Genomic DNA, 138,841 nt, shown 5'->3' on the forward strand with positions numbered 1-138,841 from the left:
GGATGGGATGGGATGGGATGGATGGGATGGATGGGATGGGATGGGATGGGATGGGATGGGATGGATGGGATGGGATGGATGGGATGGGATGGGATGGGATGGGATGGGATGGATGGGATGGATGGGATGGGATGGGATGGGATGGGATGGGATGGATGGGATGGATGGGATGGGATGGATGGGATGGGATGGGGTGGGATGGGATGGGATGGGATGGGATGGATGGGATGGGATGGATGGGATGGGATGGATGGGATGGGATTTAAGGTCCCTTCCAACCCAAACTAGTCTGGAATTCCAGGATTCCACGGAGCAGAGAACAGGGCTGCTCCTGCCTGGGTCAGGAGGACACAGGGACAAGGATGAGAAGCCCCAGAGTGGGACCCACGGTGGGGTCTGGGGTCCCAGATATTTATATATAGAAAATAATATAATAACTATAATAATAGGCATTGGAGAGGTGTCCTGGGTATATATTTATATTTAATATACATTTAATTTATATTTAATTTATGTTAAATTTATATTTATATTTATATTTATATTTATATTTATATCTATATCTATATCTATATCTATATTTATATTTATATTTATTTATATTATATCTGTATTCACATATATTGATACTCATTATCATATTCATATTTGCATATATAAATATGATTATGAATATGAATATATTATATTTATGTTTATTCTATATCTATATCTATATCTATATCATATTTATACCTATATTAATATTATATTTATATTAATATTATATTAACATTAATATTAATATTTTTATAAGATACGCATTCTTTTTTATATCTATAGGGACTATACAGATATAAATAAAAGCTCTCTCTCTAATATGTATTATAATATTTTAAAATATATAATATTACATAAAATTCTCTATAAATTGTATATTATACAAGCATATATGATATATATTGTGATATGATATAATAGAATAATAATAGATTATTATAGACTGTATAATAACATATCAAATTCGATACATTATATATTAATTAATGATAATATAGTATTCTATCATATCTATAATGCATTATATAATATAATATAAATAGATTCTATTATATCCTATCTATGATATAGTATTATATCCTATCTATGATATAATGTACTTATATTATGTCCCTATTATTAGATACTAATTAATATTTGGTTGTGATATTATACATTCATTAACAAAGTTTTCTTAATATATAGTTTATGCTGTATGTACATTATATTATCTATTATTATCTATTATTATCTGTTATTATCATAAGTATTATTTTGTGGTATACGATGAAAATTAATAATAATAAATTAATATTAAATTAATGTTGCTATTATTAAGAATGTTGAATATAAAATTAATACTATAGAACATAGACTTTCTATATTATAAGTATGGGAAGCATCTATTATATATATAATTATTATATATAGACCCAGATAGTCCCAAACTCCGCCCCACCACCCCGATGACATCACCAATGACGTCACTAATGACGTCACCAGGCGGGATCCCGGCGGGGTTTAGGGGCGGAGCCCTTGAGCCCCTTCGGGCCGTACCACCGCGGGGGCTGAGGGGGGGGACGGCGCGGCCCACTCCAAGTGAGGCGGGGGGGGCGCGGGGGTGGCACCGCGCATGCGCCGTGCGCGTCTCCCCTGAGGCGGGCGGGCGGCCGGGCCGGGCGGAGGCCGCGGCCGAGCCGGGGGCTCGCGTAGATGTGCAGCCCGGGGGCGGCCCCCCCTGGGCCGGCCCCGGCCGGGGACCTGCCCCCGGAGTGGGAGACAGATGACGAGCGCATGGCCTTCCTGTTCTCGGCCTTCAAGCAGAGCCGCGAGGTGAACAGCACCGAGTGGGACAGCAAGATGGCCTTCTGGGTCGGGCTGGTGCTGGCCCGCGGCCGGCAGAGGGGCGCGGTGAGGACGTGCCTGAGGGAGCTGCAGAACGGCTTCGAGCGGCGAGGCAGCGTCCCCTTGGGGCTGGGCACCGTCCTTAGGGAGCTGCTCAGGTAAAGGAGCTCGGGGCCGGCCTTGGGGAGGGTGTGGGGGGTGTCAGGGGGATGCGGCTGGCGATGGATCCGTGCTGTGCGAGCCTGGAGGGTGAATTCTGCACTGTGAGGCTCTGGCACAGGTTTCCCAGAGCAGCTGTGGCTGCCCCATTCCTGGTAGTGCCCAAGGCCGGGTTGGACGGGGCTCGGAGCAGCCTGGGACAGTGGGAGGTGTCCCTGCCCACGGCAGGGGTGGCACTGGAGGGGATTTAAGGTCCCTACAGCCCAAACCCATTCCAGGATTCTGTGAATTGCGGTTTGTGTTGTGTGTGGAATTTGGGAGGCCTGTGGGAGGTAAAGCTGGACAGGGAATCAGAGCTCACCCAGGGGCTCGCAGGAGGTTGTGCAGGGGATCCCGCAGGAATGTTGGTGTTGAGCGGGGTGGTGTTCCCTGGAATGCTGAGGTGCCGCAGCTGCCGGGGCACGGGGGATGTGTTGAGCTGCTGTTTGCAACCAGAGGTTTTGTGCTGTGGAACTGGAGCCTGGGTACCTCGAAGAGGCTCAAAACAGCAGGAGCTCTGTCGATGACCTGAAAATCAAAACCTGAGATCTGAGAAGCTGTTGTTGCAATTTAATATAGAAACAGAACTATCCAGAAATAGCTGATTACCCTAAAACTGACCCTCCCTGTTCATTTCCTCATTTGATGCCTCATCAGTTTCGAGTCAGAGAACTGGGAGAAACTTGCAGAAGGGGAGAAAGAGTAAACAAAAGGCACTTGGGATCCAGAGGAAGGTGAGGAGGAGTGGAAACCTCTGTGTGCTTCCAGCAATAAGATCTCAAGTTTGAGCTGGATCTGGTGATAGAAAATGCCACTGGAATTGAGGATGTGGAGGATTTCCACGGTTCAGACTGACTGTGTTCAGTTCCACGTGAATTATCTTTTCCCTAGACGTGGGAAGCTCCAGAGGGAGTCAGACTTCATGGCCAGTGTAGACAGCAGCTGGATCTCGTGGGGTGTGGGAGTTTTCATCCTGAAGCCCCTCAAGTGGACCCTCTCCAGCGTGCTGGGGGACAGCAAAATTCCCGAGGAAGAGGAGGTTCTGATTTACGTGGAGCTGCTTCAGGTGAGTGTTGTGGAGAGCTTTCCCGAGATTGTGCACCTGCAGGAAAACCAGGAGCCGCTCCGTGTGCTGGGGAGGAAGGGTCAGGGTTGAGCAGATCTTCACTGGTGCTCCTGAGGTGTTCCAAGTCTGGAGAGAGATGGATGGAGGACCTTGGGGGTGAGAAGTGAGTTGGATCTACTGATGTTCCTTGAAATGAAGGGAGATGCTCCAAGGGCTGGAGCCGGGCTGGGAGAGCTGGAGGTGCTCACCTGGAGAAGGAAAAGCTCCAGGGAGAACTCAGAGCTCCTTCCAGGGCCTGGAGGGGCTCCAGGAGAGCTGCAGAGGGACTGGGGACAAGGGATGGAGGGACAGGACACAGGGAATGGCTTCCCAGTGCCAGAGTGAACGGATGGATGGGATATTGAGAAGGAATTCCTGTCTGGGAGGGTGGGGAGGAGCTGGGATGGAATTCCCAGAGGAGCTGTGGCTGCCCCTGGATCCCTGGCAGTGCCCAAGGCCAGGCTGGAGCAGCCTGGGACAGTGGGAGGTGTCCCTGGGCATGGCAGGGGTGGCACTGGATGGGCTTTAAGGTCCTTCCATCCCAAACCACTCCGTGGTTCTGACAATGACCTTTCACTGTCTCCAAGAGAAAGGAGGGACGGGATTCCTTGCTTGGCTAGGAAGGCAAGAACTGTGCTGGGAGCTTGCTGTGAATCCCAGGCTGGAGCTGAGGACATGAGGAGCTCTCAGCCTGAGCTCCATCTGTTCCAGGAAGGAACAGGGGATGGAGCCTGGTAATCCAATGTCCCACCAGCTTCCCTGGGCATTATCCAAGCTGCTTTCACTGGGAGCGTGTGCATTCCCATGGGATTGGATCTGCCCTGGGATCCTGTCCCAGCCCCTTTTCCCTCTCTGTTCCTCTGTGACTGGAGAAGCAGCCCCAAGCCTTGCTGTGGTGTCTGGGTTACTGTGTGCAGCAGAAAAGCAGGAAATCTTTAAAGGCAGGAATTTTTATTTGGTTCAAACCTGGGGAGGGATTTCCAGGAAGTGCAGGGGAAGCCAATTGATTGCCTTTGTGGTTCCTGTGCTGTTCCACAACGTTTCAGGGAATGTCAAGAGCGGAGCCTTGGTTTTCATGGACAGCTGTTCTGAGAGTTCCCTACAGCTCATTCTGAAAGTCCCTCTGGAATAAAATAGGAAGTGTCCAAGTTTGGGAGGAAGGAGGTGTGGGAGGGTTTGGGAAGAGCAGGAATGCTGTGTGGGATGCTGACAGCATCCCTGGATCCCTTGCAGGAGAAGGCAGAGGAAGTTTATCGCCTCTACCAGAACTCTGCCCTCTCTTCCCACCCCGTGGTCGCCCTCTCCGAGCTCCGTTCCCTCTGTGCCGGGCTCTGCCCGGATGAAAGGACCTTCTACTTGTTGCTGCTGCAGCTGCAGAAGGAGAAGAGGGTCACCATCCTGGAACAGAACGGAGAGAAGGTACAGGGTCAAGGTGACTGCTTTTGGGTGGTATCATCCCTGTCTTGCATTCCATCTGCCTGGAGAGAAAACTTTGGTGGCTAAAATGGCTGCTCTCTGTCTGGAAAGGTAAATTCCACGTGCTCCAGCGTTGTTACCTGGTTGGGGGTGACATGAAATCCTCATTTTTTGCATGGCAGGTTCTTCAAACATTTGTAATAGTTGCTATTTAATTTAAGAGTTCAAAGCTTGGCAGATCCTGCAGGCTGACTACTCCAAACTACACAAACAACGTTCCACACCTCTGGAATCAGCATGGAATTCCACGTTGTGTGGAAGCTTTTTCTGTCTGCCAGTACCTACAGCTCTGAGATTCCACTTCCCCTGCAGTGTTCTGAAGTCCTTGGAAGTGTGACATTCCCATTTATCCACTTCCAGGGCCCTGGGACAGCTTTAAATCTCCCAGGTGTTCTGTTAAGGCTTTCCATCTCCACTGCTCATCCCTGATCCTGCCTAGTTTCATATTAAGCGCTGTGGTAACTGGGGCATCCTCATGACTCCAAGGCCTAAACGGGGAGTGCAAAAACTCCTTTTCCTTCCTTCCAAGTGAAAGTATTCCTGGTGCAAGGCTCAGATTTTTGGGAAGTGACTCCAGCCTGTGCCCATCTAATTTTAGATAGTGAAGTTTGCCCGAGGCCTCCACGCCAAGGTGTCCCCGATGAACGACGTGGACATCGGAGTTTATCAGCTGATGCAGAGTGAGCAGCTGCTGTCACAGAAGGTGGAGTCCCTTTCCCAGGAAGCAGAGAAGTAATTTGGGGAAGGGTGGTGGGAACATCTGTGGGGTGTAGAACGTTGGGCCACAATTAGAAGCTGCGTTGTCGTGTTATTCTTCCCTGTTCATAAACAAAATGGTCCCAGCCGTGTGCTGGGACAGCTTTTCCAGCTTGTGTTCCCTCTGTCCCCACAAAAACAAGGTGCAGGGAATGGCTGTGAGGAATGTTTGCAAGGATTTGGAATGCATTCAAGGATTTCTGGGAAGCAACAGCGGTTTGAGGGTGGTTACATCCAAAATGCTCCCTTGTGGTCCCCTCAGAGCGAGGCACAGGGTGGTTGTGGTGTGTAAAATAACCACTGCTGGCCAAGGAATAAATTTCCCACTCTTTTTCCATCTTCCAGGTGTAAAGAGGATGCCAGGAGTGCTTGTAGAGCTGGGAAGAAGCAGCTGGTAAGTGGAACTGCCAGGGAAATGTCCTGGATCATGCCCAGGGTTAAACGTGGGGGCTTCAACCCAGGGGTGCTCAGGTGGGGCCAAAGCTCTCCTTAAGGTGAAGATCAGGATTTATTTTATTTCTATGAAGGCAAGTGGAAATAAACTCTTAAACCCACTTGTTCTGTGTGTGCCTCAGGGATTCCTGTTTGTTTTTATGACACTGCCAATCCCAGAATATCCTGAGCTGGAAGGGACCCACTGGGAATCAACAAAATCCAACTCCTGGCCCTTTTTTTGAAGTATTTTTTAAATTTGTCAGTTTAATTTTTTTTCTTGACACGGTCATTTTTGGACAAATTTTGCACAAAAATGTTCCCAAGCTGGAAGGGACCCACTGGGAATCATCAAAATCCAACTCCTGCCCCTTTTTTTTTTTTAATATATTTTTTTAATCTGTCAGTTAAATATTTTTTCTCAACGTGGTCATTTCTGACCAAGTTTTGCACAAACACAAACACCCATTTCACAACCTTTCTCTGCTTTTTCCTCCTTTCTGTAGGATGCAGCAGGCTACAAATACCTGCTTTTAATAGCACGAAATTCCACAATGATTCCTTTTTTTTCCTGAAGGAAACTTCAGCAACCAGGAATGTGAATCGTTGCAGATGCCAACTGGAATATTTTAGATGCCCTCACCTTTCCAAAGTAGGCATCCAGGATTTTTCTGCTGGATACCAACCTGGTGATCCAGGAATACCTGGATGAACCCCCTGAGTTCAGCTGCAGCCTGGAGGACTCCTGGCTGTTCCCCCTTTTTAGAGCTTCATCCCAGTTTTCCCACGGTGCCACTGGGAATTCTTGGACTCAGCAAAGTGGGACCAATCCCAGGGAAAGGGAGACAATGCCAGATGTGTGTGCAAGGCTGAGCTGAGGCTCTGTGTGTGTTTTGTGTTTGTGTCCCCGCTCAGGCCCTGAGGTGCCTCAAGTCGAAGCGGAGGACGGAGCGGCGCATCGAGGAGCTGCATTCCAAGCTGGATGCAGTGCAGGGAATCCTGGATCGCATCTACGCCTCCCAGACTGACCAGATGGTACCGTGGGCTCCTCCCTCGTGCTCCTCCTTCAGCCCCTCCCTTCCCACCCATTCCCTCGCCTGTGCCTGAGGGGTGGGACTTTACCCCTGGAATATCCCTCTGGATAAAGCTGCCTCCGGGTCCTGGTGTTTCTCCAAGGATCCTGCTTGGGAAGCAGCTCTGGAGAGGAGCTCCTGCTGTTCTTCTCCAGCATCGTGCATCTTTCAGTCTTTAGTTTTTATTTCAAGACCTTTAATGCCTGCCAGGCTGGAGTTCATGAACATTGTGCATCTTTCAGTCTTTAGTTTTTATTTCAAGACCTTTAATGCCTGCCAGGCTGGAGTTCATGAACATTGTGCATCTTTCTGTCTTTAGTTTTTATTTCAAGACTTTCAATGCCTACCAGGCTGGAGTTCCTGAACATTGTGCATCTTTCAGTCTTTCAGTTTTTGTTTCAAGACCTTCAATGCCTGCCAGGCTCATGCAGCACTGAGCATTTTTTCTCTTTTTTCTATTTTTATTTCCAGGTGTTTAATGCCTACCAGGCTGGAGTGGGAGCTCTGAAGCTGTCCATGAAGGATGTGACTGTGGAAAGGGCAGAGAACCTGGTGGATCAGATCCAAGAGGTACTGGAATAGGCAGTGGGGTGTGGATATTCCCAAGAAACCTGCCCAGATATTAATGAATTCTGAATTCTTTAGTTTCTTTTAATTATTTCGTTTCTTTCCTTTATGGCACCAAAGCAAACTGACTTAATTTTGAGCTAAAACATCAGCAAGAAAAAGATTTCTGTGTCTTGTGTTTTTGCTTTTATGCATTTTAATTTACTTTAAATTTGTGCATTTCAGGGGTTTTTTTTGATCAGCAATATTGGGCAAGCACCCAGCTTTCCTAGAAAGTCTTGAGGTGTATTAAAACTACAAATCAAATCTTTGGAAGCTGGAATGCAACTGTGTGCAAAAAACAGCCTGACATTTAATTTAATTTAATTTAATTTTATATTCTATTTCATGTTATTTTGTGTTATTCTTTTGTTTCATTTTATTTTATAGTCTATTGGATGTTATTTTGTATTTTATATTCTATTTGATGTTATTTGGGTTTTTTTTTTTTATATTTAATTTCATTTCATTTTTGGTTTTTTTTTTTCCATAGGTTGGACTTGATGATCTCAAAGGTCTTTCCCAACCTATTTAATTCTGTAATTCTGTAATCTCCTGCATTTCAGTGAGGGAAAGGAGTTAATTCTGCAGGAACTGAAGTGGAGAGAGCAGTCTGGCTGCATAAGCTGGTGTGAAAAACAGCCAAGGATTAATTTTTTAACACCATCAGCTCCAACTGTGACTTCAGCTCACGAGCTGAGGGGCTGCAAAACGTCGTAGCTGAGACGTGTTGGTCTTTGGCTTCCTGATTCTGTAGCCAAAGCTGCAATATCAACTCAATATTTATGTGAAAAAACTCAAAATCAGAGGGATATTTTTAATTCCACTGTGAAATTCTGGTTCAGGTTCGATCCTCAAATGTGCCACGCTTGCTCTTGTTATTTATTATTATTAAATAATCTTCATGTTCTTTGTGAAAACCGTGGTGGAAATGTCTTCTGAACTAATTGCTGCTGCCTTTAGGTCAGCTTTGGAGTTGTTTGTTGATATTTCTGCTTTTGATAAAGCAGCTGCTGTAAGACATCAGATCAATTTCTGGTCTCTATCTAATTGTGTTTCTTTTCCCTCAGCTTTGTGATACTCAAGATGAAGTAGCCCAGACTCTGGCTGGAGTGGGGATCAATGGTCTGGGTATGTCCTGGGGTTTTTATCCTCTGCTCCCTCCCCACATTTAGCAGCTTCCTGGGGGAATAAACTCTTCCTGAAATCCCAAAGTTGGTGCCTTGAAGGGAATGAGGAGCAGGGAGTTCTCCCCTCTGACAGTTGTGTTTATTCATCTCCAAATCCTCGTGGTCCCCATTTGGGGCTGGGTTTCAGTTCAAAGCTGTGGAATGCTGATTGAAATCTATTTTTAGGGTGGCTGCTGCTTTGTTTTCTTGAAGTGATGAGCTTTTTCCTCCGGCCTGGGTGCTGCTGCAGCTTTTTGCCTCTGCTGAAAGGTGCCAGAGCTTCTTGGCCTCAGCAGCAAAATTTTTCTACGAGGAAAAAAAATTCTCCTCGCTGAGATCAGCATTGAGTTTTCAGTCCTTTTAAAGAAGTGCAGGAAATTCCTTATGAGTGACAATGGATGGGAGGAAGAACAGCTCAGTTCCACTTGGATCTCAGTCTGGGCTGTGAGGATGCCACTGGATCCTCCTTGGAACTGAAATGTTTTCTTTCATCTGCAGAGATGGACACGGAGGAGCTGGAGAAGGAGCTGGACAGTCTCCTGCAGGACTCGAGTAAGGATTCCGTGGATCTGCCTCCCGCTCCCCAGAAGGTGCTGAGTCCCCCCATCTCTGATGCCGAGCTGGAAGCTGAACTGGAGAAGCTCTCTCTGTCTGCTGGAGGTGGGAATGGCAGCGGGGCCGGGGAGGGAACTGCTCTGGGAGCTGGGACAGCCCTGAGCAGCCAAGGGGGTCAGCAGAGCTCAACCCCAGGCCTGAGAGAGCTGGGAATTCTGCCTGGATCCTTTGCCTGGGGGTGGAGGGAAAACTGAAGGCTCTGGGAGGGAGCCCTGCCTGGATTAATTGCTTTTTAAAATTTAACGAGGTTGTACGAAGCCAGGCAGTGTTGGAAGGGATAAAACAGGATTTGTCCAGCACTCAGCATCTTCCTGGCCTGGAATGCTGACTCTGTGTTAAGTGGGACAGGCCTGCTTAAACTGGTCCTTATTTACTGATAAGTAAATAAATAATAAGAATGATAAATAAATCCTATTTCATGATTTATTAATGATCTTTTTGGGTCCCTTCCAACTCAGGATATCCTATGATTTAGCAGCAGTGAATGACCAGAGTTTATGGGCTTGAACTGAGCTTTCCCTACACCTGTCTTGGACAGCTTCAGCTTTCCTTTTGGGAATCTGCTCGTGAGCAGTTCCACAGCACTGGCCATGGAGTTTTCCTCCTGTTTGGGCAGCTGATAACCTCAATTTCTAGAGAATTCCCCATCAAACATGAGCCACGTGCTTCCAAGGGGATGGAACGTGTGATTCCGAGGGATGGAGCTGAGCAGGGAAGCACCGAGGCACTCTGGAATTTCATTATTTAGTTGTGGATGTGTTTGATAAGTTCTGATCTCTTCTCTGTTGCAATTCTCTTCACAGATTTGGCACAAAATACTCCCTCTGCTGCTTCTGAACCCAAAACAGCTCTGGGACTGAATCTCTGAAGAGCCAACAGAATCCTGCTGCTGCAGTTTGGGGAAGTTGTCTTAATGTTCCTTAACTCATGACCAGAACTTGAGAGGAGAGGGGTGACACCGCCGTGTCCATCTGGATCTCTCTTTGCTCAGCAGCAGGATCTCCTGCCGTGACAATCCACTCTGGACCTGGCCCCAGCTGGTGTTTGTCATCTCTGTGCCAACATCTGCACTGGTCTCAGTCTGACTCGTGGCCCCAAGTCATTGCCACATCCAGTCTTCCCTCCTGGGAGTGCAATTCCAGTGGAGATAAACTCTTCTGTGTCCATAACAGTGCTCAGTTTTGGGTTTGGTTTTCATTTCTCTTCCTTTGCTGTGGCTGATGTTGAGAATCTGAGTTGCAGCAGCGTTGCAGTGGCTCAACATTTGGCTGTTCGTGTGGTTGTTTAGAACACTTGGCACTTCGGTTCTGCCCTTGCCATTCCTGCAGCCAGCTTCAACACCCCGTGGTCGTCGTGTCCCTCCCTGTCTGCATCCTGCCCTCACAGCCAGGCACTGCAGCTGGGCAGCTTTGGGAGATTTTGGTGCTGCTCGGAGAGGGCAGCAGTGGCAAGCACAAGACAAAAGAATCCCTCTCTCTGCAGTGACGTTAAGGCCTTAAAAGGGAGACCTGCAAAAGATTCCCCTGGAGGAGCTTCAGGCTCTTGTGGCGCTGCCATCCAGCTTTTTTCTGCTGCCTCTTGAAATTGGAGCTCTTGGCTATTTTTGTGTCCTCCCTGTAAGCAAAACTTCTCGGGAGCTGCAGGGCACCAGCTCTGAGCTGCTGAGGAGGGATTTGGGGTGGGAAGAGAAGGGATCCCTTGTTTTCCCTTCAGGAGAGCTCAGCCCCACGGAGCAGCCTTGGCTTTGCCTTCAGCCTCGGCGCTGCAATCCCTCAGGGCTGCGTGCTCCCAGAAAGCCCCAAACGCAGCCCCTGGGTGTGTTTGTCATGCACAAACCCCTGAGCACCACACCTGCAGCTGCTCCAGGGCTGTCCCTCCCCACACGAGCCCATCCCTCATCTTTTGCAGGTCACTCTTTATCCCTCGCGTGCGCACGGAAGCGCGGGAAGCGCGATCCCCGCAAAGCCGAGCTGTCAGGAGGGGGATGTGCCCTTCCCTGGGCTCCCTGAGCGTGGCAGGGCAGTGCCTGGCTGCCTGGGGATGGATTAGCAGCCCTCTGCCCCTCTCCCTGACTCGGAATGTATCCCAGCACCACTGGGAATGTATTCCCAACACCACACAGAATGCATCCCAACACCACACAGAATGTATTCCATTCACTGGGAATGTATTCCCAACACTACACGAAATGTATCCCAGCACCACTGGGAATGTATTCCCAACACCACACGGAATGCATCCCAGCACCACTTCCAGGCTGCCTCTCCAAGCTCCAGCGCTCATTGGCAGCTTGGGGCAATGGGAACGAGGCCTGGAATTCTCCTCCTGGGAATGATTTCCCACCCAGCTCCACCGCAGGGCCGGCCGTGGGGGTGTCCCCGGGGGCTGTGTCCCCTGTGTCGCCGCTGGCCACCGCGGGCTCCTGCTGGCCCGGGGGGTGGCTGCAGCTCTCCGGTGCCCAGGCTGTCCGTGGAATGCTGTACAATGGCTCGAAGCTCTGTGTTCCTTTCCTTTGGAAGTAAACGGGAGAAAAACCTCGCTGTTTCCAGCCTGTGTGTGACCAAGGGGAGGGGAGGAACCCGCGGGGCTCTGGGGCCTCCTGTGCTTTTTCCCTGTTCCAGCCGTGCTGGAATCCAGGGATAATCCTGGGCTGCTTTATCCAAACCCAAATTGAGCAACTGCTCCACCAGGCTTTAATCTGGGTTTAGAAAAGCCCAGTATTAGACATGACTGCTTTAAATCATTTGGTTCTTTCCTGAGCAGCCTCTGCTGCTTTTTGGGTGGCACAGCCTTCATTCCTGGTGTCGTTTTGGACACACCACCTGCTTTTCCTTATCTTCCCACTTCTTTTCTATCACTCTGCATCTCAGACCTGCACTTCCAAGGTTCACAGAGTCACAGCCCTGTGCCTAAACCACCTTGCTCTGCCCATGGAGAAAAGGAAATCTGATTCTCCCACTGAATTCCTTGGCTTTGTACCCGACAATTCCCAAAGCTGATTTTTTGGGACAGATTTCACCTGGCTTCTTGTTCCAGTTGTAATTCAGCAGCACAGACTGGGAGCCTGGTACTGGTGTTCCCTCTGCCTGAAGAAAATCAATGTAAATTGAATAACCTGGTGTATAAAAAATCCAATTATTCCTCCCTCCCTCTAAAACCACGATGCCTAAACTTGGAATTCCCAGCCTGTTGATGCTGTTTCCTCTGGCTGAGGTTTGATCCGATGCCTGGAGAGCTCCCATGGATTTTTCACAGGGCTCAGGTCTCACCTACAACCCGGAGCTCTGTTTTTAAAGCCTGACTCTCCCTCCTTTCTGCCCTGCTCTCAGAACTCGTCCCTTCCCTGGAAATCCGGAGAGATTCCTGCAGGAACGAGCGCTCCCCTGTAATCCTGGGATGCATCAGCCGTGCTGGGAGCGACATTTAGGAGTTAAACCCGAGCAGCTGCTGCTTTATTTGGAGTGGCTGGTAATTTTCTGCCTTGGGTGCGGAGTGGGGGATGCAATCAGGGTGCCTGAATGGAGAATTTTCAGGATATTTTGGTGAGACAGCAGGGAAAGAAAATCAAGGGCAGCCTCTTGCTGGGCGAGGAAATTAAATATAAAAACCCCGAGCTGAATTGCCACCAGAGCGGGATCTTTTCATGCTGGAGAGCTGTTTAAAATAGGGCTTCACTTGAGCCTGGAAAAAATAACTGCTGAAGTGTTGATGATAAAATGAAGCAGCTTCCTCAGGGGAGGAGATTGGATCTCTCCCACAGGAGGAGCTGCTCTGGGCGCACTCGGAGCTGCTGGGTTTGCTTTGCCTGCGGCAGCAGAGCCCTCAGGGAGGTTTTTCTGCATCGGGTGTGTTCCAAAACGCACGGAAATCGGACAAATGGGATCCCATTGCAGCTTCCCACACCAAGGCAGCCCGAAAAGGCTGCTCTGGTTTAAGGGGAGATCCTTTCCTGCAGCCTCAGGTTGTACCAGAGGAGGTTTGGGTCGGATATTGGCACCAAATCCTTCATGGAAAAAGCGAGGCACTGGGAGGGGCTGCCCGGGGGTGGAATCACCACCCTGGAGGGGTTCAAAATGTGGGGATGTGGCACTTGGGGACACGGGTTGGGGGTGGCCTTGGCAGAGCTGAGGCCGCACTTGGTCCTGGTGCTCTCCAAGGCCTTTGCCAACCTTAACAATTCCAGGATTCTGTAGCTTGGAGCCCTAAGGAGGAGGAGGAGCTGCCCTGTGTCCTGAGGGAGGATTTCCTGGGAGCCTCCTGCCTTGGCATGGGCCACCAGGAGCTGCCAGTGCCAGCCCTGCTGCGATTTACTGAGGGGACCGATCAGTGCCAGCCCTGTCCTGTGTGACAGATCAGTGCCACCGCTGTGTGTGACGAATCAGTGCCACTCCTGAGTGTGACAGATCAGTGCCAGCCCTGCCCTGCTGTGTGTGACAGATCAGTGCCACCAATGCCCTGTGTGTGACAGATCAGTGCCACCGCTGTGATGAATCAGTGCCACTCCTGTGTGTGACAGATCAGTGCCAGCCCTGTCCTGTGTGCCAGATCAGTGCCACCAATGCCCTGCTGTGTGTGACAGATCAGTGCCAGCCCTGTCCTGTGTGACAGATCAGTGCCACCGCTGTGTGTGACAAATCAGTGCCACTCCTGCCCTGTGTGTGGCAGATCAGTGCCAGCCCTGCCCTGTGTGTGGCAGATCAGTGCCAGCCCTGCCCTGTGGGTGACAGATCGGTGCCACCAATGCCCTGTGGGTGACAGATCGGTGCCACAGCAGTGGCAGCATCCCGGTGTTTGTTTCTGCCCCCCGAGATCCTGAAGTTCTCTGTGCCCAGAGCGGGGATTGGGAGGAAAATGCCCCGTGGGGCACAGCGGGCAGAGCATCCCTGGGGATGAGGGCTCTGCCAGGGCCCTGGGATATCCTGAGTGGCAAGGGACCTGCCGGGATCATCGATCCAGCCCCTGGCCCTGCCCAGAAACACCAAAATCCCACCCTGGGCATCGCTGGCAGCGCTGCCCAGGCGCTCCTGGAGCTCTGGCAGCCTCGGGCCGTGCCCGTTCCCTGCGGAGCTGTCCCAGCGCTTATTCCGCCCTCTGCGGCAGAGCCTTTCCTGCTCTCCAGCCGGAGCCCGCCCTGCTCCAGCTCCTCCGCGCTTCCCCTCCGCGGGAATCCCGAATTCCCGAGGGAATGGCTGCTCCATGCGCCGGCCGCTGGTGCCACCTGCCGGCGCTCCCTGGAACAGCCCCGGCAGCAGCGCTAATGAGGCTTAATTAACAAACCTCGGGGCGAGCGCCGTGATACGGGGAGGGCGAGCGCCCGCACAGCCCGGCGAGCCCGGGCTGTGCTCGCAGGGAATATCGCATCCCTTGGGAAGGGCTCGGGGCAGCTCCTGCTCTCCCCGGGCTCGGCAGAGCTGCCTCGGGGAGCTTTGGTGGCTCTTTCCCCCTGAGCTGACGGGGAAGGGCAGAGTCAGGGATGCCCCAGGGCCACGCTCCGGGATCAGGGCTGAACCAACTTGTTTTGTGCCCAGGATTCGCGAAGCTCGTCCTGCTTTTCCCCACCTCGCTTTTCCAGGGAGGCTTTTCTCCTCAAGAGAGCAGCGGTGGCACCGAACTGTCCCACACAGGACGGGGTGGCACTGATCTGTCACACACAGGGCATTGGTGGCACTGATCTGTCACACACAGGAGTGGCACTGATTCGTCACACACAGCGGTGGCACTGATCTGGCACACAGGACGGGGTGGCACTGATCTGTCCCCTCAGTAAATCGCAGCAGGGCTGGCACTGGCAGCTCCTGGTGGCCCATGCCAAGGCAGGAGGCTCCCAGGAAATCCTCCCTCAGGACACAGGGCAGCTCCTCCTCCTCCTTAGGGCTCCAAGCTACAGAATCCTGGAATTGTTAAGGTTGGCAAAGGCCTTGGAGAGCACCAGGACCAAGTGCGGCCTCAGCTCTGCCAAGGCCACCCCCAACCCGTGTCCCCAAGTGCCACATCCCCACCTGCCTGGAAAAGCATCTTGACTTTCTGGATGATGTTTCCAGTTATCCCTGAGGTGAAAGCTGATGCGGATTGAGCTGGGAATTCAGGAATCAACCTGAAAGAGAAGCGACTTTACGCCACTTCAGTGAAAGTAAAATCCGTTTATCAAGGATTTGAAGCCGTGTCCGGGTGATGTTCAACCTCCTCCCTGGTTCTGCGCTGAAAGAAGATCTGAGGCCGCTTTGTGTGGGACTTTCAGAAACAAAAAACTTCTGGGTTTCTACAGGACTTTTTAGATGTGGTTTTTTCCTTTTTTTTGTTTCCTGGAGAAGGAATTTCGCACTGGAGCAGTAAATGCCAGCTTTGCACCAGTGCAGGGCACGGAGGAGTGGCTGCTGTGGGGCCATCTCTGAGCTGTGGGCAGTGTGGGGCCATCTCTGAACATGTGGGGCCATCTCTGATAGCCGTGGGGCCATCTCTGAGCTGTGGGCAGTGTGGGGCCATCTCTGAACACGTGGGGCCATCTCTGATGGTGTGGGGCCATCTCTGAGCCGTGGCCAGTATGGGGCCATCTCTGATGGTGTGGGGCCATCTCTGATGGTGTGGGGCCATCTCTGAGCCGTGGCCAGTGTGGGGCCATCTCTGATGGTGTGGGGCCATCTCTGGGCCGTGGCTGCTGTGGGGCCGTCTCTGAGCTGTGACGCAGCGCCCGGGCAATGAAATCAGAGACCACAATAAATTCCTGGGCTCATTTGCATTGAGGACCCTCAAATCCGACTGGATTTTTGTTATTTCCCCCTTCACCCCTCTCACCGAATTCCCACTGACTCACCCTGCGGGTTCCCGCGCTCTCCCAGCTCCGAGGGGCAGAGTCAGATCCCACCCGAGTGGAATCCGGAGGAATTGGCTCCGGAGGGAAGAGCAGCGGGGTTTGTGAGCAGGGAGGGGCTGCAGGAGCAGAGGGAGCTCAGATTCCCTTTACTCCCGGCAGCAAATCCCGGCCCGGCCACGGAAAGGATCTGGGAATTCTGCAGGAGGCACAGGATCACCGGCAGGTGAGGAGGAGAGAGGAGAGGGAGGAAGATTCGCAGCGGAGCCTTCGCAGCCCCCGGAGGTGAGTGCCGGCTCCCGGGAGCAGCCGAGGAAGGGAAGCGGGTGGGGGGCAGGAGGGAGAATCCAAACGCTGTCAGCAGAGACCTGGAACGGAGTGAGAGCTTCCAGCACTTTTCCCCTGGCGGGATTGCAGCTGGGGCTCCGGAGACGCCGTGGCAGCGGAGAAAACGGGCTTTGGATGCTGCCGGAGACTCGAGCAGCTGAGAAACCTCGGCGGGACCGGATCAGCCATGGATGGGTTTTACCCCTCGGCAGGAGGAGCTGGGCACGACGTGCCCAATGCCACCAGCTGGGCAGAGCAGAGCCACTCCTCGGTGTCCCTGCGTGTGGTGACAGCTGCCTGCCTGTCCCTGCTCATCCTCTCCACGCTGCTGGGGAACGCCCTGGTGTGCGTGGCCGTGCTCAGGTTCCGACACCTGCGCTCCAAGGTCACCAACCTCTTCGTGGTCTCCTTGGCCGTGTCCGACCTGCTGGTGGCCGTGCTGGTGATGCCCTGGAGAGCTGCCACCGACGTGCTGGGCTTCTGGCCCTTCGGGGCCTTCTGTGACATTTGGGTGGCTTTTGACATCACGTGCTGCACGGCCTCCATCCTCCACCTGTGCCTCATCAGCCTGGAGCGCTGCTGGGCCATCGCCAGCCCCTGCCGCTACCAGAGCACGGTGACGCAGCGCGTGGCCTTCGTCGCCATCGGGGTGGCTTGGCTGCTGTCCCTCCTCATCTCCTTCATCCCCGTGCAGCTGCGGTGGCACAAGGACCGGGAGCTGCCCAGCCGAGCGCAGCCGGGATTGAACGGCTCCGCGGAGGAGGGGAGCTGCGATTCCAGCCTCAGCAGGACCTACGCCATCTCCTCGTCCCTCATCAGCTTCTACATCCCCGTCGCCGTCATGCTGGGCACCTACGGCCGCCTCTTCCGCATCACCCGGCGCCAGCTGCGCAGGATCTGCTCCCTGGAGAGGGCGGCCGGACACGGCCGGAGCTGCCCGGGCAGCCCTCGGGAAACCTCCCTGAGGAACTCCCTCAAAAAGGAGACCAAGGTGCTGCAGACCCTCTCCATCATCGTGGGCGTCTTCGTGTGCTGCTGGCTGCCCTTCTTTGTGCTCAACTGCCTGGTGCCCTTCTGCGATGCCGAGCTCCGGGGCCGGGGAGCGCTGCCGTGCGTCAGCGGGACGGTGCTCAGCGCCTTCACCTGGCTGGGCTGGGCCAACTCCGCCCTCAATCCCATCATCTACGCCTTCAACGCGGAATTCCGCAGGGCTTTTGCCTCCCTGCTGGGCTGGGGCAGTGCCGTGGAGACGGTGACCTTCAGCAACTAGCTGGTGTCCTTCCACCCCGACAGCACTGACCGCGGCGCTGAGGAGATCCTCGGCCACCCGCAGCTGCTGCCCCACGCTGTGCTGCAGGTGGAGAACCACGAGGTGTCCTTGGACAGGGCATCTCCGGGCTCCTCTCCCCCTCACAAGAGCATTCCCGAGTGTGGAACCCCGATCCCGCTGGGGAGGAATCCCCCGCTGGCCAGCAGCGCCTTCCACTGAATCCAGGGTGGGAAAGGGGGGTGGGAATGTCCCCAGCAGAGAGGGAAGCTGGGACACTGCCGGCACTGCCGGTTCTCTGGGGAGCTGAGGATGCTGTGGGTGTTCCACTCTGGTTGCATTGCCAGCTGTGGAACAGCCACGGAGGTTTTCCAGGGGTCTCCTCTGGTTTTCCAGGTGTCTCCAGCCATGTTTTTGTGACTGGATTTTGGCCCCAGCCCAGGAGGGCAGCAGGGATTTGTGTTGCTGCTTTCTCCGGTTCACCCATGGAAAAAAAAACCCAACACTTTCTGCAAGAGATGGAAATGGAAGGGCTGGAATTCACTTTCCTGGTGACTCCAGCGGAGAAAGCAAAGCTGGTGTGGTCTCCTGAGCCTCTCTGTGGTCGGGAAATGAAAACCCAGCTGTGCCTGTGGGGAGAGCGGCGGCTTTGGCCACTGCCTGTGACCTGTGGCCACCGGGCTGGGGCTGCTGGATGAGCAGTGGTCAAATCCAGCTGGTCACTGGCCTGGGGCTGCTGGATGAGCAGTGGTCAAATCCAACTGGTCACTGGCCTGGGGCTGCTGGATGAGCACTGACCAAATCCAGCTGGTCACTGGCCTGGGGCTGCTGGATGGGCAGTGGCCAAATCCAGCTGGTCACTGGCCTGGGGCTGCTGGATGAGCAGTGGCCAAATCCTGCTGGTCACTGGCCTGGGGCTGCTGGATGGGCAGTGGCCAAATCCTGCTGGTCACTGGCCTGGGACTGCTGGATGAGCACCGACCAAATCCAGCTGGTCACTGGCCTGGGGCTGCTGGATGAGCAGTGGCCAAATCCAGCTGGTCACTGGCCTGGGGCTGCTGAGTGGGCACTGGCCAAATCCAGCTGGTCAGTGGCCTGGGACTGCTGGGTGGGCACTGGCCAAATCCAGCTGCCCACTGGGTGCCAGCTGCTGCTGGCAGAGCTGGCCAGAGCTGCCTGGAGCTCGGTGGACGATGCTGAGCGGCGCCTCCGGCCACGGAAAAGCAGCGGGATGAGCGGGAAGGAGGCGATGGATTTGCCAGGGCGACTCTCCCGGGCTCGCCTCCGGCTGTCCGCACCCTCAGGAACTCGCCCTGCAGGTCCGGCCGGGCCGCGCCGCCTCCCGCGGGGCCCCGGGGCTCTGCTCGGGAGCTGCTGTGTCTGGAGCGGGCTGCAGGAAGGATTTGGCAGCTGGAAATCTGCTCTGGCCCCGGGGCAGGAGCCTCGGAGCGTCCCTGAGCTGGGATTGCCCGGCTGGGGGTGGTCCTGGCGGGGACCACAGCTGGGTTTGATCCCTAAAATCCAGGGTTTTGGACGCTTGGAACCTTTGGGAATGAGCGTGTCCGAGCCCTTCAGAGGGAACAGCAGAAAATCAACAACATTTTCTTGATTTCTGCACCTCCACCACCGCTTCCATCCCTCAGATCCTCCCGTTCCGAGGCCGTTCCCTCTCCTTTCACTTTTTTCTCCCCTAATTCCCTTCCTGCTTCATTTCATTCCGGATCCTTCCGCTCTGCCTCCGGAGCTGCCTCATTTCTCATTTCAAATCACGAAGCCTCTTGAGAAGCTCCCCGTGCTCCCAATCAACCTCTGGAATGTTCTGTCTGATCAGAGGGGTCAGGAGCGGCTCCCGGCGCTCCGTTCCAGCCGTGACGGTGGCTTTGGGGAGGATCAGGTTTTGATCCCCGCCTGATTAAGCCCGGCTCATCCCCGCCGGGAATCCCAGACGCCCTCAGCTCCCCGGCACGGCAGGAAAGCGTCTCCCCCTCCCCGGCAAACGGCAACAAAGGGAGAAATCAGCCAGCGCTAATTACAGAGCGCCGCTAATTATCAAACAGAGCCCAGGACAGCGGGATCAGCCTGGGAGGGGAGCGGGGAACTTCGGGATTTTTCTAGGGAAGCACTGACAGCACCCAACACCATCCACGACATCTCCCCGTGCGACAGCGAGGAGGATTTTGGGCCAATCCAAAACAACCTTGGGGTTTTTCAGCCTGATTTAGAGAAGGAATTGTTGGTCTGAGATGGGGACGATCATCTGGAACCCCTCAAACGACTGATTTTAATCCGAACGCCGCTGTAATATTTATAATTAATATTTTATAATTAATATTTATAATTAATAGTTATAATTAATATTTATAAATCAGGGTGTTGTGTGGTACTTGGGACTCCTGGCTTGGCGGCAGGAGGGAATTGGAGTGCCCAGCTTTTCCCAAAACTCTTTTGGAAGAGTTTCCTGAGGCTCGTGGCAAAGGTCGGGGGCTGAATCCAGGGTTGTTTGTAAAGGGATCGGAGGACAACGAACAGCTCGGTGTCTGTGACGAGCTGCAGGGTGAACCTGCAGAGGAAAGACAACGAAGAGGCTCCAGTGACCCTTTTTTTGTGCCCAATTATTACCTGTGTTTAATTACTCTGCATTTCCTGCAGCAGCTGTGACCCGGGGCTTGGCAGCTCCCCGGGCCTGGCAGCAGAGGGACGAGGTGGTGGCAGAGCCAAGCCCAAACCTGCCAGGCTCTGGAACAAATCCCTGCGTGTTACAGACATTCCTGCGGGCAGACTGGGAAACAGGAACAGCTCCAAACTGGTGTGACTGGGGCTGGCTTGGGCACAGACGTCCCTTGTTTACCTGGCTGCAGAATGCGGCGCTTTCCCCCCTTTTTTCCTGCACAGGTTTCCTCTGTAATTCCACCGGGAAGCATCTTCCTCATCTTCTTCCTCCTCCTCCTCCTCCTCCCGTCCCAAATTACACACTCAGGTGAGTGAAATTATTCCTACCTGGGGCTGATCCCGGAGCAGGGATTGAGTCAGGATTTGTGCCTGATCCTGCCCTCTAATCCCAAAAAAACCCTCCAGGTCACTTCCAGGAGCTCTGGATTTTCCATGGGTGACCTGGGGACAGGTTCTGGGGTTTTGGGTGGGGAGCAGAGGAACACAAGCAAGGAGATATTTGCAAAAGAGGGGAAGGAGGAAAAGCATCAAATCCGTGTGGAAGTCAGCAGGGAGACGGGAAAAATGTGAGGTTCCTCCTAATCCAAACCATTCCATGATTTTAATGTGTTAGGCTGGGGCAGGCAGGAAGAGAGGAGTTGTGTCCACAGCTCCATTCCCAGCTGGAATTGCAGGAGGACAGCCCGGGATAGGGAATGGCTGCTGTCCTTAAAGTGATTTTTCAGCAGGAAAAAATCAGGAATTTTAGGAAGAACGGATTTAGCAGAGGAAGGGGGGAACGAGCACAGGGGAGGATAACGGGACGCGGCTGCTGTGGGGTGATGCCTTGCCTGATTTGCTTCCAAATTGGAGACCTCAGCTGCTCCTCTCCTCAGGGAAAGGCCGGGATGGCTTCCCAGGAAAGCAGCTCCAGGCGGGGTCAGGGCTGCCTGAGCGTCCCCAGCGCCCGCAGGAGCCCGGCAGAGGCTCTTGAGAAATCCGGCGCGGCTGCCGCAATCTCGGTGGTGATTGTGGAGCGCTCAGGACGGGGAGAGAGCGGGGATTAACCCTGGCCGGGAGGCTTTGGACAGAGCAGAGCCAGGATCTCTCCTGGCACCAGCGTGGGAATGGCTCGGATGGAGCCGGGACGGGCGGGAAGAACCGGGATGGAGAGGGACAGAACCGGGATGGAGGAGGACAGAATCGGGACAGGGAAGGAAGAGCCGGGACCGAGCGGGACGAGGAGAGAAGAGATGGGATCAAGCAAGGAGAGCCAGAGCCGGGAGGGACCAGCCGGGATCGGGCGGGAGGAGCCGGGGCCGAGGGGGAGGAGCCGGGGCCGAGGGGGAGGAGCCGGGATCGGGCGGGAGGAGCCGGGGCCGAGAGGGAGGAGCCGGGATCGGGCGGGAGGAGCCGGGATCGGGCGGGAGGAGCCGGGGCCGAGAGGGAGGAGCCGGGATCGGGCGGGAGGGGCCGGGATCGGGCGGGAGGAGCCGGGACCAGGCGCAGGCGCCGCACCGGCATCCGCCGCTCGGCCGGGCCTGGCGGTGAGGATGCGGGGGCACCCCGGACGGGGCGGCCGGAGCTTTGGGGGGCACACCGGGGGTGCGGGAGCGGAGGGCGCGGGGAGTCCGGGGGTGCGGGGATGGGGGCGATGGGGGCTCTGGGATGGATGGGGGTGGTGACGGGGACAGGAGGCAGCACGTGGCGCTGGGAGGAGGAGGGGCAGCGCTGGGTGCTGGGGGTGCGGGGGGATGCAGAGAGCGGGGTGGGGGCCGGGGGTGCCCAGGGCAGGGGGATATCGGGGTACCCAGGGAAGGCGGTGCAGACGGGTCAGTGCAGCAGCAGAGGGGGCGGGTGAGGTTTACAGGGGTGATGGGCACTCATGGGGGGGGTTGTGGCCGTCCCTCCCCGCGTGTCCCTGTCCCTCCACGCGTGTCCGTGTCTCCCGGCAGGCTCCCCCCGCTGCCACCCTGGCGCTGCGCTCCATGGATGGCGTTTTCCTGTCGCCCACCGAGGATGAGTTCGTGGGCAGGATCGCGGAGGAGCTGGAGCACTTCATGGTGCAGGGGCAGCATCACCGGTGGGTGCCCAGCCCGGGCAGGGGGTGGCCGGGGCTGACCCGTCCCTGCTTCCCCGGGCAGTCCCGGGGCGATGGGAGCAGCAGTGACGCGTTGGGACTTTTGGCTCGTGGTTTGCATCATTTTTTTGGGGTGAAAGCGGCAGCATTTGGGGTCTGGCCGTGGAGCTCCAGGTGCTTGGAGCATCCCCTGGGGTTGGTGTGGGATCCCCTCCTCTGGTCGCTCCTTCAAGCGGTGTTTTGTGGCCGTCGGTGGCTTTTACACTGACCACCGCTCACCCTGGGTTCGCCTGGATCTGTTCCCGATCCAGTGACCTTTGGAGCCCTTGGGGTGGCCAAGCCCAGGCTGCTGGACGGGAGCGGGGGTGGCAGTGCCGGGCTCAGCTCCCTGCCAGCTTCTCGTGACCTTAAATATTTGTTTCAGTGCTTTTTTTTTTTGTAAAATACTTGGCAAAGAAATCACCTGTGCAGCTGTCAAACGCTTGGGGACAAACCCCCTGTGACAGCAGTGACATTGAACGTGGGGTTTGTTGATCCATTCTTGTGTTATTCCCAGTTTCTGGAGCACTGGGAGGAAGGGGAGCAGCAGCAGCCTTCTGCTGGTGCTTCCCAGCCTTTCCCAGATGGATGCAGGCAGGAATGAGAGTCCAAGGCCTTGGGGTCAGGCATTCCCAGCCTCCCCATGCTCCAGTTTATGTGTAAAATGTGTCTGGCTGCACATCTGGGATGGGATTTGGGCTCTTTAATATCGTAAAGTCCTGCTGGGCTTTTTTCTGATTTCAGTCCCGTGCTGGGAATGACTCGGGGAAGAGGTTGTTAAATTTTTCCTACATTCCCATCCCTTCCTGCTGAGCCCTCTGTCCTTTCAGGGTGCTCCTGTTCCCGCCCCTGTCCAGTCGCCTCAGGTACCTGATCCATCGGACCGTGGAAAACATGGAATTGTTGAGCAGCTTCTCGGTGGGAGAGGGCTGGAGGAGGAGGACGGTCATTTGTCACTCGGCCGTCAGGTGAGGCGGGGCCGGTTGGGCTGGAGCTGACAAGGATCACGGAATCCTGGAATGGTCTGGGAGGGACCCGAGACTCATCCCAGTGCCACCCCTTGTCACCTTCTGGGGACCCCTCCCACTGTCCCAGGCTGCTCCAGCCTGGCCTTGAGCACTTCCAGGGATCCAGGGGCAGCCACAGCTCCTCTGGGAATTCCATCCCAGCCAGGAATTCCTTCCCAATATCCCATCCATCCCTGCCCTCTGGCAGTGGGAAGCCATTCCCTGTGTCCTGTCCCTCTCCAGCTCTCCTGGAGCCCCTTCAGGCCCTGGAGCCTTCCCTTCCCCACGATGAGCATTCCCAGCCCTCCAGCTGCTCTCCAGAGGGGCTCCAGCCCTTGGATCAAGCACAAAGTCACCGTGTCCCATTCAAGGTCTCCATTACCAACAGCACCTTCCAGACCCTAAGAACAGCGGGATTTTCCCTCTGTCCCGACTTCTTTATGGATTCGTTGCTTCTCCTCCTTTTCCTCCGGCAAACGCCGCATCCCTCAGCTTCCCCCGCTCACCTCCCACCATCCCCTCATTCCCAGGCTTCCCAACGAGACCCCGAGTGACCAAAAACCTGGGACCAACCCCCCTCGGTCCCAGCGCCCGGCGCAGCCCTGGGGCCGGGGGGGCCGGGGGCTCCGGCTGCGCCACCCTGGGGACATCCACGGGGACAACTCCCGGGCCTCCGTGGGCTCGGGCAGGATCACGAGGCCGCCCAGGAAGAAGCCGGACAAAGCCCTGTACGTGCCCAAGGGCATCCGGAAAAAGGCGAATTGGAGGGAGCGGGAGAGCTCCGGCGCGGAGCCGGGCGGGGATGCGGCTCCAGAAGGTGAAAACTGCCCCAAAAATTGCAGCGGGGACACCCAGCTGGAGGGGGGCAAGGATGGAGGCAGCCCCGGGAAGCAGCAGGAGCCTGGGGAAGAGAATGTTCCAGGCAAAGGCAGCGCCGAGCGTCCTCCGTGCGATGAAAACGCGCCATCCTTAGGGAACAGCAGCGATGCCCGTGAGCAGGAAAGTCGGGATAAAGACTGTTCCCATTCCCTGCCTTCTGGAGACGACACACGGCCGCCTGAAGCAGGAGAGCAAGATTCGAGCTGTGCCAGCACTGGTGTTCCAGAAGGCAGCGAATCCCAGGGCCAAGCGCGAGAGGAAAACCAACCCAGCCGGGATGCCGGAGGGGCAGAGTGTGGGAAAAGCTCCTTCCCCTTGGAAAACCGCGGTGGCAGCTGCACAGAGCCGGCTGTGGCGGAGTCACCGCTGCTGGAACCCCGAGGTGCTGCTGCCCAGAGCCTGGAGAGCAGCAGGAAGAAATCCCCGCCTGCAGCCCGGGACCAGGACTCCGGGAATGCTGAGGAAGGCCGGAGTTTTTCCACGCTGGAAAGCCGAGAGCAGGAGAGCCCCAGCTCTGGCCAGGTGGAGCAAAAACCCCTCCAGAGCTTCGGGGAGGGCCCAGGTGAGGCTCTGGCTGCTCCTGAGCTGCTCCGTGGTGGTGGTGATCCGTCGGCTCCGGAGGGTGCTTCCCACAGCAGGGAGGAGGAGGAGGAGGACAAGGAACACTCGGATGTGGCCGAGGCGCTGTGGAGGGGCCTGGATTTGGCTGCAGGTGACAGAGAGGGGACAAGGCAGAGCAGCCTCGAGGACGACTGCACAGCGGAGCTCCTGGCAGAGGTGAGGCTTGAGGGAATTTTGGGGAAAGAAGGGAAGGAATCGGTCCCTGGCAGGAGAATCCCTGGGATTCCTGGGTGGTGCAGACGGGGTTTGAGTGGCCGAGGTGAGGACTGGGCTCGGAGCTGGTCAAGCTCCGTCCCCCTGGCTCGTTGTTTGGGTTTTTAATCCTTGTTTTGGAGGGGATGGAACCCTCTCACCCTCTCCGTTGGTTTGGTTTTAATTCTTGTGTCGGGATCTTCCCAGATCGTTGGGAATCTGACGGTGAAGGACGTCAGCATCCAGAGGATCAGCGTGGATTATTCCGGCTACGGCGACGCCCAGGTCAGCGAGGGCGACTTCGGCCACGTGACCGAGATCTACGACTTCCCCTCGTCCCTGAAAACCGAGGATCTCATGGAAATATTCTCAGATTTCCAGTGAGTAACTCCCCAGGGGAGCAAAACTGGGGATTTTAGTTCTACCTTCCCCTCTCTGTGTGCCTCAAAGGAGCTTTTCCTGCAGTTTAGGCCTGGTTTAAAGCCCAGCTTTACTCCAGGGCTCTGGCACCCGCAGTTATCCACAGCCTGGCTTTATCCAGGTGTTTTTTAGGAGGTTTTTGGTCAGTTCCTGAGTGGAATGAGGTGATTCCAGCAGCGTTTCCAAGGAAAAGGGCTCAGTGCTGCTGCTGGGGATGAGATTTACCCGGGAAATCCAGGGAATGAGGTTGGATCAAGGCAGGAGCAGAACAAAGCTCAGCTCGGAGTTCCTCTCCCGTTTTCCTCCCCACATCCTCCTCCTCTCTTGGGATAATTCCTGGGTTAGATGGGAACATTCCCTCTGCAGATCCCTTCGGTTAAACCCCATGAATTCTAAATTACATTTCAATTAGGATTTCCAACTGTGTTACAAATCATTCTTTTCTTCCTGCTTTGTGTGTGTGATTCCTGAAATTTAGTTTTCCACTCTCTGGGAGCGAAGCAGAGCTGGAAAAGGAACATTCCCTCTACAGATGCCATAAATTAAACCCCATGAAATCTACTTTAAAAATACATTTAAATGATGATTTAAAACGAATATACTTAAATAAATACTACTACTACTATTAAATAAATACTAATATAAATACTACTAATAAATACTAATATAATATAAAGATGCCATAAATTAAACCCAGTGAAATCTACTTTAAAAATACATTTAAATGACAATTTAAAACTAATATACTTGAATAAGTACTACTAATAATATTAAATAAATATTAATATAATATAAATACTACTAATAAATACTAATATAATATAAAGATGCCATAAATTAAACCCCATGAATTCTGCTTTAAAAATACATTTAAATGATGATTTAAAACTAATATACTTAAATAAATGCTACTAATGATATTAAATAAATACTAATAAATACTAATATAATATAAAGATGCCATAAATTAAACCCTGTGAAATCTACTTTAAAAATACATGTAAATGACGATTTAAAACTAATATACTTGAATAAGTACTACTACTAATATTAAGTAAATATTAATATAATATGAATACTACTAATAAATACTAATATAATATAAAGATGCCATAAATTAAACCCCATGAATTCTGCTTTAAAAATACATTTAAATGATGACTTAAAACTAATATGCTTAAATAAATACTACTAATAATATTAAATAAATACTAATATAAATGCTACTAATAAATACTAATATAAAGTTGCCATAAATTAAACCCCATGAATTCTGCTTTAAAAATACATTTAAATGATGACTTAAAACTAATATGCTTAAATAAATACTACTAATAATATTAAATAAATACTAATATAAATGCTACTAATAAATACTAATATAAAGTTGCCATAAATTAAACCCCATGAATTCTACTTTAAAAATACATTTAAATGACGATTTAAAACTAATATACTTAAAATAAATACTACTAATAATATTAAATAAATACTAATATACTTAAATATATTTATCTATAATATACATAAAATAAATAATAAATCATTCTTCAGTGAGGGCAGAGCTGGGCCCAGCTCTGAGTTCCTCTCGCTCCTGTCAAAGGCACCATTCCCTCTTTTCCTCTCTCCATCCCTTGGGATAATTCCTGGATTAGATGTGAACATTCCCTCTACAGATCCCTTCAATGAAACCCCACAAATTCTGTTTTAAAATGGCATTGAAATCAGGATTTAAAATCATATTTTAACCATCCCTGCCTGCTGTGTGTGTTCCTCAGATTGGTTTTTCCACGCTCTGGGAGTGAAGCAGAGCTGGAGAAGGGTGGATCCAGTGGAGCAGGGATTGGATTCCTGCTCCCAAATTCCCATTTCCCACCGACTCTTGATGGGATTTGCACCCTGAAACCCTTCATAAACCCTTGGATTTTACTGTTGTGCCTGAGCTTGGGGGCTGTTTGGGAAGCACTTCAAAAATGACAATATCCCTGAAACTGAGCTTGGCTTTGAGGGGAAAAGGAGAATTTTGGGGGAATTTTCTACTGTGGCCTTGAAAAGAGCACTTTTAATGTCCTTTGTTCCTTCTTTTCCTGCTCTTTGCCCCCATTTAAAATGGGAATAATGCTTTGGAAAGCACCCAAAACCCTAAAAATCCCTCCTGGGGCTGCTGGGTTTTATTGGGGCTTCATTTTTGTGGATGTTCATGAAAATTATTCTCCTTCCTTGCAGCGAGAGCGGCTTCAAAATCCAGTGGGTGGATGATACCCACGCCCTGGGAATCTTTTCCAGCCTCTCCACAGGTATTTGGGGCTGGGATTGAGGGATCCCAAAGCTCCCAGCCCCTTCCCAGTGCCCTGAACTGGTTTGCAGTGGGATTTTTGCTGGGCTGAGCCGCAGCCAGAGGCACTCAGGGCTCATCCCATCTTTTTTTATCCTGGTCCTTTCCAGCCTGGAAGGTTTTTGGGAAGCTGGAATTTCTGGGGTGGGGTGTGGGAACTGGGTTGGAATTGCCTTGGATGCAGCTTTGTGCACTCTTAGGAATTAAAGATGATGATGATAATGATAATAATCATCATCATCATCTCTTTTTTCACTTTTTTCCTATTTTTTTTAATGGAAAAATTCCTAAAAACATCCAGTCACCTCCCAGGGACTTTGGGAGTGGGATGGCACCAAAACTCTGGGCAAGCTGGTTTTTTTTTTTGGGATAAACACCCCAAGTTCAGGTCAGAGCCAGCCCTGGAGGGGTTTCCATCCTCCTGTATCCCAGCAGGTTTTGCTCTTTTTTTGGGGGTGGGAGGATTTTCTCTAAAAAGTGACAAAATTCCTTTAAAAGAACATTTTTTGGGATTTTTTGGGATTCTTCCCGAGGTGCCCAGCACGACTCCAGCTGGTTTAGTCCAAGTCCTGAGCAAATGCCCGAATTACTGAATGGAATTCTGAGCTTTTTGGGGTTAATTCCAGCAATTTCTGCTCCTTGCAGCGTCGCAGGCCCTGGGCCGCCGCTATCCCTGCCTGAAGATCCGGCCCCTGATCCATGCAACGAAACAATCCAAGATCAAGGCACTCCAGAGACCAAGTAAGACAAGATTCCCCAAAAATTCATCCCACATTCCTTTGATTTCCCACTCCTGAGTCGGTCCAGGTGACAAAACCAGGAGGAAATCCCTATTCAGGACCAATTATTTCCCTGCTGGATTGGTTTTTTGTGGATTTATCGGCACTGAGCTGTGGTGTGGAGCCTGGAATTCTGCTGAAATTCAGATTTAGGCGTTTTATGATGTAATTTGCTGCTCTTTTGGGGCTGTGGAAGGGAAGGGTTGTGCTGGAATTGGGATTTTTTGGAAGCACGGCCCCAGCCATAAAATCTCCCAGGAATTTTCTCTTCCCTCTCCCCCTGCACCATCCCAATGAGACAAACCCAGTCCTTGTGGTTGGCATAATTTTATTCAGGAAGGAGAAATGGTGAAGCTGAGCCATGAACATCGTTTGATTGATTACCATCAGCTGACTGATTGATTGATTGATTGATTGGTTTCATTGCCTTTTCAATCAGATTGATCAGGAAAGCAAAGCCATGAACCTCAGCAGCAGCAGAGACTCTGAACCAACAATTCCTGGGATTTTCCAGCTCACTGCAGTGGGAATAAATTCCAATTTCAATGCTTTAAAGGGACACTGTCATGGTGACAAATTCCTGAGTTTTCAGCACTGCTGGATTGAAGGGAAACAGCCAAAAATTGGATTTATTTGCATCTCCCCTTCACCTGTTTTTTCATTTATTCACTCTTGTGAATCAGGTTAAATTCAAATTAATCATTAAATACAATAATTCAACAGAAATTCTCCTGGTATCTGCTTTAAATGGATCTTTTCCCAAACACAAATCTGGATTTTAATTAGCTGGCAGTGTCTCTTTAATGATTTATTTTTTAATAACTTTATCAATGAAACTCCTGGAAAAACAAGCAAAGCCCTCTCCCCCTGCCTTGCTGTGTGGATAAAAACTCTCTGCAAATTCATAAAGGATGAACGAATGAATTCCCAAATCCAAATTCTTGTGGACTTGGTAACATTTTGGTGGATTTCTTCCTTGCAGATGGAATTGCAGCAATCCAAGAGATGGAGGGCATTGACCAAAGGGCTTCCCAAATATTTAGATATTATTTAAAATGCAGATTTTTTTTATTTTTCCCCCCCTTTTCCTTGCTGTTTTCCAAGGATTTAGGCACTGGTTTTGAGAAGTTTTAAGTTGGGATCAAGCTTTATGGAGCACGGATCAATTGCCCGGGTTTTTCACGGGGATGGGATGTTGGGAATTTTGCCAGGAATGGTTCCTGGAAGAGAATGGGAAACAATTTTCCACCCCAGCAGAAGAGACCTGGAGCTTTACAGCGACCAAACCCCTCTGGAAATTCCACCAGAAAACACGGAATTGCATCTTCCTAGGAACAACCAACCCCGATTTATTCACAGCGATCGAAGGATTTGATGCAGATGAAACAACCAAACAGCAGAACAGAGGGCGGATTTTTGGGATTTAGCCACCAATCGCTCCCTACCCGAGCCTCAGCTGGATCAATTTTTCCCATTTTTCCCTAGAACTCCTTCACCTGGGCAAAGAGAGGCCGCAGACGGACACAGCAGTGGCCAGGAGACTCGTATCCCACGCGCTGGGCTGGAAGCACAGGCAGCAGGAGGCCACGGGGATGGAAGTTTTCCAGCCAGAATCCTTGGATCAGGAGCAATAACACGGCTCAGCTCCCAGGAAAGGAGTGAAACACACGCAGAGCAGTCAGTGCCACGGGGGTGATCCTTGATGGAATCAGCACCAGCTTGGAAAAGTTGGGAATGGGGGAAGTTTCTTGTTCAAGGAGGGGTTTTTTTCCGGAGCTTTGGGAGGTGCTGGAATTCTTTGTTGGGTGTTTGAAAGCATCTGGGGCAGCAGATTGTCTTTATTCCTTATTCCTGCTCTGTTTTGCCAGAAAAAAAAAAATAGGAATTAAGAGGAGGGGAATTGGAGTTTTTTGGCCAAAATTCAAGTCTTAAGCAAGGGCAGGAGTTAAAAAATCTGTTCCATGTTTGTTGTAATGTTGCTGTTCAGAGATCCCAGGAAACTGACAGGCAGGGAATGCAAGTTTTAGGGATTTTTCTCCTTATTTATGGAGTTTAAAGAGCCTGACCTTGCCCTGGTGGTGGGGAAAGTTGGGGATCTGCTCGGTAGGGAAGGAAAACCAGACTTTGCCTGTTTAAGATGAGCTTCCACCCCCATCCCAGGCTCTGCTCGTGCTCCAGTCTGGAATTCTGAGGGAAAAATGGAGTTTCCCAGTTGCCAGGAGGTTAAAGCCCTTTTCCAGCTGCCCTCTGGGCCACTGGAGAAATGACAAATATTCCAAATATTTCTGCATTTTTAAGCCTCACACCATCCCTGTGAGGTGGGGTTTTGGGGAAGTTTGCAGCCAGTTTTAATCCCCTGCAGAATCAGCCGGAAATCCAGGACGTGGAAAAAGAGGGGAAACCCCCAAACTTCCAGGAATTGTGAGAAGAAATACCCCAAAGGCTTCTAAAGTGATTTTTTTTTTTTTTCCCCAGGGAAAGGGTTTTTATGGGATGAGCTGTGGCTGGAGCTCTGTGGCAAAAAAAAAAAGCGTCCTCAAACAAACAGAGGAGCGCAGGGAGCACCACTGGGAATTCCCACAGGAGCAGATCCCTGGGGATGAGAGCCAGGAATTCCCTCTGCAAGGTGCACGAGGCTACAACACCCTGCCTGATTCATCCTTTAGGAAAAGATGGAATATCCAGCTGGGAGGTGATTTTTGGATGGGCACAGCATCTGTTGGGTGGATGATCCCTGTGGGATGGGAATTCCCAGCCCTGAGGCCTCATCCTCGGGAATCTGCCGAGTTCTGGGTGCTGAGGGGTGGCTTCAGGGAGCTCTGATTCCGTGGGAAATTCCATGTTCTGCCTTTGCTCCCCTCCGGAGCTGTTGGATCCAAGCATTTCACTTATTAAATTCAGCTTTACGCTGTTCTGCTCACAAAAAGCTGCTCCTTTTTTCCTTCTTTTTGTTCCCTTTCCTTGTATTTCCTTGCTGAACTGGAGTCGGTGCTGAGGAGGAGCCGAGTGCAGGAAGCAGCAGCACAAACGGAGGCGGTGAGAGTGGAAAAGAGCTGGAAATTCCCAAATAATTCCTTGGAAATGAAGGGAAAAGGCACTTTTAGGTGGCTGGCACCCAACCCGAGGCGAGGGGTGCTCGCCTGTGAGGAAAGGTGGTGCTGCAAAGTGCAGGAGAAATCCTTGGAATGGTGAAGAGCCGGAGCCGAGGGGAGCTGGAAGCTCCCGCCAGGAGCGGGGCTGGAATTGCAGGAGGCACCGAGGGGTGGCCTGAGCACCTAAACCGGGGAGGGAGAGGCTTCTTCAGGGAAGGATTCCCCTGAAGTTCAGAGTTTGATTGAGGCTCGATTTCCTGGGGGTGCAGTGGTTCGGGAAGGGCCGGAGCAGGAGTCCTGCCTTCCTTAAATTAGTGGGAATTCTACCGGGCGGACACGTTGTTATTTGTGAGTCCCCTGAAGTGGTCGAACTTCTGCTCCGTCTCCTCGCTGAAGGAGCCACCTGGAGAGGCCACAGGAGAGCACGGGGTGAGCAGGAGCAGGGAAAAATACTTGGGAACACCGGGAGAGGCCAGGGAAAACACCTGGGAACACTGGGAGAGCCCAGGGAAAACACCTGGGAACACCAGGAGAGGACAGGGAAAACACTCAGGAACACAGGGTGAGCAGGAAGAGGGAAAAACACTCGGGAACACCGGGAAAGCCCAGGGAAAACACTCGGGAATACCAGGAGAGCACAGGGTGAGAGCAGGAGAAGAGAAAAGCATTCGGGAACACTGGGAGAGCCCAGGGAAAACATTTGGGAACACTGGGAGAGCCCAGGAAGAACACCTGGGAACACCAGGAGAGGACAGGGAAAACACTTGGGAACACTGGGAGAGCCCAGGGTGAGAGCAAGAGAAGGGAAAAGCATTTGGGAACACAGAGCACAGGGAAAACATTTGGGAACACTGGGAGAGCACAGGGTGAGCAGGAAGAGGGAAAAACACTTGGGAACACAGGGAGAGCCAAGGAAAACACTTGGGAACACCCACAGGGAGAGCCCAGGGAAAAACACTTGGGAACATCAAGAGAGCAGGAGAAGGGAAAAACATTTGGGAACACAAGGAGAGCACAGGGTGAGCAGGAAGAGGGAAAAACACTTGGGAACACTGGGAAAGCCCAGGGAAAACACTTGGGAATACCGGGAGAGCACAGGGTGAGAGCAGGAGAAGAGAAAAGCATTCGGGAACACCGGGAGAGCCCAGGGAAAACATTCGGGAACACTGGGAGAGTCCAGGGAAAATACCTGGGAACACCAGGAGAGCCCAGGGAAAACACTTGGGAACACTGGGAGAGCACAGGGAAAACACTTTGGAATACCAGGAGAGCACAGGGTGAGAGCAGGAGAAGGGAAAAGCATGTGGGAGCCCAGGGAGAGCCCAGGGAAAACACTCAGGAATACCAGGAGAGCACAGGGTGAGCAGGAAGAGGGAAAACCACTCGGGAACACTGGGAGAGCCCAGGGAAAATACCTGGGAACACCAGGAGAGCCCAGGGAAAACACTTGGGAACACTGGGAGAGCACAGGGTGAGAGCAAGAGAAGGGAAAAGCATTTGGAAACACCAGGAGAGCCCAGGAAAAACACCTGGGAACACTGGGGGAGGCCAGGAAAAATGCTTGGGAACACCGGGACTGGGTGGAACCAGCGCCCTGGAAATGAAGGCCTCAAAGGTTTGGGGTTAATTAAATTAAGCTTTAATTAAATCTTAGCCTAAGTGGCACGACCAGGAGTCCCCAGGAGAGCTGGATTAGTCTTTTGTGGATTTGCAAAACTCAAGTACCCAAATGTCACTGGTTTGGTGCTGAAAATATGAAGTGAGGCCTAACAAGGCCTGTGAGGGTGCGAGGGCTCTGCGTGCTCTGAAGCAGCACCAAACCCTAATTTCTCTCTAATTAGGGCACAATGAGAGCTAAAACCTTGATTTTGAACTGGAAATATTTCCAAGCTCAGCTGCAGAGCCCATCCCACAGCTGGAATGGGCTTCACTTCTCTCAGCTAGGTCACATCTGAAATGTGACACACAAGACGAGAACTTTCTGCTAAAATCCCAACAAAATAATGAGAAAAATCAGTGGTTATGTGGATTTTGTTGTTGTTGTTTTTCCAGGAAAAACGTTCCTTGAAGAAGGGAATTTTCCAAGCTGGTTGTGTTTGGAGCTGGGCAGGGAGTTGTGTTAATTCACTGTCTGTGGTAAAAGCAGTCCTTAAAAGTCCCCAAGTTAATTCCATTTTAAAGGGTTTTGACAATGGACTAAGCCAAATTTAAATTAAATTGGCTTCGATATTTCCATAACCTAAAGAAGACGCCAAATGGTAATATTCTACATTTTTCCAAGAAAACTGCGTTTTCCCTGACATTCCAGGGGCATTTTAATTCCTGCCAGGCACAGAGGGCTCTTTCCCACTGCTGCTTTTGTTTTCCAAGAGCAGCTTTGTGATCTGAAGCGTTCCCAGCTTGGCAAAATAATTTAATTTTGGGAAGGAGGAGTTTCCCGAGGCGCTTATTCCGGCACTGGGATTGCACCAGAGCTTTTCATGAGGGGAAAACATGAAATTCCTTATGTGAGAGGAACCCTTGGAGCATCCCTGTCCCTCTTGGAGGACTCCCATGGCAGCAGCCCTCACCTATGTGGCAGTTGTACATCCAGATGCGCTGCCCGTCGTAGCGGCTCTGGCATTTCATGACGTTGTTGGAATAATCCGACTCTGCCACCTCGTAGTTGGGGTTGATCACGACCTGGGAGGGGATGGAAGGACAGGGAATGGGGTTATGGAAAGGGGGATTTGGCAGGATACACAATCAGTTGTTTTTTACAGCGGGTGTTTTTTTGTTTTTTAGCAGAAAATAAAAATACAGATTGTTTTGCAAAGAGAGAGAAATGACTTGGATAAAGGCAGATCAGGGAATAAAGGCTCAGTCAGGGAATCCTGGAATGGTTTGGGTTGGAAGGGACCTCAAAGCCCATCAGTGCCACCTCCCACTGTCCCAGGCTGCTCCAGCCTGGCCTTGGGCACTTCCAGGGATCCAGGGGCAGCCTCAGCTCCTCTGGGAATTCCATCCCAGCCCCTCCCCACCCTCCCAGCCAGGAATTCCTTCCCAAGATCCCATCCATATCTCCCCTTTTCCAATGGGAAGCCATTCCCTGGGTCCTGTCCCTCCCTCCCTTATCCCAAGTCCCTCTCCAGCTCTCCTGGAGCCCCTTCAGGCACTGGGAGCCTTCCCTGGAGCCTTCCCTGCTCCAGGCTGAACATTCCCAATTCCCTCAGCCTTTCCTCCTGGCAGAGCTGCTCCATCTCTAATTCCCCACAACCCCACCTTCCCCCACGCCCCAAAATCTCCCCTCAAACCCCCATCTTGCCTTTCCCACAGCTCAGACAGAAAGAATTCCTCTCCTTTCCCTCCTCTCCAGTGCCAGTGGCTGTTTGAGACCCAGGCAATTCCCCCCACTCCAGCCCCAGGCACAGGCTGGAGGCCCGGCCCTAATTCCTGCAGAAACCCCACAAATGGCACCGTTTAATCCCAAAATTCAGCGAGTGCTGCTTACAGCCAGCTCCAAAGAGGGATGCTGTGCTTTGGGAATGTGACAACTCTGTCAACAACATCAGCTGGGCTGGGCCTATCTGGGATTAGCTGGACATGGAATGTTGAGACTTTAATCTCCAGACTGTGGTCACAGGCCCTGATTTTTCCCTTGGGAGCGAGTGTTTGTAATCCTGCTGGATAATCCTTTACCTTTTAGGCATCTGGGAATAGAATCCCTTTAGAAACAGAAGTGGGAGGTGTCAAATCAACTGATTTGGTAAATTCTTGATAAAACTGGTAGGATAAAAGCAGGACAAGTGTCACAAATGCTGTTTTTCCCACCTGGAAGAGGTAATCCCCGGGCGGGACATCGGTGATGTCGATCCACTGGCAGTCGATGTCGTGCCGATAAACGTCCCAGCAGCCAACAGTGATCCCCTGCTCCCCAAAATTGGCACATTCGTACTGTTTCTGCACATCTAAATGAGAGTTAAAGGCAAAAAGTGTTAAATCCACAGCTGGATTCCCAGAAAATTCCTGGCTGTTCCCCGTGGGAGTGCTAAGGTCCTGGTGTGGTGGTGTGGGGGAGATTTAAGGAGCTGCCCCCTTCCAACCCCGTGCGCTGGAGGCTTCTGGGATTCCTCGCTTGGCAGGGAGCAGAAAATGCACAGTTGGGGTTTTGGAGCAGCTCAGAGTTGGGATGGAGGGAGCTGAGGGTGGAAAAGAGAACGGGGGACCTTGGGGTTCCCATCTGTCCGTCCATCCGTCCATCTGTCTGTCCATTCCATTCATCCATCCGTCTGTACATCTCATTCCATCTGTCTGTCCCATCGATCTATTCCATCCCTCCATCCATCCCTCCATCCACCCCATCCCTCCATCCATCCCATTCCTCCACCCCATCCCATTCATCCAATTCATCCCTCCATCCATCCATCCATCCATCCATCCATCCATCCATCCATCCATCCCTCCATCCCATCCCTCCATCCCATCCCTCCATCCATCCCTCCATCCCATCCCTCCATCCCATCCCTCCATCCATCCCTCCATCCCATCCATCCCTCGGTCCATCCATTCATCCATCCCTCCATCCCATCCCTCCATCCCATCCCTCCATCCATCCCTCCATCCCATCCCTCCATCCCATCCCTCCATCCCTCCCTCCATCCCTCCATCCCTCCATCCCTCCATCCATCCATCCATCCATCCCTCCATCCATCCCTCCATCCCTCCCTCCATCCCTCCATCTGTCCATCCATCCCATCCATCCATCCATCCATCCATCCATCCATCCATCCATCCATCCATCCATCCCTCCATTCCCTCCCTCCATCCCACCCATCCTCCCAGGACTGGTTCCTGGCTCCTGCCAGGCCACCTTCAGCCCTTGGCAGCTGTCATCCCTTGCTTGGGAAGAGGAGGGAATTCCCGGGACACGGGGCTCTGGCACAGACCTGCTTCGCATTCCGTGTCCTCCAGGCAGAAGCTGGCCTTGTGTCCCTCGGCCACCTTGGTGCCGTTGAGGTTCAGGAGGTCGTAGTGGGTGAACACCTCCATGCTGTGGTAGTGCCTGTGGGGCGCACACAGGGACAGTTATCCCGAGGGAAAACCCTTTCATTACCAGGCCTGAGGGGCCGAGTGGAGCTGCAGGTGTGAGAAATCCAGCCAGGAAATATTCCCTGGGGATAATCCTGGGTGGCTCCATCACCCGTCCTGCTGCCTCCTGGGTGTTTATTTACATGGAATCCCAGACTGGTTGGATGGGGAGGGATTTAAGGATCATCCCATTCCAGCCCTGTCCATGGCAGGGACACCTCCCCCTATCCCAGGTTGCTCCAAGCCCCATCCAGCCTGGCCTGGGACATTTATAAAGTGCTAAAGCTGTTCCAGGGAAGAGTCCTGCTCCAGCCTTTGTGGGATCACGGTGTTTTACAGTGGCAGGAAGGGGGAAAAAATCCCCTAGGTCATCCCTTGGAGCAGCCCCATCATCCCCAGGAATATTCCCCACAGAGCTGGGTGTGCCCAGACCAGCTGCTTTTATTTATTAATTTTTAAATCAATCCACCAACCAATCAATATTAATAATTAATTAATTAATTATAATGTATTAATTTTCTTTTCAGCAGCAGAATGTGAATTTATCAGCATTCTGGACCAGCTTCTCTCTCACCTTGTTCAGAGCTGGACTCTCACACAGGAGACCTTTCCTGGTTTTAAACTGGGAAGTGTCGGTGTCAGCCCAGCCTGGGGAACATTCCAGCACTGCTGGGCACAGCAAAAGCCAGGAGAGAGCCCAGAGTCTGCGTTTAGATCCCGGATTAGCAAAGTCAGACCCAGCAGGGTTTGGGTGACGTTGGACTCGGGGGACATCGGGGTTTTTATGCCTCACTGCTGGCTCAGCAGAGAATTAAGCTGAGCTTGGACTCCATGGGATTGGCAGAGCAGGAATGAGCTGGAAATACCGGATTAAAGCCCAGCTGTGGCTCCACGTGGTCAGGGCTGGGCACAGCAGGGCAGGTTATGCTGATGCAACACCTTGGATTTGAGCCCGGCCTTGGAATTGGGAGCAAACCCAGAGCGTGAGGGAACAGGGAAACAACCGGAGGGGGAACCTTAAATCAGTGTCACCCCCAGCTCTGGGAATGGTATCCCAGCTTTGGGAATGTCTGCCCTAGATATGGGAATGGTATCCCAGCTCTAGGAATGCCTATCCCAGCTTTGGGAATGTCTGTCCTAGATCTGGGAATGCCTATCCCAGCTTTGGGAATGTCGGCCCTAGATATGGGAATGGTATCCCAGCTTTGGGAATGTCTGCCCTAGATATGGGAATGCCTATCCCAGCTCTGGGGATGCCTATCCCAGCTCTGGGAATGTCTATCCCAGCTATAGGGATGCCTATCCCAGCTCTGGGAATGTCTATCCCAGCTCTAGGAATGCCTATCCCAGCTTTGTGAATGAGTATCCCAGCTCTGGGAATGCCTATCCCAGCCCTGGAACCCTGCACTGACACCCAGCTGGGCCCATCTGCAAAGCTCAGCTCAGAGTGAGGCCCAGACAGGGCCTAATTCAGAACCAATTGCTTTAATTTTTTTTTTTTTTTCTAAAAAGGAGAAAATGGGGCATAAATCCTCTCCTTCCCAGCTGGAAAAATAATCAAGGCTTAAACACTTCCACTCCCCACCACTGCTCATGGATTTACAGATAGGGGAGGAGCAAGGAGGGAAGGGGAGGAAATTTTCCCTACTTTTCCCTTCACTAAAAAAAACCCCAAATCCACAAATTGCCACCTGCCAGAATGAAATCATTTCGCACTCCCTGCTCGGGGTCTTTCCCATTTTTATTCTACTTCCACATCCAAATCCAAGCAAACAGGAGCTCCCGGGGCAGGAGGCAAAGCTGAGCCCCAAGGCCAAGGCCGGGCTGTTGGTCTGAGGCAGATTTGGCTCAAATCGCCGAATTTGATGAGTTTGAGCTTCTCAAGCCTGACTCAGTTTCTGAGCTATGTCTGACTCACTCCAGGGCTGTTTACACTCCCTGTTCACAGCCTGGAAAGATTGAAGAGGGATTGAGTTCATCCCTGTCTGTCCAAGCGGGATCCAGGTTGGAGCACAGATGGCTGCTGGCCTCCTCCTCACCCTTTCCCATGCCACCTCACTTCCACGGTGTCCAAAATTGCTCCGAGTTCCCCCCTTTTTCACCTCACTCAGCTCTTTGGGAAGATTAGAAAGGACTTTTAGATTTAAAATTTACCACTCTGGTGGTTTCCCCAGTTTTTAAAACAGGACAGGAGCTGTGCATGGAGTTATTTCATTCCCTTTCCCCCCAAAATAGAGCAAAGTCCGCCTTGTACCAGCCCTCCTTTCACACCAGAGCACCTGGATGGCTTCCAGCTCCCTTTCCTCCCTTGGTTTACCCAAAACTGTCTGAATTCCTTGAAAAACGATGCATTTATGGGGTGAATTTCTATAAAAAAATAAGCACAAAACACCTCCCAGCCACTGACAGTTTTAGTGGGGTTGAGATGCATGGAAAATGCAGAATTCCAGCATTTTGGGGTCCTTTTCCAGGTGAGAAACTGCTCAGGTGGCTGCATTTTTCTGCATGTGGTGGGTGCAGCGTTCCCAGGCGTCACAAAATCAAGGAATGGGTTGGAATGAGTTGAAAGGATTTAAATCCCATCCCATCCACCCCCTGCCACCTGGAACACCTCCCACTATCCCAGGTTGCTCCAGCTTGGCCTTGGACACTTCCAGGGATCCAGGGGCTCCTCTGGGAATTCCATTCAGCCCCTCCCCTCCTCATATGGAGGAATTCCTTCCCAATATCCCAATATCCCAATATCCCATTTATTTCCTCTAATGCTGTTGCCCAGCCCAGTGCAATTTCCCTTCCCAATAAAAGGTGGCATCAGAGGGTGGGGAATTGCTGCACATCCATTGCTCCCATCCCTGTCCAGCGTCTCCTTGGGCACTTCCAGGGGTGGGACATGCACACACACCTCTCCCAAGGGAAGCTCCACACTTTTCTTGCCCATATCCCTGTTTTTTTAGCTGTAATTCCCACTGGATTAAGGCAGTTTCTCTGCTGTCAGAGGTGACAGTGGGAAGCCATTCCCTGGGTCCTGTCCCTCCCTCCCTTATCCCAAGTCCCTCTCCAGCTCTCCTGGAGCCCCTTCAGGCACTGGGAGCCTTCCCTGGAGCCTTCCCTGCTCCAGGCTGAACATTCCCAATTCCCTCAGCCTTTCCTCCTGGCAGAGCTGCTCCATCTCTAATTCCCCACAACCCCACCTTCCCCCACGCCCCAAAATCTCCCCATCTTGCCTTTCCCACAGCTCAGACAGAAAGAATTCCTCTCCTTTCCCTCCTCTCCAGTGCCAGTGGCTGTTTGAGACCCAGGGAATTCCCTCCACTCCAGCCCCGGGCACAGGCTGGAGGCCCGGCCCTAATTCCTGCAGAAACCCCACAAATGGCACCGTTTCATCCCAAAATTCAGCGAGTGCTGCTTACAGCCAGCTCCAAAGAGGGATGCTGTGCTTTGGGAATGTGACAACTCTGTCAACAACATCAGCTGGGCTGGGCCTATCTGGGATTAGCTGGACATGGAATGTTGAGACTTTAATCTCCAGACTGTGGTCACAGGCCCTGATTTTTCCCTTGGGAGCGAGTGTTTGTAATCCCAAAATTCAGGGAATGCTGCTTACAGCCAGCAAACCATCCCAAAATTCAGGGAATGCTGCTTACAACCAGCAAATTTAATCCCAAAATTCAGGGAGTGCTTCTTACAGCCAGCAAACAATCCCAAAATTCAGGGAATGCTGCTTACAACCAGCAAACCGAGGTGCCTTTAATCCCAAAATTCAGGGAATGCTGCTTACAACCAGCAAATTTAATCCCAAAATTCAGGGAATGCTGCTTACAGCCAGCAAAGAATCCCAAAATTCAGGGAATGCTGCTTACAACCAGCAAATTTAATCCCAAAATTCAGGGAGTGCTTCTTACAGCCAGCAAACAATCCCAAAATTCAGGCAATGCTGTTTACAGCCAGCAAATTTAATCCCAAAATTCAGGGAGTGCTGCTTACAGCCAGCAAACAATCCCAAAATTCAGGGAGTGCTGCTTACAACCAGCAAATTTAATCCCAAAATTCAGGGAATGCTGTTTACAACCAGCAAATTTAATCCCAAAATTCAGGGAATGCTGTTTACAACCAGCAAACAATCCCAAAATTCAGGGAATGCTGCTTACAACCAGCAAACCATCCCAAAATTCAGGGAATGCTGCTTACAACCAGCAAACTGAGGTGCCTTTAATCCCAAAATTCAGGGAATGCTGCTTACAGCCAGCAAACAATCCCAAAATTCAGGGAGTGCTGCTTACAGCCATCAAATTTAATCCCAAAATTCAGGGAATGCTGCTTAGAGCCAGCAAACCAAGGTGCCTTTAATCCCAAAATTCAGGGAGTGCTGTTTACAGCCAGCAAATTTAATCCCAAAATTCAGGGAGTGCTTTTTACAGCCAGCAAACAATCCCAAAATTCAGGGAATGCTGCTTACAGCCAGCAAACAATCCCAAAATTCAGGGAATGCTGCTTACAACCAGCAAACCGAGGTGCCTTTAATCCCAAAATTCAGGGAATGCTGCTTACAACCAGCAAATTTAATCCCAAAATTCAGGGAGTGCTTCTTACAGCCAGCAAACAATCCCAAAATTCAGGGAATGCTGCTTGCAACCAGCAAACCATCCCAAAATTCAGGGAATGCTGCTTACAGCCAGCAAACAATCCCAAAATTCAGGGAATGCTGCTTACAGCCAGCAAACCGAGGTGCCTTTAATCCCAAAATTCAGGAAGTGCTGTTTACAACCAGCAAATTTAATCCCAAAATTCAGGGAGTGCTGTTTACAACCAGCAAACAATCCCAAAATTCAGGGAATGCTGCTTACAGCCAGCAAACCAAGGTGCCTTTAATCCCAAAATTCAGGAAGTGCTGTTTACAACCAGCAAATTTAATCCCAAAATTCAGGGAGTGCTTCTTACAGCCAGCAAACAATCCCAAAATTCAGGGAATGCTGCTTACAACCAGCAAATTTAATCCCAAAATTCAGGGAATGCTGCTTACAGCCAGCAAACCAAGGTGCCTTTAATCCCAAAATTCAGGGAATGCTGCTTACAGCCAGCAAACAATCCCAAAATTCAGGGAATGCTGCTTACAGCCAGCAAACCGAGGTGCCTTTAATCCCAAAATTCAGGGAGTGCTGCTTACAACCAGCAAATTTAATCCCAAAATTCAGGGAGTGCTTTTTACAGCCAGCAAACAATCCCAAAATTCAGGGAATGCTGCTTGCAACCAGCAAACAATCCCAAAATTCAGGGAATGCTGCTTGCAACCAGCAAACCATCCCAAAATTCAGGGAATGCTGCTTGCAACCAGCAAACCATCCCAAAATTCAGGGAATGCTGCTTACAACCAGCAAACCATCCCAAAATTCAGGGAATGCTGCTTACAGCCAGCAAACCGAGGTGCAAACCGGGGCAGAACTGAGGTGTCTCTTCCCCACTGCGCTGCCCCGGGGCCACCAAGCCCCGTGTGTGGCACCCACCGGTGGCAGTCGTGCCACACCCAGGCGTGGCGGCCGTTCTTGGGCCTGAAGTCGGACTGGCCGTTGTTGTGGATCTGGGAGGAGAAGCGCAGCAGGCGCCGGTAGCCCGAGGTCAGCGAGGTGTTGTGGGCAGAGCTGGCCAGGCAGTTCTCCTCCAGGGCACACTGCAGCAGGAACATGGGCCTGTCCTCCAGGTAGGCCGTCTGCTCCACCAGCTCCGCGTTCAGCACCAGGTCAGGGGCGGCTGGAGCAGGGAAGAAAGGTTTAAATTCAATAAATTCAATAAAGCCACCCCAAAAGTGGCTGCTGGAGGTGGAGGATGCGCTGTGCAAATGGGTTGGTGGGAAGGGGTCTCAAGGTTCGGCCACTTCCAGCTGCAACACCTCTCACCATCCCAGGGTGCTCCAAGCTGGCCTTGGGCATTTCCAGGGATGGGGCAGCCACAGATTCTCTGGGAATTCCATCCCAGCCCCTCCCCACTCTCAAAGAGAACAGTTTCTCCAATCTAATCCTACTCTGAGTTGGAGTAGGAAAAGCCTGGGGAGGAATGATTCACCATATGGGAATAGTTGACCTTAAATCCCATCCCATCCCATGGGCAGGGACACCTCCTGCTATCCCAGGGTGCTCCAAGCCCTTCCCAACCTGGCCTTGGACACTTCCAGAGTGATCCAGGCGCAGCCACAGCTCCCCTGGGAATTCCATCCCAGCCCCTCCCCAGCCTCACAGGGAAGGATTTCTCCTGAACATCCAGCCTAATCCTACTCTGAGTAGGAAAAACCTGGGGGGGGGGGGGGAACAATTCATTATATGGGAATAATTGACCTTAAATCCCATCCCACCCCCTGCCACAGGCAGGGACACTTTCCACAATCCCATCTTGCTCCAAGCTGCCCTTGGACACTTCCAGGGATGGGGCAGCCGCAGCCAAAGCCTCTCTGGGAGGAAGAATTTGCCGCCTGTTTGACGTATCCAGGTCACCCCATTCCTCGGGCACACCCCTCGTGCCGAGGTGCAAGAAATCCCGAGTGACTCACTCTCGGAGCAGGACACGCCGGCCCCGAAGCGTCCCCCTCCCCTGGGGCAGGACACGTGGGCCCCGTCGTGCCGGCAGTGGGACAGGGACATCTCCGTCCCCGAGCACCTGACCCCGCTCATGACCACGTCGTCAGCGCTGACGTCCCCGTGCCAGTACCACGTTTCCTGGGCAAAAATAAAAAGGCAGGAAAAGGCACTTGCACACATTGCTTGGGGTTTGGTGGCTCTTAGGGGAATATTTACCCGCCTAAAAGGTGGGTTCTCCCTTTGAGGAAGATCAGGGCGAGACCCCACATTATCCAGGAGGAGGATCTCGCCAAAGGATGCTGGAGCAGGGAACTCAGGGAAGCAGAAGGTTTGTCACCAAATCCTTACAAAACCCATCCAGTGCCAAGGCAGGGACACCTCCCACTGTCCCAGGCTGCTCCAACCTGGCCTTGGACACTTCCAGGGATCCAGGGGCAGCCACAGCTCCTCTGGGAATTCCAGCCCAGGACCTCACTGCTGTCCCAGGGAAGAATTCCTTCCCAAAATCCCACCTAACCCTGCCCTCTGGCAGTGGGAAGCCATTCCCCCTTGTCCCATCATTCCACTTCCTGATGAAATTCCATCGCTTCTCATCATTTTACAAAACTTAACAGGAATGACACCACATTAACACCCAACCCCGAAGCTTGGGAGAAGGGGAGGGGAGAAAACTTTAAAAAAATCCAATCAGATCTGTCCGTGTCCAAGCTGGGAGGACGTTTCCAGGAAAAGAAAACCCCGGTGTCCCACGGCTCCCATTTGCCCCTGGCTGCTTGGGAAGGCCGGGAGCACACAGGGCTGCCCTGTTCTGCACACTGGGGCTTTATGCTCCCGGAGCTGGGGCAGCATAAGGGCCTTTTCTGTTCCAAATTCCAGCAGCCTCAGCTCAAGGAAAAAACTCCTCGTTCCTCGCTGGACTCCCAGGGCTGTGTCAACAGGGGCAGGCAGTCGGAAAGGCCGGCGCTCAGGGACACGGAGATCCTCAGCTCCCGGGATCTGATGGGGGGAATCAGCTGGAGGAACCAGCTGGAGCAGGGGAATGGCTGCAGCAGCACGTGGGCAGCTCCAGCCTCCTTCCTGCTGGGTATCCAACCCCAGAGTGAGCCCTGGGGACCGGCAGATCCATGGAGAATGGTTGGGATCTGTCCATGAGCCCAGGGTGGCAGAGATCATGGAATGGTTTGAGTTGGAAGGGACCTTAAAGCTCATTGCCACGGGCAGGGATACCTTCCACCATCCCAGGTTCTCCAAGCTCCATCCAGCCTGGCCTGGGACACTGCCAGGGATGGGGTAAAACTGAGGTGTCACCCCTGGCCAGGCACAAGCAGGGAGGGTTTGGGGCAGGAGAGGAGCAGGGAATACCAGCAATTCATGGAGCTGGATCCAGCCCCGCTGCTCAGGGCTGCACACTGGAGCAGCTACAGGAGCAAAATCCCATTTTTTCAGGTGCCCTGACACCAGTTTGAACCTGACCTCTGCATTTCAGGGAGGGACAAGAACCTGCACGCAGCCACCAGCCCAAGCAGGGATCAGGGAATGTCGGGAAACCTGAGCTCTGAGAAAACAACAGAACTGCCCCAGCTCCTTCTGCTCCAAATTCCCACCTCCACAGGAACGAGCTTTCACCCTCAGGGTCTCTCCAGCTCAGCCCACGAAGCTCTTTTTGGGATAACCCTCCTCCAGCATCCCCACCCCACCCATCCAGATGTGACCCCCAGCTCGGGGCGGGTCGGGGGCTCACCTGGAAGGCGTGGCTGGCAAAGCCCAGCCCCAGCTGCCGGCACACCACCATGGCCTCCACGGTGCCCCAGTTGTGGCTGCAGACCGTGCCCCACCTCAGGGTGCCGTTGCGCTCGGCCAGCACCTCCACACGGCCCTCGTAGGGGTTGCGGCCCCCGCTCAGGCGAAGCTGCAGGACACAGAACCCGTAAATCCACGGGAAAGCCCCAAAGGAAAGGGCAGCGGGTGGGGGAGAAGGTTTTGTTCCTCAATAATGTAGGGAGTTTGGAATCATTGAATATCCTCAGCTGGAAGTGACGGCTGGAAGTTCCAGGAATGCAGGAGGGATCCAGGAGATGGGAGTAGGGGAGAGGAGAGGAGATGGGAGTAGGGGAGAGGAGAGGAGATGGGAGTAGGGGAGAGGAGAGGAGAGGAGAGGAGAGGAGAGGAGAGGAGAGGAGAGGAGAGGAGAGGAGAGGAGAGGAGAGGAGAGGAGAGGAGAGGAGAGGAGAGGAGAGGAGAGGAGAGGAGAGGAGAGGAGAGGAGAGGAGAGGAGAGGAGAGGAGAGGAGAGGAGAGGAGAGGAGAGGAGAGGAGAGGAGAGGAGAGGAGAGGAGAGGAGAGGAGAGGAGAGGAGAGGAGAGGAGAGGAGAGGAGAGGAGAGGAGAGGAGAGGAGAGGTCCCCCTTTAGCACAGAGCTGGAGAAATCCTGGTGAGGGTTTTCCCCCGCCGGAGGGAATTCTGGCTGGCAAAAAGGAATTCTGACAAGACTGCATGAACACATTCCCAACCCATCCCTAGGGAACAGGACTCAGGGCACTCGGGTTGGGCAGCACCATGTCCCGGGAAAGGCACTGGAAAACCGTGCAGGAATCGGAGTCTCCTCAGGGCTTGAGCTCAGGGAGTTCAGTTCTTCTCTCACTTTGGCAGGGGATGGTCCAGCCAAGCCCAGCAGCTCAAAGTGGGTTGGACCAGCTGCAGGAATAACATTCCCTGGGAAAGCTTCCCTTCCCTGCTCCTTTAGACCCTTGGAAGGAGCATTCAGAGGAGTCTGTGTCTGGTTCGCGCAGCCAGCACAGAATCATGGAATGGCTGGGTTGGAAAAGGTTGACAATTGGGTTAAAAATCATTTAATTCCACCCCCTGCCGTGGGCAGGGTCACCTTCCACTCTCCCAGGCTGCTCCAAGCCCCATCCAACCTGGCCTTCCTCATTTATAAACCTCTGGCACGTCCAGAGGAGCTCAAAACTCAGCACAAAAAGGGAGCATCATCCTCATTTTCCCTCCTTTTTTAGGGAAAACCTAAACCAAATACTCATGGCTTGGGTGAAACTATTCCTGCCCGATTCCTGCCCGAAATTCCCTCACACCTGGATCCCTCAGCTCCTCACCTGGTTCTGGAAGCCCATGGCTGGCACGTTGCACCTCACAGCAGCATCTTCCTCGTGGTTGCAGCCCTGGGACTCGGTGTTGAACTTGCAGTCCGTGACCGACTTCTCAAAGCCCGTGCAGTCGATCTCGTTCAGGTGGATGGGACCCATTCCTTGGGGAAAACAGGGAAAAAAAGTCCTTTTGGGTGGTGAGGGAACACCCCCAGCAGGTTGTTAACACCACAGTGACCTCCAGCATTCAGAACTTGGAAAAAATCCGCTGATTTCTTGTAAAAATAAAACAAAAAGCCGTGAGGTTATGGTTAATAATTCCACCGTTAAATTCTTTCCAGTATTCCCTGTGACTCCAGCTTGCAGGAATCCCAGGAAAAGCCAAATTTCCACTGTTCCATCATTTACAAACTTCAGCTGTAGGAATTCACCAATTTGGTGACCTTTTGGCTGGGTCTTTGTGCTGGGATCTGTTCCCGCTCAAGGCCTGACATTTAACCGGGACATCGGCACATTGGCTGGGAATAAAACACCCACGGGGAGGGATGAGGGGTCAGGAAAAGAAATCTGGGGCAGGCCGTGGCTTCCAGCACTGAGGGAAACAGCAGTGAACAACTGCAGAGAAGGGGCTCGAGGTGCTGGGACAGAAATGGAATAATTTGGGTCCTCCCAGGATGAGCGGCAGCAGAAAATCGGAATTTCCATCAGAAAAACATGGAAGGGAACTGCCAAAAGTGCTGGGAAAGAACAACCAAGGTGGAGATGTGAATGTGCTGGGCTCCATTTCACCCACAGTCTGTGAGGTTTGGGCACCTTGGGCAGCCCTGTGTCCACCCCTCACGCCACATGTGGGCAGGGTGGGAGGACATTCCCAGGGGAGGCTGCTGGGGAATGGGAATCTCGTCCCGTTTTTGTCCTGCCTCTCTCTCATTACAATCCTGTTTGTGGTTCCCATCTGGAGCTGGCAGCACTTCCTGGTCATTCTGCAGCCACCGAGGGGCTGAGAGGGAGGAGTGCCTTGACCGGAGCTGGAGGGGGAAGTTCCAGGAATACAGGAGGGATCCAGGCCGACATTCCCAGCCTGGCAAAGTCATTCCAGTGGGATGACGAGGATGACAAAGATGACAAAGGACAAGTTCAGTGAGCCACAGAACCCTGGCAGCGCTGCTCTTCTTGGGGAAATTATGGCAATGGGGGCACTGAAATGGAGCCAAAATGGGATGAAATGTGAGGAAAACTGAACTTCCTCCCATGCCATCGCACTTAAAACCACCAGGATTTGGCCTGTCCATCCAACACTTGCCTTCACCTACTCCCTGGAGTTGAATTCCATGCTCTCCCTTGCAGGACATCAGCACATCCATGAGCTCTGGGCTCAGTGTCTCCCCTCTTGCGGGAATAAGAATGAGTTGTTTAATCTGTTGTTAATTAATTGTTGCCAATTAATAAAGGTGGGATAAACCCTCCTCCCCCAGCCCAAGCTCTGTGGAAGGCTCTGCTCTCCCCCTCTGCCCTAACTGGGACTCCCAGTTAAAGCACTGGGAGCTGATTTACCCTGTGCAATTCAACCCCTTTGCACCCACGGTGAGGCTGATCCTACAAAGCAGCCTCAGAACACCCAAATTCCCCGGGATGCAGCTGGAACCAAACAAAAGTGCAAACAGGGACACGGCCTTGAGAGCTTGGAGAGCTCCCTGCACATCCAGGGCCAACAAAAGCTCCTTTTCCAACCAAAACGTGACGCTCTGGCTGCCGGGGGGACGTCCCCCATCCCAAGGGATGCTCCTGACAGGGAGCACCGATGGATTGTGAGCGTTAAAAGAAAGGGAAGCGCGTGGGGGGAGATTCCAGGCTGTGGGATGTGGCAGGAACAGCGTGTTCCACGTTCTGCTCCTGCACGTGGCAGCCACTTCCCCCCACCCCAGGATGATGGAGCTGGTTCCTCCACCCCGTTCCACACATCAGCAGATTCCATCCCACCACAAGAGGGTTTTTGGCAAATCCAGCGGACAGGTCATGTTTTAGAGCTTCCCAGACTTGGGACACCCACGTGTTTTTTCCTTCCCTCCCCTTCTCCAACTGGAAGGAATTTCCCCCTTTCCTTCATTCTCAAAATTTCCCCCCTTCCTTCAGTCTCAAAATTTCCCCCATTCCTTCATTCTCAAAATTTCCCCCATTCCTTCATTCTCAAAATTTCTCCCATTCCTTTATCCTCACAACAAGGATTTGGTGTCAGTTTTTTGGGGTTATTCTCACAATGAGGATTTGGTGTCATTTTTTGGGTTATTCCCACAACGAGGGTTTGGTGTCATTTTTTGGGTTATTCCCACAACGAGGGTTTGGTGGCATTTTTTTGGGGGTTATTCTCACAACAAGGGTTTGGTGTCATTTTTGGGGGTTATTCCCACAACGAAGGTTTGGTGTAATTTTTTGGGGTTATTCCCACAACGAGGGTTTGGTGGCATTTTTTGGGGTTATTCCCACAACGAGGGTTTGGTGTCATTTTTTTTTTGGGTCTCCACCATGGGAACAAGGTGTGGGAATCACCAGGTGGTTTCAGCTCGCCTTTGACTCACCACTGACCACATTTTGGAATTTAAACCAACTCCCAAAGACAGGAAATCCAAACCCAAACCTGGCTCTGAGCTGCTCAAATGCCCTTCTGTTTATAATGAGCTAAATTACTGTCCTGGTCTTAAATTGGAGCATTTGAAGTCTGGCTCCAGGACTCGTTTTTTGCCAGGAACCTTCTAGTAATGCATTACTCCATGGTGTGGTTCTAGAGGGCTCAAAGGGAATTTCAGAGCAGCAGATGAGATAATTAACAATTAATTACTGGAACAGCTGCCTGAGCAAAAGGTCAAACTCATCATCCCCAGACTTTTTTTCAGGGAATCTTTTTAAGTCACATAATTCCAGTCTGGCCCCAAGAGACTTTATGAAGGTTAGGGGAAAAAATTCCTGATCCCCAAACTGAACATCCCGACAAAAATCCGCTGTGCCCTCAATTATGGGATGTCTCTGAGGGCGGAATGCTCTGTAACTCAGGGCACCAGGAGCCCCTGGAGCTGTGGAGGTCCTTACCTTGGCCCAGCCTGGCTCCCGTGATGGCCTCCTTGGCGCTGCCGAAGCCCAGCTCCCGGCACACCACGCTGGCCGACACCAGGTTCCAGTTGTCGTCGCACACCGTCCCCCACTCCCCGTTTTTCAGCACCTCCACCCGGCCTTCCCCGGTGTTGGCTCCTCCTTTCAGCCTCACCAGGGGTTGCTGGAAGAGACAGAGGCAGGAGTGGGGTCACCGCAGCCTGGGAGTGGCACCTCCATCCTTTACGGGGGTTATTTGTGGAAAGCTGGGCCTAAAACCTTTCCTAGAATCACCTGAGACACCTTAAAAACACCCATCACGTCGTTCCAACGGCAGGAACCTCTGCAGGGATTTTGGTGAGCACAGATTTGTTTCTCACACCTCACGTGTGGGCAGGGAATAAAAAAACCCATCCCAGTTCTCTGCAGGTGCTTGGGCTTAGGAGCCTTTTCCTGTCCTGGGATGAATACGGTAAAGACCAGTTTTATATCTCTTGGGAGCCTTGCAGGAGGGTTGGGAATGGCCCTGAGCCTGCCAGTGCCCAGCTCTCAGCCCCTGGCTGCCCTAAAAGGGTTTATTTGCTGCTCACATCTCCAGCCCAGGCTCCTGGCTTAATCCAGGACCAACGTTGAGCTCAAGCCCCATAAAACCTGCCTGAGTGCTCGGTTCTGAGCAATAATAATATATAAATAATATCTAATAAAGAATGGTAGTAAATAATAAAGAAATAGTAAATAATGAATGAGAAGTGGAATAAAAGATCCGGCTTTTGCAGTCAGAAGTACCCAGCTGAGTGGCAGCTCCAGTTCCACTCATTTCTGGGTTTGTATTATTTAATTATTACCTGTTAATCACCTACTCCTCCCCCCAATGCCAAGCAGGGAGCTGCCAACTCCTGCTGCACCTGAGAGCTGAGTTTTGGCGGTGGGAGCAAAGTTTTAAGCGTGAAAACACCAAAAATCCTTCACTTTTCCGACTGGGAGCGTGCCTGGAGCACTTTCTCCAGGCTGAGGTCACACCAAGGACACCCAAAGCCTAAACAAAGGCTTAAGGAGTTACTTGGCAGCGCGTGTGGCTCGGGAGATTAACAATGATTTACAAAACCTTTCACCTCCCGGGCCTAAATCCTGCAAGGCAGGAGGCTGGGATCCAGGCAGGGGTTGCATTATTCCCACCACAGAGGTGCTGGCACCTGGAAAAAGCCCAAAGATTCCCCTAAACCCACCCAGGCACAGCTGCCCTGGGGGGCAGCCACAAAATCCACAGCAAAACCTCCTCCTGTGAGAAACCTCCCAAGATTCCCCCTCTATCCCGAGGCTGCAGCTGGAATATTTCCCTTGGCACCCACCTCTGCCATGTTAAGCTGTCCTTTCCTAGCCCCCGACACCGGGAATGTCCAACTCCAGCCTTGTTTTCCAACCCTTCTGCACCTCCCGGGATTTTCACACCTCGCTAGACTAAACAAACCCAGCTTTCCAACCTCGCCGTGTTTTCCCTCAGGGCATTTCCTCGCCGAGGCCACGGAGGCAGAGGAAACGCCGGCTGATTTCCACGGGGAAGAGCAATCCGGCAGAATTCCCGTGCCTTTGGAACAGCACAGCCGGGCACGGCCTCCGCTGGCTCGGCCCGAGCGGCTCCAATAGGAGCCAGAGCCCGGGATTTGGTCACTCCTCGCTCGCAGCTTTGCCAGCTGCCGTGGGAGCCGCTCTCCCACCCTTTGGAGGTGGGAGAGGGAGGAAAGAGCCTGGAATCTGTGCGGGTGGGAGCTGAGCTGGGCGTGCTGGGGATGCCAGAGGGGCCCTCGTGGCTGCGGCACCTTGTGGGAATTCTGGTGGTGGATGGTTACAGCCCCAGAGGTTTCCTGCTCTAATTGGCAGCTAGATGGGATATGGGGAAGGAATTCCTTCCCTGGGAGGGTGGGGAGGGAATGGGGTGGAATTCCCAGAGGAGCTGGGGCTGCCCCTGGATCCCTGGCAGTGCCCAAGGCCAGGCTGGAGCAGCCTGGGACAGTGGGAGGTGTCCCTGCCCATGGCAGGGGTGGCACTGGATGGGTTTAAATCCCTTCCCACCCAAACCATTCCACAATTCCATTTTCCCATCCCTCTGTGGGTGCTGCAGGAACAGCTCTGAACTCTGGGAATCTGCTGGGCAGGAGGGCCTGGAGGGCCAGGACACAGGGAATGGCTTCCCACTGCCAGAGGGCAGGGATGGATGGGATATTGGGATGGAATTCCTCCCTGGGAGGGTGGGGAGGGGCTGGGATGGAATTCCCAGAGGAGCTGGGGCTGCCCCTGGATCCCTGGAAGTGCCCAAGGCCAGGCTGGAGCCCCTGGGACAGTGGGAGGTGTCCCTATGGCAGGGGATGGGATAAGGTGGGCTTAAGGTCCACTGTTCCCAGAGTCGTTCCCTCCCAGGCTTTTATCAGAGTAGGATTAGGTTGGATATTCAGGAGAAATTGTCCTCTTTGAGAGTGGTGAGGGGCCAGGATGGAACAACGCTGGCGGAAGGTGTCCTACCCATGGCGGGGGGTGGGATTAGCTGATTTTTAAGGCTTTTCCAAGCCATTTTGGCATTCCAGGCCAGGCTGTGCCTGCTCCCTGCTCACCTCCTGCCTGAAGGCCTTTCGGAAGCCGCTGTGGCTGCTGGGGGCAAAGGCCCGGCCGGGGACGCAGCTGACGACCGCTGGCATCCCATTGTCACACGTGCTGTTCTTCCCAGTGCCCCCCGTCAGGTGGTTTCCCAGTTTGCAGCTGGAAATGTGAGCCTCGTTCCCAGTGCAGTCCATGGAGTACGCCCAGTAGTGCTGCTTCCTTCTGCTGGCAAACATCCTGAAAGGAATCGAGGAGAAGGGGAAAATTAGGAATCCTTCAGAAAAAAAAAAAAAAAAAAAAAGCGCACTGATGGAGCTAAATTTTGGGAGGAAAAACGCCCTGAGGTGAAGTGGGGATTGGACAGGATTATTTGGAGGCTGATCTGTTCATCCACACCATGACTCTGTTGAGGTGACATTTAAAAACATGGAATTATTCCAGCTGGAAAAGACCTCCAAGATCATTGAGTCCAACCACTTGAGAGGAAATAAATCCCCTGCGAAAACTGAGAAATCAGAGTAGGAACCAAAGGTGCAGCTGCAGCAAATGACACATTCCCAGGAGCAGAGATCCCACCCCACGCAGGGACAGGGATCAGCCAATTCCAAGTGGACAAAGAGGGTTTGTGCAGATGAGTGGGCTGGAGAAAAAAAAACTTCCAAAGCTTCCCAAAAAAACTTCCCCTTTTGCTGACCAGCAGCTATCAGCTGGGATTGGGAGAAATCCAAAGCCTCTCCGAGCCTCAGTGTTAACAACTGTGAGCCTGAGAGCAATTTCCGAGAGCAGGAGCAGTTCCCCTCTGACTTGTTGTTGGCAGCAGCTCCTGCTTCTCGCTCCCAGACTGCCTGGAGCTGCTCCAGGCACTCCTGAGGAGGAAGGGGCACGTGTGATAAACTGGGAAGGGAAAGGATTCCGGAATCCAGCTCCATCCTACCGGAGCTGAGAGCTGGGGGAATGGGAATATGGGTCAGGTCAGCCTGAGAAAGGAGTTAAAAACACAGGGAAGGCTCAGGGGAGCCCAAGTCCTGCTGGGATCTCCACGTGGCTCCGTGTGATCCCGGTGCTGCTCCTCATTCCGGGAGTCTCTGCCACACAGAGCCGGGATCCAGGGATTAGCTGGGATAAATGGCACAGCGAGGCGGGTGGAATTTGGGGAGAAAAAGCAGCAGTTCTGGTTTGTGCAGCACAGAGAGCCTGGGGAGCAGCTCCAGAGGGGCAGAGAGCCTTTCTGAGGAGGTTTTTTGGGGACTCCACTGGGCAGGTCCAGGTTTTCCCAGCTGATCCCTATAGGATTCAGATTTTGCAGGGTCACAGATGTTTGAGGGGACACTTTTCTCCCCTCTGCTCACGGAGCTCTGCTGCTCAGCTCAGCACTTCTCCAGCCTCTCCTGGCTCCCAGCCACTGACTAATCCTTGCTGGAAGCGGATCTCCCTGGGCAGAGGTTGGGGATGGATCCAGCCGGGCTGGAGAGGGAGCTGCCATTGCATCCCACGATGCTGGAAAAGGATGGAGCAGGGCCAGGATCCATCCCAGGCAGCAGCAACAGGACCCTGCCTGTCCTGTGGGGAAAAGTGGCTGTCAGAACCCACCTCAGACCTGTCAGGGACCCCTGAATCGAGGGAAAAGGGATGGGAAAATAGGAATAGAGTTCAAGTTTTAGAAATAAACCAAAGGAGGAGGCAACACAAAGCAGCAGCCACTTCCCAGCTGCGCTCAGGGTGGAAGGGAGCACCTGCAGGAGCATTTTCACCCCTCACAGAGGGTTCAGAGAGCTCCATGAGCTCCAGAGCAGACAAGGAACAGCCTGACTTAGGGAAGCAGGGATGGGGATGCCTTAGAATAGCAAACAATGACCTCATCCTGGAAATTTCATGAGGCATTAACATCTGGATGGTATTAACAGCCCTCGGGAGGCTGGGGAGAAATGAAGCCCCACCTCGTGTCCCCAGACTGAATCAATGTGAAAAAAGCAGAATTCAGCTGATCTCTGCAGGCAGAAACTCGGGGCTTTGCTGATGTTTCATTTTTAGCACAAAAGGGCCCAACTGGAATCAGTGGGAGCTCAGGGTGACGCTGCTCAGGTCAGAGGTGGGAATGAACATTCCTGCTGGGAGAGCTCAGCCAGTTCCAGGTCAGGCTGGAATTCAAACCGTTTCTACTGGTGAGGAGAGCAGGATCTGCATCCCAGGAAAGCTTTGAGCAAAGCACAGGTGGAGCCCAAGGGCTGCAGGAAGGGCTGAGGGGTTGGGTAAGGAGCCCTCGGGATATTCCACAATTCCATGAGTTGGGGGAGCAGAAAACAATTGATTGCACAAAAAATTCAGGAAAATTCACGCCAATCGCACTGAGCAGAGGCTGGGGAGCTGCTCCTTGGGGCTGTGAGCAGAGGTTTCAACCCCTGGGAAATTCCTTGAGTTAACAAGGTGCTGCCTTCAGCCTCAGGGAGGAGGGAGGGAGGGAGGGAAGCCAGGCCTGCCAAAGCCCTTCACATCCCGGCTTTTCCAGGGAAAAAACAAACCAGGAGGGTTCCTGCTACAAGAACTGAAGTGCTGAACTGCCTGTCACCTCTGAGCGGGTTTATAATGGGTGAGCAGACTGGTTAAACTGGGAGCTGCGGTTTGGACTGACATTGATCCTGGAGCTGCTGAGCTCCTCCAGCCATTCCTTTGTCAACTCACAAAGGCTTCAAAAAGGCATCAGGTCCAGCTCTCTGATCCCAGATTTCTCCTCTCTCCAGCAGCAAAAAGCATTAAATTCTGCTTTCCCAGACAGAGCAGGGACTGGGAGGAGGAGTTAGAGCAGTGCCTATGTAAAACCCACGGTGAGGAGCGAACAAGAACAGGGAATCAACGTTAGATTTGTTTCATTTCCGAACATAAATCGCGCTGTCGGCTCCAGAGGCCGGGTTACAGTCAGGAATAAACCCCTGGCAGCGGGACAACGATGAACTAAGTTGTTTTCTTTCAAGCGAGATCCATCTGCAAATCATTTCACCTCCCACCATTGTGCAGGAGCAGAGCTCAGCAGGCAGGGCTGGGATCGGGGGCAGAGGGATCGGGGGGATGTGGGAAGGGGCAGCCTTGGCCAGCAGAAACCTGATCCCAGCCTTTCTCCCTGCAGGAGCAGGAGCAGGAGCAGGAGCAGGAGCAGGAGCAGGAGCAGGAGCAGGAGCAGGAGCAGGAGCAGGAGCAGGATCTGCCCTTGGGAGAAGGGGATTCTCAAATTAGAGGGAGCAAAGCCTGAGGAATGAGGAGAAAGGATTTTTCTGAGGTTTCACATCCATAGGGAGAGCAGGTTTAGCTCCAGGATGAGCCTTTCCCTGTCCAGAACAAACCATGTGGGACAAGCATCCCCTGGCCTGGGCGAGAAGGTGCCACTGGTCATCAGCCCAGCCCCTTGACCACAAATCCAAGGTCACTCCCAGCCCACAAGTGGGAGCTTTCCCACCCCAGTAACACCAGTTGGACGTGATGCATCCGCCCATAGCACAAAGGGAAGCGGCCCGAGGAAGAATCCGGCTTTTAAACTCTGCTGACAAACAAAACCGTGCAGCTGCCAAGACTTTACGAGCCTCTCCCATCCAATAAAATGCCATCCCCATTTTTTCCAACCTGGGATAATGCTCAGCGTGTTTTCCAAAATATTTGTGGGTGCCGGAGCCCAGCAAGGCCAAAAACAAGGAACGGGAGGGAGGTCTTGGGGCACTGAGGCTCTTCAGCAGCAGAGATCTCCTGGGCTGGGATTTGGGAACACTTCACATTCCTAATTCCAGCTCAATTCAGTGGGATTTTCAGCAGTGCTGAGTTGATGCTGAACAACCTTCTGTCAGTTTTTCCATGTGTCCAAGAGACAGGACAGCTCCCGAGCACCCGTTTATTTAAGGCAGATGGCTCCAGATGCTCCAGTTAATGCTTTTCTTGGAAAGGCCACAACTGGAAGCAGGAAAAATCTACTTTGTCTGTCTGGAGGTGATTTATTCCCTGCTCCTGCAGGGGATGGGAATCTCAGGGATGGGTCTGAGGGAAAGCAAACCCTCCTCAAACCGGTGTCCAGGCCCTGCTCATCTCCCTGGGAATCCTGCAGACAGAATCCCAGTGGGTTCTTTATTTTACATTTTCCCTGTGCTGGCTTTGGGCTACTCCAAGCCAAGGACCTCTCTGACGGGTCAGGATCTTGCTAATGAAAGAAATGAAACGTGGCCAGGCTGATCCAGAGGGAATGTTCAGAAATAGCAATTCCACAGGCTAGCAGGAGCAGGCAGGAAAACCACAGCTCCTGCCTGGAGCGTTCAGCCCTCCCCTGAAGCAGCCGATGCTTTCCTGCTCCCCAGGTCACGGAGGAGGAAAGGAATGAGACAGAATTCCATTTGAACTGTTTTACATCTGCTGCAGGGTGTTTTTCCTAGGGAACAGTGTGGGAAGAGCCTGGTCTGGGATGAGGGCTGGTGACAAAAAGCAAAATGAAGCAATGACAACAAAAAAATATCCAGAGCTCCTGGCTCCCAAGGAACAGGAAACGCAGCCTAAACCTTTCCGCTTGCAGCTCTGGAAAACGCAACGTTCTCCCTATAAATCAGCAGCTTCTTCCTTCGTTTCATAGGAATCCACAAATCAAGGGGGAAAAAGCAACGCTGAGATCCCGGAGGATCCTTCTCCCAGCACCATCTGGGATGCACAGGCAGGAATTGCGCTCAGGGTGGGAAGGAGGAACCTGGGCACAAGGGAGCACAAGAAAGGCTCCTTTTATTCCAACTTGGACTTGGTTGGAGCTTCCAGCACATCCAGAACTGATCCAGCCTCTGGATTTCTGCACAGGGATGGGGTGAGCAGTTGGAGACTGTGTATATTATGGAATGACAGGACAAGGGGGGATTTAAACTGCTACAGGGCAGGGTTGGATGGGATATGGGGAAGGAATTCCTCCCCGTGAGGGTGGAGAGGGGCTGGGATGGAATTCCCAGAGCAGCTATGGCTGCCCCTGGATCCCTGGCAGTGCCCAAGGCCAGGCTGGAGCACCCTGGGACAGTGGGAGGTGTCCCTGGGCATGGCAGGGGTGGCACTGGATGGGCTTTAAATCCCTTCCCACCCAAACCATTCCATGATTTTCTCGCAGCTGATGGATTTACTGGGACAGTGGGAGCACTTTGGTCCCATCCCTCCCCTGCCCACCACACAGAACCACCCCTGCTGGAGGAAATGTTCATCCTCAAGCTGGAATTACAAAATAAAAAGGTTTTTTGGGCCAACTGCCCCATGTCCCACTCCAGGCCCTGTCAAACACTGATACTCATCAAGGTCTGCATCCAAAGGGTGAGGATCAAAGGGCTCCCCTGCCTGCACCAGGCAAACCCTGGCTGGAAAAGATCCCTGAGGGTACAAACCAGCCCTGCAGGACTCCAGGGACAAATCCTGGCTGGAAAAGATCCCTGAAGGCTCAAACCTGCCCTGCAGAGCCCCAGAGGCAAATCCTGGCTGGAGGGGACAAATCCTGGCTGGAGGGGGGAAATCCTGGCTGGAAAAGATCCCTGAGGGCACAAACCAGGACATTCTGAATATTTACACAGACAGAAAATCCTGGCTGGAGGAACGAAGCAGTCGCAGCTTTTCCTACCCCAGGGTCCCCGGTGCCACCTGACAATTTCCAACTGGAACAGGGCCCCGAGTGTTCCAAGGAGTGTCCGTGGCTCCCACCGAGCCCTGCCCTTACTTGTAGACGTTGGTGTTGTATTTCCTCTCGCTCGGGAAGCCAAACATCCCACAGACCACCCGGGAATTCTTCATGGTCCAGTGCTTGTCGCAGATCTGCTTCCAGGTGCCCTCGTCCTTCACCTCCACGTAGCCCTCGGTGACAGGGACCCGCTTGCGGTAGGTGGCCAGGATGGCGCGGATCCGGATGTCCTCCACCTGGATGTTCATGTTCTGTGGGCGGAAAATGAACGGGAATGACGCTGGATCGTAGGGAAATGGGCCGTGGAGCTTCCAGGTGGGATCACAGCCCAGCTGTGGTCAGGCAGGGCAGAAAGGAGGAGGTGTTGAGGAAGGGACAGGGTGGGGAGGCAAACAGGACAAGGGGAATGGATTCAAACTTCCAGAGGACAGAGTTAGATGGGATATTGGGAGAAATGTTTCCCTGTCAGGGACTGGGATGGAATTCCCATCCCTGGAAGTGCCCAAGGCCAGGTTGGAGCACCCTGGGATAGTGGGGGGTGTCCCTGCCCGTGGCAGGGGGTGGAATGAAGTGATTTTTAAGCTCTCTTCCAATGCAAACCTTTCTGGGATTTTATGAAACAAACCTTTCCACCTTGTGTAAATTCATCCTCTGGAAGAGGATTCTTTTTTCTCATTAAAAAAAAAAACCAGCTCTGATTTATTTTATAAGGTAGCCCTATAACAAATCTGCTTTGTCACTTCAATTCCAAGCGCTGTTTTCACCTTAATTTAGTCCCTGTTCCTGTGGAAATAAACCAAGCTCAGCTTTGTTAGGGCCAGCCTTAATCACAGACTCATTCTGGGTGCAGGGAGCCGGGAGCCCTGGCAGGGAAGGGCTTTGGGGTTTTCATCCAAAGCCATGATTTCATGTGGAATCTGGGATTCCAACGTGCTGACTCCAGCGTTTCTCTGGCTCCTCCTCCATAACCTGGGACAGCAAATGAGTCATGGAAGCCAAATGGATTTCACACGTGGGACCTACGTGAGGGCACAAACCAGCCCTGGAGGGCTCCAGGGGCAAATCCTGACTGGAAAAGATCCCTGAGGGCACAAACCAGCCCTGCAGGACTCCAGGGGCAAATCCAGGCTGGAAAATATCTCTGAGGGCACAAATCAGTCCTGCAGGACTCCAGGGGCAAATCCTGGCTGGAAAATACCTGTGAGGGCACAAACCAGCCCTGCAGAGCCCCAGGGGCAAATCCAGGCTGGAAAAGATTCCTGAGGGCACAAACCAGACCTGCAGGACTCCAGGGTCAAATCCTGTCTGGAAAAGATCCCTGAGGGCACAGATGAGCCCTGCAGAGCCACAGAGGCAAATCCTGTCTGGAGGGGGGCAAATCCAGGCTGGAAAATATCCCTGAGGGCACAAATCAGTTGTGCAGGACTTCAGGGGCAAATCCTGACTGGAAAAGATCCCTGAGGGCACAAACCAGACCTGAAGGACCCCAGGGACAAATCCTGGCTGGAGGGGGAAAATCTAGGCTGGAAAAGATCCCTGAGGGCACAAATCAGACCTGAAGGACTCCAGGTGCAAATCCAGGCTGGAAAAGATCCCCGAGGGCACAAACCAGCCCTGCAGGATTTCAGGGGCAAATCCTGACTGGAAAAGATCCCTGAGGGCACAAACCAGCCCTGCAGGACTCCAGGGGCAAATCCAGGCTGGAAAAGATCCCTGAGGGCACAGATGAGCCCTGCAGAGCCACAGAGGCAAATCCTGTCTGGAGGGGGGCAAATCCAGGCTGGAAAATATCCCTGAGGGCACAAACCAGCCCTGCAGAGCCGCAGACAAAAATCCTGGCTGGAGGGGGCAAATCCTGGCTGGAAAAGATCCCTGAGGGCACAAATCAACCCTGCAGGATTTCAGGGCAAATTCAGGCTGGACCAGGCAAATCCTGGCTGGAAAAGATCCCTGAGGGCACAAACCAGCCCTGCAGGACTCCAGGGGCAAATCCAGGCTGGAAAAGATCTCTGTGGCGAGCGGTTACAAAAGAGCTTCTGAAAAATGGATGAATTCCCCTCCAGGAGCCCTTTCCTTGTCAAATATGTGCAAACCCACGTGGTTCTGCTCGGGGTTACATCAGAACTGAGGAATCCTCAGACTCAACCACTTGGAAAAGAAAAGTTGCCCGGAGCTTTAAAGGGCCACGGGCTGCTGGTCAGGGCTCGCAGGGAGATCAGAGCCGGACCTGCCAAGTCCTGCAGATTCCGTGGCTCATCCATTCTCCAGATGCTTCACCAGCACTGATGCAACAAACAGAGCCCAGGGAAGGGCAAAGAAAGAGGCTGCTGGGGCAGGAAATGGGTCAGGGAACGAGGCAAGGAATGGGGTTGGCATCTCCTCCTCAGCTCTGCTCCTCTGCTCACACCGCCTTGGACAACTCACTTAAGGCCTTTCCCCTCCTTTTCCTTCTTTTTCCCCCCATTTCTGTCTTTTTTTTGTCTACATTTGCCACCCAGTTTTGCAAATCACTCTTTCCCTCTTTCCCCCTCAGCTGCAGGAATTCAAGTCTCCAAAATCTGTGCTGGAGCATCTCTGAAACCCTGGAACACAGGATTTATCCAACAGGGTTCACAGGCTGGGCTCCAGTTTTGAAAGCTCTTGTAGCCCTCAAGAATCAAAAATAACCCCTGTGCTACCCAAAGTTGTTACATCTGAGGCAATTTCAGGTGTTCCAAGGATCTGATGTAAGAGGGGATTTAAAACATCCCCAGCGGAGCCTGAGAAATCCATTTGCAGCACAAAGTTTGTCCTAAAACTTGGCAGTTTCTCCTCAAATCTTGCAGAGTTTTTGACTACGTGCTGTCAGGAAGGTATCGGAGCCTCAGGGCATTCCAGGGCCTCCTCAGGCTGCTTTCCAAACCCTGCAACTCGTTTTTCCCTGCTGCAGTTTAGGAAATGTTTCCCGTTTTTCCCTTGCTGGAGAAGTTGTGTTTACCCAGGGCCGTCAGAGGGAACTTTGTTCCCCTGCTTCCCCTACCCTGCCTCATTTTCTTCACCTGGGAAAAAGGTTAATCAAAGCCTGAAACCCACTTGGAAACAGCTCTGGGTGCTGAAGATCTCAAAGGGTTTTTAAGAAAATCCTATTAAAGGGAGCCAACACTTTGAACTGCGCTGGAAAAGCACCTGGGAAAAGACGGGAAACGGGAGGCAATTTGCACTGGCAGCTGGGAAAATGGGAGAGGGAGTTTTCCATCTGTGCCTGGGGGATTCATCCACCCCACAGGAAACCCTGAGTAGGTCTGACACCCGTAGTTAGGCGAGGACCAGCCCTGTTGCACATTAAAGTCACAGAAATGGGACATTTTCCTTCTGGACCCGGCGTCAGGAACGTGCTGAAGCCCACCCGTGGCTTTCACTGGTCAGCCCCTTCCCTTTTCCTTGGATTTAGACGGGCTGGAGGCCACAGCCGCTCCTTGGAATGAGCTCACACCCAGCGGTGCTGCTCCAGGTGTATCGTGAGGAAGCTGCTCCGCGGCTCACCGCGCTTGAGTCGCGTGCCGTTCCAGATGTTGAACATCTGCCCGGTGCTTCCCAGGATCGGCATTCCCGCGTTCCACCTCTCACTCATCATTAAACATCCCTGTTCTCGCTGCTGGGCCATCCCAGGGAATGTTATCCAGGTGGAAAAGCTGGAAAACCCCCAAGGCAAACAGAGGACTCGAAGGACTCGGTTGGATGTGATCTTGGAGGTCTTTTCCAGCCTCAATGATTCCTGGGATGACCAGCGATTCCCAAGCTCCTCCTGCAGGGAAATCAGGTGCAGGGAGAGCAAACTGCTTCTCCAGAGCCCCCAAAAGGCAGGGAATCCTATCCAGGATCCTGAGGGTTCAACTCCCACCTCCTCCTGAGGATCCCTCCTGCAGCAGGGAACACAGCTGGACCCCCAGCTCTAAAGCAGCCACCTTCTGATCAAGGATATTTGGGTTTTCCTCTCCTGATCCAACAGATTTGGGGTTTTTCCTCTTTTTCCCACTCCCCCAGCCTGGCGGGAGCTCTGTTCCCCAAATCCCAGGACATCCGGCCTGTCCCTGCCAGCACCAGATGCTGAGGGGAGAGCACTGAGCCGGGTAACGCAGAACAATCCTGCCCTGCTGCATTCCTGCAGCTTCCAGGCACCTCCACCTCACGGATTTTCCAAGCCAGAGGGTGGATTTTAGTGATCCAAAGCCCTGGATGGATCTGGGAATCCCATGCTGGGATTTACGGCATCAGAGCATCAGGCAGAGAGAGAAACCAACCCACTGAAGCTGAGGAGGAGAGAGAAAAGTCGCAATGAGGCAAAAAAATGCAAACCTCCCGAAAGATGGGAAGCTTGGGAATGCTGGGAGGTACTTTGGGATTTGCCTGTTATTCTTGCAATTATTTCTGCAGCCTAACAAATCCAAATGAGTTGTTCCATCTGTTTCCAGAAGAGCTCTGAGCACAGCAGGAATGGGATACCCGAGACCCACAGCAGGACTTGAGATCCCTGTATTCCCCACTCGGGGACTCGAAATTCCTGTATTCCCCACTCCAGCACTCGAGATCCCTGTATTCCCCACTCCGGGACTCGAAATTCCTGTATTCCCCACTCCAGGACCCAAAATTCCTGCATTTCCCACTCCAGCACTCAAAATTCCTGCATTTCCCTCTCCAGCACTCAAGATCCCTGTATTCCCCACTCCAGGATTTGAGATCCTTCTATTTCCCACTCGGGACTCGAAATCCCTCTATTTCCCATTCCAGGACTCCAGATCTCTCTATTTCCCACTCCAGGACTCAAAATTCCCGTATTTCCCACTCCAGGCTGCGCATTTGGACATTTCTTTCCCCCTGACTCACTGGTCTGGGTCGTCCTTGTGGGTTATTTTACAGCAGTGAAAAATAAGGTGCGAATGGAATTTTTGCTCTTGGATTTGGGAAAACATTCCTGGGGCCAGTGTGGCACCTCAGGCTCTCTCCAGAGGTATCCCATCCCATCCCATCCCATCCCATCCCATCCCATCCCATCCCATCCCTGTCCTCCAGAGATGCTGACTCAGGCACAAAAAGAAATCCTGCTCCAACCTGGGATTCTGTTTGGTGCTTCCAGCTCTTTTGTCATCATTTTTTTTTGGCCTGAATTTGCCGAGGAGGATAAAAACCTGAGCAAAGCAGTGAGAAATGAGGCATCGTTTCATTCCTGGAGGGAATTCGTCTCCTGATGGCTCTAACAGACCACAGTGACGTTTTCAGCATCTGTCTGAGAGCAAAACCGACCCCAATCCCGTCTCCTTTTCCCTTCCGGAGCTGGTTCAGAGCGGGGAATTTTGTCTGAGAGCAAAACCGACCCCAATCCTGTCCCCTTTTCCCTCCCGGAGCTGGTTCAGAGCAGGGAATTCTCGATGGAGCAACTCAAGGGTTTGCTCCGGCTCTGAACAAAGAGCGAAACCTCAGAGGGGAATTCAGGAGACTGCAGAGCTCGGCTTTATGTTGGAAAATTCAAGAACAAAGGATCAAAATGAGCACGCTGAGGGTTCTCCAGGAGAAAGGGCTGCCAAGAGCTTTTTCCCAGTAATTCTTTGGGAGTGGAATGGTTTCCTTTGGCTGCGGAGGTTTTGTTACATTGGGGCTGTTCGATAATGAAAATCCAGGCAGGAATAGTTTATCCTCCAGCTGGGCTGATGGTGAAAACAGATTCCAGAGAAAAACTGGGAGCAAACAACACCTAATGGATAAAGCAGATTCCCCAAATCCCCCTCTCCGTGCTCAATGGACACGTGGAGAGCCTTCCCACAACCAGGAAAACTCTGGGAGCAAGAGGGAGCTGGGGTTACACCATGCCTCGTTCTGGGGAGGCAGAGATGTGATGGAGAGGGATTTGGGATAAGGGAGGGAGGGACAGGAGGGGGGGAATGGTTTGGAGTAGGAAGAGGGCACGGTGAGATGGGACATTGGGAAGAAATCCTTCCCTGGGAGGGTGGGCTGGAATTCCCAGAGGAGCTGTGGCTGCTCCTGGATCCCTGGAAGTGCCCAAGACCAGGTTGGAGCAACCTGGGATAGCGGGAGGTGGCACTGGATGGGATTTAAATCCCTTCCCACCCAACCCATTCCATGATTCCACGATCTCAGCTGGGACTGCCAGCATCCTACAGCACAAATCAGTACAGAAATGAGGGAAAAATGTGTGAAACTCTTCCGTGCTGGGCCGTATTTCCTCTATCCCAATCCTTTCCCTGCCAAGAGCCACATCCAGGGCCCGCAGAGCTGCTCCTCTCCAGCCGGGACACAAACCCCTGGCAGAGGCTCCGAGCTCCGTTACGAAACCGGGGGCTCGGAGCCTCGGCCGTCGGGGCCAGCCCAGAGGAAAGGGTTTGTTTTTGAGCCCTCACAAAAGGATTCCTGGCTTGGAAAAGTTTTCACATGAGCCTCAGCTGCTTTTGTTTCCACCCTCTGAACCAAACCCTCTGAACTTCCCCACAGCTCCGGGTCCGACGGCAAAATCCCCCCCAACTTTTGTAATATTCGCCTGCGCCGTTCGCCCCGGGCTTTGTGCTGGCAGGGGATGGCCAGGATGGTTTCTCTGGGGCCTTCTCCGTGCCCAAACCCAGCCGTTCCCTTTCCTTTTGGAGGATGCTCAGGAATCCATCCAGGGACAGGATCCTATTCCTAGAAATCCCAGGCTGCAGACGCTGCCCTGGTGCTGAATCACCCTGGAGTTTGGATTTCTCTCTGCTCTGTCCCTGGATAATCCATTGTCATCTCAATCCTGCTTTAAGAGCCCCACGATCCTCTCAAACTCCTCTTTCCTTCCCTAAGCCTGGCCTAACCCACTGCCCCTTAAATAAAACCTATTCGGATCATCCTTTCTCACTCCCAACAGAGCTCCAGGATTTCTCTGCTTCCAAACCTTGGGAATGAAGGGTGAAACTTGGACAAGAAATTGATTTTTTTTCCTCCTATCCACAACTCAACACAAAAATCTTCCCACAGGGGCTTTGTCCATCCCAGGGGCACCTTAAAAACCTTCACTTCCATTAAAATCTCAGCCACCAAAGGAAAATGACTCTTTTTAAAGCTTTCCCTCCACATCCATCGGAATGGGTGGGATCTGTTTGGGTTTAAACATCTGGAGCTGAGCCTCTGAGTCACCCCAAGGTCCCGGCTGTAAAATAAACACGGGAGGATGGGACAAAGCCGGGGGGTGGGACAGTGGCCCCTGGGGACAGCAGCCAGGCTGGGGCTGCCAGACCAGAGCAGCACAAAAGGGTCGGGGAGCAGAGTCAGGCTTAGGGGCCAGGAACAAACCCAGTGCAGATTAGGGCTGACAAAGCCTGGCTCAGCTGGGAAAGGCTCCAGGAGCCTCCTGATTGCCCGGGCAGAGTGAGGGGACAGCGCTGGGAAAGGCTGGGGACACCAGCGAGGGAGCAGAGCAGGAGCAGTGGAGCCTGGAGAGGCTTTGGCACGGGGCAGGCTCAGCTTAGGGCAGGCTCAGCTTAGGGCAGGACATGGCTCTGTCCTGGCAGCAGCAGGGCTGGGGGGGTTCCTGATGGGCACAGCTTTGTCAGACCCTGTCTCCTTTCTGCTGAGCTGCCTCAAAGTGTCTGCGTCAGGCACTGAAAGTGGGGAAAATTTATTGCCAAGGCACAGCAAGGTCAGGAACACCGAATTAATTAAATGAAATCTCTGCTAAAGACCTCCAAGCTCGTTAAGCCCAACCTCTGACTGATCAGCACCTTCTCACCCAGACCATCCCACTCCGTCCTGAGGACAAGTTCAATATTTGAAGAGCAGAATGGTCTTTAAGGGCCCTTCCAACCCAAACCCTTCCCTGATTCCCTGATTCCCACACCCTGATGTGCCACAAACGGCCACAAAGCGGCCACTGAGGCAAATCATCGCTCTCCCTTTGAATTCACAGCACCAAAACTCGGGGGTTACCCCCATATCAGCTCCATGAACATTCCCCTGACATCAGGAGGTGCTGAAGACCCTCCCAGGCCCACAGAGCAGCAGAATTTGTGCTGCCCTTGGGCTTTGGGTTAGAGAATTAAACATTCACAGCGAGGCGAAACTCAAACCCTGTTGTCACTGATTTTTGAACTTTTACATTTCTCCAATCCTGCGCTGCCTGCTGGGTCACTCTGAGGTTTCCTGTGGCCTCTCAGCTGCTGCTCTCTCGTGCTGGTCACACATAACAAACCCTCGCTAGGTTTGCTCTCCAAGGACACCTCCATTGTCCCAGCCCCCAAAATGTGTGAACTAAAAGCCTCTGAAGAGGAGAGGCAAACTTGGGGTAATTACATCATTAACGGAGGTTAGAATTGGAGAATTAACCCTGATATGCAAATAGGTCAAACTTATAAAAGGCTGAGGAACCCGGAGTCCATCTTGGGTGGAGCCTTTGGCCTGCCCAGGGTGAACCTTTGAAGGCCCCGCAAATCAATCCCTGCTTTTATTCTCTGACTCTCGTCTGGCCTCTGTTTTCAGGAGCCACATCGAGGCATCATCACAACAAACAGGCGAGGAAAGCCTTTCTAATTAAACACCGAGTGCTGCAGGACACAGAGATGAGGTGGGGGGCACCTGTGTGACAAATCTCCATGGTGGGGACGGAGATTCCACTGATTTTCATGGCAAAAAGCTGGAAAAGAGGGAGATTTACCTGGGGACAAACCACAACCTCATCCCCCTTCCCTCCCTGCACCTTCCAGCTCAGTTCAGCCTCATCCAAAGCCTGGTTTGACTGCGAGCTCCTGAACAGGGCCTGGCAGAGCCTCTCCCCGCTCGTTAAAAACCTGGAATTAGCAGAATCACCGAATGCTTCGTGTTGGAAGGGACCTTAAAGCTCACCTCATCCCACCCCTGGGACACCTTCCCCTATCCCAGGTGGTTCCAAACCCCATCCAACCTGGCCTTGGACGCTTCCGGGGATGGCTCAACCCACTTTTAACCCGGCACAACCAAAGCCTTTGAGCCTCTTGGGCTTTGAAGTGAGATTTTTGTGCCTCCCAAGTACCCAGAGGGGAAACGAAGGCCAGAAATAGCAGCAGGGCCTGGCGTGCTGAGCCAGACCTGTCTGGCCACCGTCTGGCCAAAGCCCTGGGCTGGCCTCAGGTACCAGAGCTATTTGTGAGCCTCTAAAAGCTGCAGAAATTCAATATATTTAGAGCCTGGCCTATTTGAAGGCTGTGTGGGCGCACGCAGAGGAAGGAGTTTGACAGCAAATATTTTGTTAAGGATGTTTTGGGGCGTGCGTTAAATCAGATCCCGCTGGGGCGTTGATTTCGGGAATCAATTAAGGTAGGAATCGGGTCACTGGGGCCTTTAAATCACTGGAGGAGCTGGGAAAGCAGCTGCAGGTGGGTCTGGACTGAGTTTGGATAGCACAGAGTGACTGCAGGAGCTGTTGGAAAAGCAGGGATGGCATTCCCAGCTTTGGGAACACACAGGGAATCGCTCGGATTTCTGAGCTCCTGACACCCAGCAAAGGCTCTGCACCTCCGTCAACCTCCAAGGAATCCTCTGAAAGCTGCAGTGGGGGTGGAAAGCAGCAAAAAAGATGGAATTTGAACAAGGGAGGGGTGGATTTCTGGTGCTGCCGGGAGGATTAACCCCTTCCTGCCTGTCTCCCCCCCCGTCCTTATCACTCACCCTCCCCCCAAACACTTCCCTGTGCCCATCGCAGGAGCAGAGGTCAAGCACTGCCCATTCCCAGCAGGAAAAAGGATGGAAAAGCTCCGGGATGGGAAGAGGTGTGACCTAACCCTCCAAACACGAGCTGTGATGGGAAGAGATCTGTCTGAGCACATCCATATGGAATGGCCGGGTGATTTATGGCCATGGAAAACGTCATCCTATCCCTCTGACCCGCGGCTTTTCCAAAGCGGGAAGCGGAGCTGTGCACGGCGGCCAAGGAAAATAAACTCGGCTCAGGGGTTATCGAGCTGCTCCTGAAGGAGTGGGGGCTCCTCGAGAGGCAGAGCTGAGCCAGACTGGGGCAAAATGCCACCGAGCAGGGCCCTGGCACCGTGGGGTCACGGCTGCTTTTCCACCCCCTGATTTTCTGTGGGAAACATTCCCAGCCCCAGGGAATTTGCACCAAAGGGGCTTTAAGATTTTGTAAATGATGACCAAAAGCTGAGAGAATTGGGATTGCTCAGAAGCTTTGGGGTGACCTCATTGTGGCCTTCCAGTGCCTGAAGGAGCTGAGAGAAAGATGGAGAGGGATTTGGGACAAGGGCTGGAGGGACAGGACACAGGGAATGGCTTCCCACTGCCAGAGGGCAGGGATGGATGGGATATTGGGAAGGAATTCCTGGCTGGGAGGGGCTGGGATGGAATTCCCAGAGCAGCTGTGGCTGCCCCTGGATCCCTGGAAGTGCCCAAGGCCACGCTCAAGGATCAGAACCTTTTCCCAATATTCAACTAAACCTCCCCTGGCCCAGCTCCAGCCGCTCCCTGGGATCACCCGCCCAGCATCAGCCCTCGCTCCTGTTCCCAGCAAACAGATCCGTTTGGGAATCACAAGCAGGGTGGGAATGCAGCTTGGGAAGGTGGAATCCGACAGCCAAGCTCGATGCAGCACCTCCAGCCAGGCCTATTTTAGTAAAGCCTGGTTTGAGCAGCGGAGGGAGCACGGACCGGAATCTCTCCCTGGGAATTCCGGTGGGATCGCTCCGGCTTTGCTCTGTCAGTGCGGAAGCTGATGGAGAGTCCTGACCACAGCAGGGCTCCGAGGAAATTCCAGCCCCCTCACCCCTCATTCCAAAGAGAAAACATCACTTGGACAAGCCCTGGGCTCCAGGCTGAGGAACCCAGGGGCTCCCAAGCCCCCGATGAACGCGAGGAATGACTGCAGCATTCCCAGGCGCGTTGGGAAGGGCAAAGACTTCCAAACTCGCCTTCACAGGAGGCTTTGGACCCCCCTGGTGTGGATTTGTGAGCCCCTGAATCACCCTGCTCCTCGTTTCTGGCTCCAGCTGTGCCCCACTGGCTGCTGAGGGGATAAAGCAGAGAGAAGAGAAGGAAAACTCACAGGAGGAAGGAGCCGAAACATTTGACAGCCACTTGTGACTGCAAGGAGCTCCCGCGATGGCATCCCAAACATTCCAGCTCCTCACCTCCAGCCTTAATCCTGCTGCAAGGGAACCAGCAGGGAAGGAGCCCTTCAGCTCCAGGGATTTTATAGGGAGAGGGGGGAAAGCAGCTGGAATTTGCAGAGTGGAAGCAGCGGTGTGGTGGGAGGGTTCCTGAAATTCGGGGAGAAACAGAACCCCGGAGTGGTTTGGGTGGGAAAGGAGCTTGAAATCATCCTGTGCCACCCCCCCCTGCCATGGGCAGGGACAGCTCCCAGGGTGCTCCAGCCTGGTTTTGGGCACTTCCAGGGATCCAGGGGCAGCCACAGCTTCTCTGGGAAATCCGTCCCAGCCCCTCCCCACCCTCCCAGGGAAGGGTTTTTCCCCCAGTCTCTAATTTTCACCTGTTTTCTGTCAGGTTGAGGCAGGCAGGGACGAGCTGGGGGTGAGAGCAGCCCCTGCCCGGGAACTGCAGCACTTCCACCCCCCTCAGTGCAGCTCCTAAAAATAAATCCCCTTCTCCCTTTCGCATCCCTTTCTCCCGAGCGATCCCGCTGATGGATCCGGGCTTCTGCTCCGGGAATCGCTTCAGCCTCCTGATCCCTCTGAAGTTTCAGCACCCCCAGAGCAGCAGCTGAGCTCGTTCCCAATTATCCGACGTGCTCCGCTCATGCAGCCCCAGCGCTGAGCTCATGGAAAAGCAGAGCCCTCCAACGCTTCCATGATTCATTTCTGGAGCAGCTGGGAGTGAGGTGACCTCCGTCTAGACTAAACCAGTTTTTCTCCCAGGTGTTTTGAGGACTCTCTGTGGCTTCAGGGCTGCCAAAGCCACCCCTGGTGTTCCACGATCCCGCCTCATTCCCTGCGACACAACGGAGCCATTGATGGAGCGGCTCGGGATGATCCCTCCCGAGCCAGGGGAAGCGAGGTCAGGGCAAGGAAAGGAATTTAATCCCTCACGTCCTGTACCTGCAGCCCTTCCCTGGAACGCTGAGCGCTCATCCCGAGAGCCCGGATCCGCTCCAGCTCACGAACAAACCCAAGGATTCATCCCTGGGAACCACGCTGGGATGTGCAGCACATCCTGGATGTTCCCTGGCTGCTTAAAAGGAGCTGGAAAACGCTTACGGGGAGTGGGGGGGGCTCTTTCCATAAATTTTGGCCAAGAGCAGCCAGGGGATTCAGACAGGGAAAAATCCAAGAAAAGGGAGGCGCTGCCTGAGGCACCACAAACTTCCCAAGCTGAGGAGTTGAAGGGAAAAAAGCCTTTTTTTCCCCCCCTCTGAAGAGCTCATCCCAGCTCCCTTCCAGCCCAGCATTCCCTCATTCCTTTCTCCCGCAGAAATCCCACTGGGATGTGATCCGAGCCCTCCGGTTCTGCCTTTTCCCGGCTCTCCCCCTCAGCCTCCCGGTGGGACCGGGGACAGCCCCGAGCCTTCCCCACAGCAGCGAGCGGCCCACGGCTTCCCCTCCTCACCTCCAGCTCGAACCCCGCATTCCCACAAACATTCCATACTTTTATCCCGCTTTCTCCGTCACTGCTCCTCCAAAGTACGCCAAAATATCTTTAAATCTTTCCCTGTCAACCCAACCACGGCTGGAGGAATTATCCCACCCCAAATCCAGCCCTTCCTGCTGCCCCCGTTATCCCAGAGAGCTCCAACCCGGCCCCAGCATTAAAAGGGGAGAGAAAACTGCGGATTTTTGTCCTTTGGAATGGAAAAAAGGCTGGAAGTTCTGTGAGCACAGCGCACATTTTGTCTCTCTAAATTCATCCTCTGAAATGCCAAAAGAACGGCTTCCAGTTTTGAAAAGTGGATTGGGGAACTGGAAGAATTCGTAGCAAAAAAATAAATAAAATAAATCTCTGAGTGTTTCAAATTCTGATTCTTTCTCTGACATTCTGAAACTGGAACCTGAATTTTGCCTCTCCAGCCCAGCCAGGAGCAGCCAAGGGTTTGTTTTAACCACAGAGATGGGATAAACATGGGATAAACATGTGGGATAAACATGTGGGATAAACATGTGGGATAAATTGATAATGTGAAATGAATAATGTGAATAAATATGGGATAAATTGATAATATGGATAAATATATGGGATAAATATGAGATCAACTGATAATTTGGATAAATATGTGGGATAAATACGGGATAAACTGATAATATGGATAAATATGTGGGATAAATACGGGATCAACTGATAATTTGGATAAATATGTGGGATAAATACGGGATCAACTGAAAATGTGTTGAAGTCCCAGCCACCCCCATCCCCACAGGACTCTGGATAAGAGTTTTTACCCCGTTTACCTCAATTTGATTAATCAAGTGCACATTTTGTCTCTCAAAATTCATCCTTTGAAATATTAACAGAACAGCTTCCAGTTTTGAAAAATAGATTGAGGGACTGGAATAATTCATAGTAACAAAACCCAAAAAAACCCCTCAGACTGCTTCAAATTCTGATTCTTTCTCTGACATTCTGAAACTGGAACCTGAATTTTGCCTCTCCAGCCCAGCCAGGAGCAGCCAAGGGTTTGTTTTAACCACAGAGATGGGATAAACATGGGATAAACATGGGATAAACATGTGGGATAAACATGGGATAAACATGGGATAAACATGTGGGATAAACATGGGATAAACATGTGGGATAAATTGATAATGTGGAATAAATAATGTGAATAAATATGGGATAAATTGATAATATGGATGAATATATGGGATAAATATGGGATCAATTGGTATTATGGATAAATATATGGGATAAATATGAGATCAACTGATAATACGGATAAATATGTGGGATAAATACGAGATCAACTGATAATATGGATAAATATATGGGATAAATACGAGATCAACTGATATTATGGATAAATATGTGGGATAAAAACGGGATCAACTGATAATATGGATAAATATATGGGATAAATACGGGATCAACTGATAATATGGATAAATATATGGGAGAAATACGGGATCAACTGATAATACGGATAAATATATGGGATAAATACAGGATCAATTATAAATGTGTTGAAGTCCCAGCCACCCCCATCCCCACAAGACTCTGGATGAGAGTTTTTACCCCGTTTACCTCAATTTGATTAATCAGGGAGTTGTCAAACTTGAAGCCGGGGATCCTCTTCTCGCTGCACACCACTCCCACGTCCTCGGTGTGCTTGCAGTCGGTCACTCCCCAGCCGTTGGAGCCGCAGGCGGCCAGGCTGCTCTCCTTGCCCGTGCAGTGCACGTTGTCCAGCCAAATTTTCCCTGCAATGCCAAGAAAACACAACTCAGGCTCCACGAGGAGAAATCCGGGAGCTGTTTTCCAACCTAATCCCAAGAGTAAAACCCCCTTGGGACGCAAGCGCTGCCGGGATTTTCCGCAGGAATTCGTTTCCCTTGGCTGCCCCAGCGCTGTTCCAGCAGCCCCAGAGCTGCTCCCTAAAAAGCAGAGCGGGAAGAGCCCCCCCAGAGCCTGGATTTGGGACTCGAGGCCTTGGGATTTCCCTGGGAATGCCCCCTCCCACCGGGTTTGTTTTCTGATGTCACGGCCTCTTCCTCGCTTGGGAATCTCCTGCTCTGCCTGCGGAGCCAAAATCCACAAGTTTGGGAGCACATTCCAGGTTTGCGAGTTCAGTCGGTCACTGCTCAGGCTGCGCTCGCTCTTTGGTGGGACATTATAGGTGTGAGCACTCAAAAAGTCCTAAAAACCAGCCCAGCCAGCCCGTTCGGCCCTCCTGAGGGGAATTTTATCCCTGTGGGATGCTAGGATCCAGGAAGGGCAGGAAAAATCCTCTGGGGGACAACACTCAATCCCAAATCCCGGCAAATCCCTTGGGGTACCCGCTGTTACCCAGACACGCTGCTATTCCTGTGTCCTGTCTGAGTTTTCCCTCTCCACCTCGGTGGGTTTGGGAATTCACGGCTGTCACACCCAAATATCCTCCTTTCCAAGTGTTTGTCCTGCATGTGTTTGGGATTCAGGTGGGATTTCTCCCACATCCACCAGGTGCAAGTGAAAAGGGCAGGAAAGGAAAATGAAACACGGAAAAGCACATCTCCGGGACAAGGGGAGCGGTTTTAAGGTGGAAGAAGAGAAATTTAGATGGAATTTGGGAAGAAATTCCTCCCTGTGAGGGTGGGGAGGGGCTGGGATGGAATTCCCAGAGCAGCTGTGGCTGCCCCTGGATCCCTGGCAGTGCCCAAGGCCAGGCTGGAGCAGCCTGGGACAGTGGGAGGTGTCCCTGCTATGGCACAGGGGGAATTGGATGATTTCAAGCTCCCTTCCCACCCAAACCATTCCATGATTCCATTAGATAAAATTTGGGATGGGGCTGAACAGCTTTTCCTCACAGGAACAGCCTGAGGGCACCCAAAATGGTCATTCCTGTATAATCCAGTAACTGTTATTCCCACAGAATCCTGCAGAGGATGCGAAATGTCCAGACCCCTTTGGAGCCCCAGACCAGAACAACCCAACCCAAATCCAACCCCGGCGCAGCTCCGGCTTTCCCTGGACCCTGTCCCTGTCACAGAGGGACCGGAGCTGCCCCTGGGGAGGAGCAGATCCCAAAAAGTCTCCTCTCAGTCTCCTCTTTTCCAGGTGCCCTCAGCTGCTCCAAACCCTTCCCCATCCCTGGGTCCATCCTTTGGATGCTTCCCAATAATTCCACACTTTTTTTACCTCATGGATCCCAACTCTGCCTGGCCCAGCATGAGAGAGAAACACCCCAAACCCATCAATGAGACTGAAATTGGGGATTCCTGGGAGCTGGAGAGACCCCCCAGTGCCCTGGGATCCCAAACTGGTGCCCTCAGCTGCTCCAGACCCTTCCCCATCCTTGTGTCCATCCTTTGGATGCTCCCCAATAATTCCACACCTTTTTTACCTCACAGATCCCAAACCCACCCAGCCCAGCACAGGAAAGAAACCCCCCAACATCACCAATTAAATTGAGACCTCTGGGATTCCTGGGAGCTGGAAAGATCCCCCAGTGCCCTGGGATCCCAAACTGGTGCCCTCAGCTGCTCCAGACCCTTCCCCATCCCTGTGTCCATCCTTTGGATACTTTCCAGTACTTTACACCTTTTTTACCTCACGGATCCCAACGAGAGAGAAACCCCCTCACCACCATCAATGAGACCGAAATCAGGGATTATTTGGAGCTGGCAAGATCCCTCCACGCTGCTCTGGGATCCCCTCACCTTCTCCTTTGCCATACTTGGAGCTGGGCAGCCAGGACACGGCCTCCACGTAGCCCAGCTCCCGGCACACCACGTGGGCGGCGTGGATGGAGAAGTCGTCGTCGCACACGGTGCCCCACTCGCCGCCGTAGAACACCTCCACCCTGCCCTCGTTGTGCTTCCTCTTCTGCCCCGCCAGCCTCAGCTGGATTTTGGGGACGTTTGGGGCTCTCTGGGAGGGCTGGAACACTTGAGGGGCTGGCTCGGGGTAGCCGGGCAGGTACGGCCAGTGCTCGTACTGGGCGCAGCTCAGCGAGGAGAGGAGCAGCAGCAGCAGGCAGTGGTTGGAGGGAAAAACGTGGGATCTTCCCATTTTCAGAGCTCACCGTCCTCAGGGGCCGATGCAGGCGCTGCTGGCAGGGCCGTCCTGGAAAGAAGGAAATCAGAGTTTGAGTAAAGGTTGATATCAATGTGATCTCTCTTGGGAATTGAGAGGTTGTGTCCAACACCGCTGGAAAAACCGAACTCAGCTCGGGTGTTTCTTGTGGGGCGGATGAACAAAATGAAAAAAAAGACCCCAACATTTAAAAGTTTAGGTCGACTTGGCAAATTCAACCAAAAAATACATTTCCCCAGTAAAATTCTCCAGGTTGGAAGTTGTAGCAAGTGGTTTTCCTGTTTCTCCATAAATCCAGCAGGAAATCTTCATCCAAATCCTCCCAGGACAGAACTGAACTGGTTTTTTCCCCCCCAGCTCCTTCCCTAAAGAAGCCAAACCCGTCCCAAACGATGGAAAACCAGGAGGGTGGGGAAATACCACGAACAGCAGTGAGGGATTTATCCCAGAGTCTGGGCTCCCAGTGGGATAATGGATTTGTTTCTGCTCCTGCACGTCTGGTTCCATCTGTAGCAACTCAAAACATCACCGGACACTTGGCAGGAGCCTTGGATAATCCTGGAATAGCAGAAACTGTCTCCAATTATTGGTTGGAAGTCTGGACAGGGATTTATTGCCATCCAAAGGCTTAAATAAGGAGAATTTAAGGTAGGGACAGGCAACTTCTCCTGACTCATGAGAGGAATTTCATCCAGATCCTGTGAAATCCCACTCTTTCCCTGCTTCCCGCTCGCATCCCAGCACATGGAGTGGTCAAACAGGACATGTGGGGGGTGAGGATTCCATAGTTTCCGAGTGAAGCAATGCCAGAACTCAGTGGGACAAACCTCCCCAGAGCTCTGGAGCTCCGATATTTCCTGGCAGCCACCGGAGGGGAGGGAGAAGGGGGAAGGCTTGGCTCCAAAGCCAGGGGAGCCAGAAACTAAAACTCTCCAGAATTTTAGCTAAATCTGGTCTATCCTTAAAAAAAAAAAAAAAAATGAGCGGGAAAATTCACATCCTCACTCAGAGACACAAAATCCATGAACAGCCTCAAAAGCTGCTTGAGGAGGGGATGGATCAGAATTCCAGGGAAGTTACTCAAAATTCCAGAGGCATCAATCCAAACCTCAGCTCCAACACAGACCTGCTGGGTGACCCCAGCCAGGACACTTCCAGGGCTGTGCCTCAGTTTCCCTGTGGATAAAGAGGGATGGTGCTCAGGAGATTCCCTGCTGGAATGCTCCGAGAGCTGGGAACGAAAGGTGTTTGCCTAAGGAAGAGAGGAATAAAACGAAGCACGGGGATTAAAATCCCAGTGCTGGAGGAGAAGCAGGAAAAGCAGGAGGAGGTTTTCCAACAGATCTCATAAATCAGGATGGGGGGAGGAGAAAAAACCTTGGAAAATAAACATTGGATCTCGAGGAGCCAAGTTTTTTGTGGGTCAGGAGGTGAGGCTGAGAGAGAGGGATAAAATCAGGTCCTGGAAGGGATGAGAGGAAGGAAATGCAGACGGAGAGGGGATTTCCCAGAGGGAATGCAGCTGGCAGGGCAGGATCAGAGTGCTCCTGGATCCAGGCACTCCAGTACCGGGACTGGAACCAGTCAGACCCTCCTGGCTCCGAGCCCAGCAGCACCAGGCTCCGAACAAACCTCGCAGGATGGTTGTCATGGATACGGGATGGGTTTAGCCCAGGGCACAAACGGGGGCACAGAGATGCTCATGGATGCACAAAGAATTCCAGGAATCCCCTTGGATCATAGGGAAGGACAGATGGGAGTCAGGAGCCAACCCAGGGGAGGGGTTGGCCTCAGCAGGGCCACGGCAAAAAATCGGGGGTTTGGGTTTTGTTTTTAACTGTTTTCATCTCTTCCATCCCCAAACCTGGTTCGATCTGCTCCGTCCCCAAAATCTGGTCCAATCTGCTCCATCCCAAACGGGTTTTGATCTTCTCCATCCCCAAAATCTGGTTGGATCTGCTCTATCCCGCGACATCCGATTTGATCATCTCCATCCCTAAACAAACACCTGATTTGATCTGCTCCGTCCCAAACACCTGATTTGATCTGCTCCACCCCAAACTTCTGTTCTGATCTCCTCCATCCCCGACACCTGCTTCAATCAGCTCCATCCTCAGTGGCTGCTCCTTGCTACTGCAGGAACAGCATTTTTAAAGCCTCAGCAAATCCTGATCCCAAACCAAGCTGGGCTGCAGGAACCTCTCCCTAAAAATTCCGCTGAGGAGGCCCCAAAACTCCCTTTAAAAATGACTTTATTGAAGGTCATTAAAGCTTTCCCAGCGCTGTCCCACACTCCGAGAACGCAGAGCTCTGTTTGTAAATATTTGTATTTCTATTTCTGGGACCTTCTGGAGCCTCTGGATGGTCCTGCAGCCACACCAGGGATGTTTGGGAAGGGAAATGCAGATAAAGAGTGCAGCAGCCTCCCAGTGAAACCCTCCCGGGGCAAGGCAGCGCTTCAGCATCTCCAACAGAAAGTGAACAAATTCCCCTCTGGGCCTCGGTTTTGTTTTATTTCGGAGCCCCCAGGAAGCTCAGCGCCCACTGAACCCGAACATCTGAGAGGGGAAAAGCCTCCACAAAGAGCCCAGAAGCCGCCCCGTGCCAGGACAACCCCGTGTCAGCGCTGCTTTAGGGGCTCCCTCGGGATCAAGGAGCGACTCCAAGCTGCAAATTCCACTTGCCAGCCCTTTCCCTGCGCAGATCCAACCTCTCCGGTTGTTTCCCCGAAGGACTCGAGCCAAAGGACACAAGGATGTGGGGAAACCACCCGCGGGAGGGCTGCGAGCGGCTCCCAGCCGAGCGCGGGGCTCCCGGAGGTGTCAAGGAGCCGAGCGCTGCCAGATGCCAGAGCCTTTCCAAGAATCCCGGCACTGGGAGACCTCGGGAGCAGCTGGAAGGGAGGGGAAGGTCACGGCACAGCTCCAGGTTGCTTTAATTGGGACCGAGATTAGCCCGGGAGACGCTAATTGGGATTAGAGCGCATCCGGGAGGTGGAATTTGGGCTCCTGGCAAAGCCTTGCTGAGCCCGGCTGCTCTGAGTCCGGAAAGGGCTGGATTTTGTTTCCCCGAAACGGAGGGATTTTGGGATCATCGAGTATCCCGAGTTGAAGGGACCCACAGGGATCATCTGAGTCCAACCCCTGGCCCTGCATAGGGAGAGGAGAAAACTCCCAGGGCTGGAGAAATCCTGGGGAGGGAGGACAAAGCTCCCAGCTCCACAGAGGGAATTCCGGCTGGGAAAAGGGAGTTCTAACGAGATTGTAGGAACACATTCCCAACCTTTCCTTAAGGAAAACCACTCGGGTCGAGCAGCAGCGTGTCCCAACTCTGTGTGGGATCGGGGAAGGCACTGGAAACCCGCCCAGAAATCCCATTCCTGCAAAAACTCTGGGGGAATTCCGCACCAGAGCAGGACAGCAGCCGCGCCCTGCGTTCCCTCCGATCCCAAACCCCGCAGACGGAGCTTCCACAGGCTCTGCATCGCCCCAGATGAACCCTCCCGCTCCCACAGCCCCTGCTCTCTGAGGGGCTCCGGAGAAACTCCTCAGGTGAAGTCGGGAAGAGCGGAATCCGAAGGGATTTGTCCGCAGCCGTGATTCGGGATTTGCAGCTACAACGGGGAAACTTCGGGAGCTCAGCAGCATCCAGGGAAAGCTCCCAAGGTTTCAGCACTGGAATGGGGTCCCGGCTTTCTGTCTACCCCGAGTGGACAGGAAGGAAAACAGGGAATTCTGGCACGGGAGAGGTCTGGGCAGCTCCTGGCACAGCTCAGGTTGTGGCTGCCCCATCCCTGGAAGTGGCCAAGGCTGGGTTGGAGCAGCCTGGGATGGTGGAAGGGGTGGAATGAGGTGGGATTTAAGGTCCCTTCCCACCCAAACCGTTCCCTGGCTCTGATCCACAGCATCCAGGCCCCTTTTCCCTGGGATTCGAGACCAGGACTAGTTTAGAGGATTGGTAACAGAGAAAATTGCCCGGCAGTTCCTTCCCTCCATGGCACAACAGCCACAGAAATCCTGGATTTATTCCTTCCTGCCTCCTCCTGAAACCTCCCTCCACAACTCCAGGACATTTTAGGGCACTGATATCCAAGGAAATGCTCCTTCCTCTGCTCCAAGATATTTTAGGGCACCGATATCCAAGGAAAACTCTCCACAGCCACAGAAATCCTGGATTGATTCCTTCCTGCCTCCTCCTGAAACCTCCTTCCACAACTCCAAGACATTTTAGGGCACCCATATCCAGGAAAACTCTCCCTCCTCAGCTCCAACACATTTTAGGGCACCGACATCCAAGGAAAACCTTCCCTTCCCTTCAATTCTCGCAGGGCTGCTCCAGCCCCAGCCTCACTCAGAGCACTTTAAAGGATTTGAAGGGCACGGGCGGCACCGGGCAGAGCCAACTGCACTCCCACGTTTATGGGGCCACCGGGAAAACCCCAATAACACAACTTAACATGGAAAATATTCCAGCAAAAACCACGGCTCTGCTGCCGGGAGCAACATCTGGACACGTTTTTCCCCCCAAATCTCCGAGGGAGCTGCACGTGCTGAGCTCCCTGAGAATAAAGCCAAGCTTAAATCTGCGGGAGGTTTGGCTTGGGCTGGATTTTCCCGTTCTTTTGGGCTCGTTGCTCCCCTCACAGCCTCTAAGAAGCTCCGGATTTATTCCTGACGTCAGGACAATATTTTGGTCTCTCCATTCAGAGGAATCCAAGGCAGAACATTGAAAAGCCCTGGAGCAGAGCCAGGCTGGAAGGCAGGAAATTCTCCAGGTCTGGCTCCCCGTGCCGTATTCCAGGCTGGAAGCTGAGATCCAGCCCCGCAGGAATGTGTAATTTAAGGCTTTCAGGAGTGATCTTGGTGGCTGCTGACTCAGCCCTCTCCAGGTCTCCAATCCCGGGTTTTGAAGGGAACAGAGGCGCGGGATGGCAAGGAAAAAACATGGAATCGTTCTGGGATCGTGGGATGGTTTGGGTTGGAAGGGATTTAAAGCTCATCCAATTCCAACCCTGACACCTCCCACTGTCCCAGGCTGCTCCAGCCTGGCCTTGGGCACTTCCGGAGATCCAGGGGCAGCCCCAGCTCCTCTGGGAATTCCATCCCAGCCGCTCCCCACCCTCACAGGGAGGAATTCCTTCCCAATATCCCATCCAGCCCTGCCCTGGGGCAGTGGGAAGCCATTCCCTGTGTCCTGGCCCTCCAGGCCCTCCTGCCCAGCCAGCTCCCAGTGCCCAGGGCTGTTCCTGCAGCACCCACAGAGGGATGGGAAAATCAAATCAGAGAATCCTGGAATGGTTTGGGTTGGAAGGGACCTCAAAGCCCATCCCATTCCACCCCTGCCATGCCCAGGGACACCTCCCACTGTCCCAGGCTGCTCCAACCTGGCCTTGGGCACTGCCAGGGATCCAGGGGCAGCCCCAGCTGCTCTGGGAATTCCATCCCAGCCCCTCCCCACCCTCACAGGGAGGAATTCCTTCCCCATATCCCACCTAACCCTGCCCTGTAGCAGTTTAAAACCATTCCATGTGTCCTTTGTGGCTCAGTTTTTTAGGAGTGGGAACAAGAAGGGATTTAATCCATGGGGATTTAACCCTTGGAAAGCCCGGCCATGGCAGCGCAGAGACTCTCGGAGCGATGGGAGAAGGTATCCAAAACAATTCCCACGCAAACCATTCCCTCTGCCCATATAAAAATCCCTCTTCTTCCTTTCCATGGACCTCCCAAGGCTCCAATCCTGAGCTTTTCCTTCCCCAGGTGTAACAGACCCCACTCCTCCCGAGCCCAATCCCAGCCGAAATTCCCCTTTTTAATCCCATCCGAGCACCCAAACCGTGGCTGAGCTCGGGCAGACCCCGGGACCAGGAGCTTCCCTGTCCCATCCTCATCCGGAGCACAAAGGAAAGTCTGGAATGCCGGATGGGAGCCCTGTGTGCCCGAGGATCCAGCGATGCTCCACATCCCTCGGGAGCAGGACAATGATCCCGATTGTCCCTGGCTCGGGCCCGGGAGCTCCGAACCGTTGGTGTGGAACGGGAATCCCGGGAATCCTGCGTTCCCAACTCCACGCTCCATCACCCCAGGGGCATTCCTGGGGATGGGAACAGGATTCCTGGGTGCCACGGGAGGAATTCTCCAGCCTGATCTCCACTGGGAGAATGATTCCAGCATTATTAAAGGGAATAATTGATATTATTGCCCAGCCCAGAGTTATTACAGGGAATAAAGCCCCGCCATTCCCTGGGATAAGATTTTGGATTATTTATCCCTTCGCTCTGAGAGTCTCTGCGCTGCCATGGCCGGGCTTTCCAAGGGTTAAATCCCCATGGATTAAATCCCTCCTCGTTCCCACTCCTAAAAACCTGAGCCTGGCAGGAGCAGAGGCACCGACCCTGGCAGCAAATCCCAAAGTCCAGCAGAGATCCAGAGCCAAGGGAACGGCGTCCGAGCGGAGATTTCCCGGGTGGATAAAAGCTCTGGAAAAGCCTGGAGAGCCTTGGAATGGTGGAATTTGGAAAAGACCTTTCAGAGCATCACCAAACCACGTCCCCAGGGCCACATCCAGGGGTTCTTGGAATTTCCAGGGATGGTGGCTCCACCGCTGCCCTCGGCAGCCCATTCCAGGGTGTTCGGGAATGTTTGCCCGGCTGGGGAGGCGGAACTGCGGCGGGCAGGGAGCAAAGAGAGGGATTTACAGCCCTGGGGAGATCCGTGTGAAAATTCCATGATCGAGGCCCTTTTCATCAGTGCTTGATTAGAGCTGAGAATCCCGGAATGCTTTGGGACCTTAAATCCATCCCATTCCACCCCTGCCATGCCCAGGGACACCTCCCACTGTCCCAGGCTGCTCCAACCCGGCCTTGGGCACTTCCAGGGATCCAGGGACAGCCACAGCTCCTCTGGGAATTCCATCCCCACCCTCCCAGGGAGGAATTCCTTCCCAAATTTCCCCCCTTTCAGCTCGAGCCCACCCCCCTTGTCCCACCACTGCAGTTCGTGGGGAGCTGGGAATTCCTGGTTCCCATTCCCAGGTCCTTGGAGCAGCCAGGAGCCTGGAGCCCGGCAGAGTCAGAATCCACATCTCGATTCCTCCTCCTGCTCCCGCTCCAGGCAAAGGGAAGAGAGCTGGGAAATCAGGAGCTTCCAGGAGCAGCAGAGCTGGATTCCGGCGGTGCCCTGGCGAGAAGCTGCTCCGCGCGTCCCGCTCATCCCAGGAGAGCTTTTTGTGCCTCCTGGGATACCCCAAGGGGCTCCAACTGGGAGCAAATGGGAACTGAAGGAGATCTGGGAAGAGGCACGGCCCGGATTTGGGAGCTGCTCAGCTGAGCCCCTTTGGGAAAGGTGCTGGCCGTGGATCCAGGTGTTATTCCCGGAAAAATTGCTGTGTCCTTGGAAATTTTAGGGCGTTTATCCTTAAAACCATCAATATTCCTTATAAATATATCCATAGGGAGAAAAATTTCTCCTTAGAGAGATAAATCCCTCCCTGTGGAGATTGGGAGCAGTTTTCCTGCTGCATTCCCAGATTTCTGAACCAGGATCTCTGCAACGTTCTAAACTCTCCTGACCTTTGAATCTTTTTATCTCCACACGGCAACATCAGCTCAAAAGAAACCCCAAAAATTCATCTGAAGGGGAAAACAAATCCCAGAGAGGGATTCTGGGTCGGGGGTTCAGCATCCCGGATTCCCGAGGTGCCGCTTTCCAGGCGGATACGAGCGGAGGGGATCGTTCCTCACCCTCTGCGTGATGCTGTCTTAATTAACGCTCCCTAATCCACCAGCGGGACAGAGGGGCTCCAAACCGGGCTGCTGTTATTCCTGGGGAAAATCCCTTGGAATAACAAACTTCCGCCGGCATCGCTGCGGGTCGGGAGCGGTACTTTTCCTCCTCCCGCGGGGTTTTTGCACGGGAAACGTGGGATGGAAAGTGCCAAAAAAAGGGCTCTGGAGAGCACCTGGGTGAGCTGGGAATGATCCCAGTGCCCGGAACTGGGAGCTCTGGTTTGAAGCCGCCCCAGGAATGCTCTGGAAGGGTTCGGGAGGAGAGGGAATGAAAGGGGAAAAGAAATGGAAATGGAGGAACAGCGAGGAAAGCGGAAGGGAGCACAGGTACCGTGAAACCAAGGAATTCGGGAGTCCAGTTAGGGATAAAAATTCCAGAGCTCGTTACTGGGAAAGCATTTTGGGGTCTCAGCCTGTAAAAGGAGACAATTCCAGCAAACCCCATGGATTTTCCATTAAATCACCCCGCTGCAGGCAGAAACATCACCCTGGGCTACATCCCCCAGACTCTGCAAATGCCGGCGGCTTTTCCGAGCTGCTGAAAATTCCCTGAAGTTTCTCCCTAAAATTCTCCTCTCTGCACCCAAAAGCTCCCGCTGGCTTGGACTGGAGAGGAACGGGGAGCCTCAGCACTGCCTGATTCAGGGATGAAATTCCCCTTTAACAGCCCGTTTTCGGGGATGCTTCCCAACATCCTGCTGCCCTTGGGACCAGGATGAGCGGAATTCCCTCCTGGAGCAGCCGGCGCTCGCTCCAAGGTGTGGTTTCTCCCTGAGCGCTCGGATATTCCAGCAATTCCCACTTTTGTTCCATTCAATGTTTTTTAGCTGCTCCCTACCCCCCAGCCGAGGAAATTCCTCCACCGTGGGTGGCTCAGCGTGAAGGAAAACTGGGAAGGAGGAGCCCTAAATCCAGGATTTCCATCCTGTATCCAGGAAAAATTGGAGGCACCGCGCTGTCACCTTCACGAGCTGACTGTGGAGATGAGGAATTGTTTTCCTGCTGCTCTCCCGGATTTCTAAACTTGGATCTTCCTCTCCAGTATCCCAAACTATCTTGGGCTTGGATCTTTCATCTACCCGCGATTAATTTAATTAACAACAAAAATCCATTGGGGAGGAAATATCGATCACAAGGAATCACTTGTGAGCTCAGCCCGGCTCGGGGTTGAACATCCCACGTTCCTCCGGGGCCCTTTTCCAGGTGGATATCCCGGAGTTATCCCCAAAATTACCAGGATAAAGCAGCTTTTAAGGAGTTGCTGGAAGCCTCGGAGGGGCTGCGAGTCCCCAGCGCTGACAGCAGAAAAAAATCCTTAATTAAGTTCATGTTTTGCACCTTCTGCCAAACATCTGCCCTGGAGTTTTTCCTCCCAAAAAACCCCGGGAATTATCCAACGAGGAGAACTCCGACATCCTTCCGGATTTAGCCGGGTAACATTTCCCCGGGGCTGGCGGCGCGAGCCGGGGTTTTCTGCTCGAAATTCGGGGGGGGTGGGGGGGGAAAGGAATATTTTAACAATATCCCAGCTCAGGCATTGCCCGAGCTCGCGGGCAGTTTGCAGCACGTCTCCAATTCCAGCCGGGAATGGCTGGGAGCAAAGAAGGGAGAAAATCTCCAGCTCGGTTACCACAGCTTTAAAAAGTGACACTGAAAATCCTCGGCTGCCAAATCCCCTCGGGGGGGAACAGGAATTAGGGGGAAGATCCATTTTTATCAACCCCTCCGCAGTTTTTTATGGCTCAACATCACGGGGGGAGAGGGAGAAAAACCCGTTCGAGGAGGAGGAGGGAAATGAAACTTCCAGCCCCGAAGAAAGAAAGGCTTGGAAATGCTGAAATTAATAAATCAGCCGCTCGTTTTGGGGCAATAAAACCCCAAATGCGGCTCGCAGCACCGAATTTACCTCGATCAGTGCTGGGGGGGAAGCTCAGCCCCGTCCCGCTGCATCCAGTTCTTCCTCCCGGGCTCCGCGGTCCCCTCGGCGCTGGAAAAATCCTCCCGCAGGCGGGGAAGGGAGCAGCGAGGAGCTGCTGCTTCCTGCCAAATTTCACTGCATTTACTCCGCAAACCCCTCCCAGGAGCCGCCCCTCCGCAGCTCCGCCGCTCCTCCCGAAAGCCGAGCGGAGGCAGAACGGGGCGAAGCGGCCGCGCTTCCCAAAAAATGGGGAAAAAAAAGGGATTGGGAGCAGAGATTTTTTTTCTGGGGGTGCTCCCAGGGAAGGAAGGTGGGAGTTATCCCGGCCCCCGGGGTCGCAGCGTTGTGTAAGGGCTCCGGGGTGATCCAATCCCTACAATTCCAGGGGGTTCTGGAGCAGCATCCTGGAATTCCCACCGCTGTCACCTCCCGGGGCTCCCCCGCCTTTAACCCTGCAGCTTTTCCAGCTTTTCCAGCTGCTGGAAATTCCTTAAACTCGCTCCTACAGCAAGGCAGGGGATTAAACCGAGCTCGCCCTGCAGTCACCCCACAATCCTCAGTGTCCCAAGGGCTAAGAGCAATTCCTCGTGGAAAAATAACAAATCCTGGGTTGGAGAATTCCCAGCTCTTCTCCCAAAAAACTGGGAGCTCTTCTCCCAGAAAAACAGGGCTGGATCAATCCCGCATCCTCCTGAGGCCACTAAACCTCGGTCACCCCCTCAGCCAGAGGGGGCTGTGGGTTTAGAGTCACCCCGTTCATCCAGGATTTTGATTTATCCCAAAAATCCTCTTTATTCCCATTTGCTTAAAGTGGGAAAATAACAGGAAACCAAGACTTCAGCTTGGCCATGAAGCTGAATCTCTGAAATCTCTGAAATTAACCCAGAATCTCTGAAATCTCCGACAAGAACCCGGAATTCGGTCTCCTGACCCAGTTTTGGGCAGCAGCACTTTCTGAAGCGTCAGCATTTCCCAAATTCCAAAACATTCCCTGGCATTTTCTCCCCAGCTTTGGCCCTGGGTGTTTAAATCCCTGCTCAGAGGGGTTTTCAAATAAATCAGCAAGAAGCCGATGGGCACGGGAAGAAAAGCATTCCCAAAAAAAGGTAACTCGGGAAGGAATATTCCCGTTTATCCGGTGTATTCCTATTTTAGAGGATTTTCCAGCAAGCCCTTCCCTGGCCCAGGGCTGCTGTCCATGGATTCCCCCCAGGATCCTCCTCCACAGCAATTCCAACTTCACCCCATTAATGAGGATTAAAAATTCCAGGCCTTAATGCCCAGCTCGGGACACAATTCCACCAGTGCCCCCCCATGAGAACATTCCTGTTGGGGACTTCTCCCTTTTCCCAGCTTTTCCATCGCTTCCCAAACAATTTATCCACACCAGGGAATTCCTGCTTCAGGGCCCAACTCCATCTTCTCAACCCCAAGCACTGGAAAAGCTGAGTTTGTTCCAATTCCAGCTGCTCTGGGAGCAGTTCCCGACGTTCTGGGGGCACCTTTCATTGGGAAGGGAAGTTGTGCTGGATTGGGCACCAGCATTAAAGGGAATAAATTGGATTTTGGGAAGGAATTTCTCCCTGTGAGGGTGGGGAGGGGCTGGGATGGAATTCCCAGAGGAGCTGGGGCTGCTCCTGGATCCCTGGAAGCGCCCAAGGTTGGAGCAGTCAGGGATTGGGATGGGATGAGCTCTGAGCCCCTTTCCCTGCACCAGGAATTCTCAGGGAACAGGACAAACGCTGGGAATTGGATCAGCAGAGCCACCTCCCCGTGGCTCGGGGCCGTCAGGGGGAAGAGGTGTCCCCGGAGGAGCTCCAGGGAACAATTCCAGGCGGGAATGGGGCCGGAGGCAGGGATGTGTCGGTGCTGCCAGCCCGGCCCAGCGCGGGTCGGGCGAGGATACGGCCGTGAAAAATTCCAGCTGATGGGATGAAACATCCAGCAGGAATCCAGCGCAGCTCCTCGAGGATCCGCGCTGGATTCGGGGAATTTGCTGCCCCCTTCATCCCGCAGCTGGTTAAGACCGAGGGAAAAACCCTCAGGGGGAACAAAGGGATTTGAAAAGGGGTCGGAATCACCAGGAAAAGGCACACAGGGAAAAAATTCTGCTCCAGTTGGATCTTGGAAAGAGGGGAGGCGCTTGCCAGGTCCCTGAGCCTGCTCCGTAGGAGTGGATCCCGCTTTTCAGCATCCCACATGGATTTTTTCACCCCAAATCCCTGCATGAGTCCCAATTCCAGCTGAATCCCTACCCTGCACCCCCATTCCAGCTCTCATCCCTTTCCAGGTGGTTTTTTCCTGCCCTCGGGACACTCCTTGGCTTGGAGCGAGGAGTCCCAGTCACGCTCCCTGCTCCCAAAAATGGGGCACGGGCCGCTGGCTGCTGTAATCTCCCTAATCTGCAGTTCCTTGGAAAAGGCTCATTGCCTCCCGATCCTCGTGTTTGCACCCCGGAGACTCCGTGGGGCGACTCGACCTCTCCAATTCCGGCTCCCTAAAAGCCGCTCCCTGCAGAGATTATCCCGGAGATACCCAAAAATCGGCAGGAATTTTAGTGACACGTGGCCGCCTCCACACCCGATGGATCCGGTGGGAATTCCTGCGATGGGTGATTGAAGAGATTCAAAATCGGATTTTTAATCCTCAGTAATGGGATGGAGCTGGAATTGCTGGGCAGGAGTATCCCAGAGGAGAATCCATGGACAGCAGAGTTTTCTGGAAAATCCTTTCCAACAGGAACCCACTGGATAAATGGGAATATTCCTTCCAAATATTCTCAACCCAAAGGCTGAGAAATCCCAGAGTTCTGGAGAAATAAATCAATGCTTCCTTCCCAAAAAGCAATTTACATGTTTAATCCCTCTGGGAATTTCTCCAGCTTGGAATCAGGGAATGGTTTGGGTGGGAAGGGAAATAAAATCATCTCATCCCAGCCCTGCCATGGGCAGGGACTCGTCCCCCTATCCCACGTTATTCCAATCTGGTTTTGGGCACTTCCAGGATCCAGGGGCAGCCCCCCATTATCCAAACCTCTGGAAAGGCTGTTCCAAGGTAGGGAAAATCCCAAATCCCAGAGAAATCCTCACAGCAGGAGCATTTCCCTGCAGGCCCAGGGGCTCAGAGATGGCTCCAGGCAACAGCACATTCCCAGAGAAAGCAAATCCTCCTTTATTTCCCTCCTGAACCTTTCAGGAATGGGATGGGGGGAGCCCGGTCAGTGCTGGAATCTCCCGGCTGGAGTGGGAGCTGCTGGAATTCCCAGAACAAGGAAAAACCCAGCACGAGGCACTCAATGAGCGCTTCCCATCCATGCCCAGCCTGGGAATCCTCAGGGATGAGCCGGGAGCGAAGGAATCGGGGGCTGAGAGGCGGCTTTCCCCCAGAAGCTCCTGACAAAATGCAGGAGGCCCAAAAGACCCAAGCCGAGCCCATTCCCAGATTCCTGATGGATTCCCGCTGTGCTGCTCCCCCGGGAGGTGAGGATGGAACAGGGAAAATGAAGTTTTTCCCGCAAAAACCACGGAGAGAGGGAATTCTGAGGAAGCAAAAAAGGGAGAAATCCAGTGGGAGGCAGGGACAGCGCTGCGGGATTCCCAGAGCACATCCCAGGGAAAATCTGGGAATGGGGGTGGCATTTGGCCTTTTCCTGCGGGATAAGAGGTCCCAGAGGATTCCCATCCCTTCCCACTAGGCAGCAAAAGTCCCTTCCTGGAGCGGGGCTCTGCCAGGGGTGGGAGCCAGGGATGGGATCCAGGGATGGGATCCAGGGGGAGATCCAGGGGTGGGATCCAGGGGGAGATCCAGGGGTGGGATCCAGGGGGGGATCCAGGGGGGGATCCAGGGGGGATCCAGGGATGGGATCCAGGGGGGGATCCAGGGGGGGATCCAGGGGGGATCCAGGGATGGGATCCAGGGATGGGATCCAGGGGGGGATCCAGGGATGGGATCCAGGGGGGGATCCAGGGGGGGATCCAGGGGGGGATCCAGGGGGGGATCCAGGGGGGATCCAGGGATGGGATCCAGGGGGGGATCCAGGGATGGGATCCAGGGGGGGATCCAGGGGGGGATCCAGGGGTGGGATCCAGAGGTGGGAGCCAGGGATGGGAGCTGGGGAGGATCCAGGGAAGGCACCCCGGGCCCCGCAGGAAGCCTCCACTCCCTCGGGATTGGTTTTGGGAAAGGCTCATCCAAGGAAAAGGGAGCAGAGGGAGGAACGGAGCGGGATCGGGCTCTGGAAGAGGGAGGAGGCTCCAGGACACCACAGCGGAGTCCCGAACTGCCGGGAAATCCCAAATCCCTCCGCAACCTTTAGGGAAAACTCGGCTGGGCTGTGCCGGGCAGGGAACGGGTCCGGACAGGGACGGGAACGGGAAAAGGGACCGGGAGAGGGATGGGGACAGGGATGGGAACAGGGATGGGAACGGGGATGGGAACGGGGATGGGGATGGGCAACAGGGATAGGGACGGGGATGGAATGGGGATGGGCACAGGGGGACAGGGACACGGGGAAGGGACAGAGAGAAGGGGCACGGGGACAGGGAAGGGACAAGGACATGGACACGGGGACAGGGACACGGGGAAGGGACACAGGGACAGGGACACGAGGAGCCCTCCAGGCTCATTGCGGCTCCCCGGGAGCTTCACGCGTTATTTGGTAGCAACAATGGCCCAAACAATGGGACCTTGGGAATAACAACGGGACCTTGGGAATAACAATGGGATTCGGGAGGGACAATGGGATTCGGGAGGGACAATGGCCCGAGAGCAGCACGGGGACGAGGTGCCCCCGCCCCAAAGGCCGCCGAGGCGCTGCTGTTGAGGGTCCCCTTCCCTCAGAGCTGCGGGGACACAAAACCCTTTTGTTCCCCACGGGCTTCCCAGAGGAGCTCCCTTTCCATCATTCCCGGCCCTCCGTGGGTCCCACACTCACTTCTCCCTTTTGGGGCCGTTTTTAGGGCGTTTTCCACACGGAAAATCACAACAACAAAAGGAAGAGGGACGGGTTTAAGGGGCCGTGAAGGGAAAAGTTTTGGGATCGTTCCAGGAAAAGCTTTGGGATCGTTCCCTGCCCCGTTGCCGGTCCAGTGCCCTCCCCTTCCCTGCCCTCCTGTCCCCAAAACACCTGGAGAAAGGAGGGGGAGGAGGAAAAGAAACTTTATAGTGCAGGGAACTCCAAACAGATCAACATTCCCAGCGTGGATTGGGAACCCGAGGAGCACCAGGCTGAATCCCAAAGGAATCCCGTGGGACGCAGGGAAAGGATTCCTTGGGGTTTTCTCCTTGATCTGGAGCTGCAAAAAGATCTGCGGGAATCATCTGGGATTCCTTTTCTCCTCAGGAGACGCCACCAAGTCCTTCCTCCTCCATCCTACAAATCCCAGGGTGGGGAAAAAGAAGGAGGAAAAATAAAACAAAAAAAACCCCACCAGAATCCCAATTTTTGGGTCTCTACAGGCGGAATTGAGAGGAGGGAAGAGCTGGATTCCCAAACCCTCCTCATGGCACAGCTCCAGCTCCCAAAGAACTTCAGATCCAGGGATTTGGGGTTGGCACCGGGCTGGGAAATCTGGGCCCCCCCTTGTGCTTGAAGCGGCATCGGGGTGGGAAAAGGGACACGGAGGTGCCACAAATCCCGGGAATGCCAGGTGGGAAGGGCTCGGAGCAGCCTGGGATGGTGGGAGCTGCCCCTGCCCGTGGAAATCCACGGATCCGGATGGGCTTTAGGGTCCCTTCCCACCCAAACCAGGCCGGAATTCCGTGACCCCCCCTCCGCCGAAAGGAAGTTTTATTTTAGGGCTGAACCATTCCCCTTCCAAAGGTTTTAAAGTGGTTTTTTACAATTTTTTATTTCGTTTTTTCCCCCGATTTTGTTCCATTTTTATGGGGTTTTTTGGGCCTTTTAAAATGGCTTTTTAGGGCCTTTTTTTCCCTTGCTGGATTCCAGACCCTGCCACTTCTGCCTGGGAATTTCCAAGTCCCACAGACCCTTCCCCACCATGGCTTTTTTTTTTTAATCTAAGCCTAAAATTGGAGGTTTGGGCAGCTCAGAGCAGGAAATTCAGGCTCTGGAAGCCCTGGCAGTGTCAGCTTTGGGATAATTCTTACCAGTTTGGGTCTGAACCCCATTGCCAGCCCTGGATTTCCTCATCCCTCACTCAAAAATATCCAAGGATTTTGGAATGAAATTGAAATTAAATCAGATTTTGATTGAAATTAAATCAGATTTCAATTGAAATTAAATCAGATATCAATTTAAACTAAGTCAGATTTTAATTTAAATTAAAACAGATTTAAAATGAAATTAAAACATTTTAATTTAAACTGAATCAGATTTTGATTGAAATTAAATCAGACTTCGATTGAAATTAAATCAGATTTTCATTGAGATTAGATCAGATTTTGATTGAAATTAGATCAGATTTAAATTTAAACGGAATCAGATTTTGATTGAAATTAAATCAGACTTCGATTGAAATTAAATCAGATTTTCACTGAGATTAGATCAGATTTTGATTGAAATTAGATCAGATTGAAATTTAAACTAAATCAGATTCCTATTTAAATTAAAACAGATTTAAAATGAAATTAAAACAGATTTTAATTTAAACGGAATCAGATTTAAATTTAAACTGAACCAGATTTTGATTTAAACTCTGCTCCAAACCATCCTTTTTAAAGGAAGACATTTGTGAGTTCTGAACATCCAGGGCAGGATTCTGCTCCAAAATTCCACCCCAAATCCAGGGAATTCTGACTCCAGCTGGGTGGGAGGAGCAGGAGTTCAGCACCCAAATTTAGGTGGAATCGAGCAGCTCCAGCCTCAATTCTCTGTGCAAAGGTAAAACCGCATCAAACCCAGGCAATGAAACAATGGAAATTTGAAACACCCTGAGTTTTGGATTAATGATGATTAAAAAACCCCAGAACCAACGTACCCAGCTCCCCAGCAATAAACCCACCCCGTCTCCCAGCATTTTCCTGCCTTTCCAGAAGAGCAGGAAGTTTCCCAGCTGCAGAAGCGATCCAAGAAAACACCCAGGGCCCCCAGGTTCGTACAAACCCCACTTTTAATCACGGACAAAGTTCCTTTCAAGTAAAACCGAGAGCTTTAAATAAAATATAAATTAATTTCCAGGGGCTCGGGCAGACCCCGGGCGCGCTCCCCTCCGGTTTCCCAGCTCCGTTCCCGGCGTCTCCGGGAGGTCTCTCCGTGGTCATGGAACAGAAATGAAGGATCCAGCTGGTGCCAGCGGGAGGGCAAAGCTTCCAAGGAAAAAGGAGGAGCTGGCACGAGGGGGCCGAAGTGATTGGAGAGGATTTTTATGGAAGCACAGCATTGGATGCGAGGGATTTTCCTTCTCCATCAGGGGAGCGATTCCAGAAGGGAAAAATCCCATCGAGTGTCCTAAAAGGGGTTTTCTCCCTGCTTTTGGAATTCCTGCTCTTTGAGATTCCAAACTGGGAGCAGGGATGGCAATGCTGGAATCTGGCAAATCCCAGCAGTCCTCGCTCATCCTGGGATTTCAGCCTCTCCCATAGCTGGGAATTCCCACTCATCCTCTCCTCTGCCCAGGCACCTTTTCCTTCTCCATCAGGGGAGTGATTCCAGAAGGGAAAATCCCATAAAGTGTCCTAAAAGGGTTTTTTTTTCCTACTTTTGGAACCTCTGGAATTCCCGTTGAGGCTCCAAACTGGGAGCAGGGATGGCAATGCTGGAATCTGGCAAATCCCAGCAGTCCTCGCTCATCCCGGGATTTGGGATCTTCTCAAAGCTGGGAATTCCCACTCATCCTCTCCTCTGCCCAGTCCCTGCACACCCCAAAGTGCAACATTCCCAACAAAGTCATTTTTGGCATTTTTCCCTCCCGACCCCCTTTTCCCGGATTTCTCTGCTCATCCCACGGATCCGAGGGGCAACAAAAGGAGGAACCCTGAGGCAAAAATGGCTTTTTGTTTTCTACGTGTGTGGGTGTGTGTGGATGAACCCCCCCCCAGCGCCCCTCCCATCATCCCAAAATCTCACAGGGGCCCCGGGATCTTCTGTGGGATCGGGATCTTCTCCGGGATCCAGAGGGCCGGGGAGGAGGCGCCGTGGGAGAGGCGGCGATGGATGCGGCGCAGGCGGAGCAGGTAGAGCAGGATGGAGAGCAGCACCACCAGGAAGCAGGCGGAGAACAGGTGGTGGTTGTACACGAAGGAGAAGCTCCTCCAGTGGGAGTGGCTCCCACGGAAATTCTCCTGCTGGATGTCCCTGGGAAAGAGCAGAGGGACAACGGGCACGGCTTGGGAGGCAAAATTCCCATTCCAGTGTGGCTCGGGGCGGGAATCAGAGCCCATTCTGGGGGAAGAGTGTCTAAAAATCAGAGTTTGAGGGATCACCACATTGCTCCCATCCCAAAATTCCCATCCCAAAGATTGCTCCCAGATTTTTGAGAGCCCTGGGAAAGAGCAGAGGGACAATGGGCACAGCTTGGGAGGCAAAATTCCCATTCCAGTGTGGCTCGGGGCGGGAATCAGAGCCCATTCTGGGGGAAGAGTGTCTAAAAATCAGAGTTTGAGGGATCACCACGTTGCTCCCATCCCAAAATTCCCATCCCAAAGATGTTTCCCAGATTTTTGAAAACCTTGGAAAGAGCAGAGGGACAATGGGCACAGCTTGGGAGGCAAAATTCCAATTCCAACGTGGTTCAGGGCGGGAATCAGAGCCCGTTTTGGGGGGAAGAGTGTAAAAAGCACAGTTTGAGGGATCACCACACTGTTCCCATGCCAAAATTCCCATCCCAAAGGTTCTTCCTGGGTTTTTGAGAGCCTTGGGAAAGAGCAGAGGGACAACGGGCAAATTTTTGAGGCAAAATTCCAGTTCCAGCGTGGCTCAGGGCAGGAATCAGAGCCCATTTTGGGGAACGGGCTCTAAAAAGCACAATTTGAGGGATCACCACCTCTTCCCATCCCAAAATTCCCATTCCAAAGGCTCTTCCCGGGTTTTGGAGGGGTACCTCAGGGGCAGGAAGCGGGTCCGGTACAGGATGGCCCCCAGGGTCCACTGCACCTCCTTGTCATAGACCTGCAGGGCCGTCTTGAGGCTCCCGTAGCTCTCGGGGAAGGAGAATCCCCGGTGGAAAACCTCGAACATCCAGGCGGACTTAAAGCACTGGAACCTGGGAACAGCGGGAACAGTGGGGTCAGAGGGGTCAGTGGGGGTCAGTGGGGGACAGAGGGGACAGAGGGGACAGAGGGGGACAGAGGGGGACAGAGGGGGACAGAGGGGGACAGAGGGGGTCAGAAGGGGTCAGTGGGGGACAGAGGGGTCAGAGGGGTCAGTGGGGGACAGAGGGGGACAGAGGGGTCAGTGGGGACAGAGGGGTCAGAGGGGTCAGAGGGGGACAGAGGGGGACAGAGGGGGACAGAGGGGTCAGTGAGGGACAGAGGGGTCAGTGGGGACAGAGGGGACAGAGGGGTCAGAGGGGACAGTGGGGTCAGTGAGGGTCAGTGAGGGACAGAGGGGTCAGTGAGGGACAGAGGGGTCAGTGGGGCCAGAGAGGGACAGAGGGGGACAGAGAGGGTCAGAGGGGTCAGTGGGGTCAGAGGGGGACAGAGGGGTCAGTGGGGTCAGAGGGGTCAGAGGGGGACAGAGGGGTCAGTGGGGGACAGAGGGGTCAGTGGGGTCAGAGGGGGACAGAGGGGTCAGAGGGGACAGTGGGGTCAGTGAGGGTCAGAGGGGTCAGAGGGGACAGTGGGGTCAGTGAGGGTCAGAGAGGGACAGAGGGGGTCAGTGAGGACAGAGGGGTCAGTGGGGTCAGTGAGGGTCAGTGGGGTCAGTGAGGGACAGAAGGGCCAGTGAGGGACCAGTGAGGAACACAGGGGTCGGTGGGGGACAGAGGGGGTCAGTGGGGTCAGTGGGGACAGAGGGGACAGAGGGGGACAGAGGGGGACAGAGGGGTCAGTGGGGTCAGTGGGGGACAGAGGGCTCAGTGGGCTCAGCCAGAACAGCAGGATCAGGCAGCAACAGCGGGATCAGCTCAGCTCAGCATTCCCATGACCACCAGGCACACCCAAACACAGAATTCCCAGGCTTTTCCCAGTTTTCCCCCCACTGCCCGGGATGCCCGGAGCGGGCCCGGGCCGGGCTCGGACTCACTTGAGGCGGTGCAGGTCCGCGTGCGAGGCGTAGAGCCCGCGCTCGAAGCGCTGCCGCAGCACCGACCACCTGGTGGCACAGTATTCCTGCGGGAAAACAGGGAAAAAGGGAAAACAGGGAAAACGGGAATCATCCCTGTACGAACGCAGAGTGCCGGGAATATTTCTCTGCCTGTTTTTAAGGGTTTTTAACCCCCTGAACAACGCTGGTTTAGCTTCAAACCTTGGAAAAAATTAGCAACAGTCAGAGAAGAACTGGAAAATGCAGTGGTGGGAATGAGGTGATGGACGACGATGAGAGATTGGCACAGGGTGGAAATTTAGAGGTTTTGGGCTTCTCTTTGTAGTAAAGAGATGAGAGTAAAAAAGATCCAAGTGGAGGATTGTTGTTGTTCTCTAAACCTTCTTCTCCTTCTTCTACCACTCCATGTTCTGCAGTAAAAGTGGTTTGGGATGATGGGATAGAGAATTCCGCAGTTCCTGCCCGTGTTACTGAATAATGGGTAGGAAAGTGAAAATAATGCACGTTTTTAGTAACTATTGGTTAAAATATCTTTAAAAGGCCGTGCAAATCTTGATAATTGGACTCATTCCTACTTTTCTTCCTTCCATGCTGTACCTGGGTCACGCTGGTGGCTCTGTTCCTCTGATAAGACTCAATAAAGAACTCTCTGGAAGCACTGAAACTCCAGGAAAAGTCTGGGTTTATCTTTGAAACTCCTTGCAAGGATTTCAGTAAATTCTCTCCCATCAGGAGGGATTTGATTTAGGGCACGGTTCGGTGTCGATCCCAGCACTCCTTCCGCCCGGAGAAGGGAAATCCCAGCGGATAAAACGCTCTGGAATTCCCGACGTGAAAAAACAACAGCAGCTCGCGCCGGCAGGAAGGCGGATCCCGAATTTTGGGGGAATGTTTCAAGCCGTGCGTGGAGTTTGGGGTGGAATTAATGTTCGGGAATGTTGTTGGGAGCGGGAAAGCGAAGCTCTGTTTTTTGGGAATTGGCTCACTGCTGTGTGTTGTAGCTTCACCTGCTTCCAAAAAAACGGAATTCTCCAGGAATAACACCGGGAAAAGGGCACAAAAGAAGAGGAAAAGGATCTTTTCCCAAGAATTTCCCAGTCTTTTCCCAAGGATTTCCCAGTCTTTTCCCACTAATTCAGACATTCCTAAAAAACAACAAGGATGCCGAATGGATTTTCCTGGTTCTGCTGTTTTATCATTGAAAATCCCTGTTTTCCAAGAAAGTCCAATCACGGAGCCATGGAATTGTTTGGGGTCCCAAGGGATTCAGGGATTCTCTGGTTCCAAGCACTTCCATGGGAAGGGATCAATTCCGCTATCCCAGGTGGCTCCAAATCCCATCCAGCCTGGCCTTGGGTGAGGAACGGGGAGTTCCGAGGAGGAAATCTGGGATTTCCTAAGGAAACTTGGGATTTCCTAAGGGAATTTGGGATTTCTTAAAAAAATTTGGGATTTCCTAAAAAATTTGGGATTCCTTAAAAAGTTTGGGATTTCCTATGGAAATCTGGGATTTCTTAAGGAAACTTGGGATTTCCGAAGAAATTTGGGATTTCTTAAGAAAATCTGGGATTTCCTATAAAAATTTGGGATTTCTTAAGAAAATCTGGGATTTCCTAAGGAAACTTGGGATTTCCGAAGAAATTTGGGATTTCCTATGGAAATTTGGGATTTCTTAAGGAAACTTGGAATTTCCTAAAAAATTTGGGATTTCTTAGGAAAATCTGGGCTTTCCTAAGGGAATTTGGGATTTCCTAAGAGAATTTGGGATTTCTTAAAAAAATTTGGGATTTCCTATGGAAATTTGGGATTTCCTATGGAAATCTGGGATTCCTTAAGGAAATCTTGGGATTTCCTAAGAAATTTGGGATTTCCCAAGGAAATCTTGGCTTTCCTAAAGGAACTTGGGATTTCCCAAGAAATTTGGGATTTCTTCAGAAAATCTGGGCTTTCCTAAGGCAATCTGGCATTCCCTAAGAAATTCAGGATTCCCTACAGAAATTCAGCATTTCCCGCGGGACTCCGGCGACCAAACCCCGGCGCGGAGACGTTCCAACCCCGCGGGGAGTTAAAACCCCGGAGAACAATCCCAAATCAATCCCAAATCAATCCCAAATCAATCCCAAATCAATCCCGGCTCAATCCCAAATCAATCCTGGCTCAATCCCAGCTCAATCCCAAATCAATCCTGGCTCAATCCCAGCTCAATCCCAAATCAAACCCGGATCAATCCCAAATCAATCCTGGATCAATCCCAAATCAATCCCAAATCAAACCCGGATCAATCCCAAATCAATCCCAAATCAATCCCAAATCAAACCCGGATCAATCCCAAATCAATCCTGGATCAATCCCAAATCAATCCCAAATCAATCCCAAATCAATCCCAAATCAATCCCAAATCAAACCCGGATCAATCCCAAATCAATCCTGGCTCAATCCCGGCTCAATCCCAAATCAAACCCGGATCAATCCCAAATCAATCCCAAATCAATCCCGGCTCAATCCCCAATCAATCCTGGCTCAATCCCAAATCAATCCCAAATCAAACCCGGATCAATCCCAAATCAATCCCAAATCAATCCTGGCTCAATCCCAGCTCAATCCCAAATCAATCCCGGCTCAATCCCAAATCAATCCTGGATCAATCCTGGCTCAATCCCAAATCAATCCTGGCTCAATCCCAAATCAATCCTGGCTCAATCCCAGCTCAATCCCAAATCAAACCCGGATCAATCCCAAATCAATCCCGGCTCAATCCCAAATCAATCCCAAATCAAACCCGGATCAATCCCAAATCAATCCCAGCTCAATCCTGGCTCAATCCCAGCTCAATCCCAAATCAATCCCGGATCAATCCCAAATCAATCCCGGATCAATCCCAAATCAATCCTGGCTCAATCCCAGCTCAATCCCAAATCAATCCCGGCTCAATCCCAAATCAATCCCAAATCAATCCCAAATCAAACCCGGATCAATCCCAAATCAATCCCAAATCAATCCTGGCTCAATCCCAGCTCAATCCCAAATCAAACCCGGATCAATCCCAAATCAATCCTGGCTCAATCCCGGCTCAATCCCAAATCAAACCCGGCTCAATCCCAAATCAATCCTGGCTCAATCCCAAATCAATCCCAAATCAAACCCGGATCAATCCCAAATCAATCCCAAATCAATCCTGGCTCAATCCCAGCTCAATCCCAAATCAAACCCGGATCAATCCCAAATCAATCCCAAATCAATCCCGGCTCAATCCCAAATCAAACCCGGATCAATCCCAAATCAATCCCAAATCAATCCCGGCTCAATCTCAAATCAATCCCAAATCAATCCTGGCTCAATCCCAAATCAATCCCAAATCAAACCCGGATCAATCCCAAATCAATCCCAAATCAATCCTGGCTCAATCCCAGCTCAATCCCAAATCAATCCCAGCTCAATCCCAAATCAATCCCAAATCAATCCCAAATCAATCCCGGCTCAATCCCAAATCAAACCCGGATCAATCCCAAATCAATCCCAAATCAATCCCGGCTCAATCTCAAATCAATCCCAAATCAATCCTGGCTCAATCCCAAATCAATCCCAAATCAAACCCGGATCAATCCCAAATCAATCCCAAATCAATCCTGGCTCAATCCCAGCTCAATCCCAAATCAATCCCAGCTCAATCCCAAATCAATCCCAAATCAATCCCAAATCAATCCCAAATCAATCCCGGCTCAATCCCAGCTCAATCCCAAATCAATCCCAGATCAATCCCAGATCAATCCCAAATCAATCCCAGCTCAATCCCAAATCAATCCCAAATCAATCCCAAATCAATCCCGGCTCAATCCCGGCTCTCCTCCCGCCCCACCTTGGCCGCCCTGGTGAACCTGGCGGCGCTGTAGTCGCCGCCCATGCGCAGCACGTCCTCGGTGCAGTAGTAGAACTCGGAGAATCCGTAGAATTCGCTGTCCTGGAAGCGCACGGGCGGCTGGAAAACGCCGTTCAGGGAGCTCCGGGTGCCGTTGGTTCGGTTGAGGAGCGGCCGGAGCAGCTCCCGGCACAGCTGGAAGTCGCCGGTGCCGCGCAGGTGCAGCGTGAGGCCGCGCTGCCGCAGCTCGTCCCGGGCATCCAGGGGGAGGCAGGGATCCAGGAATGGCGAATCCGGGCTCAGGCCGCTCTGCCTGCCCAGCAGCCTGCGGGGAATAGGGAAGAGAGGTTGGGAATAGCCAGGCTCGGCTGGAGAAGTTGGGGAGTTTTCCCTGGAATGGGGAGAAATTGGGGTTTGCTTCGTTCAGTGGATGGGTTGGATTGGTGAATGAATTCATTGCTGACGGGATGGAAATATCCAGGGGCAGCCACGGCTGCTCTGGGAATTCCAGCCCAGCCTCTCCCCACACTCCCAGCCAGGAATTCCTTCCATAAATCCAACCTCAATTCCAGTTTGAACCCATTACTCCTTGTCCTTCACTTCCTGAGGAGGAATCCCTCTTCCCTTCTCTTCTCTTCCCTTCTCTTCCTTTTCCCCTTCCCCTTCCCTTCCTCTTCCCTTCCCTTCCCATCCCACATGGAAGTGCTGTGAGCTCTCCACACAACATCCAGGATCATTCCCACCTTTCCCATCTTTCCAGAGCCACCTCCCACTGTCCCAGCTTATCCCAACCTGGCCTTGGGCACTTCCAGGGATCCAGGAGCAGCCGCAGCTGCTCTGGGAATTCCATCCCAGCCCCTCCCCACCCTCACAGGGAGGAACTCCTTCCATAAATCCAACCTCAATTCCAGTTGGACACTTCCAGGGATGGATCAGCCCCGAATTCCCAGGGGAATTCCCGGTACCTGTTGCTGAGCAGGGTGCTGGAGAACAGGCTGTCCTCGTATCTCTGCCGGGCCGCATTCCCACCGAATCCCAGGAATGTTGCCACGTACACCCGGTACACGTGCTCCGTCTGGTGGGCGTCGCACCCCAAATTAAACTCCGCCAGCAAATTCTTGGCCACTTCCTCCTGCAGCAAAATCAGGAATGAACGGGATGATCCCGACCCTGAAAGGAATTTTTTCCGATGTCCTGGACACCTCTAAATTCAGCCCTCGCTCATCTCCCGATCCACAGGATCGTGGAATTGTTCTGGTTGGAAAAGATCTTTAAGATCATCGATCCAACATCCTCAAGAGCCACATCCGTGGGTTTTTGGGTATTCCCAGGAATGGGGACTCTATGCTGCCCTGGGCAGCTTTTCCAACGTTTTCCATCCCTGGAGAGCCCAGGTTTTTGAGGAGTTTTCCTCTGGGATAATCATTTCCCATGGTAATTGTAAAATCCAAGATTATTTCGTAGGGAGAGCAAAACTGAGGAGTTTTCCTCGGGAATGACCATCTCCCAAATAATTTTGAAAAATCATTTCATACGGAGAGCAAAATCTTGGAATTCCAGATTCCCGGCCCTGCTGACACTCAAGGAGCTGCAAAGCCTGGGAATTGCTCCTGTGGAGCCTGGAATTTTCTTCTCCCATGGGAAAACGTGAGTTGTGGCTCCTGAATTCTCTGCTCCACTTCCCCCCCTTCCCAATCCCGATTCCCAGAACAGATTCCATGACCAAAATCCCTATTTTACACCCGTTTCTGCTCAGATAAAATCACCCCACAGCCAGGAATTTTCATCCCTATTCCCAGTTAATTTCTGACTGGATCTGAATATCCAGATTTTATTAATTCCAAATTAATTAAAACCCCGTAATTAGGAAAATATTCCACAGGATTTCAAAAATCCATTCCTGGAACAGAGCCAAACACGGGCATTTTCTGCTGTTCTTCCTTTAGGTGATTCCCAATTCATTTCATGGGATGTTCAGCTTAAAATATTCAGGAATTCCTCCAGAATTCCATGGAATTGGAGCGGATTATGTCCCATTTAAGACTCGGGACAAAGCAATTCCATGACATTCACACAACCGCTCATTCCACTGCTCCCAAAAACGGAAGGAAAAAGTCGTTTTTATGGAAGTTTTTTTCTAGGAACCACCAGGGATTTTGGGGGTTTTAAGCTCCGGGATGCAGAATTTGGAATTTAAGGGATTGAAAATTGTCTGGAAAAAAGACTAAAAAAATTCCGGATGAATGCAGGATCTGAGTGATGGGAATGATGGAAAACACAAAAGGAATTCTTAGCTGGCGGAGGCCTCGCGCTGCCATCGTCTCTCTCGCTTTGGGAATGGGATGGGATGGAGGATTCCGAAGGATGGGAAAGAAAGGAAAAGGCATTAAAATCATTCCCGAGGGAAGAGGGAATTGCACGGATAATGACCTGCTGCGGGGAGGCAACGCTTACACTTTGGGGGACTTCGTACGCGATCTGCGTGGAAACGCCGCCCATGTCCAGGATCCCCACGGTCCTCTTCCGGAAAATGGGATCCCGGCGCTCGCTTCCCGGGATCTGCACCTCCACCATGGCCTCGTCCTCTGGGGAACAGGGAAAATCGGTGGGAAATAGGGAGAAATCACCTGGAAACTCACTGGGATACAGGGAAAAATCAGTGGGAAAATCCCTGGGATACAGGCAGGGAGGGAAAATGGGATCCCGGCACTCGCTTCCCGGGATCTGCACCTCCACCGTGGCCTCATCCTCTGGGGAACAGGGAAAATCGGTGGGAAATAGGGAGAAATCACCTGGAAACTCACTGGGATACAGGGAAAAATCAGCAGGAAAATCCCTGGGATACAGGCAGGGAGGGAAAATGGGATCCTGGTGCTTGCTTCCCAGGATCATCCTCTGGGAAACAGGGAAAATCAATGGGATCCAGGGAGAAATCACTGGGATATGGGCAGGGAGGGAATAGGAGCTCCCCATGCTCATTTCCTGGGATGTGCACCCACACCATGGCCTTGTCCTCTGGGAAACAGGGAAAATCACTGGGATATAGGGAAAGATCAGTGGGAAAATCCCTGGGATACAGGCAGGGAGGGAAAATGGGATCCTGGTGCTTGCTTCCCAGGATTGTCCTCTGGGGAACAGGGAAAATCAATGGGATACAGGGAGAAATCACCGGGATATTTCCTGGAACTGCACCTCTACCATTGCCTCATCCTCTGGGGAACAGGGAAAATCGGTGGGAAATAGGGAGAAATCACCTGGAAAATCACTGGGATACAGGGAAAAATCAGTGGGAAAATTCCTGGGATACAGCCAGGGAGGGAAAATGGGATCCCGGCGCTCGCTTCCCGGGATCTGCACCTCCACCGTGGCCTCATCCTCTGGGGAACAGGGAAAATCACTGGGATACAGGGAGAAATCACCGGGATATTTCCTGGAACTGCACCTCTACCATGGTCTCGTCCTCTGGGGAACAGGGAAAATCGGTGGGATATAGGGAGAAATCACCTGGAAAATGACTGGGATACAGGGAAAATTAACTGGGACACAGGGAAAATTAACTGGGATTTGTTTCCCGGGATGTGCGCCTCCATCACGGCTGCGTCCTCTGGGGAACAGGGAAAATCACTGGGATATAGGGAAAGATCAGAGGGAAAATCCCTGGGATACAGGCAGGGAGGGAAAATGGGATCCTGGTGCTCGCTTCCCAGGATCATCCTCTGGGAAACAGGGAAAATCAATGGGATCCAGGGAGAAATCACCAGGATATTTCCTGGAACGGGCACCTCCAGCATGGCTTCATCCTCTGGGGAAATGCGGGAAAAATCAGTGGGAAATCCCCTGGGATACAGGCAGGGAGGGAAAGTGGGATCCCGGCGCTCACTTCCCGGGATCTGCACCTCCACCGTGGCCTCATCCTCTGGGGAACAGGGAGAATCAGTGGGAAATAGGGAGAAATCACCTGGAAAATCACTGGGATACAGGGAAAATTAACTGGGACACAGGGAAAATTAACTGGGATTTGTTTCCCGGGATGTGCGCCTCCATCACGGCTGCGTCCTCTGGGGAACAGGGAAAATCACTGGGATATAGGGAGAAATCACTGGGATATGGGCAGGGAGGGAATAGGAGCTCCCCATCCTCATTTCCTGGGATGTGCACCCACACCATGGCCTTGTCCTCTGGGAAACAGGGAAAATCACTGGGATATAGGGAAAGATCAGTGGGAAAATCCCTGGGATACAGGCAGGGAGGGAAAATGGGATCCTGGTGCTCGCTTCCCAGGATTGTCCTCTGGGGAACAGGGAAAATCAATGGGATACAGGGAGAAATCACCGGGATATTTCCTGGAACTGCACCTCTACCATTGCCTCATCCTCTGGGGAACAGGGAAAATCGGTGGGAAATAGGGAGAAATCACCTGGAAAATGACTGGGATACAGGGAAAAATCAGTGGGAAAATTCCTGGGATACAGGCAGGGAGGGAAAATGGGATCCCAGTGCTCACTTCCTGGGATCTGCACCTCCACCGTGGCCTCATCCTCTGGGGAACAGGGAAAATCGGTGGGAAATAGGGAGAAATCACCTGGAAAATCACTGGGATACAGGGAAAATTAACTGGGATTTGTTTCCCGGGATGTGCGCCTCCATCACGGCTGCATCCTCTGGGAAACAGGGAAAATCACCGGGATATAGGGAGAAATCAGCAGGAAAATCCCTGGGATACAGGCAGGGAGGGAAAATGGGATCCTCGTGCTCGCTTCCCAGGATCTGCCCCCACACCATGGCCACATCCTCTGGGGAACAGGGAGAAATCCCTGGGATATTGGGAAAAATCAGTGGGAAAATCCCTGGGATACAGGCAGGGAGGGAAAATGGGATCCCAGCGCTCACTTCCTGGGATCTGCACCTCCACCATGGCTTCATCCTCTGGGGAACAGGGAAAATCAGTGGGAAATAGGGAGAAATCACCTGGAAACAGGGAAAATTCACCAGGATCCCGGGAAAAATCCCTGGGATCCAGGCAGGAGGGGGCCAGAGGAGCTGCTGCTCGTGGTTAAAGGTGTGGGTGGGAGTGGGGCCAACATCTGGCTGGGAACACCTTCCCAACATCTGGAAATGCAATTCCCATGGCTGGAATTCCAACATCTGGCTGGAAAATCATCACCTGGACCGACCCCCGTGCCCCAGCTCCTCTCTCAGATCCTCACCATCGTCCGTGTGCTCAAATCTTCCAAGGACAAAGTTGATCCCAATCCACGCATAGACTCCTGCAGGTGCAAGAAAACCCATCTGGAATTTCAGGGATAGCAGGAACAGCTGGAATTTTGACTTCAAAGCAAATGGAAACGTTTGAATTCCTTTTTCCCCGTGTGAGTTCAGCTCTGCTGTTGCTCTTTTTTACTTTATTTTATAAAATCTTACAAGTTAAACATTCCTGAGGAATCAAGAATTCCTGAGGAATCAAGAATTCCTGACTGTTATCTCCACTCCCAGGTCAGAGCCATGATAAAATTCCTGATTAAATGAATTAAAGCCACTTCCACGTGTAAAATTCAGGGAAGAAATTCAGGGAATTCACTTTTAAAGGGATTTTAAGGCTCTGGTGATCTCTGCTTTCGAAATCACTTCAGCCTGCAAAGCTCCCTCCATCAGGAATGTGGTGCTTGATCCTTCCCTCTCCCTCCCCAAAGGCAGAGGAAACAAATTCCATTAAAATTTCAGGGATAATTAGCAAAGATCCGGCCAGTCAGGAGCTCACATCATCCCCACACTCCCGATCTCCTGAGGAATAAAGGCTCTCAAGCAAAGCACGATTTGAAAAAGCACCAAAACCACCCCAAAGCATCCCTTGGAATTCCTAAACATTCCCCAGACACCTTTTCCAAGCTCCACCTACCTTCCTGCTTCCCTGAAATCACCTCAGCGTGCGAATCCGAGAAGAGGAAATCGAAGTGCACGGGGATGTCCGTGAGCAGATCCTCCAGGATGGCCTTCTGCTGGCTGCAAAACCCCACGGGGAGGGTTACAAACCGCTGCTGGAAATCCCAAAAAACCCAAAAAAAACCTCCCCAAAAAAAGGCAGGGAATCACCTCTCCGGCAGGATCCTCATGCCAGCGGTGCACAGGATGTACAGAGGAGTCTCCTTGTGCTTGGAGCGGGGCACGTGCTCGGCGGCGAAGCTGAGCAGGGGCGAGATGTAATCGCTGACTTTGTCGGGAGAGCCGGCGAACTCCGAAATTCCTGGGAAAACAGAAATGCTGGGAAGCGAGGCAGCTCCGGCTGGAAAATCCCGGGAACGTTCCCTGGAAAATCCTGAGCAGCAGCAGGAAGGGGGATGAATAAGTCAAGTGGGAAATCAGCTGTAAAACCAGGGAAATAAGGGTGGAGGGGAGAGCTGGGGTTCCTTTAAACCATGAACTAAACTTAGATGTGATTAGGTTTATAATTAATAATAATTATTATTAGGTAATTATTAATAATAATTAGCTCAAATAATTTGACAGGAAGCCAATTATTCCTTCCTGAAATAAAGAGCAGAAAAATCCCCAAACCCCAAGAATTCCATGGCGGTTCCTATAAAAAAACTTCCATAAAAATGTCTTTTTCCTTTAAATGGTAACAGGAGCAGCAGCTGCCTTATCCATGGAAAAACCTCTCCCTCCTGCCCCATTCCAGACCTTAAACTCCACAAAAAATCCCTGCAAACCAATCCCAAAACACCCCAGAGCTGTTCCATGCTGGAAGTATCCCTTACCCAGACACTCTGAAGCCCAGGAAGCACAGACAGGAGAGGAAAACACAGAGAAATTCCATGGTTTTTCCCAGTTTTTCCCAGTACCTGGTTTGATTTTCATCACCACCTTCTCCTGTTGCTGTCCCTCATCTGTTGGACACCCAGGAGCTCATGGGGACACAGCTGCCTCATCCATGGAAAAACCTCTCCCTCCTGCCCCATTCCAGACCTTAAACTCCACAAAAAATCCCTGCAAACCAATTCCCAAAAAACCCCGGAGCTGTTCTGTGCTCACAAACTGGAAATATCCTTTATCCACACACTCCAAAGAGCAGGAGAGGAAAACACAGAGAAATTCCCACATGGAGCTGATTTTTCCCGGTGCCTGGTTTGATTTCCATCACCACCTTCTCCTGCTGCTGTCCCTCATCTGTTGGATGCCCAGGAGCTCGTGGGGACAGCTCCTGCCTTATCCATGGAAAAACCTCTCCCTCCTGCCCCATTCCAGACCTTAAACTCCACAAAAAAATCCCTGCAAACCAATCCCAAAACACCCCAGAGCTGTTCCACGCTCACGAGCTTCAAATCCCCCTAATCCAGACACTCTGGAGCGCAGGAAGCACAGACAGGAGAGGAAAACACACAAAAATCCCATGGTTTTTCCCAGTTTTTCCCAATACCTGGTTTGATTTTCATCACCACGGGTCTCCTGTTGCTGTCCCTCATCTGCTGGATGTCCAGGAGCTCGTGGGGGTTCCCGTTGTGCCGGGGCCAGCAGTACACAAAGATCCTGGAGCCGCTGCTGCCGCAATCCACCACGATCCCGTAGTTCAGGTTGGGGTTCTTGGTGTCCGTGGCTTCCGTGTCCGTCACCCTGGCCAGGTACCTGGGGGAAACAAAAAAAAAAAAAAAAAAATGGGAATTGCTCCAGGGAATTCCAGGCATGGGGTGTTTCGGTCCAAATCCGACTGGAAATGGGATGTTTTCCAGCATTTCAGGGGATTTCGGAATGAGGTGGGTGGGAAGGGAGCTTAAAGCCCATCCAGGGCCACCCCCAGGGACACCTCCCACTGTCCCAGGGGGCTCCAGCCTGGCCTTGGGCACTTCCAGGGATCCAGGAACAGCCACAGCTCCTCTGGGAATTCCATCCCAGCCCCTCCCCGCCCTCCCAGCCAGGAATTCCTTCCATAAATCCAACCTCATCTCCTCTCTTCCAGTTCAAACCCTTCACTCCTTGTCCTTCCTGATGAGGAATCCCTCTCCACTTCCCAGATTTTCCCTTCCCTTCCCACATGGAAGTGCTGTGAGCTTTCCACACAACATCCAGGATCATTCCCACCTTTCCAGAGCCACCTCCCACTGTCCCAGGGGGCTCCAGCCTGGCCTTGGGCACTTCCAGGGATCCAGGAGCAGCCACAGCTGCTCTGGGAATTCCATCCCAGTATCCCACCTATCCCTGCCCTCTGGCAGTGGGAAGCCATTCCCTGTGTCCTGTCCCCACTGAACAGAAAATTCCAAGGGAAATGCCACCCTCCAGGACTGAATTCCCACAGAAATGCCGGAAGCAATTCCCAAAATGATTTATTACGGAGAATTTTTGCCGCTGGAGCTGCTACGGAGACATAAAATACGAACACAGGAATTGCTGATAAAGGAGAGATTCCTAAAAAAAGCAGGAAGGGGTTTCTTTCAGGAAAGATAAAGATTGATGGGAAGAGCCTCTTCTCCTCTATCCCCAACACAGCCCGTGAGTGCTTCCCTTTTTCCCCATTGCCCTCTTTTCCATGGAATTCTTTCCCCATTCCCTCTTTCCCATGGAATTCCCTCCTCCTCTCACCTGTGGGAGCTCCTGTCCCGGGCTGCTGTAGATAAGGAGCAGGGAGTTCCCTCTTTCCCATGGAATTCTTTCCCTATTTCCCTCTTTCCCACAAAATTCTTTCCCTATTTCCCTCTTTCCTATGGAATACTTTCCCCATTCCCTCTTTCCCCATTTCCCTCTTTCCCCATTTCCCTCTATTCCACGGAATTCTCTCCCCATTTCCCCCTTTCCCACGGAATTTCCCCGGAATTCCCCCCTTCCCCTCACCTCTGGGAGCTCCTGTCGCGGGCGGCCCGGCCGTACTTGACAGGAGCAGGGAGACCTGTGAGCATTTCCCTCTCTCCCAGAGCTCCATTTCCCTCTTTCCCATTTAATTCTTTCCCCATTTCCCCCTTTCCCATTTAATTCTTTCCCCACTTCCCCCTTTCCCACGGAATTTCCCTGGAATTGCCCCTCCCCTCACCTGTGGGAGCTCCTGTCCCGGGCTGCTGTGGATCAGGAGCAGGGACCCATCAGTGTTCCCCCTTTTCCTCCAGAGCTCCACTTCCCTCTTTCCCAAGGAATTCTTTCCCCATTTCCCTCTATTCCACGGAATTCTTTCCCCCTTTCTCCCAGAGCTCCACTTCCCTCTTTTTCATTGAATTCTTTCTCCATTCCCTCTTTCCCCACTTCCCCATTTCCCATGGAATTCTTTCCCCATTCCCTCTTTCCCATGGAATTCCCTCCTCCTCTCACCTGTGGGAGCTCCTGTCCCGGGCTGCTGCAGATGAGGAGCAGGGAGTTCCCTCTTTCCCATGGAATTCTTTCCCTATTTCCCTCTTTCCTACGGAATTCTTTCCCCATTCCCTCTTTCCCCATTTCCCTCTATTCCATGGAATTCTTTCCCCCTTTCTTCCAGAGCTCCACTTCCCTCTTTCCCATGGAATACTTTCCCCATTCCCCTCTTTCCCAAGGAATTCTTTCCCCACTTCCCTCTTTCCCCATTTCCCTCTTTCCCACAGAATTCTCTCCCCATTTCCCCCTTTCCCATTTAATTCTCTCCCCATTTCCCCCTTTCCCACGGAATTTCCCCGGAATTCCCCCCTTCCCCTCACCTCTGGGAGCTCCTGTCCCGGCCGTACTTGACAGGAGCAGGGAGACCTGTGAGCATTTCCCTCTCTCCCAGAGCTCCATTTCCCTCTTTCCCACGGAATTCTCTCCCCATTTCCCCCTTTCCCACGGAATTTCCCCGGAATTCCCCCCTTCCCCTCACCTCTGGGAGCTCCTGTCGCGGGCGGCCCGGCCGTACTTGCTGCGGATGAGGAGCAGGGAGCAGAGCAGCAGCGCCGCGGCCCCCAGGAGCAGCAGCTGCCTCAGGGGGGTGCCCAGGATGCGGGGGCAGCCCACGGGGGACAGGCTGAAGTGCCACGAGGCTGGCAGCAGGCAGGAGATGCTGATCCTGCAATCCAGAGGGGGATAAAGGACCGCACGGAGCGATGGATTCGGGTCAGAACAATTCCCCGGGAGGGTGGGAAGGAGCTGGGATGGAATTCCCAGAGCTGCCCCGTTGCTGGGAGTGGTCTGGGTTGAGGAGGGTGGGAGGATCCCACAGGGGTTGGGGCTGGAGCTCCTTTTTTAATCCTGGCTTTATTTCAAACTCGTGGCAAAATTAGAGGCAGAAAGGAGGGAAAAGCCTGGTTTGGGATTCAGGGAATGGGAATTTGGGGATGATACTGGAGAAGGTCTGGGGAGAGCTCAGGGCAGTCTCCCAGGGCCTAAAGGGGCTGCAGGAGAGCTGGAGAGGGGCCTGGGACAGGGGATGGAGGGACAGGACACAGGGAATGGCTTCCCACTGCCAGAGGGCAGGGCTGGATGGGATATTGGGAAGGAATTCCTGGCTGGGAGGGTGGGGAGGGGCTGGGATGGAACTCCCAGAGCAGCTGGGGCTGCCCCTGGATCCCTGGCAGTGCCCAAGGCCAGGCCGGAGCCCCCTGGGATGGTGGGAGGTGTCCCTGGGCATGGAATGGGATGATCCCTAAGGCCCCTTCCCACCCAACCCACTGCAGGATTCTGTTCTGGGTTGAGCGGACTCAGGACACCATTCCCACGCTGGAACTCCTGATCAGGTTCCCTGCCCTTCACTCCAAAGCCAGCCCAGTTAATCCCACAGCCCCTTTGGGGTCCTCACCTGCCCATTTTGGGATCGGGGCAGCACAAGGAGCAGCTGCTGCTGGAGCCTCAGCCGGTGGCCTCGGACGGCCCGGGAACATCCAACCTTCCCAAAGCCATCCCTCCTCTGCTCCTGAGGGAAAACCACACCGAGCTGCTCCCTGCCCAGCACTGGGAAGACTCCTGAGGGCAGAGCCCGGGATGGGATCCCTCCCCTTCCCTCAGCGCTGCTGCGGCTGCACCGGGACGCGGGTCCAGTGCTGGGCATTCCGGGATGAGGAATAAAGGGATCGTCTGTGGGACCAAGCAGGGCCACAAGGATGAGGAAAGTATTGAATGGGATGGAATTCCCAGAGGAGCTGGGGCTGCCCCTGGATCCCTGGAAGTGCCCAAGGCCAGGCTGGGATAAGCTGGGACAGCGGGAGGTGCCCCTGCCCATGGCAGGGCTGGCACTGGATGGGCTTTGAGGTTCCCGGGATTCTGTGACCCCGCACAGCCAGTCCCGACAAGGAGCTGACCCCCGACACGATAAAACATCCGGAATATTCCAAAAGAAAAGCGGGAACGCCAGCACACGGACACAGCCCGGGGCTGCCTCTCCCTCCCGCCCCCGCCGCATCCTGAGGGAAGCTCCCGCCCGCGCTGCCACGAAGGCAAAGCGCGACTGCTCCGGCAGCGCCGCCGCCGCCCGGGGACGGGGATGAGGGAACGGGATGGAGACAGGGACGGGAAAAGGACGCGGAGAGGAACGCGCTGCTCCAGGCCCCCCGCCCGTCCCCACGGCCGCCAGCATCCCGCAGCGCCCGGCTCGGCTCCCCCCAATGCCCGCGGCCCTGCGGGGGCCGGGGTGTGTCCCGGGATCCCAATCCCATTTCCAATCCCATTCCCGATCCCGGGGTCCCCCCCCCGCCCTCTCCCCCTCGCTTCACCTCCCGGGCGGCCCCATGGCAACCGGCCCCGCGCCACTTCCGGGTGCGCTGCCGGACGTGACGCAGTGCGCGTTGACGTCACGGCGGACGCGGGAAGGGATTCCCCGGGGGCGTGGCTTTGGGAGGGGGCGTGGTCAGATGGGCGTGGCCGCGCGAAGTGGGCGTGGCCACGGGTCCAGGTGCGCTGGGGTAAAACCAGCCAAAAATCGCTACAAAGCCGGCGTTTAACCGCAGAAATAGGGAGCTATGGCTAGAAACGTGCCAACAGTTTGAAATATATAAACTTTATTGTTATAAATGTGCCAACAGTTTGGAATAAATTCGGTTTATAGCTATAAACGGGTCAATATTTTGAAATATATAAAGTTTATAGTTATCAATATGCCAATAGTTTGGAATAAACTCAGTTTATAGCTATAAACGGGTCAATATTTTGAAATATATAAAGTTTATAGTTATCAATATGCCAATAGTTTGGAATAAATTCAATTTATAGCTGTGAGTGTGCCAATATTCTGAAATGCATTATTATAAATTGCATCATTACATTATTATAAATATACAATGGTGTTGTAGCACCTGTAATAAATATCTAAATATTTACGATATAAAGACTAAATTAATTAATCTGATTAAGAAAAAAAATCCGAGGAAAGAGCCTTTCCTTGCCTGGAAGGTGCGGGAAATCCATGGGGAAAAGGAGAACCCTCCCGGGCGTTGCCGCTGAGCGGCAGCAGCGCCTGTGCCCGCTCCAAGATTTCTCTGGAGAAATGGAAGGAGAAAGTTTATCCCGGCAAGGATAAGGCGGGAATAACGGGAATAACCTCATGGATTTGCAGGGAAAGCTGGGCTGGATGTGGAACCCATCCCCGGCGGGGCTGGGTGTGAGCAGGAGAGCAAGGGATTTGGGATGGGAAATTATTCCAAGGGAGGAAGGGAAGGAAAAAAGGGAAGGAATAAGGAAAAAGGAAAGGAATAAGGGAAGGAGAAAGAAAAAATGGGAAAGGAATAAGGAGAGGAGAAGGGAAAGGAGTAAGGAAATAAGGGATAAGGAAAGGGGAAAGGAGAAAGAAAAGGAATAAGGAAAGGAAAAAGGAGAGGAATAAGGAATGGGGAAAGGAAAAAGGAAAGGGGAAAGGAGAAAGAAAAGGAATAAGGAAAGGAAAAAGGAGAGGAATAAGGAATGGGGAAAGGAAAAAGGAAAGGGGAAAGGAAAGGTGAAAAGAGAAAGAAAAGGGGAAAGGAGTAAGGAAGAAGGAAAGGAAAAAGGGAAGGAAACATGAAAAAGGAAAGGAATAAGGGAAGGGGAAAGAAAAAATGGGGAAGGAATAAGGGAAGGAGAAGGGGAAGGAGTAAGGAAATAAGGAAAGGGGAAAGGAAAGGAAAAAGGAGAGGAATAAGGAAAGGGGGAGGGAAAGGAGTAAGGAAATAATGAAAGGGAAAAGGGGAAAGGCAAGGTGAAAAGAGAAAGAAAAGGAGAAAGGAGTAAGGAAGAAAGAAAGGGAAAAGGGAAGGAATAAGGAAAGGGGAAAGAAAGGGAAAAGGGAAAGAATGGAAAGGAAAAAGGGAAAGGTTTCTGTGTCTCCAGCGATTTCTGCCCAGGGGCTGCTCTGGGCCAGGATGGGGGGCAGAAATATTGGAAAACAGGGAAAACGGGAGAGGAGCTGCCGCTGGAGCGCGGCTGGCAGAGCCTGCGGGCGGCACAGCACGGAGGCTGCAGGGATGTGCGGGCTCTGGTGCGCGCTGATCATTCCCAGCTGCCTGCGCTCCCCGGGCCGGAGGGAACGCGGGATGTTGGGAATGATCCCATTCCGCGGCACGAAAGCGGCTCCCGCTGGAATCCCGCCTCGGGAGCTCCGAGGAGCGCGGCAGGAAGGGCTTTCCAAGCACCCGATCCCGCTTTGTGCGGTCTGGGAGAAGCTGCGACCGAGCCGTGCTGGGGATGGGCGGGATGGGGAGACTCGGAGGAGGAGCTGGAGCAGCATTGGGAATTGGGCTTTTCCAAGGAGAAACCACCCCTGGGATAGGGATAGGGACAGGTCGCTCCTGTGCCCCGGCGGGGTGTGGGGGTGGGTGGGGGTCCCTATCTCGGGGACCCCGCGCCCCCGGCCGCACCCTCCGGGCTATCGGCGGCACCGGGAAGCGCCGATAGGGAGCAGCCGGGGCTGGCGCTGCTGATGGCGGGGAGCAGCCCGGGGCCGGCCGCGGGGTGTGGAAAGGAGAGGACGCGGCTGGAAGGGTCTCCCAGAAGGATTTTCCTCCCGGCATTTCTGGGTTTATTCGTCAAAAGGTTCCCGTTTCCGTTTCAAAGCTGGAGCGGCGGCCCGAGCTCCCGAAGCTGCGCTGGCTTTGGGGTGAATAAAGGGGAGTTTTTCTTTGCTTGGGCTCTGGGAGAAGGCTCAGACCCCACCTGAGTCCTCATTGCAGCCTTTTTCCCTCACCATCTTTTAATCCCGTTTTAATCACGTTTGTTTGCCCATCAGAATTAACCAATGTCACCGAGGCCATGCGAGGGGCATGAGCAGGGTCACAGAACCCTGGAATGGTTTGGGTTGGAAGGACCTTAAAGCTCATCCAGCTCCAATCCCGACATCTTCCACTATCCCAAGGTGCTCCAAGCCCCGTCCAACCTGGCCCTGGAGATTCCCAGGGGTCCCTGGGCAGCCACGGCTCCGCTGGGAATTCCATCCCAGCCCCTCCCCACCCTCCCAGACAGGAATTCCATCCCAATATCCCATCCATCCCTGCCCTCTGGCAGTGGGAAGCCATTCCCTGGGTCCTGTCCCTCCATCCCGTGTTCCCAGTCCCTCTCCAGCTCTCCTGGAGCCCCTTTGGGCCCTGCAAGGGGCTCTGAGCTCTCCCCAGATCTTTCCCTTCCCTTCCCTTCCCTTCCCTTCCCTTCCCTTCCCTTCCCTTCCCTTCCCTTCCCTCTTCCCTTCCCTTCCCTCTTCTCTCTCCCCAAAATTCCCATTCCCTGAATCCCAAGCCAGGCTTTCCCCTCCTTTCTGGCTCTAATTTTGCCGAGTTCTGGAAACAAAGCCAGGACAAAACCAGGAGCTCCAGCCCCAACCCCTGTGGGCTCCTCTGCCCAGCGCCTCCAGCTCCTCCTGAAATCACCTCCAGCTCCTCCCTCCCATTGTTTCCCCAGGGCTCCAAACCAGAAAGGCGAGTTGGGGGGAAAAAAAACCAACCAAAAACCAACAAACTTCGGTGCAGGAAATAATCCCAAAGCAGTTTAATTACACACAGCGGGCACTGCCTCTCCCTGTGCCACCCAGCCCGCCCGGCAAGGGGGAATTAGGTCAGGTTATGTGAGCGCTGAAAGAAAACGCAGCGGCCAAATTCCCGGAGTCCGCGCCTTCCCCTCGGAGCTGGCACAAAGTCAGGGGGGCTGGAGCTCCCTGCCTGGTTTTGCTGGAGTTCCAGGGCTGTCTTTTCCCGTTTTGGGATGGTTTGGGGCTGGAAGAACCCCCTGGAGAACGATTAGGGCTCAATTCTCCCGAATTTTCTTTGCTGGTGGCTCTTCCTGGCACCAGCTCACCCCGTGTAGATGTTACACAAAAACCTGGCTGCGGAACCAATCCCTCGGTGACTCAGGCAGAAAGGAGAAAGTTCGGGGAATGTGATGAAAGCTGGGAACGATCCTGCTCTGCCTGCAGGGTCATGATTAAATTGTTTAATTCCGATGGGCTCCACCACTTTTTTTGGGGGAAAAAAAAAAAAAAAAAAAAGCCGCATTAACCCCTGCTCCGAGCTTGTAGCAGAGCAGGAATTCCTGTTTCCCTTGATTTTCCAGCACCAATCCCAACTCCAGCACCTCATGAAGGCTTCAAACCGGGGGCTGCTGCTCCCAAAAGTGGGTCAGACAAGCCCGAAGACAAAACAACGCTGTTTGTTTATATTCCCGGAGCTGGCAAATCTGAAAAATAACTGGGACACCCCAGGTTTCCAAGCAGATGAATTTCCCCGTGGCTCCGCATTCCCAGGATGCAGGCGGGCAGGAAAACCCAGGCTGGACCCTTTTCCAGGAATCTCCTGAGGCTGACGCTGCCTTGGATCTCAAGATGGGGCTGGGAGTGAGGTCCAGACTCGGAGTTTAATTTGTATTTCGGGGCATTTTGGGTGTTCCTGAGGAAGGATGAGGCTGGGATGTGCTGGGAAGGAGCTGATCTGTGGGATGGGGAATTGGTTCCCATGTGAAAACTTTCCTACAAGGCTCTGGCACCCAAGCTTGCTAAAAAAAAAGCTGAGGGGACATGAAATTCCAGCTGGTTGTGCTGCAAATAAGATTAAAAATGAACTAACCACTTCTATTTGTTCTGATCCCTTTTCTAAAGGTTTCATAAAATGCCAGAAACCTGGGCCTTTTCCTTTCCACATTAAAATCATGGAATGGTTTGGGCTGGGATGGACCTTTAAAATCATCCATGGGCAACCTCGCACTATCCCAGCTTGCTCCAACCTGGCCTTGGACATCTCCAGGGATGGAGCGGCCACAGCTTCTCTGGGAATTCCATCCCAGGGAAGAAAAACACAATTATCTGATGCTGAACCTGCCAATTAAAAGGAAATAACTTTGAATTTGCTGCTCGGTGGCTTTGGCAGCTGCCAGGGCAGCCCCGAGCCGCTGGTGGGAAGGATAAACCCCCCGAGCCAGGTGGTGCTCAGCTGTTAGAGAACTTGGAGATTTGAAAAGTGAAAAAAATATAAATAAATCCCCCTGGATGCTGGAGATAAGCCCCAATTTGGGTGCCCATCTCGCAGCTGGACACTCCTGCCTTATCAGCCGGGGTGCAGCTGCTGGGTCTGGCACCTCCTGCCCGGTGAGAGCCTTGATAAGGAGCCCCAGGTCCCCCTTATCAGCTGGGGGTGGCAGGGAGGTGCTGCAGGGGCTGTGGCACCTGCCCTGGAGGGGCCCAGCCCACCAGGAGCGCTTCACTGCCTGGGTATTTCTCTTTTTTCCTGACATTCCTGGCACTGGGCTCTGCTCCCGCTGTCCCACGGCTGCCCCGGGGGGCAGAGCTCCGGGAGGGAGGAGCTGGACCAGCCGTGGGTCTGCGTCTCCGATTCCTGGGTTTGTTTGGCTGCGGGCACAGAGGGAACGTGGGTGCACTTAGGGGATTCTGCTGCGACTCGTCGGGATGTAAATCATAAAGTCATGGATTCCCAGAATGGTTTGGGTGGGAAGGACCTTAAATCCCATCCAGTGCCAGCCCTGCCATGCCCAGGGACACCTCCCACTGTCCCAGGCTGCTCCAGCCTGGCCTTGGGCACTTCCAGGGATCCAGGGGCAGCCCCAGCTGCTCTGGGAATTCCATCCCAGCCCCTCCCCATCCTCCCAGCCAGGAATTCCTTCCCAATATCCCATCCAGCCCTGCCCTCTGGCAGTAGGAAGCCATTCCCCTTGCCCTGGCATTCCAGGCCTTCCTGCCCACCAGATTCCCCGTGTCCAGGGCTGCAACTCCCGCAGAGGGATGGGAAAATGGAATCATGGATTTTCCATTGAAAGGGACCTTAAACCCCATCCAGTGCCACCCCTGCCATGGGCAGGGACACCTCCCACTGTCCCAGGTCACTCCAAGCCCATCCAAGCTGGCCCTGGACGCTCCCAGGCTGAGGCTGTTGCAGCCCAGATGTGCTTTTAGCAGCACAAGGAGCTTTGCCCTTCCCTGTTTCCCTGCTCCGATGGGATTTGGGGCTTGCAGAGCACCCGAGGGATGCGCTGAGCCCAGGGAATCCGGGATGGGATGCAGGTGGGAAGGGAAGAACGAGGGAATCCTTGCACAAGCCTGGTCTCAAAGGGAGCTCCTTCAAGGACGCTGAGTTCCCTTTTGCAGGGATGACTCCTCTTTGCCAGGCAGGGCTGGCAGAAATCCATCCCCGGGACACAGGCTGCTCCTTCTCCTGCTGTGGCACACGTGACCACCCAAACCACGACCTCTCTGCCCCATTCCCCTGGCACAAATCACGGATAATCCCATCCCATCCCATCCCATCCCATCCCATCCCATCCCATCCCATCCCATCCCATCCCATCCGCAGGCACACGGGGAAACCCTGAGGCCGAGCCTCTGCTTTGGCACCTGTGCCCGTGGCAGCTCCCTGAGCTCCAGGAGCAGGAAGGATTCCTCATGGCACGGCTCCAGGGTTAAAATATAACCTGGAAGCAGAATTCCAGCCTGGTCCAGGTCCTTCTCAGGGAGCAAGAGTCGAGACAGCAGGAGGAAGGGCTCATTAAGGTGACGCTGTAACTCCCCTTGCCAGCCTTGCGATTAAAGCGCCGTCAGTTCTTGCTCAGGGAGAGGAAAACCTCGATAAACCCCGTGGAGCAATCCTGGGAAATGCATCCCTGCCAGTTTTATCTCCACGGATCACAGAAAGGGAAGCTCCTGTGCCCGGTTTGTGTCTGGGGATCATTGTTATCTGCTGGAATTATGGGTGTGGATGTGGCTCTCCGGCTCCACAATGTCATTTAATTTGGAAAACAAGTGACAAATGCTGCCAGTAGCACAGGTTTGGTCTCTCTCCAAGGAAATAAAGGTGTGATAATCCCGTGGCTTCTTCCAGAGGGCAAGAAGGGGGGCAAGGAAATGGAAATTTAAGCAATTCCTGGGTTAAATTTTGTTGAAGGGTTGCTGAAGGGTTTTTACACTCTCAGCTTTCCACAGGTCAGGGTTTCCTGGTCTCAGCGATGGTGGCATGGCTGGGACACCCCGGGACAGCAGCTGGGTGTCACCTGCAGCCCTCCCACGTCCTGGACAAGTGTTTTTCCAAGTGCAGGAAACGCTGCCAGGTCCCCAGAATCAATCAGGAGTGAGTCCCATGCGTGACGCTGTCATTTGTGGTTGTTTTCCCCAGCAGCTCCGTGTTCCCACGGGGAACAGAGGCTTCCCAGCACAAATATGGGAAAGAGGAAGGAGAACAGCACGTGCTGGCTCCAGCACCTCTCCAGGTACCAGGATATGACCAGAGCTGGATTTTCCCACCTCGTGCGTACTCCTTTCCAAACCCAACACTTTATTTCCCTGCTTTTTCCAGGCTCTGAGGATGGTTTTCCTCCTTCCCAAGGGCCAGGCAGCAATAAATTGCCCTGCAGTATCATGGGAATGGTTAACCTTGATTTGAGTTCATGCAACACCTCCTTCCCTGCAAGGTCGAATTCCAAATAATCCTTTGGAGAGGAATGAAATAAAGCTGGGGCTGTTCCCTAGGCCACAAAGACTTTGCCTCCTTCTCCTGGAGAGCACCGAATTCACCTGGTTTGGATTGGTTTCGTGGTGAAACAAGGAAATCATGTAAAACATGAGGGAAGAGAAGCGTTTTTGGGGCGCAGGGACATGGGGGGAGACCCCACACACAGGGAGTGGGATCTGCAGGGAGGGATGTGGATGCTGTGGATCCCTTCTTTTGGGAAGGACAGGAAGTTTTCCTAAGCTGTTCCATGAGCTTTTTTCCCCCCACAGTGAGGCAAAGGCCAGGCAGGGGAGAGGCTGTGGCACCTCCTCCTGTCGTGGTGACAGGAGGGGACACGGGGCTGTGTGCACAGAGATACCCAAAAACCAACCCCAAATAAACCACGCTCTAGGCAGCTCCCCCTGAGCTCAGCCCCTTTGTGCTTTGGGGACAACTCGGGGCTGCTCTGGGGACCCTGCAGGAAAAACAGCCCTGTGTGCCCACGGAATCTCCAGCTCCAGGTCTGATTCCACCTTCCCCTGCTTCACCAGGGGGGGATTGCAGGGGGGCCGCCCTTTCATGAGGGGCCCGTCCTTTCATGAGGGGCCCGTCCTTCCATGAGGGGCCCGTCCTTTCATGAGGGGCCCGTCCTTTCATGAGGATGCCCGCCCTTCCATGAGGATGCCCGCCCTTCCATGAGGATGCCCGCCCTTCCATGAGGGTGCCCGTCCTTTCATGAGGGGCCCGTCCTTGCACAAGGGGTGCCTGTGAGCTTTAAGGGGCGCACCGGTTCTCAGGAGGGGCGTGAGCTTGCACAGGACGCGGGACATCCAGAGATGACACCTCGGGAGTCCCAGCCACGCCGCCATCCAGGAACCATCAAGCTGCGACAAAAACCCCTCCGACAACAGGAACTGCTAAATCTCGCCTTCTTTCCCCCCAGCTTTCCCCATGGCACAAATCACCGGATTACCACACCTTTCTCCCCTCCGACAGGCACTAAATCGCTGCCGCTGACTCAGTGTGGCACCGCATTTGTCGCTTCAAGTGACACTGGAGCTCCCACAGCCCCGTTCCCCACAGCGGCACTCCCACAACACCACCGGCCCCTCAGGGCTACGCCCCGCCCCCAACACTACAGCCAATCACAGCCCAGCGCTCCACCGCTTCTCACCTTTCATTGGTTAACTTCCCTGCCAATCATTTTCCCGCCCAGTGATGTGACGAAGACGCGCCGCGCTGATTGGTGGAGCCGGGAAGGGCGTGGCGAGCGCGGCTTTAAGGCTGGGGGGGCGCGCGGTCCCAGCGCTCTCCCTTGTCCCGTCGCGGTGTTCGCGGTGCCGGCCCGTGTCCCCCCGGTACCGGCCCGTGTCCCCCCGGTACCGGCCCGTGTCCCCCCGGTACCGGCCCGTGTCCCCCCGGTGCCGGCGGATGGAGCTGAGCTGTCCCATGGGGGGCAGCGCCGCCGCCCCGCCGGGCCCCGGGCCCCCCGCCGCCTCCGGGGCCGGGCTGATGGACGGCGAGGACTACGAGAGCCTGCCCAGCGGCGCCGCGCTCGGCACGCACATGGTGGCCGGGGCCGTGGCGGGGATCATGGAGCACACGGTCATGTACCCCGTGGACTCGGTCAAGGTGCGTGGGGACAGCGGCGAGCGGCGGGGGAGGCGTGCCCGGGGGCTGCGGGCACGGGGGACCCGCTCGGTCCGGGATGTGCCGGGGGGACGCGGGCGGGGTACCCGGGGGATGCTGCTGCGGTCGGGACAACACGCGTGGGGTGCCGGGGGTGCTCGGGGGACAAGGAGAGGGGAGTGTGCAAGGGGGTGTTGGGGTACAGAAGGTTCTGGGGTGCAAGGGGAGGCACTGTAAGAGGGGTGTAAAGGGGGAAGTGTGCGAGCAGTTGGGGTGTAAGAAGTGCTGGGGGTGCAAAGGGCGAGAGGGGGATGCAAAGGGTTGTTGGGGTGCAAGGAGGGGAGAGAACATAAGAGGTTTTGGGCTGCGAGCAGGAGGGAGGTGCAAGGGGCTGTTGGGGTGCAAAGGGGGAAGTGTGTAAGCAGTTGTTGGGGTGCAAGAAGTGCTGGAGGTTCAAGGGGTTGTTGGGGTGCAAAGGTGTGTAAGGGATGTGTAGGAGTTGTTGGGGTGCAAAGGTGTGTAAGGGATGTGTAGGAGTTGTTGGGGTGCAAAAGGGAAAAGTCTGCAAGAAACTGGGGTGCAAGGAGGGGGGGAGCGTGTGAGGAGTGTTGGGATGCAGGAGGGAGCAGTTTGTGTGGGGTGTAAATGGGCTAAGTGTGGAAGAGGTGTTGGGGTGCAAATGGGGGGGAATGTTTAAGGGGTGTTGGGGCGCAAGAAAGGTGGGAATGCGTAAGGAATCCTGGGATGCAGAGGGGCAAAGTGTGCAGGGAGTGTCGGGGTGCACGTGTGGGAAAGTGGAATGTTGGGATGCACGAGGTTCCCGGGACAGGGAATGCGCTGGGCAGTCCCTGAGGTGTCACCTGTGGCTCTGGAGCTCTGCTCCCCCCCCCCCGGCCCCGTCCTTCAGCCCCGGGGAGCTTTGCACAACCGCTGGTGCAAAGGTGACGTCCCAGTGCTGCTCCCTGGACTGGGAGATGCCACCAGTGCCCTCCTGGCCTGGAACTGGATCAGCAGCTCCGTGGGCAGCTCTTCCCTCCGGGAGCGTTGGAATCCCAGCGCAGGAGGAAAAAGCTGCTGGGATGGGGTGGAGTGCCCACACCAGGATGGGGTGAGTGGCACGGACGTGGCTTTGTTGGGGTCAGGGTGTTCGCAGAGGGGCTGGCGGCTGGGTTTTGGAGCTGATGATGCTTGAGCAGACTCAGGGAAGGCTTCCCAGTGTCTCCAGAGTGGTGGGAAGCATCCTGAAGGATATTTCCTCCCTCTGCCGTGGCAGTTTGCTGCTGTGGGGCCTTCAAAAGAAGAGGCAAAGCTGGGAAAAGCCGAACTCCCTCGGTGATGGTGCGGATGAATCACAAGATGTTGCAATCCCTCCTTTTCATGCTGGGCTCCCTGAAAGAGCAGAAAGAGCAGAGGAGAGGAAATGCCTTGGCTTTGAGAGGCTGCAGGTCCCGCCAATGTGATAAGCACTCAAAGGAAATATTCCCTGGTTTTTTTACCCTGTTTTCCCTCTGGGTCTGTCCCTTCTGCACCTGGCTCCTAGATTTGGGACGTCCCCGCTGGGTGTGGGGTCGGTGCCCACCCTGAGCGTGGCACCAGCTGCTGGCACAAACAAATGAGGTGTTTTGTGCCCAGTCACGGCCGGAGCGGGAGCAGCTCCGTGGGTGTTGTCACTCCGGAATTCTAGAGTTGATCCCGAGGGCATTTCCTCCGCGGGGAAAGCAGAGAGAGAAAACGAAAGTGGTGTGCCTGGGCTTCCCAGAGAGGGGAGGCGCTTTGTAGGAAAAATCCCTGGGTTGTGACTTCCCTGGCTGCTCCAGGGCCGGGGCTGTGCCTTAGGCTGGGATAATTCCGCTCAGCCAAGTGCCTGGAAGTGCTGGGGAGAGGATAAAACGCTCCGGCTGCCGCTGGAAAACTCCTGCGGAGCGTGGCCAAGGTCGCTCCGTGTTCTGGGGCAGAGCGAAATCCCGAGCTGCAGGCTGGGATCCCACTCCTGCCCTGGGCGCTCGCTGCTCTTCTACCTGTCTGCTTTGGGAAAAGGTGATAAATAACCCAAAAAAAGGGATTTTTTGGATCCCTAAAGAGCTTTTGTTTTTTTAATTTGGTGGTAATCCAATAGCAACTCAGCCCCTAAGAGCAGCTCTTTTGCTTCACCGTGGGAGAGGGGCCACGTTCCTACAGAAAGGGAGCAAAGCTTCTCCTCAGTGGCACTTCCTGGATCAGAATTCCAGGCTGGAGGAGGTCGGGGTTTCTGGATGTGCAGAAAGAGCACCTGGGTAGCTCCTGCTCGGAGGGAAAAGTCTGGGTTCCAGCGAGTCATTTCCTCTCAAAGAGAAACTGAAAATGTCGTAATTTGGGGAATTGCTGCTGCAGACACTTGCACAACCCCTGAGCTCAGTGGGGTCACGAATCCCAGAATGGTTTGGGTGGGAAGGGACTTTAAAATCCCCCAGTGCCAGCCCTGCCCTGGGCAGGGACACCTCCCACTGTCCCAGGCTGCTCCAGCCTGGCCTTGGGCACTGCCAGGGATCCAGGGGCAGCCCCAGCTGCTCTGGGAATTCCATCCCAGCTCCTCTGCACCCTCTAAATCGCACTCTAAATCTGCACCCCCTTCTAAATCTACACTCTTTTCCTTTCTGTTAATTTCCATTGTTAAATAAAATATTAAATAATAAAAAGTAGGTTTTTTAATCCATTGGGCAAAGCCCCCTCAAGCTCTGGCCTCACTTTGCCTCTGCCTCTCCCCCTCAGCACTGGTTGTTTGGGCACTCTGGGCTGGATTTTTACTGGTGCTGCTGGTGTTTCTCAGAGTTCTCAGGCTTGTTTTTGTTTGTAGCTGCTGCAAACAGCTGTGCTGGGAACCCTGATCCGTCCCCAAATTATCTGGAGGGATCAGCGTGTCAAGGCCTCCTGATGGCAGCAAAAAAGGAGTTTCTGGAGGGTTCCTCAGGAGCCTCCTCCTCCTTCCCTATTCCATTTGGTGATTTTTCTGCTGGAGCTGGTTTCCCAAAGGCTGGGATCCTTTGGGGATGTGAGGAACAGTTTTGCTCCCCTGGGGATTAATTAATTGCTGGGGGGAGAAACTGGAGGTGTGCAGAGCTGGCACCTCTCTTCGTGCAGAAGGTGGCAATGGCTCTAGGGACAAAAAAAATCCTTTTCCATGAAAACCTGGCCTGCCTTTGGAGCTTCCCTGCTGGTCACCAAGGTCCTGGAAGCACAGCAGAACACGTGAGGGAGGTAGGGCTGTGGATTGTTTGGGGTTTGGTGGTGGCAGGTTCTGCATCCCCCCATCTCCAGCAGCTCCAGGAGGAGCAGTTCCTCGTGTTCCAGCTGAGGGGGGGCGTTGGGATGTTGGGAATTCCTGGATAACCTCTTGGGCTGACCCTTGGCTCCCCTCCCATGGGTTACTGCTCGTTTGGGGGCTGCTCCAGCTGAACCTGCCCCCAAAACTGGGGGGGTTCAGAGCCTGCTCCTGCCTCGTGCCCTGTCCAGCTGGCAGGATCTGCCTGGAGCCCTGCAGAACCGCTGCTCGTTTCCTGCTAAAAGCATTTTGTGTTCCCTTGGTGAGCCTTTGGCAGGCTGGGGCTGCCACATGAAGCCGGGAAAAGCAGGTTGTGCTCAGAGAAAAATCAATAAAAAACCCCAAAACAAAAGGCAAACGAAGTCTGAGGGTGTTTGTAGGGTGTCAAAGCAGTGACCTTCTGCCAGGATATGCAAAAGAGAGACCTGACTCCTGCTAGGAAAACAATTCTGGGTAGAAAACAATGCAGGAGGGCCGGTGCTCTTGCCAAATTGCATCCAGCAGGACAGAGCTCTTCCCAGAGAGCAGGGAACTGCCTGGACCTGACCCTGCTGCTTGTGGTGGTGGTTTTTTTATGCCCAAGCTGCAGCCAGGACAAGCAGGGCACTTGTGGCCTTGGCCTCCCCGCTGCCTTATGCAATGGGGATTAATTGAAGTAGGTGGAGAAGAATTTCTTGGCTGCTTATCAGGGGTGAGGCTCCAGGAGCTGCTTGGTGGCTCCAGATAGGTGAGGGGAGCTGGGGGCACTGCCCAGCTCAGGGAAATCGTCTCCCCAAGCCCTGATAAACTTCAGCTCCCTCACACAGAGCCTGGACCTGCTCCGGGCCTCTGCCTCGGCAGCACCACCCGGGAGATCCAGGCTTTGGTTATTCCTTGGGCAGTTTGTGCTCCTAAATCCAGGCTTTGGTTATTCCTTGGGCAGTTTGTGCTCCTAAATCCTGGCTTTGGTTATTCCTTGGGCAGTTTGTGCTCCTAAATCCAGGCTTTGGTTATTCCTTGGGCAGTTTGTGCTCCTAAATCCAGGCTTTGGTTATTCCTTGGGCAGTTTGTGCTCCTAAATCCTGGATTTGATTATTCCTTGGGCAGTTTGTGCTCCTGAATCCAGGCTTTGGTTATTCCTTGGGCAGTTTGTGCTCCTAAATCCTGGATTTGATTATTCCTTGGGCAGTTTGTGCTCCTGAATCCAGGCTTTGGTTATTCCTTGGGCAGTTTGTGCTCCTGAATCCAGGCTTTGGTTATTCCTTGGGCTGTTTATCCTCCTAAATCCAGGTTTTGGTTATTCCTTGGGCAGTTAGTCCTGGTTTTATCTGCTCCTTGGCCTGTTTGTCCTGTTGAACCCAGGTTTTGGTTATTCCTTGGCCTGTTTATCCTGTTTTTGGTTATTCCTTGGCCTGTTTATCCTGTTTTTTGTTATTCCTTGGGCTGTTAGTCCTGGTTTTATCTGCTCCTTGGGCTGTTTGTCCCTGTTTTTGGTTATTCCTTGGGCTGTTAGTCCTGGTTTTATCTGTTCCTTGGGCTGTTTGTCCCTGTTTTTGGTTATTCCTTGGGCTGTTAGTCCTGGTTTTATCTGCTCCTTGGGCTCTTAGTCCTGTTCTACCCACAGGTGGTGGATGGCTGATGCAAGCTGAGCCTGTGTGGGCTCCTCTGGGCTGTGGGGTGAGTTTTGAACCCCTTCAGAGCAGCTCAGATCCACCAAAAAAAGAGAAATCCCATTTATCCATTCTCATGTGAGAGCCCTACCCACCTTGCACCCCTTTTCCATGAAAACTTGCCCTGTTCCTCACCAAGCTGGGGCAGCAGGGAGTCTGTAAATTGATTTTCCTGGGGCTGTGTGTGGCCCCTGCCAGGTACAGGAGGTTCTGTTCCATCATGGGAACTGCCATGGTGAAAGTGGGAAAAACTGGATCATCAATCCAGTGGAAATCCTTGGCTTTACTTCCCAAAACCGCGTTGGTCCTGCACAGAAATGTCACCTGCTGCTCCCGTGGCTACCCTGAGGCGAGACTGGGATTTTTCCTCCTGAAATCCTAACCAGCATCCATAGGATGGGAAGGTGCAGAGACCTGTGAGGGCTTGCAAGACTGCCTGACAGCTGGGTTTAAAACCTGCTTTTAATTCCCAGTGAATTCAGTGCGTTGCTGCCCTCCCAGGAGGATTTTCCTGAGCCTTTGGGTTCGTTTCCAGCAGCGTTCAGTGCTCCCAGGGAATGTGGGGCTGTGGAACAGGAAGCTTTGCACGAGGCTGCCAAATTCCCTGTTGGAGGGTGATGCCTTTCACGAGTGCCAGCTGATGCTGGAGTCTGAAATTCCAGCCAAGTCTCCGTGCAAAGAATCCCTGTGTGATTTTTAGGGGGTTTTTAGAGGATTTACTGCAAATTCTGTAAATTGGTTGCTTTAGGCTTAAGTAAACCCGGCTTGGTTTTGTTATTCCGGGTGAAAGTCCTGCACTGAGCTCTGATCTCTTCCTTGGGCTCACGGAGGGGCTGTGGAAGTGCTTTGGGGTTCCTGCTGAGGGGTTTGGGGGCTCCAAGGTTCAAACCTGAAAAGGTTTTATGGACTCAAGGCTGAGCTGCAGTGTGGCCTCATGGCTAATTAATGAAGGGCTTGATGAGCTGGAGGGCATCCTGCCGAGGAAGGAATCCTTCCTGCAGCTCTCAAGCTTCTCCTTGGAAAAGCATGGATTCCAGAGGCTGCTGAGCACCCCTTTCCCAGTGTTTGTGTTTCCAGGCTGAGGCTGCTCCAAGGGCCGTGTCCCTCTGGGCTGGAATTGCAGAATCATGGAATTACTGAGCTTGGAAAAGCCTTCCAAGGCCATCCCATCCAAGCTGTGACCCATCCCCACCTCGTCCCCAGCCCAGACCATGGAGTGCCTCATCCAGGCTTTCCTTGGACACCTCCAGGGATGTGACTCCATGACCTGTCCCAGTGTTTAACCCTTTCCCACATGCAGGACAGGAAGGATCTGTGGGCATTTTGCTGCTCAGGATTTCCTGGGATCATCTTTCTGGGATGGCTGTGGAGGTTTGAGCTTTCCCAGTGCTGGTTGGGGTCCTGGGACCCCTCCCACGTTGTCATTGTCACCTTCAGGCCTTTGAGCCCTGCTGTGCCACGGCATCGTCTGCAGACGCCTTCAAGGAGCTCCAAGGAAATTTTCCTGAGGGAAAAAATGTGTAAGGGAGTGGTGGCAGTGAGGTTTGGGGCAGGTTTGGATGGCAGGAGCTCAGCTGGCTTAAAATCTGTGGGGGAAAACGAGCTGAGGGACAGAAATGCAGCTGGGATTCCCTGGCCAGGCCCTCGGTGGGTGCAGAGCTCTGGGAGCTGAGGGGAAAACAGGGATGAGGAACCTCCCAGAGCCATTGGGGGACAGCGGCTCCGCCTTTTCTCCTTTTGGGGCCATTCCTGCCCGTTCCCAGTTTTCCCAGCTCGCCCTTCTAGGAACTGTCCCAAGCTGCTGGGCAGCTGCAGGAGGGACAAGCTGGGGCAGAGTCAGGGTGTTGAAAGCAGGAGGCAATTACAGCCTTCCCTGGATTTCTTCACCCAGCCTTTGGAGCAGCCACAGCAGCCTCGTTCCTCAGACTTTCCATGGATAAACCAGAGCAGAGGTTACACTTCCCTCCCGGAGCAGCCTGGGTGTCGCAGTGGGAGTGTGGACTCCATCCGGCAGGATAAATAAAAAAAAAAAAGGGGTAAAAATAAAAAAAAAAGGGATAAAAAGGGGTAAAAATAATAAAAAAATGGGATAAAAATAAAAAGAAATGGGATAAAAAAAGGGATTAAAAATTGAAAAAAAAAGGGATAAAAATTGAAAAAAAAAGGGATAAAAATTGAAAAAAAAAGGGATAAAAATTGAAAAAAAAAGGGATAAAAATTGAAAAAAAAGGGATAAAAATTGAAAAAAAATGGGATAGAAATTGAAAAAAAAATGGGATAGAAATTGAAAAAAAAATGGGATAGAAATTGAAAAAAAATGGGATAGAAATTGAAAAAAAATGGGATAGAAATTGAAAAAAAAGGGATAAAAATTGAAAAAAAAGGGATAAAAATTGAAAAAAAATGGGATAGAAATTGAAAAAAAAGGGATAAAAATTGAAAAAAAAGGGATAAAAATTGAAAAAAAAGGGATAAAAATTGAAAAAAAAGGGATAAAAATAAAAAATGGGATTAAAAAAAGGGATAAAAAAATAGGATAAAAAAGGGATAAAAAATAGGATAAAAAAAGGGATAAAAAAACAGGATAAAAAAGGGAAAAAAATAGGATAAAAAAAGGGATAAAAATAAAAAAAAGGGATAAAAATGGGATAAAAATAAAAAAATGGGATAAAAAAATGGGTTAAAAATAAAAAAATGGGTTAAAAATTAAAAAAATGGGTTAAAAATTAAAAAAATGGGTTAAAAATAAAAAAAATGGTTAAAAATTTTAAAAAAAGGGATAAAAATTTTAAAAAAGGGATAAAAATTTAAAAAAAGGGATGAAAATTTAAAAAATGGGATAAAAATTAAAAAAAGGGATAAAAATTTAAAAAATGGGGTAAAAATTTAAAAAAATAGGATAACAATTAAAAAAATAGGATAACAATTAAAAAAATAGGATAAAAATTAAAAAAAAAGGATAAAAATTAAAAAATAGGATAAAAATTTAAAAAAATAGGATAAAAATTAAAAAAAAATAGGATAAAAATTAAAAAAAAATAGGATAAAAATTAAAAAAAAATAGGATAAAAATTAAAAAAAAATAGGATAAAAATTAAAAAAAAATAGGATAAAAATTAAAAAAAAAATAGGATAAAAATTAAAAAAAATCGGTTAAAAAAAAAAAGGGATAAATAAGGGACATCCACAGACTGAGCTGACCCCTCACTGACCTGGGAACTGTGGTAGCTCTGAAGGGTGGGGTTGGTTGCGCTCGGCTGGGTAACCAAGGCCTCTCCCCTCGTGTGCTTTGTTGCAGACGCGGATGCAGAGCCTGCAGCCGGACCCCAAAGCTCGCTACAGGAGCGTGTACGGAGCCCTCAAGAAGATGGTCCTGACCGAGGGGCTCTGGAGGCCCTTACGGGGCATTAATGTCACCGTGCTGGGGGCTGGCCCTGCCCACGCCATGTACTTCGCCTGCTATGAGAAAATGAAAAAGTCTCTCAGTGATATTTTCCAGCAGGGAGGAAACAGCCACTTGGCCAATGGTATTTTTGGGGTTTTTCACTAAAAAAAACCCCTCCCCTCCGTTTGTGGTTAGCAAGCTGTCCCTTGTTTGCTTCTCACTCAGCCTGGTGTCCCTCCCAATCTAAATTCCTGGTTAATTTCAAATTATTCCGGCACAAATCATCAATTTAGTGGGCAAAAGGTGTCCAGGTGCAGCTGTGCTGTTCCTATCTTATCACAGAATCCTTAAAGTTGGGAAAAACCTTCAGGATTGTCAAATCCCAGCTTTGAAGGTATCACCAAAAATGTGACCATATGAAGGCATCGCCTCAACCTCTGGAGGTTTGAAGTTCAGGTGTCCCGGGAGCACGGAGTTCACTCCATCCTCTGTGTGCTTTAACTTTTAGCAGGAATATTCCACTTTAAAACTCCTTGGGGAAGTGCTTCTGGAATATTTCACTTTAAAACTCCTTGGGGAAGTGCTTCTGGAATATTTCACTTTAAAACTCCTTGGGGAAGTGCTTCTGGAATATTTCACTTTAAAACTCCTTGGGGAAGTGCTTCTGTAATATTTCACTTTTAAACTCCTTGGGGAAGTGCTTCTGGAATATTTCACTTTAAAACTCCTTGGGGAAGTGCTTCTGGAATATTTCACTTTAAAACTCCTTGGGGAAGTGCTTCTGGAATATTTCACTTTAAAACTCCTTGGGGAAGTGCTTCTGGAATATTTCACTTTAGAACTCCTTGGGGAAGTGCTTCTGGAATATTTCACTTTTAAACTCCTTGGGGAAGTGCTTCTGGAATATTCCACTTCTAAACTCCTTGGGGAAGTGCTTCTGGTTTTCCTGAGGCTTTGGACTAAGCAAGCCAATAGCAGGAGAAACCCTGGAATTGAGCAGCCAGGGCTTTACCAAAGGGGAGATTTCCATGGTTTTGCTGGGATGTGTTGGTAGGAATCTTCCATGGGGCCACTGAACTCAGCTAAGAGAATAAAATTCCTTCTCCTCGCTGCTCTTTGCCGGGAACACATTCCTGAGTTTGCCTTTCAAGTAGCTACAGGTGCCAGCAGGAAAACTGGAGCCGTGGCTTCATGAGGAATGACCAAAAGTCATTTGGGCAAGAGGGAATTGGAGGTGGGAGCCGACATCAAAGGGAAGGTGTGGCTGGAGAGCCTCATCCCGGAGCCGAGTGCGGGATGGGTCAGGGCTGGCTGGGTTTGGCAGACCCGGGGCAAGGAGTGTTGGGAAGCAGGCTGTGAGTGGAGGGGTGAAAATCCCTAATTAGGGATGTGCCGAGGGGATGAGGAGCATTGCTCACGGCTCGCTCAGACGCCGGCGGTGTCTGGGACAGACAAAACCTTGGGAATTGTTCTTGGCAAGAGCAAAGGTGGGGGCTGGGAGTGGATTTCTCTCAGGATGAGTTTCCTGGCCTGGGAATGTTGGATGTGGGATCTGGGTGCTCCCTGAGCATGGGTGGAGTCCCTCATGGATGGGATTCCCCATGGATGGTTCCCTATGGATGGGAGCCCCCCGTGGATGGATTCCCCATAGATAAATTCCCCATGGATGGGATCTCCCATGGATGGAGCCCCCAATGGATGGAATCCCCATAGATAAATTCCCCATGGATGGGATCCCTATGGATGGAGCCCCCCATGGATGGGATCCCTATGGATGGGAGCCCCCCATAGATGGAATCCCCATGGATGAATTCCCTATGGATGGGATCTCCCATGGATGGAGCCCCCAATGGATGGGATTCCCCATGGATGAATTCCCCATGGATGAATTCCCTATGGATGGAGCCCCCCATGGATGGAATCCCCATAGATAAATTCCCTATGGATGGGATCCCTATGGATGGAGCCCCCCATGGATGGGATCCCTATGGATGGAGCCCCCCATGGATGGGAGCCCCCCATGGATGGAGCCCCCCATAGATGGAATCCCCATGGATGAATTCCCTATGGATGGGATCTCCCGTGGATGGAGCCCCCCGTGGATGGAGCCCCCCATGGATGAATTCCCCATGGATGGAGCCCCTGTGGATGGCAGTGCCAGGACAAGCTCTCCCTTCTGAGCCAGGATTTGTTTTCTCAAGGCTGCTCTTGCCCTGCAGGCATCGCTGGGAGCGTGGCCACGCTGCTCCACGACGCCGTCATGAACCCTGCTGAAGGTAATTCCCGGGATTCTGGCATGTGCTGCTCCCGTAAGGACACCCAGAGCCTCCAGTGCCCCTGCCCAGCTTGAATCCAGGGACAAATCCCTCCTGGCTGTTCTCCCTCCATCCCTTGGGAAGAACAGGACAAAGCCAGGGCTGCCCCCAGCTCGGAGAGCTCCGAACCCAGGGGCTCATTCCTCTGTCCCTTGGGAAGAGAGGGAGAGCAGCCAGGAGGGATTTATCCCTGGATCTCTGTGGTGCACTGTGACTTTCCAGGAAAGGCATCCCCCCTTACTGGTGTCCCCCCTTACTGGTGTTCTTCTTACTGTCACCACTCCGCTGCTCCTTGGGGAAGTGGTTCCGGTTTTCCTGAGGCTTTGGACTAACCAAGCTGAGCTCAGGTTGTTGGATGAGCACACGGAGGGACTGTGAGACTCCTGGGGAGGGGGAGTGGCATGAGGAGGCCTCAGGAAAATGAGGATTTAACAGGAAGATGCAGCTGGAATGGCAGTGCTGTGACCTGCCAGCTCCTCAGGGTCACCGGGCTGTGCTCCTGACAGGGCCCAGAAACCTCCTGTGTATCAAATCCTTTTAATCATACCCTGATTAAATTAATTGGCCTCTTAAATCAGTGGAAGTCACTGCAGCTGGTGAGGCTGGGGGGGTGGGTGGCACCCCCAGGTGATGCTCAGGTGGGAATTGGCCTTCCTGCCCTCATCCACCTTCCCCCCTCATCCCTGCTGGCTCCGATTGTGCATCCCCACTGAGGGTCCTGAGCAGTCTGGCTTAATGGTGAGAGCTGAGGAGTCATTAATTAACCCTGAGGAGTTCATTAGAGCTAGAGGGTCATTAATTAAGCCTGAGGAGAGGGGTTCATTAGAATTCAAGGGTCATTAATTAAGCCTGAGGGGAGGGGTTCATTAGAGCTAGAGGGTCATTAATTAAGCCTGAGGAAAGGGGTTCATTAAGAAGTGATCTCTGAGCCGTGCCCTCCCTGTGCTGAGTTTTGGGGGCGCTGGGCAGCTCGGGGGGATCGGTTTGGATGGGGAAGGGGAGGCTGGCTCTGTGTGTGCAGGGCTGGGCCCAGGGGTCACTCTGAGGGCTGTGCCAGCCAGGCCAGAGCCCACAGCTGAGCCCTGTCCCCATCATGTCCCTGTCCCCATCATGTCCCTGTCCTGTCCCCATCATGTCCCTGTCCTGTCCCCATTGTGTCCCTGTCCCTGTTGTGTCCCCATCGTGTCCCTGTCCCTGTCCCCGTTGTGTCCCCGTCCCCATCGTGTCCCCATCATGTCCCTGTCCCCATCGTGTCCCTGTCCTGTCCCCGTTGTGTCCCTGTCCCTGTCGTGTCCCCATCCCGTCCCCATCGTGTCCCCGTTGTGTCCCTGTCCCCATCATGTCCCCATCGTGTCCCTGTCCTCATTGTGTCCCTGTCCTGTCCCTGTCCCCGTCATGTCCATGTCCCCATCGTGTCCCCATCGTGTCCCCATCATGTCCCTGTCCCCATCGTGTCCCTGTCCTGTCCCCGTTGTGTCCCTGTCCCTGTCGTGTCCCTGTCCCCATCCCCGTCCTCATTGTGTCCCTGTCCCTGTCCCCATCCCATCCCCATCGTGTCCCTGTCCCCATTGTGTCCCTGTCCTGTCCCTGTCCCCATTGTGTCCCCGTCCTCATCGTGTCCCTGTCCATGTCCCTGTCCCCATTGTGTCCCCATCGTGTCCCTGTCCTGTCCCCATTGTGTCCCTGTCCCCATCCCGTCCCTGTTCCCATTGTGTCCCCATCCCCATCCCCATCCCGTTCCCATCCCGTCCCCGTCCTGTCCCCGGCAGTGGTGAAGCAGCGCCTGCAGATGTTCAACTCTCCCTACACGTCGGTGCTGGGCTGCGTGCGGGCCGTGCAGAGGACCGAGGGCTTCGGCGCCTTCTACCGCAGCTACACCACGCAGCTGACCATGAACGTGCCCTTCCAGGCCATCCACTTCATCACCTACGAGCTCCTGCAGGAGCACCTCAACCCTCACCGCGAGTACAACCCCCGCTCCCACATCGTGGCCGGCGCCGTGGCCGGAGCCGTGGCCGCCGCCGCCACCACGCCCCTGGACGTGTGCAAGACGCTGCTCAACACCCAGGAGAACACGGCCCTGAGCTCCCTCAACATCAGGGGGCACCTGTCGGGCATGGCCAACGCCTTCAGCACCGTGTACCAGCTGGGAGGGCTCCCCAGCTTCTTCAAGGGGGTCCAAGCTCGGGTCATTTACCAGATGCCCTCCACGGCCATCGCCTGGTCCGTGTATGAGTTCTTCAAGTACTTCCTCACCAAGCACACGCTGGAGAAGAGAACATCCTTGTGAGAAAGGAGTGGGAATCTCCCTGTGCCTCCTCCCAGCCAGCCCAGCTGGGATTCTGGTGGATTCACATCTCTGCATCTCCCTGCCCAGGGATTCCTGTGGGATTTGTGGCCACTGAGTGTCCCCAGGGATTGAGGGTCATTGAGTGTCCCCTGGGATTGAGGGTCACTGAGTGTCCTCAGGGATTGAGGGTCATTGAGTGTCCCCAGGGATTCCTGTGGTCACTGTCCCTAAGGATTCCCATGGCCACTGAGTGTCCCCTGGGATTTGTGGCCACTGAGTGTCCCTAAGGATTCCCATGGTCACTGAGTGTCCCCTGGGATTCTCCTGGTGCTCGGCCACTGAGTTGCCCCCAGGGATTCCTGTGGCCACTGAGTGTCCCCAAGGATTCCCATGGTCACTGAGTGTCCTCAGGGGATTCCCATGGAATTCCCAGTCACTGAGTTGCCCCCAGGGATTCCCGTGGAATTCCCGGTCACTGAGTGCCCCCCTTCCCTTCCTTAAACAACAACAACAGAAGAGTTTATACAGACTTTTATATTAATATATATATATATATATTTAATAATTTTATTTTGCAGCAGTGCAATTGCAAACTGCTCTTTTTCTGGGAAATAAGATGGGAAATGGAGTTTACTCCTCGCTGAAGGTTTAGGTTATCCAACCTAAGCTGGGTTTGTTTGGTTGGTTGGTTGGTTTTTTTTTTTTTTAATTTTTTATTTTTACAGCAAAGAAACAAAATGTCCTGGCACAGAAGTGGATTTTTATAGCAATAGAAAACAGCTGGATAATGTTTATCCTTTATTTTTCTATGGAGGCTTTTGGGTGGGTTTTTAGATGCTTTTACAGCTGAGTGCAAAGCTGTTGAAAAAGGACTCCGTTCTTCCCTCCTGTGTAAGGAACACCCAAAATCATTGATTTTATGGCCAGATTGGCTTGAATTACCCCGAATTTACCCCCCAGGTGGTGGCCTGGGTGCTCCTCTGGGTGTCAAGGTACTTGGGAGCCCTTTGAGGGGACAAGGAATGGGGACGTTGCCTTGGGATGGCATCCCAAGATCCCTTTGTGGGGGAGAGGGGGAAAAACTCAATTCCAGTTTTTCCAGCTCTTGAAGACGTCGATTTTTAACCAAATCATTCTGCAAACTTGCTCAAGGTACCTTTTTATGGGGTGTGATGCTGGTCAGCCTTCATCCTCCCGGAGTTTATTCCCACTTTTTCCCCCCTAAAGCCCTGATCCCATTCCAGGAGCTCTCCCAGGATCACAGTGGGTGCCTGGAGCTGCTCAGATCCCGGGAAAGGGAAGTCCTGGAGCACAGGGAGGTCCTGGAGCTGCTGTTTACAGTTTACAGAGCCCCAGGGGTCAGGTCCTGGCAGCTCCAAAGCAGCACAAAATCCTTGGGAAAATCCCAATGCAGCTCCAAAGGCACCTCCCAGCCTGGGCTTGGCAAGAATTGCTGCTCATCCCAAAATCCCACCTGGAGGGGTTTTTGGGAGCCTGGATGTGCAGATTCAAGTCCCAGGGTCCATGTCCCATTTGGGAATGGCTCTTCCAAAGCAAATTCCAGCTTTTAACTGCTCCCTTGGGGGATCAGGAGGGATTTTTGGGATCCTGCATGTTCAAATTCAAGTCAGAGGATCCATGTCCCCTTTGGGAATGGCTCTTCCCAAACCAAATTCCATCCTTCAGCCCTCCCTTGGATGCTCAGGAAGGAGTTTTGGGATGCTGGATGTGCAAATCCGAGTTGCAGGATCTGTGTCCCCCCTCCCTGGGATGTCATTGTCCCCTCCCTGCTGGGCATCCCGGGATGTGGCTTGGGATCTCTGGGGCTGGAATGTGGCCCTGGAGCTCTCCCACCATCCAGGTGTGGTTTTTAGGGTGACACTGAGCAGATCCCATCCTTCTCCCACATTTTTTGGAGCAGGAAATTCCAAGATCCCCTCTCGGGGGTGCCACATGTGCCTTGTGGGAAGGATCCCGGTGCCTCAGGTGTGGAATGAGCTTTTTGATGCCTTTTTTTCGTGTTTTAACCTGAATGAATCCCTGTGCCAAAGGCTCCCTGTGCCTTAAAGCGGGAAAATCCAGCTGGAGCCTCCTTAAAGCGGGAAAATCCAGCTGGATGCTCCTGGTTTTTGTGGGTTTGGAGGTCTCAGAGCTGGGGGCAGCCTTGGAGTTTTTCCTTGAGAAGCTGGAGAGTCGCTGCCACGGCCAGAACTGCGCTGGGAAATTCCCATGGAGATGGAATTTTGGGATCGCTTGAATGCCAAAGGAACGAACTGTAGGATAACGTGGGTGATGCCAGCTTTTGCTGCAGCCTCTGGAGCAATTCCCGCTGCATCCTCCTTTTCCTCTGGCTGCTCCTTGGATCTTTCTGCCCTGGGAGCACCTCAGCTCCTCCTCGGAGTAACCTGGGAGCAGGGAGACACAAAATTCCTGGATAGGGGCAGCTGGGAGGGTGTTTGGGCATCCTCGGAGAGGGGGAGCTGCCTGGGAACCTCCCGAGGGATGGGAACAGAAATGATCAGCCAGGTTTTGTTGGGAATTCGCTCTTCCTCAGGCTGGGAATGGGCGAGGAGCACTTGGATCACCCTGGATGTCCAACAAAGCCAAAGGTCTCGCCTGCGGCAGGAACTGGTCCCATTCTCCAACTGGTGCTGCTGGATCCGCTGGGAAAATCCCTTCCCAAATCCCCTTCCCCATCCCAAAGATCCCTTCCAGGTTTGCCTTTGGAAGTTGGGCTGCAATTCGGAGCTCGAATTCCAGATTTTAGCCCAGTCCGTGACCCAAAATTCCGGATTTTAGCCCCGTCCGTGACCCAAAATTCCGGATTTTAGCCCAGTCCATGACCCAGTTCTGCTGCTCGTTCCGCCACAAACGCACGGAGGGATTTAAGGGAGGATGAGGAACTTTTGCAATTCTTCATCTGCTTTTTGTTTGGGTTTGTTGTTTTGTTTGTTTTTTTTTTTTTTTTTGCCTCGGCAAAAATAAAATTTTAAAAAATCTAAGAAAGAAAATAATAATAAAAAATAAAAATAAAACTAAAATAAGTGGATTTTCTCACTGTTTCCCAGCGCGGGGTCCAGGTGGGAAATGCTGCTACCGTTGTGTCACTGGAGCTCGAGGAAATAAAAATATCCTGATTTTTCTTTTTAGTCCTTTTTGTGTTTTTCCTTGGGATTGAGGGAGGTGCTGGCTCATCCCTGAGGGAATGGTGCCGTCTAGCGTTGCCTGAGCGCTTCAGCCTCATCCCGTGGGAGGTGGAAAACCCATCCTGGGGTGGGGGGGAAACGATTCTGGGAGGAGGAAAATCCATCCTGGGAAGGGGAAATTGATCCTGGAAGAAGGAAAATCCATTCTGGGAAGGGGAAAACGATTCTGGGAGGGAGAAAATCCTTCTGAAAGGAGGAAAATCCATTCCGAGAGGGGAAAAATCCCTTCTGGGAGGAGAAAAAAATCCTCCTGCGAGGGGGAAAATCCCTTCTGGGAGGAGGAAAATCCATGCTGGGAGGGATTTTCCAGCCTGGCAGCTCCTCCTTGGGTTCACGCTCCTCCAGGAGCCGCTGGAGAGTTTTGGGGATAATTCACGTCCATGTAGGAATTGCCGGGTTGGGAAGAGGCGCTGGAGCCCGGGCGCTCCGGGATTTGGGAGAAGGGGAGGATTTTTCCCTGGATGGAGAGGCTGGAGCTGTGCAGAGCAGCACGGGTGGCTCTCTCTTCCCTCTGGCTTTGTTGACGGCCCTTAAGTGGAAATTGGGAATTCCAGAAGTTGGGAATGCCAGAAATTGAGAATTCCAGGAGTTGGGAATGCCAGAAATTGAGAATTCCAGAAGTTGGGAATTCCTGCCTGCGGGATCCGGGATGGGTCCTGCGAGTGGGCCAAGGAGCAACCAAAGCATCACCGCAGCCCCTCCATCCCTCCACGGATTCCACCTCCTGGAGGTCTTTCCCAACTTTCCCAATCCCATAAAACTCCCGGGATGGCTCCGGGGAGGAGGGAGGAGCAGCTGGAGGTGCCAGCCCGGGCCCCTCGGGGCCGGGCGTTGCTGTGCCCTGGGAGCGGCATCGGATTCTGCTTTGGAACCGGGACAAATCCTTGTGTAAATATCCTGGGAAGGGTTTTTTTTTTATGGGATTTCTTCATCCCAGACACCTCAGCAGCTCCTGGGAGCCGCGGGATTTCCTGCAGGGAAGGGCTGCGCGGGACAGAATTCCCAACTCCTGCTTTTCCTGCGGGTCTGGAGGAAAAGAGGGCGTGGAAGAGATGGGGAAAGATGTAATAATATCTGGGAGAACTCCGAGCCTGAGGGGTGGAAGGAGAAATCCTGGAATATGGGAACGGAAAATCCCTGATTTCACCCCTTCAGCACCACGGGCTCTGCAGAACAGGATCCCTTTCCCAGGGAGGGGAGGAACTTCCAAGGGACATTTGCAGGGACGCCTTCCCCTATCCCAGGATCCCTTTCCCAGGACAGGATCCCATTCCCCAGACAGGATCCCTTTCCCCGGATAAAATCCTCTTTTCCAGGACAGGTTCCCTCTCCCAGGACAGGATCCCATTCCCAGGGCCAGATCCCATTCCCAATGAAGGATCCCATTCCCAATGAAGGATCACATTCCCAGGGCCGGATCCCATTCCCAGGGCCGGATCCCATTCCCAGGGCTGGATCCCATTCCCAATAAAGGATCCCATTCCCAGTGAAGGATCCCATTCCCAATAAAGGATCCCATTCCCAGTGAAGGATCCCATTCCCAGGACTTGTCCCATTCCCAGTGAAGGATCCCATTCCCAATGAAGGATCCCATTCCCAGGGCCGGATCCCATTCCCAGGACAGGATCCCTTTCCCAGGGAGGCGAGGAACTCCCAAGGGACATTTCCAGGGACAGCTTCCCCTATGCCTTGGAAGGGATTTTTAATGGGATTTATTCATCCCAGCCACCTCAGCAGCTCCCAACCTCATCCAGCCCAGCCTCGGCCACTTCCAGGGATGGAGTGGCCACAAATTCCCGAGGCAAATCCCAACTCCTCGGCGCTGCCGTTGGATTCATCCCGGATCCGGGCTGTGTTTGCTCAGCGCGTGCGATCGCTGCCCACGCTCCTCCTCTTCCCCTTCCCCTTCCCCATCTCCTTCTCCTTCTCCTTCTCCTTCTCCTTCTCCTTCTCCTTCTCCTTCTCCTTCTCCTTCTCCTTCTCCTTCTCCTTCTCCTTCTCCTTCTCCTTCTCCTTCTCCTTCTCCTTCTCCTTCTCCTTCTCCTTCTCCTTCTCCTTCTCCTTCTCCTTCTCCTTCTCCTTCTCCTCCCCTCCCCCTTTCTCTCCGCTCCCTGTTTTTCTTGCAGGGAACAATTTTCCGGCCGCACCTTCCCGGCTGATTCCGCCACGCTCGGGCGCACAGGGAATAAAAACATCCGGGAATGGAAGGGATTGGATTCCCTGCGCAGCGCCGGGAGCAGGGAAGCGTTTCCCGGCGGCTCCGAGGTGCGAGGCTGCGGCAGGAACTGGTCCCATTCTCCAACTGGTGCTGCTGGGTCCGCTGGGAAAATCCCTTCCCAAATCCCCTTCCCCATCCCAAAGATCCCTTCCAGGTTTGCCTTTGGAAGTTGGGCTGCAATTCGGAGCTCGAATTCCGGATTTTAGCCCAGTCCGTGACCCAAAATTCCGGATTTTAGCCCCGTCCGTGACCCAAAATTCCAGATTTTAGCCCCGTCCGTGACCCAAAATTCCAGATTTTAGCCCAGTCCGTGACCCAAAATTCCGGATTTTAGCCCGGTCCGTGACCCAAAATTCCGGATTTTAGCCCCGTCCGTGACCCAAAATTCCAGATTTTAGCCCGGTCCGTGACCCAAAATTCCGGATTTTAGCCCGGTCCGTGACCCAAAATTCCGGATTTTAGCCCGGTCCGTGACCCAAAATTCCGGATTTTAGCCCGGTCCGTGACCCAGTTCTGCTGCTCGTTCCACCACAAACACACGGAGGGATTTAAGGGAGGATGAGGAACTTTTGCAATTCTTCATCTGCTTTTTGTCTGTTTTTTTTTTTTTTTTGCCTCGGCAAAAATGAAATGAAATGAAATAAAATAAGATAAAATAAAAATTTTAAAACTTAAAAAATAAACAAAATAGTAAAAAATCAAAATTAAATAAAAATGAGATGAAATGAAATGAAACAAAACACAACAAAATACAATCAAGTAAAATAAAATGAATAAAATAAAATTTAAAAAGAAAAGAAAAAAGAAAAGAAATCAAAGAAATAAAGTAAAAAAAAAAGTAAAATGAAATACAATCTTAAATAAATAGCAATTAATAAAATAAAATAAAATAAAATAAAATAAAATAAAAATAAAATAAAATAAAATAAAATAAAAAATATAATAAAATAAAATAAAATAAAATAAAATAAAATAAAAATAAATAAAATAAAATAAAATAAAATAAAATAATAAAATAAAATAAAATAAAATAAAATAAAATAAAATAAAATAAAAATAAAAATAAAATAAAATAAAATAAAAAATATAATAAAATAAAATAAAATAAAATAAAATAAAATAAAAATAAAATAAAATAAAATAAAATAAAAAATATAATAAAATAAAATAAAATAAAATAAAATAAAATAAAATAAAAATAAATAAAATAAAATAAAATAAAATAATAAAATAAAATAAAATAAAATAAAATATTTAAAAAGTGTTCTCTTCACTGTTCCCAGCGCAGGCTCCAGGTGGGAAATGCCGCTGCAGTTTTGTCCCTGGAACTCGAGGAAATAAAAAGATCCTGATGGAATTCCAGCCCTAAATGTTGCCAGCCTGGGGCTTTTTCGTCCTGGAATTCAGCAGCTCCGACCCGCTCAGAGCATCCCCCGCCTTTGCCTCCCTCTCCTCCCGCCGTTCCCCTTCCATGGTCCCAGTCTGGGCTGCCAAGAGGAAAACTGGGATTTCCTCCCGGTTCCTTTTCCACCCGCTCCGAGGTTCGCCCAGCAAAACCCAATTTCCCATCTCCTGCAGGAGCCGAACCCTCCAAAAACTCCTCAGAGCTGCAGAATTCCAGCCCGGCCCGGCCCGGATCCAGGGATCCGGAGAATCCATCCCCCGCCTTTAGTTACACTTGGATTTTTACTTTTGTTTTTATTTTTATTTTATTTTATTTTATTTTATTTTATTTTATTTTATTTTATTTTATTTTACTTTTATTTTTATTTTTACCTTTATTTTTATTCTTA

General features: G+C 52.6%; 5 protein-coding genes and 1 pseudogene across 12 annotated transcripts; 4 read left to right on the top strand and 2 right to left on the bottom strand.

The window, feature by feature from the left end:
* The first annotated feature begins 1,675 nt into the window (after positions 1 to 1,675).
* Positions 1,676 to 11,829, top strand: CHMP7 (charged multivesicular body protein 7). The gene is made up of 10 exons (XM_082298396.1): positions 1,676 to 2,021; positions 2,953 to 3,127; positions 4,400 to 4,585; positions 5,241 to 5,374; positions 5,744 to 5,792; positions 6,746 to 6,865; positions 7,375 to 7,473; positions 8,580 to 8,640; positions 9,177 to 9,338; positions 10,097 to 11,829. Exons 1-10 carry the CDS (start codon positions 1,732 to 1,734, stop codon positions 10,159 to 10,161), a joined length of 1,341 nt encoding a protein of 446 aa, XP_082154522.1. The 5' UTR covers positions 1,676 to 1,731; the 3' UTR covers positions 10,162 to 11,829.
* Positions 11,830 to 16,615: 4,786 nt separating this feature from the next.
* On the top strand, positions 16,616 to 17,917 carry LOC309582876 (D(1) dopamine receptor-like; annotated as a pseudogene). The gene has a single exon. The product of its transcript is annotated as a D(1) dopamine receptor-like (transcript).
* Positions 17,918 to 21,832: 3,915 nt separating this feature from the next.
* On the top strand, positions 21,833 to 31,609 carry R3HCC1 (R3H domain and coiled-coil containing 1). Its single transcript, XM_082298164.1, has 8 exons — positions 21,833 to 21,891; positions 22,300 to 22,427; positions 23,294 to 23,431; positions 24,001 to 25,126; positions 25,370 to 25,542; positions 27,809 to 27,879; positions 28,563 to 28,658; positions 30,182 to 31,609. The coding sequence occupies exons 2-8, from the start codon at positions 22,333 to 22,335 to the stop codon at positions 30,328 to 30,330; spliced, it is 1,848 nt and encodes a 615-aa protein (XP_082154290.1). The 5' UTR covers positions 21,833 to 21,891; positions 22,300 to 22,332; the 3' UTR covers positions 30,331 to 31,609.
* Positions 31,610 to 32,111: 502 nt separating this feature from the next.
* Positions 32,112 to 74,512, bottom strand: LOXL2 (lysyl oxidase like 2; the record flags this gene model as incomplete). Its single annotated transcript, XM_082298288.1, has 13 exons — positions 32,112 to 32,191; positions 34,359 to 34,470; positions 35,599 to 35,735; positions 36,714 to 36,829; positions 42,357 to 42,600; positions 43,394 to 43,559; positions 45,163 to 45,330; positions 46,531 to 46,682; positions 49,606 to 49,789; positions 52,212 to 52,434; positions 57,905 to 58,116; positions 72,047 to 72,222; positions 74,161 to 74,512. The coding sequence occupies 13 exons, from the start codon at positions 74,510 to 74,512 to the stop codon at positions 32,112 to 32,114; spliced, it is 2,322 nt and encodes a 773-aa protein (XP_082154414.1).
* Positions 74,513 to 91,289: 16,777 nt separating this feature from the next.
* ENTPD4 (ectonucleoside triphosphate diphosphohydrolase 4) lies at positions 91,290 to 109,938 on the bottom strand. Of its 7 annotated transcripts, none has more exons than XM_082298176.1 (14): positions 109,886 to 109,938; positions 108,976 to 109,089; positions 108,061 to 108,246; positions 106,578 to 106,652; positions 105,670 to 105,875; positions 104,346 to 104,496; positions 104,152 to 104,255; positions 103,463 to 103,522; positions 100,710 to 100,840; positions 99,221 to 99,387; positions 98,256 to 98,580; positions 94,379 to 94,464; positions 93,237 to 93,398; positions 91,290 to 92,491 (listed from the first exon to the last, which is right to left on the bottom strand). In XM_082298176.1, the coding sequence occupies exons 2-14, from the start codon at positions 108,981 to 108,983 to the stop codon at positions 92,260 to 92,262; spliced, it is 1,893 nt and encodes a 630-aa protein (XP_082154302.1). In that variant the 5' UTR covers positions 108,984 to 109,089; positions 109,886 to 109,938; the 3' UTR covers positions 91,290 to 92,259. The 7 variants fall into 7 exon arrangements, with proteins under 7 accessions (XP_082154302.1, XP_082154300.1, XP_082154301.1 ...); XM_082298174.1 differs by having other exon boundaries at positions 100,686 to 100,840; XM_082298175.1 differs by having other exon boundaries at positions 100,686 to 100,840; positions 108,976 to 109,083; positions 109,886 to 109,909.
* Positions 109,939 to 118,394: 8,456 nt separating this feature from the next.
* Positions 118,395 to 134,635, top strand: SLC25A37 (solute carrier family 25 member 37). Its single transcript, XM_082298326.1, has 4 exons — positions 118,395 to 118,690; positions 126,933 to 127,161; positions 129,239 to 129,295; positions 131,104 to 134,635. The coding sequence occupies exons 1-4, from the start codon at positions 118,490 to 118,492 to the stop codon at positions 131,622 to 131,624; spliced, it is 1,008 nt and encodes a 335-aa protein (XP_082154452.1). The 5' UTR covers positions 118,395 to 118,489; the 3' UTR covers positions 131,625 to 134,635.
* The last annotated feature ends 4,206 nt before the right edge of the window (positions 134,636 to 138,841 follow it).

This window comes from Coloeus monedula (genome assembly GCF_965178545.1).
Source record: "Coloeus monedula genome assembly, chromosome: 28".
Classification (NCBI taxonomy): domain Eukaryota; kingdom Metazoa; phylum Chordata; class Aves; order Passeriformes; family Corvidae; genus Coloeus; species Coloeus monedula.

Excerpts from the sequence above, each read along its gene's own strand:
- CHMP7 (XM_082298396.1), top strand. The coding sequence starts at position 1,732 with ATGTGCAGCCCGGGGGCGGCCCCCCCTGGGCCGGCCCCGGCCGGGGAC. Across the intron at positions 2,022-2,952 it reads GTCCTTAGGGAGCTGCTCAG|ACGTGGGAAGCTCCAGAGGG; the intron begins GTAAAGGAGCTC and ends TCTTTTCCCTAG. Across the intron at positions 8,641-9,176 it reads AGTGGGGATCAATGGTCTGG|AGATGGACACGGAGGAGCTG; the intron begins GTATGTCCTGGG and ends TTTCATCTGCAG.
- ENTPD4 (XM_082298174.1), bottom strand. Across the intron at positions 106,653-108,060 it reads CGCGACAGGAGCTCCCAGAG|GAATCTCTCCTTTATCAGCA; the intron begins GTGAGGGGAAGG and ends TGCTTTTTTTAG. Across the intron at positions 103,523-104,151 it reads GATTTCAGGGAAGCAGGAAG|GAGTCTATGCGTGGATTGGG; the intron begins GTAGGTGGAGCT and ends TTGCACCTGCAG.
- R3HCC1 (XM_082298164.1), top strand. The coding sequence starts at position 22,333 with ATGGATGGCGTTTTCCTGTCGCCCACCGAGGATGAGTTCGTGGGCAGG. Across the intron at positions 22,428-23,293 it reads GTGCAGGGGCAGCATCACCG|GGTGCTCCTGTTCCCGCCCC; the intron begins GTGGGTGCCCAG and ends CTGTCCTTTCAG. Across the intron at positions 23,432-24,000 it reads ATTTGTCACTCGGCCGTCAG|GCTTCCCAACGAGACCCCGA; the intron begins GTGAGGCGGGGC and ends CCTCATTCCCAG.
- SLC25A37 (XM_082298326.1), top strand. The coding sequence starts at position 118,490 with ATGGAGCTGAGCTGTCCCATGGGGGGCAGCGCCGCCGCCCCGCCGGGC. Across the intron at positions 118,691-126,932 it reads ACCCCGTGGACTCGGTCAAG|ACGCGGATGCAGAGCCTGCA; the intron begins GTGCGTGGGGAC and ends GCTTTGTTGCAG. Across the intron at positions 127,162-129,238 it reads AAACAGCCACTTGGCCAATG|GCATCGCTGGGAGCGTGGCC; the intron begins GTATTTTTGGGG and ends CTTGCCCTGCAG.